The sequence below is a fragment of the Caloenas nicobarica genome, chromosome 2 (genome assembly GCF_036013445.1).
Source record: "Caloenas nicobarica isolate bCalNic1 chromosome 2, bCalNic1.hap1, whole genome shotgun sequence".
Classification (NCBI taxonomy): Eukaryota; Metazoa; Chordata; class Aves; order Columbiformes; family Columbidae; genus Caloenas; species Caloenas nicobarica.
The window spans coordinates 165,583,329-165,713,462 of NC_088246.1; the positions used below are offsets into that span (position 1 = coordinate 165,583,329).

General features: G+C 54.0%; 1 protein-coding gene across 2 annotated transcripts; it reads left to right on the plus strand.

Annotated features, from left to right (window-relative positions):
* Window positions 1-2,035: 2,035 nt before the first annotated feature.
* On the plus strand, window positions 2,036-118,676 carry SCRIB (scribble planar cell polarity protein). 2 transcript variants are annotated; one of them, XM_065627253.1, is made up of 45 exons: window positions 2,036-2,389; window positions 25,747-25,864; window positions 26,096-26,174; window positions 27,543-27,632; window positions 28,399-28,455; window positions 31,934-31,997; window positions 33,182-33,256; window positions 33,344-33,488; window positions 33,820-33,938; window positions 34,543-34,742; window positions 36,430-36,596; window positions 37,165-37,289; window positions 38,439-38,564; window positions 40,110-40,331; window positions 40,794-41,111; window positions 43,153-43,215; window positions 56,788-56,877; window positions 58,334-58,411; window positions 61,551-61,865; window positions 62,298-62,378; window positions 68,200-68,454; window positions 68,690-68,800; window positions 70,149-70,325; window positions 71,550-71,666; window positions 75,524-75,712; window positions 76,383-76,502; window positions 76,740-76,796; window positions 81,718-81,801; window positions 85,829-86,218; window positions 88,141-88,209; window positions 91,902-91,952; window positions 92,432-92,473; window positions 93,326-93,451; window positions 94,758-94,865; window positions 97,528-97,575; window positions 98,054-98,201; window positions 99,486-99,654; window positions 101,221-101,310; window positions 101,612-101,800; window positions 105,773-105,937; window positions 106,593-106,732; window positions 107,107-107,144; window positions 107,997-108,071; window positions 110,789-110,840; window positions 116,561-118,676. In XM_065627253.1, exons 1-45 carry the CDS (start codon window positions 2,228-2,230, stop codon window positions 116,719-116,721), a joined length of 5,865 nt encoding a protein of 1,954 aa, XP_065483325.1. In that variant the 5' UTR covers window positions 2,036-2,227; the 3' UTR covers window positions 116,722-118,676. The 2 variants fall into 2 exon arrangements, with proteins under 2 accessions (XP_065483325.1, XP_065483326.1); XM_065627254.1 differs by lacking the exons at window positions 105,773-105,937; window positions 107,997-108,071.
* The last annotated feature ends 11,458 nt before the right edge of the window (window positions 118,677-130,134 follow it).

Consider the following 130,134-nt stretch of genomic DNA (forward strand, 5'->3'; position numbering starts at 1 on the left):
CCGCAGTCTTGGGTCCCTCACACGTGTCTTTTTGGGTTGTTTCGTGTTCTGGCCAAACTGTTTCTTCCGCATCGTGCCTAACACATGAGCTTATGCATAACGGAAATCCTCGTTCTTTGTCTCTGATACAACCTTGCACCTCTGAAATTGAGGCAGACCGATTGAAGAAACCATCTGCAAGATATCACTGGTTTTGTTTTGTCATGCTGCCCCTCCATTTTCTGGGAAACGTAGCTGGGACGTTCCTGCGTTGTGGTACAAATGCTAAGAGCTAGTCCTGACATTTAAACCTCATCTGTTTCCTGGTGGCTGATTCATTGTCTGTCTTACAGTTCCTGTAGTCACCCCCATTTTTTTCCTGGCTACCCTTGTGATTTCGGACGGGTGCGGCACCAACTGATGCATTGCACTCATCGGTACTTTTGGCCAGAAAAAAAGAGTAATTTGTGTTAAGTCATAGGTTAACATGGCGTGATGTATCTATTGTAGAACACACTGAAGTTGAGGCAAATGGAACGTTAATAACCACAAACGTTGAAATCGTTCCCCCTTCGGAACTCCGCAGCCGTTGCCGTTGCTGACGGTGGGGCTGGAGCGCCCGCGGCTGCTGGGATAATTCTCACCCGCCTTTCTCGAGTGCCAGGGCTTCACTCGTTAACGGCACTCATTTATCAGTCACTTTGCGTTTCTGTTTGCTGTAGGGATGTTCCTGACCCTGTGCAGTGTGAGGAAAGCGGAGGACGCAGGAGCCGGGGGCTGGCGCGGCCGTTCTGGGCCCTGCTCAGGCCGCAGCGAGAGGAGACGCCACATTTGGGGAGGAATGAACCATTTATCAGAGTTTTACCGTGAGATAGGTGTCCACCCCGAGACCTGCCGTGCAGGGGGTGACCTGTGCACCAGGCAAAACCAGCGGCGACAAAGAACCTGGCGTGGAGAGGAGGGGATCGTGGTGACAGGCTGGGGACTCGGGTGACAAACACCTGGGCAGGCACAACAAAAGCGATGAAGAGACCAGGCAACTCTGGAAGCAGCGCAGGTGAGGACGGGGGACCACCCTGTCCTGTGGACAACTTCGAGGTAACAACTCCAGACTTCACGCTTTTGTCGCAAAACGCCACCCCAAAGGGAGCCGGCGTGCGGCGCGAAGGCCCCGCGGCAGCCGCGGGCGGCACACGGACGCGGAGCCGCTGGTCTCTGCTCCTGCTCTCCCGGCGCCGGTTCCACCGCACGGCCCGCGTCGCGCGCAGGGCTGGCCGGAGCTGTCCCCGCGGAGAACCGGCTCCACACCTCTCATCGCCTGCGTGGAACAGCTTCAGCCTGACCTGGCTTTTGACACGGAAACGTTGGCGCCTCTCAGAACTTCGCGCATGGGCACAGGCTTTTTAGAAAGTATTTTCCTAACGATTTCTGACATTGTAAACTTGACACTCGGCAGCTGCCAACCAACCGTGTGTGTATATGTATCACGTAGGAAACCACCGCAGCTCGCGCTGCATACATCGGATTTGGGGTGTTTTTGCCGTGGTGCCGACCAGGCGCTCCCAGGGCTGGGGCGATCGCCGCGGGGCCGCGTCCCGCCCGCCGCCCCGCTCCCCAGCCCGCTGCCCCGGCCCCGCCGGCCCCGGGCGGCTCCCCGCTCCCCCCGCTCCCCAGCCCGCTGCCCCGGCCCGCTCCCCCCGCCCCGGCCCCGCTGCCCCGGCCCGGCCCCGCTGCCCCCGCCCCGCTCCCCCGCCCCGGGCGGCTCCCCGCTCCCCGGCCCCGGCCCCGCTCCCCGGCCCCGCTCCCCCGCCCCGGGCTGCTCCCCGCTCCCCCAGCCCCGGCCCCGCTGCCCCGCTCCCGGCCCCGCTGCCCCCGCTGCCCCGCTCCCCCGCCCCGGGCTGCTCCCCGCTCCCCGGCCCCGCTGCCCCGCTCCCCGGCCCCGCTCCCCCGCTCCCCAGCTCCCCGGCGGCGGACGGGCGGGGCGGGCCGCGCGGGGCAGGGCGGGAGCGGGCTGGGTTTCCCAGGGACGCTCGCGGGGGGCGGCGCGGCCCCAGGAGCCGAGCGGGCGCGGCGGGCAGGCCCGAGGGGCGGCGGGGGCCGGGGCGCGGCCGGATCGGCGGAACCGGGGCCGCCGCTCGGCCCGGCGCTGCGGGAGCGCCCGCCCGCCCCTCGCCGCGCAGCCGGGCCGTCCCTCGGGCGGCCCCTTCCCGGCGCGGCGGCGGCCGGCGCTGCCCCCGGCGCCGCCGCGATGCTGCGGTGCATGCCGCCGCTCTGGCGCTGCAACCGGCACGTGGAGGCGCTGGACCGGCGGCACTGCTCGCTGCAGGCCGTGCCCGAGGACATCTACCGCTACAGCCGCTCGCTGGAGGAGCTGCTGCTGGACGCCAACCAGCTGCGGGAGCTGCCCAAGGTGAGGCCGCGGCCTCGGGCCGCCGCGGGCCCGGCCTGGCGGGGCTGGGGGCCGGCGGAGCGCGGCCCGGCCTGGGGAGCCCGCCCCGGCCCGCCCGGCCCCGCTCCGGCAGCGGCCCCTGCCGCCCCCGCCCCGTGCCCGCGGCGGCAGCCGTGCCCGGCGGGGCGGAGGGGCGGCCGGAGCCCGCGGGGCCGAGCGGGGGCGCCGGGAGGATCCGCGGGCCCGCTGGGTGCCGGGCCGGCTCCTTGCGGTCAGGGGGGCCGGGAGCCGCCGGGCCGGGCGGTCAGGGGGAGCCCGGTCAGGGGGTGCCCGGTCAGGGGTGCCCGGTCAGGGGGAGCCCGGTCAGGGGGAGCCGGGCCGGCTCGTTACGGTTCGGGGGGAGCCCGGTCAGGGGGAGCCCGGTCAGGGGGTGCCCGGTCAGGGGGTGCCCGGTCAGGGGGTGCCCGGTCAGGGGGAGCCCGGTCAGGGGGAGCCGGGCCGGCTCATTGCGGTTCGGGGGGAGCCCGGTCAGGGGGAGCCGGGCCGGCTCGTTGCGGTTCGGGGGGAGCCCGGTCAGGGGGTGCCGGGCCGGCTCGTTGCGGTTCGGGGGGAGCCCGGTCAGGGGGTGCCGGGCCGGCTCGTTGCGGTTCGGGGGGAGCCCGGTCAGGGGGAGCCGGGCCGGCTCGTTGCCGTTCGGGGGGAGCCCGGTCAGGGGGTGCCGGGCCGGCTCGTTGCGGTTCGGGGGGAGCCCGGTCAGGGGGTGCCGGGCCGGCTCGTTGCGGTTCGAGCCCCGGGTGGTCGGGGCGGGGGCGGCAGCTCCCGTGCCCTGAGGGCTCAGCCCTTGGAGCGGGGACGCGTCACCCATCGCTTCACCCATCGCCGCTCTGTGAGCCCAGCCCGCTGCTCAGCAAAGCACAGCGGCAGCTTAAAAACGCTGGCTTAACCTGTAGACCACACAAGGTACCAAATAAGTTTATTAAAAGTGACTGAGGTGCTTTGTACTTATTACCTGGGACTTCAGCCTGTGCTTGCAGCTGCTTTCACAATTCTGTTGAGTTGCGGAATCCCTCTGCACAGGTGACACTGGTGATAAACCCTCGGTGCTGCGCCACGCCGCGCTGACGCGGTTCCTCCGGATCAGGGGACGGGGCATCCGCGGTTCCTCCGGATCAGGGGACGGGGCATCCGCGGTTCCTCTGTGGATCAGACGGGAGATCCGCTGTGCAGAGGCTGCTGCCCAGGCGCCCCGGCTCCCAGCGGGTTTGAGTCTGGAGCACGGGCCGAGCTCTGGAGTTCGGGCCCCAAAGCGCCGTCCAGCAGGAACCGAATGATGTTCGTGCTGTGCCGGGGGCCGGAGCACAGGACAGCGCAAACAAGAGCTGGGATTTGCACCTGCCTCTCGGGAGGAGAAGCTTCAGACATTACCGGGCCATGGGATGCTCTGGAGGAATTTTTACCACGTGTCCCCTGTGGAAACTGTACCACTTTTAAAAAGTTAGTTAAGTATTACCTGTGCCAGAGAGGGAGTCAGTAAATACAGACTAACCTTTTTATTAAAATTACTCTTTATTGTAATTACTGACATGTTATGAAACCTGCCATGAAATCTAGAAAAGAAAACCCAATGCAAACCAAAAACTTGGTTTTGATCCAGGCCAAAATAATTCAGTTCAGTTTTGTGAAACCATACAATTCATGCATTCCTACCTAAACAAACTCTCTCGTATAGAAACGGCAGACTCCTGCTCTCCCAATGTCTCATGATTTTGCGTCTGTCTGTCTTTCCTGCTCGTCTGGCTCTGTGTTGCTGTGCGCCAGGCCGCTGTCTGTCCAGCTGCGAGGACACGTTGTCCGGGTGTGCGGGCACTGCTGTGCCGCTTTTCCAGATCTCTCCTGTCGCGTGGCCTGGGACCTCATTAGGCTTCAGGTGGGGATGTTTCTGTCTGCTGGGAAATGTGCGTTGTGGGCAGGTCAGGACTGATGAACGAGCGCAGGTGTTTCCTGCAGAGGCGGCCGATTGCGACACGTCTGCGGTGAACCTGCCGATCCCTCGCTGCTCAGCTGCTTCATGTCCTGCTGAATAGTCGCAGTCCTGCCTTGTGTTCACACCGAGCTCATCTGGACTGAGGTGTCACTGCGTATTGGTAGCTTTTGAAGAGCATTGTTGGATTATAAACACGAATTTATTCTGGCCTTCAGTGCGTGATCAGGTGGATATCCTGGCTGCGGTGCAGGTGCCGTGTGTCTGTCCCAAGCGCTGCGTCTCCTCGTTGGCACCAGAGCGCTGGTGTTTCTGAGCACTGTTCTTTCACTCCAGCTCTCTGTGTGTTTGGCTTGGCAGCGTCAGAGCTCTTGCCGTGGCCTGTCCTGGGTTGTGGGTTCCCTCTCTGCTGGGTGAATTCCCCCAGATTTTAGACTTTTCTGCCAACAAAACAACTGAGAAGAGACAGATAAGCTTCTGGTCCGCTAGTCTCGAAAGAGATGTAGTAAAGTCAGGAGAGGTGCAGAGAATGAGGAGCAGGATCATGGAGGAGCGTGGTCAGACCCAATATGCAACAGCTTTTGCACGAGGAAAATAAACATTTACACGATCTCTTCGGTCTGTCTGGAAAGCACAGTGCTGTTCTTCTGTTAGATGACAGAGGTCTGGAGTGTCACAAATGGCCTGGAGGGCACGAACAGGGAGCCACCGGCCACAGGTTTCTTCCTGCACGAGGGCGGGAGAGCATTGAGTGAAACCAGAAAGGGGCTCTGTTCAGAATAAATGAAATAATTTTTTTTGCAAAGTGTAGTTAAGCTGAAGCATGGAACTTCTTGCCATATGACGTAGTGGATGTTCAAAGCTTACACGAGTTCAGGAAAGAAACGGACCAGTTCATGGAAGAGAAAATGCCCCCAAATGAGTGTATACAAAGTGACCGTCCTGCTTGCGCTGCCTATCCCAGGAGAGACATGGAGGAAGCGTTGCTTTGGACTTGCTGTGCTTGCACTCGTGCGTATCCAGCACTGCCCGCAGCTGCTGCGGGCCTTCTCCAGCCGTGACGGGTGTCAGCAGAACCTCAGCGCCCTTCCCGAGCAGGGTGCGGGTGCAGCTCGTGCAGCTGGGGAGCGGGAGGGCAGACACGAGCCGCCCGAGCGCTGCTGCTCCCGGAACAGCCGGGGACGCTGCGCCTGGAGACACGGGGAGCAGGAGCAGGACCCGCCGGCCTTCCCGTTTCCAGCCCCGCCAGGGTCCCTCCAGCTGGTGCCCGGACGGTGGGTAAGGAGATGTGCGGTTTGGTGGAGCAGGGTTAGACCTGGGGTCTGACCCGCTGTGTCCTCATGGTTCGTGCTGACAAAGTGACTGGGTGGTGCAGAGGGCACCTCTCGGTCCCAAGCGCAGGAGGGGCCTTGTTAAAGGTGTCACTGTCGGGGGCATGTGGGGAGGGACAGATGCCTAACACAGGGGTAAGAATCTGCATGTTACACAACGTGGATGTGGGATGAAACTGAAAATAGATTGCCCTTCCACCAGGCAGCAACACTCAATCTGGGCGCATGTCCTCCCCGAGGGACGCGATGGGAGAGGTTTGGGTTGGGACGGGGGACCCTTTCCCGTTGGAAACGTGCCTGTTCTGTGAGAGGGGTGGGAGGAGGATCTGTGCGAACCACGAGGGCCCACGGGGAGAGGAACGTGCGAGTTTCACCGAACGGGGCTGCGCGACCCGCTCCTGGGAGGAGGGTCGGGGACCCCGAGATGTGCCCGCGGCAGGTGGAGGAGAGAGCACCCAACGGGGATCGGTGAGAAAAACGTGAGGTGAGACTGAACGCAGCTTTGGTAGCAAGTTTGCCCAGAGCAAGTGTGTTTTTAAGGGCTTAAGCAGCGGTTTTTGGGGAAGGCTTCCATGTGGAGGTGGCTTTTGGAGAGGTCATCTTGTTTTACAGTTAGCAAGCAACTGCCTTTGAAAATGTTAAAGTGTATCTGACTCCTGTGGGTTTTCTTACCTAGTGCCCACTACCAGGCCACCTCTGCCTGACACGCTTTTATTTGTCTTTATTCCACTGGCTCCAGAGCCCAGAAACACGGGCACCCTCCCGCTCTCTCTGCGGCACTATTTTCTGTACCAGAACTTGCCGTGTCCCCTGGCGCTCTGCTCCTGGTCTGATTATCCGGCCTGCCCGCCTGGGAGCGGCACCACCCGAGCTCTCCCCTCCGAGCCGTGGAAGGGAACGCTCGTTTCCCTCCGGCCTGCAGCGCTCAATACTCTTCTGTCTGCCCTTGCGTCGTTTTTATTTGTCCCGCGTGGAATCTTGCCTGTTTTGAGTCCAGATTTTTCACGATGGCGGCTCTGCTCTGGTCGTTTGAAGTGATAGATTAAATCTGTGTTCGGAGCATCTGCTGCCTTGTTGCAGGGATTTGCTGCCAGGGTGATACAGCACGATTTAATGGAAAATGATAAATTCCATTTGGGAAGTTCCCTGTGCTCCTCACGAGGGTGTCTGGGTTCCAGAGGAGAGAACGTCTTGCTCCCCGCTCTGTCTTGCACAAAGCGATTTCTGCAGGACTGTGAGTGTGTGGCGCAGCACGGCAGCAGGATCGGGAGCAGGTCCCTCAGTCGGGGATATGGGTTTCAGGGATACAGCCTGCTAAATCATTACACTGGAGCTGAAAAACCGCCTGGCTGCTGCAGTCCGCTCTCCACGGGCACTCGAGAGGCGCAGGTCTCACCAGGCAGGAATGGACGCGGTCGGGCGTTCGGGGGAGGAATTCGGAGGTGGCGGACGGGCCGGTCGCAGCGCGGCCGGGATCCCGGCGCGTCAGGAGCGCTGGCTCGCGGTGTGGGAAGCAAAGGGAGAGGTCGGAATGAAGCCGGGTGGAGCTGGGCAGGGCTGGGGATGGCAAACAGGTCGGTGCGGAGGAGGGAGGAGAGCTCGGTGTGTCGGGACGGGGGCAGGCGGCTGGACGCCTGGGCAGGGGATGAGACGGGGAAAGGGAGGAAATTAAAGAGCTGTTGATACCAGTGCTCGAGTAGCGGTGGTGCTGGAGGCAAGCCCGAGGGACGTCTGATGGAGGAGCTGCCATTTCCCTGCCTTTTTCTTTTTTCTTACTAAAGCTCCCATGAAAAAATTGGCCCACTGCAGTAAACCCTTTTTTGGCACTGCCCAGTGAGCTGTTAGAAGCTTGTGCTGAAAGCAGAACCGGACACCTGGGTAGAGCCCCAGGGAGAGGCAGGAGGCCGCTGGGGCCCGGGGCAGATCCCTCCTGCGCTGGCCCGTTGCTGTCGGCGTCTCGGCGAGGCCGTTTCTGGGCCGGCACGAGCAGCGCGAGTTCCAGCGGCTCCGGCTCGGCTGCCCTGGCCGGGGGTGACGGCATCGCCGGCCTCGGTCCGGGGATTGGCTGCACCCCGCGGGCGAAACCCCGAGCGTCACTTTCCCAAGACAAGGTGGGGCCTTGCAAAGCTAATTAAGGGCAGCTTTTAATTTACTGGCATCTGGGGCTTGCAAGGAGGATCTTGGGTTTTATTTGCTTCCATGGAGGAGTAAAGCTGCTCCTTCTAATCTCCCCATGCTAACAGCCCTTCCCTGAGAAAGTCGGGAGCCGCGAGCCGGTGACGGGACCGGCCGTGGTTGACCGGGCGGCTCTGGGGTTGGCTCCTTCTTCTGCATGTGAATTCGCTGCATCACGGGCTTTGTCAGACCTGCGAGCTGCATTTGTTTAACAAATCCAGTCAAGAAACTGGTTTTGCTTGATTGTTAGGAGACCTGTGTGCAGAGTTGGCGTCCTGCTCCGTTCCTCCCAGGAGCTCAGGAGCTGCGTGAGTTAGTGTGTGCAGATGGATGTGGTTTTTTTCCTCCAAAAGCCAGGTATTCTGGATGTGCCGTTTTTCAGAAGTTGAAATAAGTGCAGGCCATTTCACCCTCATCCTTTTGTCTGTCATATAAATGCTGGGTGGTGACCTGGGGGGTTTAGGATTTGTGCTGGAGTGGTACTAGCTGAGTATAGGCTCAGTTATGGAAAAAGGAGCGAGTAAAACTCTCGGACATACAAACAAGGGAACAGGAAAGAGACCACGGAAGTGATTTTATGCTTTAAGGTCTACAAATAAGAATTGACTGTTAATATTTCCCTCTCCGCGAGCTGCAGGCGTGCGCTCAGCCTCGCGGCTGGGCAGCCTGTGGACGCGGGTCTGGGAGCAGCTCGGGTCTCGGGGCACGTCCAGATCAGCCGGACGGTGAAGCGCGGAGCCGTGCTGGGCGGCAAAGAGGCTCAGCGAAGCAGAGAGTTCAGGGACGTGCAGGTGACTGTGGCCTGAATGGTGCTGCCTCTCCCCAGATCTTCCCTCACGCTGGTTTTGTGCAGCGTAGGCAGGTCGGCAGTGAAAGCACCTCCTCGGTCTTTCCCCAGGGTTCAGCTGACCCAGTTATGTGAATCTCCAGATACGTCTCTGCGGTGTGGCTGATAACGTGTCCCGCGCCTCCGGGTGCCTCGGCCGCTGGGCGGGCTGCTCGCAGCTTTGGGAGCCTCGGTGGCAACTCCTGCCCTGGCTCGGCGTCCCCTGCTCGTGTTCCAGGGCCCTGTCTCCGAAGCGTAAACGTGATATGCCGGTGGCCCTGCGGAGCACCTGCAGTGACCTGATCTGCTTGTCTCCGAGATCTCTGCTCGTTCCCTTTGGCTCTTGTCTGAATATCTGCCAGGAGGGATTCAGGTGGCGTTTCATTGATGGTTAGAGGTAAAGACAGGACTAGGTTAACCTCTTTAGGTCTCCTCTGACCTGTTATGTATATTCCCTGGAGTATTCCTGGGTTTTGTAGCCTCGTTGCACCTGGTAGAAGCGGCGGTGGAGGAGCGAGGCGGCTGGCCGGACGCGCCGTGCGTGGGCAGAGGATGCGGCGGCCCGCGGAGCTCGTGCGTCGCAAGGTTCTCTGTGGTTTCTGACTCCTTTTTCCATCTCTGGTTCAGGGCATTTAATGGTGAACATCTGAGCTGTTCCCCCGAGAGCTGCTCGGGCACCTTCCTATTCTTTGTACTCTTCCTGTTCAGAGTTGTTTGTGTCTTTTGTGTCTGAACCTCTTGCTGTCCCCTTCCATGCAAGGACACTTAACTCTTCTTAGAGGCTTTTCCAGTCCCCCGAACGTGCTCCCGTGAGCCCTGGGTGTTCAGTCTGCTGTAGTCCGAATGCCCCGCTCTGCACCCATTAGTAGACTTGATCTCATCCGCCTTGTCTCAGTTTCCCAGTTTCAGGGTTAGAGCGTTATTTGTTGGGGTTTTTTTGTTCTTTTTATGGTGCCACTCAGTGCTGGAGATGCATCCATTGTATAAACTTACAGGATGATATGATTTTCTGCCTCAAGAAAATACAATCCTATTTGAAACAGGTTATTGTCTACCTCTTGGCATTTTTCCCTGTTGCTAATATTTGTGACATTACAGATAAGTAAATTATGTTTTTGTAATTGCCAGTTGACCTTTCTCTGGTCGGAAGATGGTTTAGAGGAAGAGAACTGGATTGGTGGGTCGGGTCCCCTTGTTCCCGGGAGGGGGCTGGGTGGGCAGAGGTCAGTGGTAAAATAGGTAAGAAAGGGGGTGAGATCTTTGGGTAGTAGTTGGGGTGTGTTAGGTTTTTGTCTCTTCAGCTGCAGCCAGGATGCTATCCTATGAAATGATATTAATAGATCTCTCCAGATTAACGCTTTTGCTCCATGTCTGCGTGTTGGGGTGCCGGTGGCACGTTCACCGTGCAGGACGGGCTGAGGCCGCCCGTGCTCTGGTTTCTGTTTGCGCAGTTGTCGGCGCTGTGTTGTGTTCGGGCTGCAGCCGGGACTGAGCTGCAGTCGGTGAAACTCCCCACAGCTCTTTGCGAGAGCGGGGTGTTCCTCGTGCTGTCGTGATCTAATTCTGGCTCGGGGATTTCCTTTCTGTGGCCCTGAACTGGTTTGTCATTCCCTTTGGACCAGAGATTCCGCTCTGCTCCCAGCGCCGTCCTTGCTGCCCTGTCCGGCCCAGAGGGTCGGCATTCCTCAGTCCCGGCTTAACTGCTTGGGAAGGAGCAGCTGCTGAGCCTTTGGCTTGGAGACAGCTCGCTTTGTCTTAGCTGGAATGTGTTCCTGACGCTTAAGTACTTTTATATATCTGCAGTACATTCCTCAGGGCCTGATACGTGGGGTTAAATAGTCGGAAATCCGGCCAGTCTGCATTAGGAGGGCTGTGCTGCGGCAGCCGGTGCCTGCGCAGGGTCGGTCGCCCCGGCTCCGGGCTCGGGTGCGTGTGGGCACGGGGACTGCTCGTGTTCGGGACGTGGGGTGCTGCTGCCCTGCCCCGGGGGACATCCCGTGCCCCTGGGGACAGCCCCCTGCCCCGGGGACATCAGTTATTTGGGAAGATGCCTGTCTGGTGTGGTACATGGGGCTGTGTCCGCTGCCCGTGGTCTTGTCCCACACCTGCTCAGGTGGGTCAGGTTGAGTCTCCAGGAAACTGGCACGAGGCTCTGGGAGGAACACCCGGGTGTGGGGATCTGCCAGGACAGCCCGGGTGTGGGGATCTGCCAGGACAGCGGTGGCGGATCTGCCAGGACAGCCCGGGTGTGGGGATCTGCCAGGACAGCCCGGGTGTGGGGATCTGCCAGGACAGCGGTGGCGGATCTGCCAGGACAGCCCGGGTGTGGGGATCTGCCAGGACAGCGGTGGCGGATCTGCCAGGACAGCCCGGGTGTGGGGATCTGCCAGGACAGCCCGGGTGTGGGGATCTGCCAGGACAGCCCGGGTGTGGGGATCTGCCAGGACAGCCCGGGTGTGGGGATCTGCCAGGACAGCCCGGGTGTGGGGATCTGCCAGGACAGCCCGGGTGTGGGGATCTGCCAGGACAGCCCGGGTGTGGGGATCTGCCAGGACAGCCCGGGTGTGGGGATCTGCCAGGACAGCCTGGGTGTGGGGATCTGCCAGGACAGCCTGGGTGTGGGGATCTGCCAGGACAGCCCGGGTGTGGGGATCTGCCAGGACAGCGGTGGCGGATCTGCCAGGACAGCCCGGGTGTGGGGATCTGCCAGGACAGCCCGGGTGTGGGGATCTGCCAGGACAGCGGTGGCGGATCTGCCAGGACAGCCCGGGTGTGGGGATCTGCCAGGACAGCCCGGGTGTGGGGATCTGCCAGGACAGCGGTGGCGGATCTGCCAGGACAGCCCGGGTGTGGGGATCTGCCAGGACAGCGGTGGCGGATCTGCCAGGACAGCCCGGGTGTGGGGATCTGCCAGGACAGCGGTGGCGGAGCCCTCCCCATGGCACCAGGGCTGCGGCCGCTCTGCTGGAGTTCCAAACTGATGTTCTCATCTCTCAGAAATCACTTTTGTGACCTCTGCTACCATTAACTCCATTATCCTCACTAGATTTCAGGTGGAGTGATTCTCCTTTAGTCTAGCTATTCTGGGAATACACGTTGCTTGGGTTGTTTCTCGCAATGCAGGGCAAGGAGCGTCTGGAGTTGAGTGCTCTGGTGGCACAGCCCGTGTCGCAGGAGGCTCTGGACGGACTGTGCTGTGAGGACTGTGCCGCCCTGGGCTGGCGTCCTGCCGGCTGCCCGAGAGGCGTCTGTCTGGTTCGGTGGCCTCACCGGTGAGTGAGGTGTTGGCTTTGAGCACAGTGACTCGGAAGGACTGAGTTTGACCTTAGAGCTGATCAACTCCCAAGTGTTTTGCTTTGCAATTTTGGCTTCCAGCTCCGCTTCAGTCCCTCTCATGCAGCCAGCGTTCCTCAAAGGCAATCCCGCTGGCACAGCGAAGATCAGCTCTTGCTTTCGTCGCAGATGTGAAAGGAGGGACCCAGTTGTGTTCGCTTCTCTTACCTGTGGGTCTCAAGACTGAAGGCAGACGCGCTCCCGCAGAGCACGCAGCAGTCTCTGCTTCCTACGTGGGCCGTGCTTAAGATGTCAAGGCCGCGTTTTACCAGGAAAACGCGAACGAAACACAAGGCTCAAATATGGGATCTGGTTTTGCTGTGAACATTTCGAGGAGCCGCCCGAGCTGCTGCATTTCGCCGCTGACGGACGAGTCCTGCCCGCGGCGGCAGGGTCCTTGCGCTTGTTCTGCTGGGGACAGACGTGGCTCTGCTGCGTGCTGCTGCGGGCCCGGCCGCGGAAACCAGCCCCTCGCCTTGCTCGTGAATCGGCAGGAGAATTGTAACTATTTTCCTGCTACGCAGTCTGATCCTGCCTTTAATTAAACATGTGCTGTCCTCGTGAAGGCAGTGGGACTGTACCAGCCAGGTTTGACAGCGGGACGTGAAGTTCTCTTAAGAATAAGGAGATGTGAGGAGGACCTGTCCTTGTCACTGGCACTTCCAGGATCGGCAAGGTTGGCAGAACCTCTGCTCTGGATCCCTGTAGCCCATACCGGAGGCAAATTAACGCCGCGGGCACTGTTGGTGTGATCAGCTCCTGCAGTGTCACCTGCTCCAAACACCTCTGGCTCTGGGCCTTTGTCTCCGGGGCAGCATGTGTCGTCACAGTCTGGTTTTGAGGAAGAGGAGACGTCTGAGACACACCGTTCGGGTTGCAGAGCTTGGAAGCACCTTGATAGTTTTGGCTGCAGAAGCAAGAAGGTTTTGTGCAATTCCAGTGTGAAGACCGTGTTCATAGCACAGACCCGGTTCCTGGTCTGCAGATGTATAAATTGTCGAGTTGTCTCAAAGAGGTCGGCCCGTGTGTAAGATCACTGTGGGTTGTGTAAGTCGGGTGTCTGACTCCTCGGGCACACACCCAGCTCCCTGCAGCCGCCTCAGCCTGGGAGATGCCCCGACTCCGAGGCATTTGGGAAGCCTGCCGAAATGGTGTGGCTGAGGGGAGGAGTGTCCCTGCAGCCCGGTGGCACGCGACAGCCCCCCGCTCTCTGCCGGGTGCCACAGGGGCCCTGGCACCGCAGCAGCCCCGCAGAACCGCGGAATGTCCTGAGCTGGGAGGGACCCACAAGGATCCCCGAGCTGTGCCGTGGAACCCCCTGGCTCTTCTGCGCAGAAACTGCTGGGGAGCCCGGGGTCCGTGTGCCCTCGCTGTCCCCTGTGGAGGCGGCCCGTGTCCCGGACAGGGCAGCGGTGCGGGGGCTGGCGCTCAGGGCAGAGCACCAGGGGATGCTGGGGACACCGCCGTGTCCTTGTCCCCTTCCCCCGGGATTAGGCACAGCGCCTTTGGTGGGGCTGGTGTTTGGGGTGAGACGGGACAGGCGCCCCTGCCCAGACGGGTGGAATTGCTTCACACGTGTTTTGGCGTTGGTGTGGAGAGCACGGGATCTCCTTCCCGAGCAGCGGCAGCGAGGGCAGAGCTGCAGCTCCACCGGGGACAGGCCACGAGCTGTTTTGGGACAGCCTCAAGAAAACAAAGACTCAGAATATGAGGGGGAACTTCTTTACTTTGAGGGTGCCAGAGCCCAGGAACGGGCTGCACAGAGGGATTGTGGGGTCTCCTTCTCCGGAGACATTCAGAATCGCCTGGACGTGATCCTGTGCGATCTGCTCTGGTGACCCTGCATTAGCAGGGGGGTTGAACTAGATCAGGGGTGTCAAAGTCATTTTCACTGGGGGCCACGTCAGCCTTGTGGTTGCCTTCCAAGGGCCGAACATAATTTTAGGACTGTATACCACCACTATCAGTACTGACATGGCTGATGTGGCCCCTGGTGAAAATGACTTTGACACCCCTGGACTAGATGATCTCCAGAGGTCCCTTCCAGCCACCACCAGCGTGTGATTCTGGGGTTCTGTGGTGGGTAGAGGGCTCTGGCCTTGCAGCAGGCGCTGCGGCTGGACGGGCAATGGCAGCTGGTGTGGGGGCTCGGTGGGGCTGGAGGATCCGTGTCCCTGACCCTGCGTGGTGTGGGGGCTCGGTGGGGCTGGAGGATCCGTGTCCCTGACCCTGCGTGGTGTGGGGGCTCGGTGGGGCTGGAGGATCTGTGTCCCTGACCCTGCGTGGTGTGGGGGCTCGGTGGGGCTGGAGGATCCGTGTCCCTGACGCTGCCATGGTGTGGGGGCTCCGTGGGGCTGGTGAGGCTTGGTGGCACTGGAGGATCCGTGTCCCTGACCCTGCGTGGTGTGGGGGCTCGGTGGGGCTGGAGGGTCCGTGTCCCTGACCCTGCGTGGTGTGGGGGCTCCGTGGGGCTGGAGGATCTGTGTCCCTGACCCTGCGTGGTGTGGGGGCTCGGTGGGGCTGGAGGATCTGTGTCCCTGACCCTGCATGGTGTGGGGGCTCGGTGGGGCTGGAGGATCCGTGTCCCTGACCCTGCGTGGTGTGGGGGCTCCGTGGGGCTGGAGGATCTGTGTCCCTGACCCTGCGTGGTGTGGGGGCTCGGTGGGGCTGGAGGATCTGTGTCCCTGACCCTGCATGGTGTGGGGGCTCGGTGGGGCTGGAGGATCTGTGTCCCTGACCCTGCGTGGTGTGGGGGCTCCGTGGGGCTGGAGGATCTGTGTCCCTGACCCTGCATGGTGTGGGGGCTCCGTGGGGCTGGTGAGGCTTGGTGGCACTGGAGGATCCGTGTCCCTGACCCTGCGTGGTGTGGGGGCTCGGTGGGGCTGGAGGGTCCGTGTCCCTGACCCTGCGTGGTGTGGGGGCTCCGTGGGGCTGGAGGATCTGTGTCCCTGACCCTGCGTGGTGTGGGGGCTCGGTGGGGCTGGAGGATCTGTGTCCCTGACCCTGCATGGTGTGGGGGCTCGGTGGGGCTGGAGGATCTGTGTCCCTGACCCTGCGTGGTGTGGGGGCTCCGTGGGGCTGGAGGATCTGTGTCCCTGACCCTGCATGGTGTGGGGGCTCGGTGGGGCTGGAGGATCTGTGTCCCTGACCCTGCATGGTGTGGGGGCTCGGTGGGGCTGGAGGATCTGTGTCCCTGACCCTGCATGGTGTGGGGGCTCGGTGGGGCTGGAGGATCTGTGTCCCTGACCCTGCGTGGTGTGGGGGCTCGGTGGGGCTGGAGGATCTGTGTCCCTGACCCTGCGTGGTGTGGGGGCTCGGTGGGGCTGGAGGATCTGTGTCCCTGACCCTGCGTGGTGTGGGGGCTCGGTGGGGCTGGAGGATCTGTGTCCCTGACCCTGCGTGGTGTGGGGGCTCGGTGGGGCTGGAGGATCCGTGTCTCTGACCCTGCGTGGTGTGGGGGCTCCGTGGGGCTGGAGGATCCGTGTCCCTGACGCTGCCATGGTGTGGGGGCTTGGTGGGGCTGGTGGGGCTTGGTGGGGCTGGAGGATCCGTGTCCCTGACCCTGCGTGGTGTGGGGGCTCGGTGGGGCTGGAGGATCCGTGTCCCTGACCCTGCATGGTGTGGGGGCTTGGTGGGGCTGGTGGGGCTTGGTGGGACTGGAGGATCTGTGTCCCTGACCCTGCGTGGTGTGGCGGCTTGGTGGGGCTGGTGGGGGCTCTGTGGGGCTGGAGGATCCGTGTCCCTGATCTGCTACACGTCGTCAGGCTGCTGGGGTTGTCCCGGACTGAAGCCGTTTCCCTCCCTCCTGCACACCCATCTCCACTGAGCCCCTTCTGAAGGCAGGGGTGGCCGCGTGGGGTGGCCGCGTGGGGTGGCCGGGGTCACCTGTCGCTGTCAGCCCCACGCAGCCCAGCCAGGCTGGCTCCCACTGGGGAATGGTTGGCTTTCCAGGCCTGCCCTCGGGATTTTGTTGTTTCTGGGAAACAGCATAGCTGAGTGGTAGCTCAGGGGGGTTGTTCTGATCCTTTCATCTGTGGTCCTTTCTCCTTTTCTCATTTTCCACCTCTGGATCTGACTAAGTGAGCAAGGGGAAGGCTCTGCTGAGCATTGCTCTGCAGCACCAAGGAAGCCCTTGGGGGTGGTGTCCAAATTCCCAGCACCACTATCTGGATACTGTGGTTCTCTGAGCTAACCTAATAGCTCTGTTAACCTTTTTCCGTGTCCTGGGGCCTTGCCACAGCCTCAGTAGTAATGCTGGGAGTTTCACAGGTACAAACACTGATGGTCCAAGAGGCAGGATTGCCATCTGGTGAAAGGATGTCCCGTCACCACGCTGCACACACACAGCTTGGTTGGAGGCACGCTGGTTGCAAAGAGGAGGATGAAACTCCTTCAGATGATTTTTTGGGGTATCTTATAGACAAACTGGCTTTACAAGGGCCCTTTATGACTTTGCCATGTATTTACATGCTGTGCGTGACTTCGCGTGTGTCAGGGTGTGCTGCTGTTCAGAGGGACCTTGATGGGCTGGAGAAATGGGCCAACACAAGTGTCATGGAGTTCAACAAAGGGAAATGCCACTTTCTGCACCTGCTGGGGAATAAACTCATGCACTAGTACAAGCAGGGGGCTGACCACCCGAGAAGCAGCTTTGCAGAAACACTGGGGGTCCTGGCGCACCACAAGTTGACCAGCAGTTTGAACACTGCCAGCAGGTCAGGGGAGGCGACGCTTCCCACTGGTGACCCACATCTGGAGGCCCATGTCTGTGCCGGGCTCCCCAGGGCGGGGAAGACGTGGGCATACAGAAGTGTGTCCTGTGACGGGCCACAAAAATGATTAAGAGACTGGGGCGTCTGTGACGTGGGGAGAGGCTGAGAGAGCTGGGGCTGTTCTGCACGGAGAGGAGGCTCGGGGGATTTTACCAATGTGGATGTGCTGTCAGGACACGGCTCAAGGACATGGAGCCAGACTCTTCTCAGTGGTGGCCAGTGGCGGGACCAGAGGTAACAGGCACAGAGTGAAATAGAGGAAATTCTCTGTAAACATAAGGAAACACTTCTTTTGGTTTATTTTACTGAAGGGGTGGTCAAACAGTGGGACATGTTGCTCAATGAGGTCGCAGAATGCCCATGCAGGTTACCCATTCCCTGGGTAACCTGCTGTAGCTGGCCCTGCTTTGAGCAGGGGTTGGCCTGGCTGATCTTTCCCGACCCAGGAAACCACAGGCCAGTCAGCCTCACCTCCATCCCTCGAAAGGCGATGGAACAGCTCATTCTGGACGTCATCTCCAAGCATGTGGAGGAAAAGAAGGTTATCAGGGGTAGTCAGCATGGGTTCACCAATGGGAAATCATGTTTGACCAGCCTGGTAGCTTTCTATGATGGTATGACTGGCTGGGCAGACGAGGGAAGAGCAGTGGACGTTGTCCACCTTGACTTCAGCAAGGCTTTTGACACCGTCTCTCACAACCCGCTCATAGGCAAGCTCAGGAAGCGCGGGTTGGATGAATGCACGGTGAGATGGATCGTGAACTGGCTGGACGGCAGAGCTCAGAGGGTTGTGATCCATGGTGCAGGGCCTGGTTGGAGGCCTGTAGTTAGTGGGTTGCCCAGGGGTCAGTGTTTGGTCCAGCCCTGTTCACCCTGTTCTCAATGACCCGGATGAAGAGACTGAGTGCACCCTCAACCATTTTGCTGATACCAAACTGGGAGGAAGGGCTGGCACACCAGAAGGCCATGCTGCTATCCAGCGAGACCTGGACAGGCTGGACTGGGTAGAGAAGAACCCGATGGAGTTGAAGAAGGGCAAGTGCAGGGTCCTGCACCTGGGGAGGAACAACCCCAGGCACCAGCACAGGTTGGGGTGGACCTGCTGGAAAGCAGCTCTGCAGAGAAGGACCTGGGAGTTCTGGTGGACAACAGGTTGACCATGAGTCAACAATGCGCCCTGTGGCCAAGCAGCCAATGGTACCTGGGGGCACTGAGAAGAGTGTGAGCAGCAGGTCAGGGAGGTGAATCCTCCCTCTGCTCTGCCCTGGTGAGGCTGCATCTGCAGAACTGGGTCCAGTGCTGGGCTCCACAGTTTAAGAAGGTCAAGGAATTACTGGAGAGAGTCCAGCGGAGAGCTACGAAGATGCTGAGAGGTCTGGAGCATCCTTCTTATGAGGAGAGACTGAGAGAGCTGGGTCTGTTCAGCCTGGGGGAGAGAAGCTGAGAGGGATCTCATGAAGGTTTATAGACGATATCTCCAGGGTGGTGTCAAGAGGATGGACCAGACTCCTTTCAGTGGTGCCCAATGATAGGATGAGGGGCAACGGGCACAGACTGAAGCATGGAAGGTTGCATCTGAACATGAGGAGCAACTTCTTTGCTGGGAGGTGCCAGAGCCTGGAGCAGGCTGCCCAGAGCGAGTGTGGAGTCTCCTGCTCTGAGACATTCAAACCCCCTGGACCGACCTGTGCGATCTGCTCTGTGACCCTGCGTGAGCAGCGCTGGGCTGGGGGATCTCCAGAGGGCCCTTTCAACCCCAGTCGTTCTGTGACTCTGTGATCTTGAGGTCCTTTCCAGCCTCGGCCATTCCGTGTCCTGCTGGACCTGCCTCCATAATGCGAGTTGTATTTTTGACCGAACTGCTGTATTGGGAAACGTGCGCCCCTCGCTCACTGTCCCGCGGCGTTCTCCGTGGCGGTTTTGCAGACACCAGCTCTGGTTTCTGCCCGTAGCTGGCAGCTCTGCCGGTGTCCGTGGGCAGCGAGACGCCCGTCTCGTGCTGGTCCGTGTGTGGCAGCGGCGGCTCCGCTCCCTCCCTGCACAACAGGAGGTGGCTGGGGCAGCTGGTTTTGGGGCGGGACAGTCAGAGCTCACACAGTGGACGAGGAGGGGGCACAAGGGGCTGCCAGGCTTTGGCTCTACTCGGGAGCTGGCAGCTCCCTCTCAGTTTGGCGGCACCACCGGCAGTGCCGCCCGTCTGCAGCGCCGGGGAGCGGTCGCAGCACGTTGAGATGTGGGGCCAGCACCTCGTTTCTGACTCCGGTGGGTGTTTCCTCCCCCTGGGGTCTCTCTGCCCTCCCGGGCAGGAGCACACCGCTGACCAGAGCTGGAGCCGCGGGCCGAACGCTCCGTGTGTGCGGAGCTCCCGGGGCTCGCGGACGTCTGTGCTTTTGGGGCTCACTGGGCGAGCAGCTCTGCAAAGCGAGGGGCCGGGCGGCGCGTGTTGTCAGTGAGCTCTGTGTCCTGGGTCAGCGGCCTCGCCGTCAGCACGGGAGGCTCGGGGCCTCCTCAGCACCGGGTTCCTCAGCAGGAGCCAGAGGTGGATCTGCCGAACGGAGCCTGCGTTTGCTGCCACCAGGGTTTCTTGTTTTCGTAAACTGGCTGAGCCTGTTACTGTTTCTGTGGATAATCTCAAATAAAACCACAGTGTGGTGTTTGGCAATGTTCCTTGAGCAGAACTGGCCTAACCATTGGGGATGAGCCGTGTGCTCAGGATCGCTCTCTGCTCAGCTGGTTCTAATATTTCGATTTGAAGATGCCATTCCTTTCCCTTTGCAATGACGATAGTTTTGACTGTCATAGCAGTGATTCTGCTCCACTAGCCTGATATTTTTCTTCTATAAAATTACTCCAAAGGCAGTGATCTGAATCAAGAGTTTCATTAATAATTGCACCAGGGTTTCATCCCTTCTCATTTCTGCCTGTATCATCATGTTTCATTATTGAAGTGGGTCTTCAAAGTTGCTGAGGCATCAGTCATTGTTAAGACAGAAGTCTTTCCAATTTAATTGTGGTTGCCTGGACCTGGCAGAGAAGTGAGTGTCATGTATTCTAACAGGAGCAGAATAAATGGCTCAGAGGGGTCGGTTCACCTGGGGGTTCTTGGGAACCCAACCTGTTTATAGCAGGTGGCTGTGGCTTCCAAGTGGCCGCTGTGGTTCATCTGGGAAAGCTCGTCACAGTCGGGGGTCTCCCTACGTTTTGGTGGTTCTCTTCCATTATTTATTTATGTTGGTTGCACACTTCAGTATTTGCTTGTCAGAAGCAAAAAGGGACATTTGAGGCTTTTCATTTGGTTCTGCAAACGGGCCTGTGAGTTTGTGTTCATGTTGCATGTACCCTTGTTGACTATGATCTCTGTACGTGACCATCTCCTCTCCGCTCTTCTGCTGGACACTGTGGCATGAGGTGCTCAGCCTTCACCCGTGGTCGGCGGATCGGAGTTGGGCTCCTCGCGGAGTCTGCAGGGTGTGCTGGCACCGTGGTGGCAACGGCGTGAGGGACGGACACCAGGAGCACCCCGGGGATCTGCAGGGTGTGCTGGCACCGCGGTGGCCAACGACGTGATGGGTGGACACCAGGAGCACCCCGGGGATCTGCAGGGTGTCCTGGCACCGCGGTGGCCAACGACGTGATGGGTGGACACCAGGAGCACCCCGGGGGTCTGCGGGGTGTCCTGGCACCGCGGTGGCCAACGGCATGATGGGTGGACACCAGGAGCACCCCAGGGATCTGCGGGGTGTGCTGGCACCGCGGTGGCCAACGGCGTGAGGGACGGACACCAGGAGCACCCCGGGGATCTGCAGGGTGTCCTGGCACCGCGGTGGCCAACGGCGTGAGGAATGGACACCAGGAGCACCCCGGGGATCTGCAGGGTGTCCTGGCATCGCGGTGACCAATGGCGTGAGGGACGGACACCAGGAGCACCCCAGGACTGGGGTGGCTCACCGGCAGACCCTGGGCCCAGAGGACTTTTGGATCCTCCATCGCTGGAGGGTTTGGAAGACTCGACCAGCCGCGGCCCGGGCGGCCTGGTCCGAGCTCCCGGCAGACCCCGCTTTGGGCCGGGCTTGGACTGGAGACCACCTGCCGTTCCTTCCAGCTGGGTTTATTCCATGACTCTGCGATGAAGGGCTGCGGTATACAAAGGATTAGAAGGATATTACTTCATTGTCCCTTTTGACTGAAAGATCCATGGATCTAGGTTGCCTTTTTTTTTTTTTCAGAGAGATTGAAGTAATAGAATTTTGTTCAGAAATTGTGAATGACTAGAACGACTTCTCCTGTGTTTGACTGCTTTTGTCTTTAGAGAGGCTGCTGAATGAGGATCTCAAACATGCTGCAGAGCCTGTATTTCACATTTTTCTTCCTTTTTTGTAATGTTACAATTTTGTGGAGTATTTCTTGTGGCTTATAGTGCTTTACAGACTCTTTATGCCTTCCACTAGCTTTCAGCCAACCAGTACATTAATGAGAGCAGTGGCCTATGTATTTCCAATCCGTTGGTTTGCAGTTGCTCTGCTCTGGATATTGTAAGAATTTATACCCCCCAAATCTTATTTGCAAGACAATATTGTAGTTGTTTTCCATCTTAGCTGTCCCGTAACCATTCACATACTTCAACAGTAGAATATCTTTGTAATATATTCTGATTTACAAAAGCTCTATCCCCCTCTTTACCCAACTGCGCTGTCAATATATTCGTACGCTCTCCAATCTTTGTCTTGACCCCTTTTATAAATGTGTGACGCCTTCCATCACGCTCTGAGCTGGAAGATTTAGGTCATGCAGATTTGGTGAACTTTTTTTTTTTTTTTTTTTTTTTGTTCGTTTGTTTGTGGGTTTTTTTGGTTGGTTGTTTTTTTGTTTTTATCTTCAGAAAATCTTGAAGTTGTGTATGTTTCATCTCAATAGAGACATTCAGCATACTGCTAAATTCCTTTTTTTTTTTTTTTTTGCCAGCTGTATGAAACAGGGTTAACATTGATTAGAAAAAGGGATAATTACCAGTCTCCAAAGAGACATTTGCTTAAGTTTTCACTTTTCATTCCAGTAACGATTTTTAAATTAATTTGCCCTCCGTCTCCAGTGTAAAGAATGAATCCCTTGTGCAGCCTTGCTTTGTAAACCTGGCTGTTGGAGTTACGAGTCGAAGTACCCGGTTCACAAAACACCCAACTGAGAATTCAGTGCACGAGTCACCCTCGCGTCCCCAGGGCGCGACGGCAGCTCTGTCTGCCGCAACCTGAATCCTCCATGGGAACGCTGTAATTCCCCGTTCGGTTTTGGTGAACGCTGTGATTCCACGTTTGTTTTTTGTGAACGCTGTCATTCCACGTTTGTTTTTTGTGATCTCCACGGATGACTTCTGAGTACCTTGAATTTTTTGTCACATCAGAATATCTTGTTCAAGTCCAGTTTAACTGAATCCTAAGAAGCGGGATGTTCTAGTCTTGTCCTGCTGTTTGCCGCATGGAGATTTGTGCGCAGATCTGATGCTGGCCTGTCAGCACTGTGAGGTTTGGGAGCTTTTTACCTTGTTTAAAAAAAGTATAAGCTGGGGGAGAAAAAAATGCTGGTATAAAAAAGCACACAAAGCGAGGCATTTTGGAACGTTATATCTAGATGTCTCCCTGGAGCAAAGTTAATTGGGTGGGAAGAATCAGGAAATTGTCACGACGGCCTCATTGTGCGGCTGGTCTGTGCTCGGCTTCCCAGGCTTCTGTGCGCGTGGAGGTCCCGACTATTTTCAGCGAGGTGGTTATTCTAGTTAAAGGCCTGTTCGGGCTTTGTGCTGTTAAATTGCAATAAACAGCATGGGAACAGCTGCTGTGCCAAAGAACTGTTCTGATGTTTTGATTTTGATGGCCCGGCTAAGCAAGTAAAACTTAACAGTGGGCAAAACCGACGTCAATGTTCACAGCGACCAGTTTGTCCACAGACAGCTCTTAAATCTCCGTTGGGTCGGTAAATGCTTCCCATGTGTATTGCAGTGCAACACATAGCATGATTTTATTCTCCTTCTCTTTTTTTTAAAGTGTGCACATCTGTTTGAGACTCTCTAAAATCCGCAGGCAGAAGCGCTAAAAGTTTGGACTATAGGTGTTCAGTTTCCGTTGTTATTTTCCAGCTCGTCGGCTCCAGCAGGTCAACACAATGTCTTGCCTGGAATTTCCTTGCATTCTAAAATTAGGAGAAGGATCTAGGAAACAATAGCAAATCAAATCTCTAAACCTCCTGCTCTGGCTCGAACCTTTGTTGTCATTTAGACTTTCACCTACTTCCTTTCTTATTAAACTGATTTGCATTAGATAAACTGAATTAAAAAGGACTTGCACTGTTCAGTGTGGAGAGGACTTTTACTTTTTTGTGTGTTTACTCGTGATGGTCTCTGCTTTCGGGCACGAGGAGCGCGGCCGCGGCGCCGCTGCCGATCGTGCTCTGGGTCACCGGGGCCGGTGTGGCCGCGGCGCCGCCGCCGTTCACGTTCTGGGTCACCGGGGCCGGCGTGGCCGCGGCGCCGCTGCCGTTCGTGCTCTGGGTCACCGGGGCCGGCATGGCCGTGGCGCCGCTGCCGTTCGTGCTCTGGGTCACCGGGGCTGGCATGGCCGTGGCGCCGCTGCCGATCGTGCTCCGGGTCACCGGGGCCGGCGTGGCCACGGCGCCGCTGCCGATCGTGCTCCGGGTCACCGGGGCCGGCGTGGCCACGGCGCCGCTGCCGATCATGCTCCGGGTCACCGGGGCCGGCGTGGCCGCGGCGCCGCTGCCGATCGCGCTGTGGGTCACCGGGGCCGGCGTGGCCGCAGCCAGCGCTGCACAGGCCGGGGCTGTTGTGCAGCCCCTCAAACAGGGACCTGCGCCCTCAGCGCGTCCCCACGGAGACGTTTCTGTGCGGAACCGCACGGTTCTTGATCTGCGGCAGGGAAGCTTCTCAAGTTGGGTCCTTAGGCCTGCTCCTCACCCCTTCTCGCGGGGCGAGCAGCTCTGGTGCGTGGATCTGGTCGTGGTTATGTTGTGCATCCCCTTCTCATTCGTACCGGCCCTCGCCCGGTCCGGGGCATTGCCTGGGTGACAGTTGTGGGTGTCCCAGCACCCCGAGCCAGAACAGGCCTCTGTACCCCACAGCTGTTCCCGGGGGGCCATTTCAGCAGCCGCTTGTGCAGGTGGATTCCGGGAAAGGCAACCGAGAAAGAAGGTTCAGGCCTCCAGGTGTTGTTTGGTCCCGCTGGGTGTGTGTGAGCAGCGCCGGCTCTGGATGTGTTTGCTGACCTGTGAGTGATCCTGCGCCTACATCTGTTGCTCCCTGTGACCCGTCTGTGACGGGCAGGTGGTGACACGGGTTAGAAGCGGGCTCTGTGCCACCGCCTCGGTTCTGGCCTCACCGCTCTTTCTTCTGCCTCACGGGCCGAGTTGTCGGGTTCTTGGGGTTCGGCCGTCTGGAACTCGTGAACTGTTAGACGTGACTTAGGGCAGCTGTCTGTAGCCAAACACATAATCAGAGACACAGTGTTAATGTGCGTGTGCAACAGTCTCTGCCTTTATCTGCCGGTGGGATGCGGGTAAAGCCCTTCCAACAGTCCCGTGTTCTGCAGCGGCCCAGCGTTGGTCGTTTGCTGTTCACGCCATCCAGGAAACGCAGCAAACACCAGTCGTGGGTTCCATCCTGCCCGGTGTCCCATACTGAGAAGCAGCTGCAAGATTTGTCCAGTTGATAATTATAGTATGTTGTGTTTAGTAAACTTACTGAGAGGATGTTGATGTCTAGAGTATGATTGCTGAATCTTGTAGTTTACCATTTATAGCAAATATAATTGACTTCCGAGAACAAGAGTAGGTGTGAAGAACTTGAATGTTGTTAGACCAGCAGACTTCTAGAGGTCGCTTTCAGTCCACATTGCTGTGACTGTGGTGTTTCTAGAAAATAATTTTCTTTCCTTCTCCAGTTCTTTGTTACTTGGGCCCTGCAGATGGCCTGCTCCTTGTCTTTTCCAGGACGAGTGGCACAGACTCTTTCCCTGTTGGTGCAGGGACCTGATGTCCTGACAAAACGTGCTGTATGGCAGAGGTGTGTGACAGCAGGGACAGGACTTTGGCCTGGAGGTCTCCTCGTGCTCTCCTGTGTTGGCGTCTCTGGACCAGACTCATGAACGCTGTAGTGTCTGCCGGCAAGCTGCTCACGGGGGCTGGCTCGGGGTGCTCGTGTTTGGGTGCCTGGCATGAACTGTTATCTTGGGAAACAGAGAATATCTGTTTTGTGTCCTACAAGGGAGGGAGAAGAGCATTGGGATAACAGAGATGTTAAACAAATCATCAAGCTGAAGTAATTCATAGAATCATAGAGTGTCCTGAGCTGGAAGGATCATCAGTTCCAGCTCCTGGCCCTGCACAGGACACCCCACAGGTCACCCCGTGGGTCTGAGGACGGTGTCCAGTCTCTTCTTGAACACTGTCAGGTTGGGGCCGGGACACCTCCCTGGGGAGCCTGTTCAGTGTCCAGCACCTCTGGGTGAAGAACCTTTTCCTCGTGTCCAACTGACCGTCCCTGGCACATCTTCTGCCGTTCCCTGGGTTCTGTCCCTGTCCCAGAGAGAAGAGCTCAGCCCGGCCCCTCCTGCTCCCCTGCTGGAGCTGCAGCCCCATGAGCTCTGCCCTCAGTCTGCTCTGCTGCAGCTGAACAAACCCAGGGACTTCAGCCGCTCCTCACACGGCTTCCCCTCCAAACCCCTCACCAGCTTCGCGTCCCTAATTAATGCCTTTCTCCTTTCAGTCTCGTCTCTTGTACATGTTAATCGAGGTTCTCATCTGTGCATCAGCTGCACTTTGAGGGCCTCAGCAGGATGGGGTGATGAGGGGAGGCCGTTGTCTCCAGGGGTGGACGCTCAGGTTTGCCCTGAGGTGGCTGCACAGGCAGGTTTCCCACAGAGCTGCTGCTGACCCCGTTTTGCTCTCTCCTGTCGCAGCCTTTCTTCAGGCTCCTGAACCTGCGCAAGCTGGGCCTGAGCGACAATGAAATCCAGAGACTTCCGCCTGAGGTTGCCAACTTCATGCAGCTGGTGGAGCTGGACATCTCTCGCAATGGTAAGGTCAAAGCCAATGGTCAAAGCTCCTCCCGCTGTGGTGGGACTGTCGCGTGTGCTGTGTTCGGGAAGAGGCCGTGCCCTCTCACAACCCTGCAGACCCTCTCATGGGTCCTGACCTGGGAAACGTGGTTGTCTTACTGTGTCTTAGGCTGTCACCAGTACCTGCTGTCCTGTTTTCCATGACTGGCTCTTCTCAAGCTTCTCTTTTTCTTTTACATATTTTTTCCAGACATTCCAGAGATTCCTGAAAGCATCAAATTCTGCAAATCATTGGAAATCGCAGACTTCAGTGGGAATCCTCTCTCCAGGTAGGAAGGCATATGCAACCCTCTTGCCCAGCTGAGAATGAAGGTTGAGGTTCCTCGTTCTCCATGGCTTCCTCTGCTCTTCATCTCGTCCTTGTCTTGCCCTACGGTCAGGGCCTAGACTCACCCTGCGCTTGCCAAGAGCTGCAGACGTCTGATCTCCTGGCAGGTGGACACTCAGCACAGGGAGCTAGTTTGTGCTGCCCCTTCTGCAGGGCCGGTGGCTTGGACTGATGAGCCTTTAGTCATCCCGGTGCCACCGGTGTGAGCAGTGAGGACTTCTGTCCTCCTGGAGTAACGTTGTTATCCCTCCTCACGCCTTCACCCTGGTGCACAAGCCAGAGGGGGTGTGGAGTCGTGCTGCAGAGGAGCAGAGCAAGGCCCGCACGCTGCCCTGTGCTCCCTGCCTGTCCTTTCTGCCTCGCTGCCCGTCCTCTTTGCCTCCCTGTCCATCCTTTTTGCTCTCTGTCTTCTTATCTATAACTGAGGATGGCAGTGCTCTGAGCTCTGTGTTTGGTGGCTTTCCCTGATTTCTCAGTGCCCAGAGCTATGTCCGAGAACAGGGCTCTCTGCCTTTTCTCTTCAGCCTTCTGTCTGTGCAGCTCTGAACCCATAACGTTTTGGGAGCCCAGGTGTGGCTCCTCTGCCTGGTGAGCCGTGCTTTCGGGGCCTGGTGCCAGCCTGACCCCAGACCCTGCTGCCCTTTGTGCTCCTGGGCAAGCGCTGCCGGAGTCGCCCTTTAAATAGACCTAACTCTCTACTTCCCTCTTGCGGTGCCAGGCACTGCCGAAACGGGACGAGCTTTTTGGTGGGTGAGAATCCCTGAACCACAGGAACGAGCAGCACTTCTATACCAGAAGTTACTTGTCAGAGCCTTTTTGTGGCCCAGACCTGTGACATGTATGTTGTGAGCAGTGGGGCAGGGGAGCTGCTGGAGCTGCCTGCGAACAGCAAAGGATTTCTGCTTTTCACGAGCCCGTCCCTGTTCTCTTGCGCTGCGGCGCTGTGATTACGACGCTGCCTGGTCTCAGGGAATGCTGCGGTGCCAACTGCACAAGTTGGATTACTTGGTAGCCCTCCATGCTTCTACGTTTAAATGATCGCATGCCATAGTGTAGTCTGGGATTTGTGCCCGAGTCCTGCAGAGCCAAGTGAGCACCCTTGGACGTGTAGTGGCTTTGGTGCCAGGGAGGGTCGTCTTGGAAACGGGGCATGTCCTGGATCAGGAGCCAGGGCTGGGTCCTGCTCGTCCCCTTTCCGCATGTTGATACCAGTTGGGATAAGGCTGGCTTTTGGGGGATTTAAGTGAGGAATTTGAGGCTTGTTTTGTGCACAGAATTAATGGTGTTCTGTTCTGTCACGCTTTCGCAGGCTTCCAGAAGGCTTCACGCAGCTTCGGAGCCTGGGCCATTTGGCCTTGAACGATGTGTCCCTGCAGAGCCTCCCCAATGACATTGGGAAGTGAGTGTGCCTGTGTTCCTCCTAATGGGGAGGGGTTTGGGGTGGGGACACCATGTTCCTCCTAACGGGGAGTGGGAATTGGGGTGGGGACACTATGCCATTGGGGTGGCGACACTGGCAGGACGTGCCGTCCCACTTACAGCTTGCCACTGTACTGAACTTACTGTGTGAGCACCTCTCAGCATTATTCCTGTTAAAATACAGGCTTTTTGAAAAGGTTCCCTTCCTGGTCTCAGCTGCTTCTCCTCCTCTTTGGTCTGTGGCACAGGCAGAGGGTGCATCCAGGCTTCGCAAATTGTCTTTCCTTATTTTATGAGTGCCCGTTTGCCCCTTTCCAAACAGGTGTGGTCTGTCCAGTGATGTTGAAATGATTAATGCTGCCAGCAAATGTTCAAGGCAAAGCCCATGGGGCTTTCCCTGTGGGGCGCAGTGCTGCCCCGTGGGATTTGGCTTTCTACACGAGGGATTTTATCCTTTTGGGCAGGCAGTTCTATATGCAATACTGTGTTTCCTTGCCTGAGTTTGGGCACAGTGTGGTTTCCCCATGATTTTGCAATAAGCAGTCACCCTCACCAGAAGTCATTTCAGATCCTCGTTGTTTTTTGTTTTCCCATTATCTCCATGTAAGCGTCCACACTCATGTACTAATGGACGCATTTGTGCAGGTCATGAGGGGTGGTCCCAAGGGAAGGGGTATGAGCATCTTCTTGTATCCCTGAAGCCACATTCAGTGAATCTGACTTCCTCGCTCCTTTTTCTCTTGCAGTTTGGCAAACCTGGTGACTTTGGAGCTACGTGAGAACCTGCTAAAGACCCTCCCCACGTGAGTGTCCGTCTGGTGTCTTCCGGAGTCTCCTGCCTGATTGTTCTCACTGATTCCTCAGGGACTTTCCGTTTCTGTAGTACAGGCTCTAGCACTTGGTTTGGGAGGGCTCAAGGCTTTGCGTAAATTAGCTGCATCTTGCTGGATTTCTGTAAATTGGGGTGAGGAGGGAGAGGGACAGTACAGGGTTAAGATCAGGGAAGGATGTTCAGAGTTGGTACTCAGCCTCTGTGGCAGGATTGATTTGGAATAGACAGGGTTCCGCAAGAAGGAGAACCCTTTTTCCTGGGGAGCTGGAGCTGGAAAAAGAGAGAAAAATGTACTGATGTGGGTTTAGGAAGAACTCTGTATACAGTGAAGTTCATGATTTGGAAAGCAGCAGAATGTGGCTGAAGATAAATTTTGCATCTGACGGCTCTGTTTTCTTGGGTATCCCTTCTGATTGTGCTGGTTGGGCAGTTTGTGGAATGGGTGGGATAACTGGCTTTCCTGCAGCAGACAAAAAATAAGCGAGCAAGGGAATACGGTAAGTCTTGTTAAATGTTTCAGAGTGAGGGCTGGAGATGACTCCCTGGTAGAGGATCTGCTCGGTACAGCTGATGCTGTCAGGTAGATGGGGTGTGAAGAGCTAATGAGGCTGTACGTTAATCGCTGGTTTGGAGCCCATGTTTTATTTTGAGTTTTCTAACCCGCGTTAGCTCTGTCAGCTTGCTTTCTGCCCACTTAGCCACCCAGCTCGTGATTCCCTCCGTCTTGCTTGAGCATGTTGGAAGGGATTCCAGCTGACATTTTTTAAATAGCAGTATGTTTTGGGGCCACACAGACTCCTCAGTGAATGTGAGCAGCATGCAGCTGTTGTCACCTTTCCACAGTACTCTCTTACTATTCATTGCAAGCATTCAATTTGAATACCTGTGTTTTCTTCCCTTGCTGCCCTGCTTTATTGAAAAAAGAGGGCAAAGGAGGCATCCGATGATGCAGTGTCCAAGCAGGACTTGGACGCTCTGAGCAGTCGGTCTTGCTTGTCTGTGGTGGCTGCGCCTCCCTCACTGCAAGACGTTGCTTTGACTCAGGTACACACTCTTCGTGATGGTTATTTTCCTCTAGGATTGTATGACATCAGTTATATCTGCCTGTAGAATTCATGTGTCAGCTTTCACCCAGAGGACAAGACACTTCCAGCAAGGAGATGAAAGGGTTTGCACTGGGCGGCTCCCAGGCTTCACAGCTGGTGATTACCCAATGTAGAAAGAAGCACAGTTCAAATCAACGCTGCCATCTTGTCTCTGATGCCAAAGGCACGGGATCTTTTCTGCACAGAAGTTGTCAGCGTGAAAACCCTGTCACGGAAAGGCGAGCGGAGACCAGCTGAGGTGACCCCGCATGGGATGGAGCCACAGGGAGGATGTGAGAGCCAAAGCTCCTCGTGCCAGGCCAGGAACAGGCAGGAGAGGTTTGGGTCCTGGTGCTGGGACCCGCTGCTGTCGGTTCGTGTGTCGTGTTTGTACAGACAGGTACCACCACCGCGGTACGCCATGTAAACAGAGGGCGCAACAGCGGCAGCCAGGGCTGGGCTTACGGTGGTGCCAATGGCGTCTCACCACCTGGGAACCAGCAAGTACCCGGGGTTGGAGAATTCAGTCTGTGGCCAAACCCCTCTGGTTCCCGGGGGGATCTCCCATGCCCAGCCCTCGCTGGTTTCCCTGGGTTAATTTGTACACCACCCCACTAGGTACTTGTAGCCTGCTCTGAATTTTGGGGGTGTTTCTCTGAAAGATAAGTCCAGGCTTGACCCTCGTTCTGCGGTGTGATCCCAGCTTCTTTTCATCATTCCTCAAGTCACAGGATGGTTTCCAGAAGCAGAGGAAGGATCTCAAAGGCCGAGGCAATTTCCATCAGATCTGTCGGTCAAATGTGAGATTGAAATCAACGGTCAAAGAAGCTTCAGTGGTACCGTCAGGTACTCTGCTCAGGTCTGAAGCTCTTGTACTCAATCTGCTTACAAATTGTGCCCAAGAACGGCTCTAAACAGGTCCAGGTGATCTTGCCAAAGAGCAGAATGACTTATTGAAGTGGATGATGCTTTCAGTTTTCAAGGTTACTGAGCCCAGTAGGTAGATGGGCTTCAATTCTGTGAATTTGTGACTGCATTATGCATCAGTGTCTTTTTGATTTTTATTGTTGTTCAGTTGCTTAAAAGATCCATCTTGCAGTGACCTTTACTTGTCAAAGTTTAATTTCTTTGGTTAGTCTTCTGCTGTCGGCTGAGTTCTGAAGCAGTTCCTCTTGTACGGCTGGTTGTCGCTCCAGGTGGGACACGGCTTGCCCGTGGTTTGGGAAGGACAGCTCTTGTTGATGTTCTCTCATGCAATAGTGGACGGTGCCCTAGACTGAGGCATTTTGCAAGACCTCTGGTATCAACATGGATTCCACGGCTCTTTTCCGTGTTTTGGGAGCTCAGACTGTGAAGGTGTGAAGGGACAGTTAAGGCCGCTTGACCATTCAGAGAAGTCAAAGAGCAGATGCACAGTCGTGAGAGACTGCTGTACAGCAGAATCCTTTGGTGATCCTCTTGGAAAACCTTTGCTTGAGTTAATGCAATATCTCATTATTATATCATCAATATCATCAATCCACCACTGCACCAGGTAAAAAGTCGCTTTTCCTGTGTAGCCCAAATATTTCTATAGCCTGGCCCAGGCAGGACCACGGGAGCTGGAGCTGCCGGTGGGGCTGAGCTGAGAGCACAGCAGCACCGGCCGTGCCAGGACAACGAGTCCTGGCTCCGTGGGGTTGCAGGCTTTGGCATCGCCGCGTCATGGGGTGTTTGGATGCTCAGGGCACGTCCTTGGAGCACTGGTGGTGGTGGGTGTTGGTTCCTGTGCAGGCTTCTCTCAGCGTCTGGCCTAGTGAGCTTTGTGTCCGTACGTCTCGACCCCTTCTGAGACATCGTGCCAGTGTGTCTTTCCCTTTCCCTTCAGCATGAGCATCCCATTCAGGGAGTTGAGGCTGTTGTGTTTGTCGTTCCTGCCTTTCCCTGCAGTTCTGCTCCCCTGCCTCCAAACATCTGTTGTCACCTGCTGACTCCCTCCTGTTCCCCGTTAGCCTGTGCCCAGGTCCCCAGCCTCGCTGCACACATGGGCAGCCATCTTCACGTGTGGCTTGTCACTTGTCATGGCTTTGCTCAGAGAGGGTTTTGTGGTGGGAGGGGGAGAAGGCGGGTTGGTGACGGGGTGGAAACGGGGAAACCAGCGGCTTTGGGGCTGCTGGTGCCGCTGACCCCAGTCCCCGTGCAGCCGGTCTGGCTTGGGGAAGCGCACCAGCTCAGAGGGACTGTCGGGAAGGTCAAGATTGCCCCACTTGTGCTAGGAGGTATTCAAAATCGTGTAATTCGTGAGACGTGCATCCCAGATGCTAACCTTCTGTTTATTTTTTTTTTTTTCCCTCTCTTCCCCTCTCTGCTCCCTGTATCCTGCAGTTCACTCTCCTTCCTTGTCAAGTTAGAACAGTTGGATCTTGGTGGCAATGACCTGGAAGTGCTGGTAGGTGAGGGAAGGTGGGGAGGGAACAAGGGTGGGTGGTTGGGCCAGAACCCTGTACCTGTGTGGAAGCAAGTGGGTTTTCGTCTGAAATGCAAAGAAAGAGGCTCTCAGATTGTTTGGGAGGGTTCTGATCCGCCCACCATGGCCTGGTTGTTGTTCCCAGCGTAAGGTTCTCTTCATGTGCTCACCCTTGTGTTTTGCTTCCTGCTGCACTCGTGCACAGCTTGTTCTGCTCTTTCCAAGCCTTTCTGCTCCGGGATGTTCACTCTTGCCCTCCAGCTGCCTCTGTTTGGTGCTTCGACTCTTCTGTGTTGCGCTGCCCCCAGCTGTTATTTTGCACTCTGCCAGGCCAGCTTTCTGCCTTTCCCCTTTCCATTTGATTTCTGTACTAGAAGGTGCAGAACCGTTCCGTGTTGTTGTGGCAGTGATCCGGGCCTGGGGTTGTACACTCCGAACGGGGGGTCTTCATGGAGGGCATGAGCATGCGGAGAGCCAGTGCACGGTCTCGAAATTCAGCTTGTCCTGGCATTCAGGGACATCCAGTGATGCTCTTTAATTTTGCAGCTATGGACTGAGCTGTTACTGAATCCTGCTCTTAGTGTTCTGGCATGCGTTTTGACAGAAAGCCACCTAAATTGGGAGGCAAAGCAGCAGCTCGTGCAGCTTTCTGTGCAGAGGACGACAGCTTACCTGGGAATGGTTTGTCTGGCGGGGATTAACTCCAGACCCAAACGCTGATCAGCGTGTTGTTCAGAGTGGCGCTGTGAACGTGTGCCTGCCGTTGCCGATGGTGCTGCTGTGTCACGTAGGGATGGCCAGTGTTGTCCAAATGTTTTTTCATGTCTGAGAGGAGGAAGAGGAGAAAGGCTCATTTCTTCCGTGAGGCCAGAATTTCCAAACCCCTGTTTAGTTCTCATCTTGCCTGCTCCCAGGCAGCCCTGCTCTTGTCTGCCGTGTTTCCTGCTGGGACCTTTTGAAGCCAGGAAGCTGTTCCTGACATTTCGGAACACACATGCTGCTGTATTGTGGCACAGCACCACATTAGCCTCGTAAACCACGTGGTGAATGGTTCTAGGGGGTGTGAAAGCAGTAACGCTCTAGTTCTGCAGAGGTGATTTGTAGCATCCTAGAGCGGTTTCCCCCATGGAAGGGACTAATGCTGTCACCGTCCCGCTCCGTTACAGCCGGACACTCTGGGAGCGTTACCGAACCTGCGTGAGCTTTGGTTAGACCGCAACCAGCTCTCGGCCCTGCCTCCGGTGAGTACCTGTTCCGGCATCGAGTCACTGCTCTGCTCCCGTCCTCAGCTCCTCCCGCGAGCTCTAGAGTCTCCTTTCCCATCCCAGGAGCTGGGCAATCTCCGCCGCTTGGTCTGCCTGGACGTGTCGGAGAACAAGCTGGAGCAGCTGCCCAACGAGGTGAGCGGGCTGGTGGCGCTGACGGACCTGCTGCTGTCCCAGAACCTGCTGGAGAGCATTCCCGACGGGATTGGTGAGTACTGGGATGGGGAGCAGTGCGGGATGTCACTGCCCTGCAGCGCTCCTGCTGCGGGGCTTCAGGAGAGGGCGTATGGAACAGGGCGTTACTGACGGACATAGTCACCGTAGTCGAGTGCAGAGCAGCAGATGATACTGGTGAGCAGTTCTCCACAGGACTAGTTCAGGTTCTTCATCTGCACCATGTGCAGATGAAGTCTGTGGGGAAGAAGGGCAGTTTTTTTATTGTTAGGTTGCAAAATCCCTGGTGGCATTTCGGCCAGATGAACGTGGAACAGCCTCGTTATCTTGTGGCACAGTTCACACCTAGCTTGTTCCCTGGCCAGGTCAGCTGAAGCAGCTCTCCATCCTCAAGGTGGACCAGAATCGGCTGACAGAGGTGACAGAGTCGATTGGAGACTGTGAAAATCTGTCAGAACTCATCTTGACAGAGAACATGCTGACGGTAAGTACCCGCAGCCACCTGCCCCTGCTCTGCCACCCAGTTTAGCCATGTGCCGGGGTCTCTTTGCATCTCTGAGCCAGATTCCTGAGCGTGCTCCAGCTGCCCTCCCGCAGCTGCTTGGATGCAGTTTTACCTGCCCTAGGCTCTTCAGAAGACCCTGGTGGAAGGGGGTTTTTGTCACTTTTTTTTTCTCTGAAAAGTTCTCTAGGACAGCTAGGATGCTGGCTCTAGGATAGTCCTGAAGCCCACCCAATCTGATCGGTGCAGGACTACATGAAAAGCTGCATTTGGGAAGGGGCCATGGAGTAGCGTAATTTAATATGGCCCTGCTCCAAACTGTTCGTGATTTGATTGCTAAAACACAAGTATCGGGAATGGACAGATGAACAGAAGATAATTCTTGTCCAGAGGTGTTCTGAGTGTGCTGAGCTGAAGAGTTGGTACATAACAGTCGGTGAACCTGAGGGAAGATCTGTCCCAAGGTTGCAGTGGGAGCTTTCTTGAAAATGTGTCTGTTAGGACAGGAGGCAGATAGAGGGCTTTATGCCTTTACAGCTTTATTCTGTTCTTGTCTTTTGCAACCACTGAACCATCTCCTTTCTAGGCCTTACCCAAGTCCCTTGGCAAGCTGGCCAAGCTGACGAACCTGAACGTGGATCGGAACCGGCTGATGTCCCTGCCAGCCGAGATTGGCGGCTGTACCAACCTGAACGTCCTGTCCCTGCGAGACAACCGCCTGGCGCTGCTGCCGCCGGAGCTCGCCAACACCACCGAGCTGCACGTGCTGGACGTGGCCGGGAACAGGTGAGCAGCCCCCGGGCACACAGGCCTGGCCGGCGGGCTGGGCCCTGCTGTGTTTTGGGAGACAGAATCACAGCCTGGCTGGGGTTGCAGGGCCTCTGTGGATCCCCAGCCCAGCGCTGCTCACGCAGGGTCACAGAGCAGATCACACAGGTCGGTCCGGGCGGGTTTGAATGTCTCAGAGCAGGACACTCCACACCCGCCCTGGGCAGCCTGCTCCAGGCTCTGGCACCTCCCAGCAAAGAAGTTTCTCCTCATGTTCAGGTGGAGCCTCCCGTGTTTCAGCCTGTGCCCGTTGCCCCTCACCCTGGCGTTGGGCACCGCTGAAAGGAGACGCTGGGTCTGTGCTGGGCCTGGGATCCGCAGTTCGGAGAAACCCAGCCTGGCTGCTTAGGGCTCTGGGAAGAGGGTCTGCATGTCAGGCTGTGCCTGTTCAGCCCTTCTCCGTGTTACCTGAATACAGGGCAGAGCTAATTCAGAAGCGAGGGGGCATTTTGCCATGTGTGAAATAAAGATCAGGGGAAATCCTGGTCCACTGAGTCCCTTCCTGCAGTGTCATCAGTCCTCAGGTGACCGGAGCCAAAGCCCCGCGATGTGCAGCAGCCCCTCTGGTGGGGGCGCTGAGGCTGGAACCAGCCTTCAGTCGGGCTTTCCCAGCCAAGCAGAAAAGCAGCTCTCCCTCCTCCTTCTGCTCCCACCAGGACGCACACGTGCGCTCACACGTGGTCTTCATCACGATGTACAAGCTCTCGAGTGGCTTTGGGCTGTTTCTGACCGTTCAGCTTTTGGCCCCTGGTTGCGGCCCGCGCTGAGCCCCAGGCGCCGTCAGTTCTGCACAGACGCGAACGTGTTTGTGTTTACCTGATTGCAGGTGTCTGAGAGCGACGGCAGCCACACCTGCTCCTCGTTGCTCAGGTTTTCTCTCCAGCTGGTGCCAGCTCAGTTCTCCTTGTGCCGGTGCTGTTCAGGTGTCTCGCGTTTATAGAGTAAAACTCAGTCCCTTTAGCAGGTGTGTGCAAAGCGCAGTCAGAGCAGCACTCAGTTATCACAGGGATACAGACCCTTTTCTGTCCCAATTCGCACGTGGTTCATTGGCTGTTTCTGTCTTCTGACTATGAGAAGGTGAAATTTCTGCCAGGTGCCGTGTTACATGCAGCAGTTAAATGATTTGGGGCTTTGCTATTTAGAAAGCCTGGAATTCATAGCCTAGAGGTAGACAAGTTAAAAAAACCCCAAAAACCAAAAAACAAAGAAACCAACCAACAACAACAAAAAAAACCCACAAAAACCAAACCAAAATGACCCCCAGTGTGCAGATATGTGTGGTCTGCTCTGAAAGATCCTGCAGACTTTAGCCACAGTTGTGTTTGCTGGGGCTGGTATTTGTCGTAGCAGTTGGAAGCTGACCAGAGCTGCTGTTTGGAACACTCTCTGTATACTGCTCTGTGAAAGCACCATTTTTGTCTTAAAACTCCTCTTCAAAGTTCACCATTTCCACGTGTTGCTGGGAGTTGTCCTCTGCCAAGGCCTGACGTGGCAGAGCCACGCGCAGCACGAGCAGCGTGTCCGGGGGAGGCATCCGCAGGACCAGGCTCTGTCCTTCCCCTGCGCGGGTTACGCGGCCTGGAGCCCAGCTCAGGTTCCTTCATTAACCAGTGAGTTTCACCAGAGCTCTTCTGTTCTTTTGCAGACTGCAGAACCTGCCGTTTGCTCTGACAAATCTGAACCTGAAAGCCCTGTGGCTGGCAGAAAATCAGTCCCAGCCCATGCTGAAATTCCAGACTGAGGATGATGAGAAGACGGGAGAGAAAGTTCTCACTTGTTACCTGCTGCCGCAGCAGCCCTCTCCCAGCCTGGGTAAGAGGCGGTGGTGTGAACTGAACGCTGTCTGCAGTGCCGTGCGCTCTGGGTGCTGCAGGGAGCACACCACGAGCCTTCTCTGCCTGGCTGGACTGTCCCTGGCTGCTGTGAGGCCTGGAGCAGACTTGGCTCCTGAACGGCCTGTGGCAACTTGCCAAGGCAGAGGCGGTTAAAACCGAGAAGTGGCTTCTCTGCCAGGTGGTAAAGAAGCTGCAGCCTAGTCCTCGAGTCTTCTGCCTCAATCAGTTGACTGAGCAGTTCATTGTCTGTAAGGTTCACTTCCTGTCCTGGTGATATTCTTGTGTCAGTACTTCCAATCCATGGCTTAGTCCTGCCTTTTTCCGTGGTTCTTGGGTAAGGAGAACTGGAGCTGAACCAGTCAGTATGTTTTTTTGAGACCGCCGTGGGTCTGGTGGGAGGCGTACCAGAGGGGTCAGGGTCTGGAGGCTCCATCCACAAGGCCTCTGTGGTTTGCTGCCCTCCTGGGTTGAGAACTGTCCTTCATCTGAGCCTACGACCCTGCTCACTCAGAAAGGAGCTCCCACTGTGCTGTCTTCCTATCCAGAGAATCTTCTGCAGAACAGTGTGGATGACAGCTGGACAGACACCAATTTAAACAGAGTCAGTGTGATTCAGTTCCTGGATGAACCCAAAGGAGATGATGATGAGGAGTCTGGAGCTGAGAGACGGGTAAGAAGAGTTTCTGGAGGCTTGTGGGGTCCCTATGGGAACATAAGCACAATCTGAACCTTTTTCCTAAGACGGGGAGCCGTTGCAGTGGTCATTTTTCACAGCTCCTGTAATACTGGTGCAGACACCTACCACATTTTTGCAGTCCCAAGGGCATCTGGTGCCCCGAGGAGACAGCAGGTGTAAGGAGGATTCCCTGGGAGCCTCTGTGCAGATTTGCAGCTTGACGCTGTCCCATGGGAGCTGAGCCGCAGCTGCTGACCTGCCCGTGGGGCACTCGGGTGTTCCGGAGATGCCGACAGAGCAGTGTCGGGACTGGGTTTTAGTTGCCCGGCTGTGGGGCAGAGCTGCACGGCCGCCCCGGAGCCTGCAACCCACCACCAGGCCTGCAGACAGTGCAAACCTGCGGTGCGGAGCGTGCAACCGGCGCAGCTGCATGCTGCGGACAGCCTCAAAAACTGCGGCAGGTCACTTTGCTGTCATTGCAGATGCAAAGGGCAGGAGAACAGTGTCTGTTTTCAGCAGGTTTAAATCAGTTTAAATCTCCTGCAGTTTTTTGGTTTTTTGTTTGAGATCCAAGTCCTTCTAATAAATGGTATTTGCATCTGTTCTTGCAGGATAGATATGCTGCTGGTGTTTGGAAGTTTTGTGGAGTGTTTTTGATTGCTCTTATTGTTGTTATTTTAGAATTTTAGAATACTGTTTTTCTTAACTCTTAGCTGGGGTGGAACTAGCCAAGCATCACAAATTCTGGTAGCGTATGGGCTTGTCAGACGTGTTAACAACCACCAGAGGGACTAAGAACATGTTACACCTGCGTGTTCCTTTAGGACTTTCCGTGTTGACAGTTTTGCACTGACCGAGCCCGAGGCACAACGTAAAACTTCCCGTCCGTATAATTCCTCGCAATCCCTCTGTCGGAGAGCAGGGTGACGTCTGAGGGAGCTCTGGGAAGTGTCATCTGCCCGTGTTTCCTTCCTTCTCGCAGCTGGAGGCTGCGGCGGTGAAGAGGCTCAGATCAGAACCTAGAGCGTGACACGTGGGCCATGCCCAGGGGCCGTGGTGCTGTGGTAGAACCTGTTGTTGCGCGGTTTGGCTCAGACGCGCTGCCCGCCCGCCGAGCCCCGCGCTCAGTGTTTCTCTCTGCAGGGCTTGCAGCGCAGGGCCACCCCGCACCCCAGCGAGCTCAAGGTGATGAAGAAGGTGATTGAAGTTCGGCGCAATGAGGCACACGCTGCGAAGCCCGATGCTGACCTGAAGTCTCCGAACTCAGACGTGAGTGCTGTTCGCCAAAAATGCTTGACAGAGAACACGTAGCTGAGCTGGGGGGCGGGGGGGCAGCGAGTGTGAGCTGGGCAGAAGGAACTCACTTTGGGAAAGATTGGGGCTGAGCTTGGATCTGCTGCGTGGCGTCAGCTGGGGCCAGGGAGATACAGCAAAAAAACCAACCAGGACACAGAGAAAGGCATGAGGGGAATTGCGTGCAGTGGCACCACTTCTATGGTAACGTGGGGGAGGAAAAGAAGGTTCTGATAGTCCCAGTGAAGAGCGATGGGAACAGAGCGCTGGGGGCGCGTTGCTGAGAACAAACACCCGCAGAGATGGCGGAACAGGGGAAGCAGCGCGCGGCCTGGGGAAACAGCTGGTCCTGTGGGCGCTGGATCGCACCCCACCTCACACCGGCCACGTTACACTGTCCCTCTGCTGCTCTGGTTTCCATCTTGACTTTCACAGTCACCTTCGCAGATAAACTGAGGAAGTGTGGTCTGGATGATCGGGCAGTGAGGGGGACTGTGAACTGGCTGAAGGAAAGAAGCCAGAGAGTTGTGGTCAATGGGGCAAAGTCCAGCTGGAGGCCTGTGTCTAGTGGAGTGCCTCAGGGGTCAGTTCTGGGACCAGTGCTGTTCAGTATATTCATCAATGGCTTGGATGAGGGAATAGAGTGACTGTCAGCAGGTTTGCTGGTGACACCAAACTGGGAGGAGCGGCTGACACTGGGAGGCTGTGCTGCCATCCAGAGCCCTGGGCAGGCTGGGGAGCTGGGCGGGGAGAAATTAATGACATAGAACAAGGGCAAGTGCAGAGTCTCGTGTCTGGGCAGGAACAGCCCCAGGGTCCAGTGTAGGTTGGGAACGAGCTGTTGGAGCAGTGTAGGGGAAAGGGAGCTGGGGGTCCTGGGGACAGCAGGGTGACCATGGGCCAGCACTGGGCCCTTGTGGCCAGGAAGGGCAATGGGACCTGGGGGGATTAGAAGGGGGTGGTCAGTAGGTCAGAGAGGTTCTCCTGCCCCTCTGCTCTGCCCTGGGGAGACCTCATCTGGAATATTGTGTCCAGTTCTGGGCCCCTCAGCTCCAGCAGGACAGGGAACTGCTGGAGAGAGTCCAGCGCAGCCACGAAGATGCTGGAGGGAGTGGAGCATCTCCCGTGTGAGGAAAGGCTGAGGAGCTGGGGCTCTGGAGCTGGGGAAGAGGAGACTGAGGGCTGACTCATTCATGGGGATCAATATGGAAAGGGGGAGTGTCAGGAGGATGGAGCCAGGCTCTTCTGGGTGACAACCAGTGATAGGACAAGGGGCAATGGGTGCAAACTGGAACACAGGAGGTTCCACTTAAATTTGAGAAGAAACTTGTTCCCGGTGAGGGTGGCAGAGCCTGGCCCAGGCTGCCCAGGGAGGTTGTGGAGTCTCCTTCTCTGCAGACATTCCAACCCGCCTGGACACCTTCCTGTGTAACCTCATCTGGGTGTTCCTGCTGCGGTGGGGGATTTGGCTGGATGAGCTTTTGAGGTCCCTTCCAACCCTTAACATCCTGTGATTCTCAGGAGAAGAGGCTGAGCGCCATGTCCAGCCGCAGCGAGGACTCGCACGTGTCCAACAGCACGGGCTCTGCTGAGCAGCGGGGCGAGGACGGGGAGCGGGGCTGGCCCAACGGGCAGCTCCCCGAGGGGCACCCACCGGACAGGGACCCCAGGCCCAGAGCGGAGGAGGAGCACAAGGAAGCTGCCGACCAGGAGGACGAGGATGTGGAAGTGGAATACAATGAGGTAGGAGCCTAGAAACTGCAACAGGGTCGTGAAAAAAGTGGAAGGACTTGAAAGTTTCAGAGAAAATGGTAAATGAATGTGCAGAGTGTGATTTGAGTATCACTGGAGGCCAACACAGGCTGTGGAGGCCAAATGCAAGTGAAGGTTGAGGCAGGCTGTGGGAGCTGGGTCCAGGGCGATGGGGAAGGACAGTGTGGGAACCAGACACGGCCTCTGGGAAAACAGGGTTATGGGTTTGAGTCCCCTCAGTCCCTGGAGCTGACAGAAGGTGTGTCTAGGGGAAGCAGGTGATAGAGAAAAAGGCAAGTGTGGTGAAATTTTAATGTGCATTCCTGCATTGTCTGTAGCACAAAAGCAGCAACACCGGCTGTGCCTGTGTTGGGAGTAGGGATAGCAGGTTTCTGCATCCAGGCGCGGCTGGTACCCGCAGTTCACAGCCTTTCTGGGGCTTTGCCGTTGTAGCCCACTGTGCACTTTGCTGAGGACACGCTAATACGGAGTGAGGATGAGGATGAAGATGAAGAACGACCATTCCCAGTGGAGAAACAGAGGCTTATCCGCAAGGACACACCTCATTACAAGAAACACTTTAAGATAACGAAACTGCCCAAGCCAGAGGCGGTGGTGGCACTTCTGCAGGGGCTGAACAGCGATGGAGTCCCCAAGGAGGAGGAGGAGCTGGGGGGCTGCAATAACAACGCGGAGGCCGAGGATCAGGAGGAGGCGTGGGATGAGGATGGCAGGAAGAACGGAGCTCTGTCTGCCCAGCCGTCGGTGAAGGTAAGGTCTTGTGGGGACGGGGAGCTCAGGCTGCCAGACCTCCCTCTGCTGCTTTGAACTGCCAGCCAGGTTGATGTGGTATCGATGGAAATGTTGGCACGAGGCTCCAGCACTTCAGGAGAGATGTGCTGAGGGTGGGAGAGCTGCAGTTCATTTTGGGGCTCGTATGGTTGTCCAGGAGCTGTGCCACACTGCCTATGTCTGACTCCTTGTGCTGTATCCAGATTCTTGCACCCTCACCATCGTGTGTGACGTTCTGTTCTGTGCTGCAAGGACAGTCCTTTGGTCCCATCACGGACAGGTTCTTCCATTGCTTTCAGTTACCTCCTTGCTTGCTGGTTGTGGCACCTCATCTGCAACAGGATGAGCTTTGTCCCTGAATGGATCTGATCTCAGGCTGATGTTCAGGCTGCTTGCGCTTGTCTTTCTGCCACGGTGCTCCTGGAGAGGAGCGCGTGGTGAGAGCAGACAGGAGCGCGTCCCTCCCGCTGGTCCCACTCCGCGCAGGTGCACTCGTTGAAGTGTGCGTTGGGATTTGGGGAACTCGTGCTCTGGGGCTTTGCTGCTCCCAGGGGCCATGGGGCCGCGATGGCCCCTCTGGTGGTGCTGGAGGCCCTTAGCTCTGCTCAGCTGAGTCACCACGCTGGGTCAGGGACACAGAGACTCGCACTGGAGGAGCATCCTGGCTGTGGAGCAGGAATATTCTGATGAGGGATGCTGCGTGAGGTCAGACCAGTTCTCACCGGAGCTCTGGGATGATTTTTGAGGTGTGTTTGATGGGCAAGGATTAGGATGTGGCTGAACATCCATCAGTGTGACACCAGCAAACCTCGCAGGTGAGATGTGAGTCTGAACCGGTGCAAGATGCTGGAGTCAACTCTTGTTGCTGTTACCGCACACACCAGGCTGCCGGGGCCGTTTCCACCCTGCGGTGGGGTTCAGGTGACTCAGGGTCGGTTCTGGCACTCCAATGTGCTCTAGAGCCCTTCTCTCAGGGGTTGCCTTGCTGTGCTGAGCTGATACCGCTCGTCCCTTGCTCCCTGGGGATGAGGCGTGTGGTGAACTTCACTTACTGCCTGTGAAGTTCTTTAGAGTGAAGAGGAGTTGCTGCTACTTGTAAGAATGTGTGAAACCACCTTGAGTCCCCTTCATGCAAGACCTGCCGTACCTGGGAAGTGTCCTCACCCAAAAAGCTCAGTTCAGTCAGGGACTCAAAACTGGGAATGCACTGACCCATTGGCAGAACCTCTGAAGTCTACACAGGTGTATCTATCAAAAAGTGACCTTTATTATCAGCTAAGCCTTCTGCCTGGAAATGAGAGTTTTCCTTTTCTGTGGCTGGGCTGGATGCGGCTTTATGGAGACAGATTTATAAGCTGGTCTCCTGAGCCATCTCCCAGAAACGCGCATGGGGGAGCAGCGTCCCTGTGCCCTGGAGCTTCACGTAAGAGGTGCCACATACGTGCATTGAAGAAGGAGGCGGGGCAGGGTGTGCAGGAGGGTGAATCCTTTAATTGGAGGGGTTTTTTCAAAGGCAGTTGATTTTCAAGAGAAATTCTCTCAGGTTTCCCACATTGGGGAGCAGGATCCCAGGTGTCTGGCAGAACACGCCATTCCACTCGAGGCTGTTCCCTTCGCAGGAGGGACCAATGCACTTTGGTTTGGGATCGCTTCACTCCTGGGCCGCAGCTGGGTGGCACCAGAGGCCCCTCTGTGCTTTTCTCCTGTGTTAATTCTTCTCCCCGGAATGACTCGGTACAGGGGGGATAAAGTCAGCCAGGAGTGCTCAGCTGGTGAGCTTGGTGTTCACAGCCTCAGGGTGCCACCGCGGGCAAACCGTGGCCGTGCAGATGCCGGTGACTGCCGGCCCCGGAGCAGCGCTGGCACTGGTGCCGGTGGGCGCGGTAAGCGGCTGCTCCGGGGCACGCGGCCGGGCCTGCCGAGCGCTCTGCGTTTGCGTTGGGTGGTGGTGGTCGTGGTGGCGGGTTTGGTTTATGCTCCACTAATCCGCATGCCTCTTTGCTGGTTCCTGTCCTAACAGGGGGTGTCGTTTGATCAAGCCAATAATCTGCTGATTGAACCTGCTCGCATTGAGGAGGAAGAGGTCTGTACCACTCCTACTGTTCTCTCTCTGCCAGAAATCATTCAGTCTGCTTGATTTGCTTCCCAGGCTCACCCGTTGTTGTAGGGGGAACTCTGATCTCTCTGGGTCAAGTGGCTTCTGGACCTGATCACAAACACACAATGATTGTTTCATCCCTTGCTTGCACCTCCTTTCCCTACTTTTCCATACCTGAGGTGAGAATGGCTGCTGCAGATCAGGAGTGAGACGGAACAAATGTCAAAAACCAGAGGGGGCTGAGATGGAAAGTTCAGTTCCTATTTGCTATGCACTGAGGAGAAAGAAGGTGGAAGAAAAGAAAAGCACACTTGGGAGTGGTGGGTGGCCCTGGAGGAGCAGAGGGCCCGGGATCTGCTGGGCGGTGTGTGGACACGGGAGAGGGAGGGGATGTGACCCGGGCATGGTGCACGGCAGGAGGCGGGTGGGCTGGAGCTGATGGTTCTTGCATCTCACATATCCCCCCTAGAATCCCCTCGAGTGTTCAGTGCAGGACTGTGGGCCATGAGCATCTCCCTTACGAGGAAAGGCTGAGGGAGCTGGGGCTCTTGAGCTTGGAGGAAACTGAGGGGTGACCTCATTAATGTTTATAAATATATAAAGGGTGAGTGTCAGGAGCATGGAGCCAGGCTCTTCTCGGTGACAACCAACAGTAAGACAAGGGGCAATGGGTGCAAACTGGAACACAGGAGGTTCCACTTAAATATGAGAAGAAACTTGTTCCCGGTGAGGGTGCCAGAGCCTGGCCCAGGCTGCCCAGGGAGGTTGTGGAGTCTCCTTCTCTGCAGACATTCCAACCCGCCTGGACACCTTCTGTGTAACCTCATCTGGGTGTTCCTGCTCTGGCGGGGGGTTGCACTGGATGAGCTTCTGAGGTCCCTTCCAACCCCTGACATCCTGGGATTCTGTGACTCTGTCAGGAAGGGGCAGGTGGCACCGAAGGGTCCGTAAAGCCCCAGCATACGTGTGCTGTTCTGCACCCCAGTCTGCAGTCCTGTCTCTCGCTGCCCGACCTCATCCTCTGACCACGATTCACCTCCCGAGCTCGTTCCCGAGTTTCCGGCGGCTGCTGTGGTGCTGTGGCTCTGGAGCTGCTGGAGCAGAGCGGTGCCGCTGCTGCGAGGACAGACCCGTGTCCCCCGCGCGGAGGGTTCCTCCCTCGGGACAGGCAGTGGTACCAGACCCGCGCACTGCGTGGGACTGCTGGCCTGGTTGTCTCTGGTGTAAAACGGAGCTTTTCTCTCTTGGTTTCGGAGCAGGATTTTCTAGGAGGGAGATGACAAATCCTTTCCACTTCAGGTGAGACATGAGCTGGCTCAGATGTGGTCCACTGGTAGCGTGTCTTGAAGATTTGTCCACCTTAGCTGTAGGTCACTGAAAAACACATTCATATTTCTTGCATTTCTCTCTTTCGTAGCTCTTGTGTCACTCAGAGACAAAACAGAGTGTAGCCAGGTGCTTCCTGGTCCCTCATTTGGGAGATCACTGCTTGTGGTCCTTCCTTCCAGCTGTTAGACGTCATGTTCCAGTTGGAGAGTTTTCTTGCTCCTCAAAGGTGCAGTGGCCCAGGAATCCTCAGTCCTGTATCAGGGAACACTCTGCTTGCCCGTGCTCCACCGCGTCTCTTGGGAGCGCCTAGAACTTGAGAACAGGAGGCTGAGGGGAGACGTTATCCCTGTCTACAACTGCCTGGAGGGAGGGTGGAGCATGGTGGGGGGTCTCTTCTCCAAGTAACAAGTGATAGGACAAGGGGAAATGCTCTCAAGTTGTACCAGGGAAGGTTCAGATTGGACATTGGGAAAAAATTCTTCCCGAAAAGGGTTGTGAAGCACTGGAACAGGCTGCCCAGGACAGTGGTGAAGTCACCATCCCTGAATGGGTTTAAAAGGCATATAGAGGTTCTCAGGGACATGGGTTAGTGCTAGAGTTGGGTTATGGTTGGACTCGATGATGCCGAAGGCCTCTTCGAACCGGAATGATTCTGTGGTAACTTCTGTGGTGGCTGGAGGGGCCGGTCACAGGCTGCAGGGTGGCTCTGGTGTCCCCGCAGGGCCGGTCAGAGGCCACAGGGTGGCTCTGGTGTCCCCGCAGGCCGGTCACAGGCCGCAGGGTGGCTCTGGTGTCCCCGCAGGCCGGTCACAGGCCGCAGGGTGGCTCTGGTGTCCCCGCAGGCCGGTCAGGGGCCGCAGGGTGGCTCTGGTGTCCCCGCAGGGCCGGTCACAGGCCGCAGGGTGGCTCTGGTGTCCCCACGGGGCCGGTCAGGGGCCACAGGGTGGCTCTGGTGTCCCTGCAGGCCGGTCAGGGGCCGCAGGGTGGCTCTGGTGTCCCCGCAGGGCCGGTCACAGGCCGCAGGGTGGCTCTGGTGTCCCCACGGGGCCGGTCAGAGGCCGCAGGGTGGCTCTGGTGTCCCTGCAGGCCGGTCAGAGGCCGCAGGGTGGCTCTGGTGTCCCCGCAGGGCCGGTCAGGGGCCGCAGGGTGGCTCTGGTGTCCCTGCAGGCCGGTCACAGGCCGCAGGGTGGCTCTGGTGTCCCCGCAGGCCGGTCACAGGCCGCAGGGTGGCTCTGGTGTCCCTGCAGGGCCGGTCACAGGCCGCAGGGTGGCTCTGGTGTCCCCGCAGGCCGGTCACAAGCCGCAGGGTGGCTCTGGTGTCCCCGCAGGCCGGGCAGGGGCCGCAGGGTGGCTCTGGTGTCCCCGCAGGCCGGTCACAGGCCGCAGGGTGGCTCTGGTGTCCCCGCGGGCCGGTCACAGGCCGCAGGGTGGCTCTGGTGTCCCTGCAGGGCCGGTCACAGGCCGCAGGGTGGCTCTGGTGTCCCCGCAGGCCGGTCACAGGCCGCAGGGTGGCTCTGGTGTCCCTGCAGGGCCGGTCACAGGCCGCAGGGTGGCTCTGGTGTCCCCGCAGGCCGGTCAGAGGCCGCAGGGTGGCTCTGGTGTCCCTGCAGGCCGGTCACAGGCCGCAGGGTGGCTCTGGTGTCCCCGCGGGCCGGTCACAGGCCGCAGGGTGGCTCTGGTGTCCCCGCAGGCCGGTCACGGGCCGCAGGGTGGCTCTGGTGTCCCCGCAGGCCGGTCACGGGCCGCAGGGTGGCTCTGGTGTCCCCGCAGGCCGGTCAGAGGCCACAGGGTGGCTCTGGTGTCCCCGCAGGCCGGTCAGGGGCCGCAGGGTGGCTCTGGTGTCCCTGTAGGGCCGGTCACAGGCCGCAGGGTGGCTCTGGTGTCCCCGCAGGGCCGGTCACAGGCCGCAGGGTGGCTCTGGTGTCCCTGTAGGGCTGGTCACAGGCCGCAGGGTGGCTCTGGTGTCCCCACGGGGCTGGTCACAGGCCGCAGGGTGGCTCTGGTGTCCCCGCAGCACGGGCTCCTTTGTGCAGATCTGGTCCCTCGCTGTGCAGAGCAGCTCCAGGAACAGGTGGAGGGCAACAGGAGAAATATTCAGGGCCTTAAAGACTACTTAGTAGCTTGGGAAGTGACTGATCGCAGAAATAGCATCTGCCTGCTGTTTGCAGCGATGATTTCACATCCTCGAGAACAGCCCATTGCAGCTAATCCAGCGGGCTGACCAAACCGAGCAAGACCATTGCCAAGGGGCGAGCCCAGTGCCCTGGCGCAGCACAGCTCCAGTTCAGAACGCTGCTGTCACGTTCCTGGCGTGATTTGATACAGCTCTTAGAGAGAAGGAGCCACTGATGGCGTGTTCTTTGAGCCTAGACCATAACCCTGCATCAAAGACTGACCGTGCAGGTTTGAAGGCTTGAGGTTGCACCTGAAGTCTGTTCTCAGATAAGTTTTGAAGAAGTAGTTCAGAAAGAGCTGCTGTGCAGCTTGAAGATAACAGTGGAAAGAGGGTTCCAAATTTTGTTTAAATGACGGATACTTCTGTGTCTGCAGTGATGGCTGATGCTGTCCTGTGTGTGCCCGGGCTTCGCCCGGCTTCTGCAGAGCACCTGAAAACACGGCTCAGGAGGGCTCTGCCCTGGCAAAGCTGGCGCTGACCGAGGAGCTCTGCAGGTTTTGCTTCCCCAGCGACGCTCTGCAGCCGCAGCGGGCTGGCTGGAGAGGCGGTGCTGCTCACGTCGCTCCCCGGGAGAAATGGGGCTGAGCTCGGGCGTTCAGAACGCCTTGGCTTCCTCGCTGAGGGTGGAAGAGGTTCTGGCAGCTGCTCTGTTCCGGTGTCGTGTCCTGTCGCTCTGCAGTCAGGAGTGAGTCAAGTCTCCTTAAAGGAGTCTTGTCCTGTCGCAATTGCTCAGAAGTTACATTTGTGTTCGAATGCAGCCTCGTGCTTGGCACCGCGGTTCCTGTGCCAGAGGTGAGGTGAGGGCCCAGCGTGGGCCCGGACCATCCGGCATCGGGGTTCGGCTTTGGAAAGCTCGGTGTGCGCGGCGTTGGGGTGTCTGCTGCCATGAGCCGTCCCTTCATCGGGGCGTCCTGCTGCCACGAGCTGTCCCTTCATCCATCCCCTTCATCCGGTGACACTGCTGCCATGAGCCATCCCTTCATCCGTCCCCTTCATCCGGTGACACTGCTGCCACAAGCCGTCCCTTCATCCATCCCCTTCATCCGGTGACACCGCTGCCACAAGCCGTCCCTTCATCTGTCCCTTTCATGCAGTGACACCGCTGCCATGAGCCGTCCCCTTCATCTGGTGACACGAGCCGTCCCCTTCACGCGGTGACACCGCTGCCATGAGCCGTCCCCTTCATCTGGTGACATGAGCCGTCCCCTTCACGCGGTGACACCGCTGCCATGAGCCGTCCCCTTCATCTGGTGACACGAGCCGTCCCCTTCACGCGGTGACACCGCTGCCATGAGCCATCCCTTCATCTGTCCCCTTCACGCGGTGACACCGCTGCCATGAGCCGTCCCTTTCATCTGGTGACACGAGCCATCCCCTTCACGCGGTGACACCGCTGCCATGAGCCATCCCTTCATCTGTCCCCTTCACGCGGTGACACCGCTGCCACAAGCCATCCCTTCATCTGTCCCCTTCACGTGGTGACACCGCTGCCATGAGCCGTCCCCTTCATCTGGTGACACGAGCCATCCCCTTCACGCGGTGACACCGCTGCCACAAGCCATCCCTTCATCTGTCCCCTTCACGCGGTGACACCGCTGCCACCCCGCGTTCCCCTGGACCCCTGCGCCTTGCGCTGGGGCTGCGTGTGCTGGGGACACCCCGGACTCATCAGGACGTTGTCAGCCTCAGAATTCTGATGTAGCAGATTTGATTTTCCTGCAAATTTTAAACCCCAGAAACATTAACAAACTTCTCTCGTATAATGCAAGAAAGATCGTGTCACCTGCATTTGCTCAGCTGGCGTGACTAGAAAATATTTTCTGTCAGAGCAGAGTCCTCTCAAAGGTATGAAAAGATACAACACTCCACTTTCATTTACTTTTTTAAATTGCTAAATTAATTAAATGCCACATTCTCAGTTTGAATTTGTCTGGCTTTTAGTTTATTGCCATGAGGCTGTTTTTATGACCTTTTCCTACTGGGTCAAAGAGCTTTAGTGTTCTTTGTGATGCCGAGACCCTTTGGTGGTGGGGATTGTCATCTCCTCTTGTAGCCGTACAGCCTCGCGTTCAGGTCTGGTAAGGCACAGATTGAATGTGATTCACCTACAGCGTGACAGAGATTGTGTCATTGCTGCTTATTCATCACAATATCACTCTGTCAGCTGCGAATTTTACCTGATCTGGCGCTTTCCTAAAGAGCAAGTAGCAAACTGGAATGATTTCTCACACAAACGCAGAACTATCCGCAGTTTCCCTCTCCCGCTCCGGGTGCAGCACAGTGTTGCTGCTTATGACGAGGATGATACAAAAAATGTAGGTATTAAAATAACCCCCATAGAAATGAATGGGGCTTAAGCATTTGCATGCCTTGAAGAATTGGTCCCGATTTGCAAACTCAGTAGCATTTTCTGACTGTCAGTAGAGGAGAAGAATAACCCCTAGAATGTTTCGGGACCTTGTGATGGAAGACAATGCCCAGCTTGGATCCGGGAACTGAAACGAAGCAAGACCGCGATAGATTGCTGTTCCTAGAAAATACGCTTGAGCCACGAAAAGGTGCTGTGCTCAGTTCAGGAGCAACCAGCTAAATTTACAACGAAGATAACAGATTATTTGGAAGAAATCCTGAAATCAGTCTCCTACCATCACTAGCACCCAGTGCTATATTTCGTCAGTCAAACTTTTTACGACACAAAGATTGTTTCCTCCTGTCGCTCTGTGTGCGCACACTTGGGTTCCTCCTGCTGGGAGAACCCGAAAACTTACCCAGATTTCTACTTCTTCAATGATTAGAAAACTTAGTTTCAAGCTGAACTTATGTTGGCTGATTCACTGTTTTCATTACATCTTGAAAAATCTTTTTCCTGCTGTCTGACCCTTTGTCTGCTTGTCCTTGGTATGTTCTTAGGGACATCAGTCACGTCTCCTTCCAGCCTTCATTCTGGCAGACTGAAGGAACCAAATTCTTCTCGTGTTCTTTTGTAAGACAGATTTCCATTCTTTCTTGCCGCGTTTTCTACTTGAATTCAGGTTTGTTGACTGTGGATAACGTTACAGAGTTTATTCAGATTTCAGTTCACTAAATTCCATAATTTTTCTTCCCCTTCAAACATGGTAGTTTTTGTTCACGGCTGGGAATTCTCTTTAACTACCTGGATTTCCTTCTTATGTTCAGCATCAAGGTCCGTAGTGGGTTTTGTCCTTCAGACTGTTGATGTACTTGAACCCATCTGTGCTTGTATGTTCGAGTGATGCCGGGTTTAGTGCAAGAATTTTCCATTTATCTCGTTGTCACCTTGGACACTCTCCTGCTGGGCTGTGGAAATGAAGCACAGTTCTTGATGTGAGGCTGGCCTTTGAAACAGATTTTGGAGAGAGTTGGGAATTCTTCGGTCTTTTTAGTCTTTTAATTGTATATTAAATGATGGGCTAAAATAGACCTTTAGAACAGTAAGAAATTATTGGGCTGAGAGGATTATGCAAAATGAATGACTACGCCCACGATTTACCGCACAAAAAGAATCAATAAGGATAGGAATAAAAATTCTTTACTGCCAAAGAGAAATAGAAATCTAACGTGTTTCAGTGTGACTCGTTCCAGCTGAATCTGCAGGAGTCCCATGTCTGGGTTTTTGTCCTTTTTCCAGTTCGGGGAATGGTTCAGGGCTCTGTAGCTTTGTCCATTGCTCGTCTTGTGTCTCTGCGTCTAGGAAGTTGAAAGTTTTCGTTTCCTGAGGGACTGCGTGCTGTTGCGTTCCGTGGTTTGATCCTTTCGGGATCCAGGCCTGTGGCAAACCTGAGTGCCCATGAGGGTGAGGGGGAAGCGCTTCTTAAACCCCTGCTTCTGGAATTCGTTAATGAAAGAACTAATCAGAGAACAGCCCAGGTTGGGAGGGACCTCCAAAGATCATCTGGCCCAAGCAGTTGTGGGGAAGAGAGCCTGGGTGAGAGGGTCTGGCCAGTCACACCTTGAAACCCCCCAGTGATGGGGACTCGGCCGCGTCCCTGGGGAGATTGTTCCAGTGATTGATTGTTCTCACTGTAGAAATGTTTTTTTACATCAAGATGAAGTCGTCTCTCCGTATAGACACACGTATACACTTGCAAACGTCTGAGTGTGCAGCTCTGGGGCCCTCAGCACAGGACAGACAGGGACCTGCCGGAGCCCCAGAAATGATCCGAGGCTGGAACAGCCCTGGGGGAGAAAGGCCAAGAGAGCTGGGGGTTCAGCCTGCGGAGGAGAAGCTCCGGGGAGACCTTAGTGCGGCCTTTCCGGACTTAAAATGGGCTGGTAAGAAAGATGGGGACAGACTTTTGAGCAGGGCCTGTTGTGATAGGACAAGGGGTGATGGTTTCAAACTAAAGGAGGGAGATTCAGGCTGGACATGAGGAAGGAGTTGTTGGCCCTGAGGGTGGTGAGAGCCTGGCCCAGGTTGGCCAGAGAGGTGATGGCTGAACCATCCCTGGAGACATCCCAGGCCAGGCTGGACGGGGCTCTGAGCAACCTGAGCTGGTGCAGATGTCCCTGCTCATGGCAGGGGGGCACTGGGGGGGCTGGGGAGGGCCCTCCAACCCAAACCAGCCTGTGATTCTATGATCCTATGTATGTGATATCATGATATATGATCTATATCTGTATGATAGCTACATATTCAGAGCTATATATTCATATCGAGATTAATCATGCCTATATGAACCTAGCTTTTTATTTAGAATCACAGAGTGTCCTGAGCTGGAAGGATCATCGGTTCCAGCTCCTGTCCCTGCACAGGACACCCCACAGGTCACCCCGTGTGTCTGAGGACGTTGTCCAGTCTCTTCTTGAACACTGTCAGGTTGGGGCTGTGACACCTCCCTGGGGAGCCTGTTCAGTGTCCAGCACCTCTGGGTGAAGAACCTTTTCCTCGTGTCCACCTGACCCTCCCTGGCACATCTTCTGCCGTTCCCTGGGTTCTGTCCCTGTCCCAGAGAGAAGAGCTCAGCCCGGCCCCTCCTGCTCCCCTGCTGGAGCTGCAGCCCCATGAGCTCTGCCCTCAGTCTGCTCTGCTGCAGCTGAACAAACCCAGGGACTTCAGCCGCTCCTCACACGGCTTCCCCTCCAAACCCCTCACCAGCTTCGTGTCCCTCCTCTGGACACTCTCCAGTAGCTTTATCTCCTTTTATTCTGTGGCACACAGAACTGCACAGGTCATATTTATTTTTTTAAAAAATGCATCCTTTCTTCATCCTCACTGAATGAAATGTTGTTCCGTGTCTTGAAGCCTCTTTGGGAAGGGGATCTGCAGGAGCCCCCCGGAGCGTTGGGCGTTGCCGGCCACTGTCCTGTCCACTCTCCACGCTGCCGCCAGTCCCCGCCACTTGCAAACTGCTTGTCTGGGTCCCGGTTCTGCTGCACCGGCTGGAGAGCTGCTCGGTGCGCAGGCAGCGAGGCGCTGACTCCTCGGGTCTGCACCCGCCACCTCTGCCGGGCGAGAACCCGTTCCCTCGGGAACTGAGAAACATCTGAACGGAGGAAGAAACAGCGTCAGAACCAGAAAGTCTTCAGCTCGTACCCAGCAGGCTGCTGCTCTGCCAGGGCTGGATCTTCCCTTCACGTTCCTTTGTGGGTGGCTGGGTTTTAATTTAGCCCTCAGCACCTCATGCAGCAATGTCCCACCTCCCCTTTGGTCACGGGTATTTCCAGCCTGAAGCTGGACGGATTTAGCTCTTCTAATCCGTCCTGGTGAGTCAGCGCCGCGGGCTCTCAGCTCCGTGTCCCTCCGTTTGCGCCTCGTGTGGGACCCTCTTTGGTTGGGTGTTCTGAACAAGGGCACGGAGCTCAACAGCGTCCGTGTGACGGCTCTGGGTGGGTGTGAGGGTCGTTCTTCGGGGATCGGCACAGACCACAGCAAGACGCGGTGCTCCTGTCGCTGGTGCTTCCCCAGGTCCTTGCAGTCTGTACTTCAGGATTTCTGGACTGTTTCATAGAATCATAGAGTGTCCTGAGCTGGAAGGACCCACAGGATCATCGGTTCCAGCTCCTGTCCCTGCACAGGACACCCCACAGGTCACCCCGTGGGTCTGAGGACGGTGTCCAGTCTCTTCTTGAACACTGTCAGGTTGGGGCCGGGACACCTCCCTGGGGAGCCTGTTCAGTGTCCAGCACCTCTGGGTGAAGAACCTTTTCCTCGTGTCCAGCTGACCCTCCCTGGCACATCTTCTGCCGTTCCCTGGGGTCTGTCACTGGTAATGGCTGTACCGTTGTGTGAGACACGGCGGAGCTGCTGCCTGTCGAATTGTCCAAGTTCTCCAGTCCCATTTATACATTTTAGTTCCACAGTATTTGGTGGTAAAAAATGTTATTTAATTGGGCTTTATATTATAAAGACTTTTTTTGAGCCTGCTGCTGAGATTTCATTGAGTATTCCTAATTCCTTTGTTGTTACAAACATGGAATAATCATTTCCTATGAAGTTGTTAACGGCATGAAAAGATAAAAAGATGTCTATTCTCCCGTGTTTGAAGGCTCCTAGCCTCCCCTCATATGGACTATTCACATTTTTACTGTCAGTGATTTGCAACAGGATCAGGCCTGATGCAGCTCTCGACAGAACCCGACTTGTTGGTCCTTCCCTGGTGACTGATACTGGACCTGTGCTAGTTCTCTTCTATCATGTAAAATACACCTAAAACTAGTGTCGTGCAGTGTCAGTAAGAATGTCTCATGATAACAAATTTCATGTTTTACAAAAGTCTGCTTATTAAATCTTTGCTTCATCAGCCAAGTTCAGAGTCTTGTCAAAGAACGAAATAGGGGTGCGTTTGTTTTTTGGGACGCCTCGTTTCTGTAGCGCCCAGGCGTTTAGCAGGAGTGCCGTTCTGTGCCTGGTGAGGGGCGCGTGTGTCCTCCCGTCACCTTCTGGAACTGGTGCAAGGACGATGAGCTGACAGCTGCAGGCATTGTCCCGTGGGATCTCTTAGTGTAACAGCACGATGTAGATGCTATTTCAGGGTACCAGGGTTCCAGAGTTTTAGAAATGCTCTGTAAGCACATCAGAGATCTCAGGCAGCCATTAGGGCTCTTGGATACGAGTTATCCAGTCCTTTTGACTTTTACAATGGTATTAGATGGATTCTTCAGCTGCTGTTGGAGTGTGGTCCATCACCTTCATGTGATGCGTGTACGCCATCGTGCTCTGTCCAAGTACAAATCAGAAGTATTTATTGCGTGTTTGCGTTTCTTTGTCATTGTTGACGATCCAGTCTCATCCTAAGTTTCAAGTGACGTAAGTGCAGGGATTAGACACTTATCAGCCTCCGGATGTATGCCTCCGGATGTACAGCAGGTCGTAAAAGGGTGCCTGTGCCTGTGGAAATTGTTGCCCTCTGGAAATGAAGCCCCTGAACCCCACTCCATGGGTATGTCTGCAGGGACCCCGTGGTGTTTCAGCAGCCTGGGACGAGCAGCAGCTCCACGCTTTGGTGGCTGAACCCTGCGAACGTCTGGTTTGCTGTGCAACAGCAGCAAGCTGCAGAAATCCTTTGCTGGCAGTCAGGACACATTAGATACACTTTGCAGTCTGTTGGGCAACACTCGACATCCCTGGCTGATGCTGGACAGTAAGCCTGTCCATGTGTGCAGCATTTCTGGTTTCTGCAGGTTTCTTGCCCAGCAGTGCTTTGGTGTGGAGGCACACACGCCCTGGGAGGAACCACGAGGAACGCGATTTGCGGCCCGCCTGCCGAGGGTTTGTCCTTTCTGCAGAGGCAGGAGCAGCACCCCGAGCAGCGTTTGCAGGCGCCAGCGTCGCAGATCAGCTGCTGCCTGCATGGGCCTTGCTGGGTGACGGGGATCCCGGCTCCAGGGGAGAGGCGAGGGAAGCAGAGCAGCTGGAGTCACCGCAGGGCGACTGTGCCGTCCCCGCTGCGGCGGCACCGCGGCACCGCGTCCCTCAGGGCTGTCTGGCGTGCTCCTGGGGACAAACACCCACTGGTTTGGTGCAAAAAGCAGCGTCCTGGCTGCAGTGTGAGATACTCAATATAAAACCAAAAGGACGTTATAGGCTGCTGGATCCAGTTCCTTCTTTCTCAGGTTCATATTAATGTCGTATCCTTTTCATTGACTTCAAACTAACATTCACCAGTTCAGTTTCTCGCCACACTGTTTCTGTGGGAGAACCCACTTGCTTTGGGAGTCTGAAATCTTTTTTCCAGCTTGAATGTATTTATGTCCAATTCAAGGCCATTTGCTGTTGTTCTAGCAGTGTATTTAAGTTTAATTAGGTCTGGTTCCTCCTTGGCATCTTGCTTTTTCAGTTTGTGTTGGTAGACATAAGGTTCTCAACTCTCAGTCCAGTAACTTTCCTGGCAAATTTCCCTGTATTTCAGTTGGGTTTCTATGAATTTGTGGAATCCATGGGTTTTGTTGTTTATTTTGCAGTTAGTTTACACAATCAACTTAACTGTGCCACCTAAAGTGACTTTCTTTAACCAAAGACATTGTATATTCCTTGTTCATTGTCAAAAATAGCAATCCCGTCCAACTGATTCAGGCACTGAGCAAAACCATCAGCTGTCCTACCTGGAAATACCTGGGTCGTGTGATTAGGATACTCTCTAGTCTGTCTGGAGACCCAGTTTCCCCTCGTCTCGGAAGTTTTTGTGTTGAATATAAATCTTTCGAGCATTACTAAAATCCAGGGAGACTGTAAGAAGTGAAGTGGTATTTGTAGTTAGGTCATGATAGACCTCTTCACCGTGGAAGCTCTGGTCTGGTTTTGCAGTGTGCTCTCTCTGCAGTGCTGTCTCACAACCACCACATTTCTGCCTCGCCTGAACAGTCCTTGTGCTTCAGTGCCGGGGTTTTTCCCGGTCTCTGGGTCTGGGTGATGTACTCAGGGTCTGTCTGGAGTCAGGGATTTATTTCTGTGTGAAGATCCCAGCAGCTTTTCCGGTCTGGGCACCAGAGGAAATGGTGAGGAACCCCATTTAAGTTCTGCATTTCCCGGGGCGCATTTTGGGTTTATGTGTGTTCTACACTTGGCGGAACGTGGAGCCGCAGAGCCCGTTGGCTGTGTCGCTGTGGGAGGTGAAGCAGGTTTGAGGAGGGCTCAGGGAAGCGTGTCCTGCTCCCGTGCTGCCCCGCGCTTGGGGCCGGACCCTCTGCAGCAGCCGCTCTCTGCGCTGGGCCTTGCGCCCAGGGCATCACACCTGAGAACAGCACGTCTGCTTCTCCCCAGGGGTCTGTGTTTCTGTCCCTCGCCTCGCCAGCTCCTTGGTCCTTGGCCCGGACAGATCCCCGAGTGTCCCACCTGTCCCATCCTTTCCACGGATCCTGCCACACGCTCCCCTCCTCCTCCTCGGGACCGGCGCAACCTGAACAGTGTGTGCTGGTCTCCTGAATACAAGCAGTTTTGGTTCGAGTCTGACCAAAAGCTTTGCTGTCGAAGTGCCCGTAATCTGGTGTGTAGAGGTGGGAGACAGGACCGAGAACAGACTTTTGGGTTGCACTCCTGGGCCTGCCCGAGCAGAGGGGAGCAGAGGAGCCAGCCGCACAAAGCAGACGGCTTTTCTGGAGTCACAGATTGATTTCCACCAACAGAGCAGAGCCAAGTGTCTGTCCAGACTATTCTGGAAGAGGTGCCGTGCTTGTGACTGCCTGGTGCGTAGGAGTGACCCATTGTCTCCCAGCAGCCCTGTGGAGTTACACCCCAAGGGAGCCATGCGGTGCAGCTGGGCTGCGATGTCAACACCGTCCCTGGTTCTTTGTCCAGTTCCATCCCACCGCTGCTCAGTTTGCTTGGTGGTGGACATCTCGTTCCCATGTGTTCATTACAGGCAAACTGACCCTTGGTCTTGAGATACAGCTCAGGACTCCACTGTGAAAAATGATTTGTGACTTTGGTCCCTGTGAGGCACAGATAGAGCAGCTGACACCAGTACGTGAACAGATTCATGCAGATAAAGCTTAGACTCTCGTGCTCACTCTGTGAGCAGCCGTCCCTCGCTCTTCAGGGTGTTGTGGTTGTTCTGACCTGTGCTGCCCCGTAACCTGTGTCCCTTTGCTTCCAGCTGACACTGACCATCGTGCGGCAGACGGGGGGTCTGGGCATCAGCATCGCAGGGGGCAAGGGCTCCACCCCCTATAAGGGTGACGACGAGGTAAGACCCTGTGCCGTGTCAACGGCGAAGCGCCCGCCTTCCGGGCTCATTCTCCATGGCGAGATGCTGAGTGTCTGTGCACAGCAGAACGGGGCTGGGTGTCTGTCCACAGCAGAACAGGGCTGGGTGTCTGTCCACAGCAGAACAGGGCTGGGTGTCTGTCCACAGCAGCGTGGGGCTGGGTGTCTGTGCACGGCAGCGTGGGGCTGGGTGTCTGTGCACGGCAGAACGGGGCTGGGTGTCTGTGCACGGCAGAACGGGGCTGGGTGTCTGTGCACGGCAGAACGGGGCTGGGTGTCTGTGCACGGCAGAACGGGGCTGGGTGTCTGTGCACGGCAGAACGGGGCTGGGTGTCAGTGCACGGCAGAACGGGGCTGGGTGTCTGTGCACGGCAGAACGGGGCTGGGTGTCTGTGCACGGCAGAACGGGGCTGGGTGTCTGTGCACACCAGCGTGGGGCTGGGTGTCTGTGCACGGCAGAACGGGGCTGGGTGTCTGTGCACGGCAGAACGGGGCTGGGTGTCTGTGCACGGCAGAACGGGGCTGGGTGTCTGTGCACGGCAGAACGGGGCTGGGTGTCTGTGCACGGCAGAACGGGGCTGGGTGTCTGTGCACACCAGCGTGGGGCTGGGTGTCTGTGCACAGCAGAACGGGGCTGGGTGTCTGTGCACAGCAGAACGGGGCTGGGTGTCTGTGCACGGCAGAACGGGGCTGGGTGTCTGTGCACAGCAGAACGGGGCTGGGTGTCTGTGCACACCAGCGTGGGGCTGGGTGTCTGTGCACAGCAGAACAGGGCTGGGTGTCTGTGCACAGCAGAACGGGGCTGGGTGTCTGTGCACGGCAGAACGGGGCTGGGTGTCTGTGCACGGCAGAACGGGGCTGGTTGTCTGTGCACGGCAGCGTGGGGCTGGGTGTCTGTGCACACCAGCGTGGGGCTGGGTGTCATGGAGCACGTGGGAACAGTCTTGGGCAGGGCTGGGATGGCTCTTGGCCCTGGAACACAATTCCTTGTACCGCGCGCTGCTGACCGCAGAGAGCAGCCGTTCCTTCCCATCCCTGTTCCCTTCCCAACCCTGTTCCTTCTTATCCGTGTCCTGGTGTACTGGGCTCATGAGGCGAAGGGTGCAGGGTTGTTTGTTTTCCACAGAGCGCGGGGTTGTTTTCCGCACATGTGGTGACATCAGCTGCATCATGGTCTCGCCCCACTGGAAAAGGATTAAAGCGTTATTCCCTTTTCCCTTTTGTCACCTGTGGGGGAGCCCTGCAATGGGATTTCTTTCCCTTTTCTCCCAGCTTCTGGTGGGGAAATGTGACTGTCCTGTCCCCAGGTCCAGGGTACGGGATTGGCGAGGGGTTTCCCTTTCCCTTAGGCTGGGTGAGGTGGAAGGGTCTCACTCCACGCTTTAGAGGGCTGAGGAATGGGCTCCACCTCTTGTAACAAGTGGTTTTGTTTCCAGGGCATCTTTATTTCCCGTGTATCAGAAGAGGGTCCTGCAGCTCGTGCTGGGGTTCGTATTGGGGACAAGCTTCTGGAGGTAAGAACCTGTGAAGAAGTAAATGCTTCTCATGACTTGAGATTGGAGGGATAAGTATGGTCTGGTGTTTATTTGCATTGCACTCATTTGTAGGCCAAATTAAGCATCAGGAGCTGCATAAGAACAAAGCTAAATTCTGCTGGCTCAAAGAATTAGTTCTTTAATTAACATTACCATTAATCTTTTGCTGCTTTATAAGGAGAGAAATTGCTCCTGTGTTCCCTTTCCCCAATTTGAAGTGCTGTGTAACCCCAGTGGGCAGAAATCCCCATCAGCGCGTTCCTGTCCGCCACGGGCTGACCAGACGGCTCTACGTGTGCTCCAGTTTGGGCTTTCCTACCTGGAATAAAGTGGCCCATGCAGGAGAACTTCCTCACCAGGGAGCCCGCCGTGCGCTGTGCTTGCCTGTCCTCCAGTCGTGTATAAACGGGATCAGGCACAGAGGACCAGGATGCACTAGAGATGCAGAGAGGACCGGGATGCACCAGAGATGCAGAGAGGACCGGGATGCACCAGAGATCCACAGGGGACCGGGATGCACCAGAGATCCACAGAGCACCGGGATGCACCAGAGATCCACAGGGGACCGGGATGCACCAGAGGTCCACAGGGGACCGGGATGCACCAGAGGTCCACAGAGGACCGGGATGCACCAGAGATCCACAGAGGACCGGGATGCACCAGAGATCCACAGAGGACCGGGATGCACCAGAGATCCACAGAGGACCGAGATGCACCAGAGATCCACAGAGGACCGAGATGCACCAGAGATCCACAGAGGACCGGGATGCACCAGAGATCCACAGAGCACCGGGATGCACCAGAGATCCACAGAGGACCAGGATGCACCAGAGATCCACAGAGCACCGGGATGCACCAGAGATGGCTGCGTTGCGGGGACAGAGCTGTCCCCACAGCGCTGTTGGAGGTCAGAGGAACACACGGTGTGTGGTTGGGGCACTGGCCGTGTCTGTGCCGTCTGCGGTGGCGTCTCCAGGATCCCACTCTCCACGTGTTGGCAGTGCAGGGGCGCCTGGGCATTCCCCTGAGGTGTTCGGCTTTCTCACTGCTTATCTGGCATTGAGCATGGCGGAGTCAAAGTGCTATATGGTTCTGTAAGAGAAGTGTTTAAATTGCTTTGTGAGAAGAACTTGATTCTGGACTTCCACATGGTAGTTTCTGCAGTTATCATAGGATCATCTTGATAATTTCCTGAAGTTTAAGTCCAAAAAGGAATATGCACTTGATCTATCCAGGTGTCTTGTATGGTTTAAGGCCTTCAGTGTCACCGAGCATCCTTGTGCTGCATGCATCATTCTGTATTTTGCTACGGAATGACTTCCAAAAGGCTGTCAGATCTTGAAGATTTTGAGAGATGAATGATCATTCCCTTTCCTAACAGTTGAATTCATGGCACCCTGCTATTTCATGTAAAGTAGATCCCTCTTCAGTTACAGATTTGGGAAAATACTTTTTTTTTTCCACTCCTGATTCACTTCCCATGATGCCCATTCAGCTGCGCCTCCTGCAAAAGCAGAGGTACCCTCACAATGTAACTCTGAGAGTTGTCCTGTTCCTTCTAAAAGACTGTGTCATGTCCACAAGACGTGCCTGAGGTACATCAGCCTTGGGGTCTGTCCTCATTGACTGTAAGGAAAACCTCCTTACCCCGGAGCAGGGACACGGAGCATGGCTCAGTAACGAAGCCTGTTATGAGAAGAAAAGCTAAATGCCGCGAAGTGCAGGAGATAGGTTGGAACACCTAGTTTTCAGGCTGACACTGTGAAATGAGATAGCTGCTATGAAAAGAGGATTCTTCAGCTTTGTGTGCCCACACTTTGCATTTTCTCAGTCTTCTGATGTGGTAGGACTCTTTTTCTGAAATGAGGGAGCAAGAGTGGAGGGAATGAAGTTGCTTCCCTGAGAGCCAGAGAACCTGGTGTCCTCCCTGCGCGTACTTCACTAGTTTTGCCTGGAGGGGAAGGAAAGGGGTGTTTCGGGGTTTGAGGAGGTTGATGTCCTTCTTGAGGGTGAACAAGAAGTTGTGTTTTCCCGCGTTGTACTGAGGTTTGTGAGGGGAGATAGTTCTGGGTGAGCAGTTGTCTGTTCGGGAGTTTGTTGCCTGTGGGGATGGTGGAGGTGACAGGGATGCTGGAGCTCCCTGTGGGGGTAGAATCCCCCTGAAAGGGTCTTTACTGTGCTGGGCAGGGGCTGCCCTGGCCTGGAACCCATGGCACGTGTTGTGGGAGCTGTGTGAGCGCAGGGAACTCTGCGGGGTCGGGGACCCCCCGGGGATAAGTGTCCCCTGGCTTCTGGGGATGAGCTGGGCTGGGGCTGGAGCTGCTCTGGAGCTCCCCGTGGAGCTGGGGGCCGTGCTCTGGAGCTCCCTATGGAGCTGGGGGTCGTGCTGTGGAGCTCCCTATGGAGCTGGGGGCCGTGCCGTGGAGCTCCCTGCGGAGCTGGGGGCCGTGCTGTGGAGCTCCCTATGGAGCTGGGGGCCGTGCTCTGGAGCTCCCTGTGGAGCTGGGGGCCGTGCTCTGGAGCTCCCTGCGGAGCTGGGGGCCGTGCCGTGGAGCTCCCTATGGAGCTGGGGGCCGTGCTCTGGAGCTCCCTGCGGAGCTGGGGGCCGTGCTCTGGAGCTCCCTGTGGAGCTGGGGGCCGTGCTCTGGAGCTCCCTGCGGAGCTGGGGGCCGTGCCGTGGAGCTCCCTATGGAGCTGGGGGCCGTGCTCTGGAGCTCCCTATGGAGCTGGGGGCCGTGCTGTGGAGCTCCCTGTGGAGCTGGGGACCGTGCTCTGGAGCTCCCTATGGAGCTGGGGGCCGTGCTCTGGAGCTCCCTATGGAGCTGGGGGCCGTGCTGTGGAGCTGAGGGTCGTGCTGTGGAGCTCCCTGTGGAGCTGGGGGCCGTGCTGTGGAGCTGGGGGCTGCGGAGCTCCCTGTGGAGCTGGGGGCCGTGCTGTGGAGCTGGGGGCCGTGCTGTGGAGCTGGGGGCCGTGCTGTGGAGCTCCCTGTGGAGCTGGGGGCCGTGCCGTGGAGCTCCCTGCGGAGCTGAGGGCCGTGCTGTGGAGCTCCCTGTGGAGCGGGGGGCCGTGCTGTGGAGCTCCCTGCGGAGCTGAGGGCCGTGCCCGTGTCTGTCCCCAGGTGAACGGCGTGTCCCTGCACTGCGCGGAGCACCACGTGGCCGTGGAAGCTCTGCGCGGGTCTGGGAGCTCCGTGTCCATGACGGTCCTGCGGGAGCGGATGGTGGAGCCGGAGAACGCCATCACGGTCACCGCGCTGCGCCCCGAGGACGACTACAGCCCCCGGGAGAGGCGGGGGGGCCTGCGCTTCCCCGAGCGCCCCGAGGGGACGCCTCCCACCGAGAGATACTCCACCTGCCTCATGCGCAACGAGAAGGGCCTGGGCTTCAGCATCGCCGGCGGCAAAGGCTCCACACCCTACCGGGCTGGCGACACGGTCAGTGACCATTCCCTGGGAGGAGGGTGCTTGGTCCCCGAATCTCGGCAGCGCTGTGGGAGCAGCGCAGGGTGTTCCTCGCCCATGGGTGCCCAGCAGGACCCTGCGCTGGTGGCCGGGCGGCTCTGGGAGCCAGAATCTGCTCTGGAGTCAGGAAAGAAGCTGAGGGGGAGGTGGGGCTGGGGCTCGCAGTCACTGCCAGTGACACTTAATCCTGCTGCTGTCCCCTTGACACATGCTCCGGGCTCTCGGCCACATTCAGGCTTTGCTGCAGGTGGCTTGGGAAGCAACAGAGGGTTTGCGTGGAGTGAAGGATAAATGTGAAGTGCCAGGGCAGGGGAGGGTCTGCGAGGGGCAGGGAGAGACCTGCCCGGGGTCAGGGAGCGACTCGGGGGAGGCACGGGCTGCTCTGACCCCCCGACTCCGTTTCAGGGGATCTTCATCTCGCGGATCGCAGAGGGCGGCGCAGCCCATCGGGACGGGATCCTGCATGTGGGAGACCGGGTCATCTCGGTGAGTGTTTGTGCGCAGGGACGGGCTCCGGCTCCGCTCCCTGCCCTGCCTCGTGCAGGGGCTGTGTTTCTGTTGCTGAAGCTGGATTTTGGGGGTCCTTTCTTCAGCTCCTGAGCCTTCTGGGAGGGCATTTAACCTGGGTGGTTCTGCCCTGCCCGTGGCTGGTGGTGGGTGTAGTTAACGCCTGCCCTTTCCCCGAGCGCTTCCCCGCAGGAATGGCGTGTGGCAGCCCAGGCTGTGCCGGAGAGATGAAATGACGGCGCTGCCCGAGCCAGGGTCCCTCCAGAGCCTGGTGACAGCCCCGGCGGGCTCTGCCGCAGCTCGGCTGAGGAGGAGGAGGCTGCCAGGGCGGTGTGAGCTGGGCAGGGTGTACCGCAGCTTCCCCTGCTTCCATCCGGAACTCCGGCCTCAGTTTCCCTTCCTGTTCGTGCTGCTGGTGTGGATCTCACTGCTGCCTCTAACCTCAAGTCTCTCTGCCTAATGTGTCCCTCACTCCCCGTCCCGCGGGGACCGTCTGTGCGTCTGCCGACCCTCCCGAGCTCGCATGCTGCCTCAGCGACAGCTCCTGCCTCGTGTGCTGGTGGTGGGTTTCTGATCCAGCTGCTGCGGTAAGAGCACGTGTTACCGCAGAGCTGGCGTGAGTAAACACGGGTACAGCCTCGTCAGTGCTGGCTTCTGTCTGCGCTATCCCTGGGCTGGGGGCTGTGTTGTATTTACTCTGGCCCAAAGTTTTAGTGGAGCTCTGGCCCAGGTCTGGCATTCTTATCTTGGCAGGAGATGTGAACTGTTACAGCATCTCTCTCCTTGCTAATGCTCCCCCCCTCCTCCCAAAATCAAACCCTGACCCTGATTGTTGCCAGATAACCTAAATTAGTTTGGTTTTGCTCATCTTTTTGTGCTCCACTGGTACAGAGGCATGACTGAGAGGCGTTAACTGCAGGCACACAATTTATCAAGTGAATTTAATTTGTTCCACCTGTGGCAAAAAGAAAACACAAGGTCTCCAAATAGAGCTAGAAGTCAAACCTGCCTCCACCCCCTATTAGCAACTCTATTTATATCTGTGGGCAGCTTCATAGGAAAAGCAGATCTAATTCCCTAGTAATAGCATGCAGTGTCCTCACACTGCAATGTGTGGGCTCGGGGCCTCCGTTAGATCTGGCCGTGGACGCAGCCGCGCTGTCGCTGGTCCCTGCACACCCGCTGCGATGCTGGTGCAGTGTCACTGCTCAGATGCCTGTCCCTGTGTGGGAGCTGGTCCCGCGCTCTCAGGGACGTCACCTGTGCTGAGCCCTGTGCAGTCATAAAAGGTTTGGTGCTGAGCGCCAGCTGCAGCTCGAGTCCTGTGCTCAGTTATGGTGAAAGGAGGAACATATTATTATTTTCCAGGAGAACACTTCCCTAGTCTGGACTGTTCACATCAGTCCTGTCTCCCCCAGCCGTGCCTCCTGGCAGCAGCTCCCGTCCCACCTACCCTGCTTGTGGGCTCGGTGCCGAGCACGATACCCACGTGCCGGTGATGATGCCACGTCCTCTTGTGGCCCCTCAGCGCCATTTGTCCTCGAGAACAGCTGCTGGCTGTCCAAGCTGCACGAGCAGCTCTGGAGTTCCGCTCCATCTCTGGCGAGGTCTGGTGGGAGCTGCGGGGCTGCCCTGCCCGCTGGCGCTGGTGTTGAGAGCGTCTGTTCACCAGGACGGTGCCCACGGAGCATCACAGTCCCTGTTCACCGCAGCTCTTCTGAAGAAGTGGTTGCCCATTTTTACTGGGAAGCTCTTCAGGACTGATGGCTGCTGGGACATGCAGTGCAGGTTGCGTGTGTTCCTGTGTCTGCACGGGGAGAGCAGGAGGGTCCTCGTTGGGACACAGGTGGTTTCACAGGTCCAGCAGGCAGAGGCCCATTTCCAAAGCCATGGTCTCCTAGTCATGCCTCAGTTCTCACTTTGTTAAAGAATTTTGGGGTTTTTAGGACAAGAAATACAACACAGCTTCATACTCTTCTCCTGTGCTCTAAATCATCCTGGACTTCTCCGCAGGGAAGGACTGGGTCGCTCCTTTTACTTTCTTAAGGGAGCTTTGAGTACACGGACTGAAGAGCCCAGCCTAGATCTCTCTTCAAAGTTAACACCCACAGAACTCGCCAGTGGTTGACTACTAACTGTCCAGCCTTCCCCTTGTTCTGGTGTGTCCTGAGAGTCGTCACAGGCGTCTCGAGAGTCATTTTGGCAGTGGGAGAGGCGGGGCGGGGAGCTGCAAGGAGAATGTTGGAGGGTTCGACTCGTGGGATGGGGATCTAGCGGGGAGTGCAGGATGGGAGCAGCTCAGGGCAGCTTGGTGTTTGGGATGGGACTGGGAATGGGCTGAAGAAAACTGATTTTGGGGGAGACCGAGGACAGCAGTGCACCAGGTGACACGTGGGGCCCCAGGGGGAGCAGTCTGATCAGTGGGTCTGCCAGAATAACAGAATAACGCTGTGGCGCACACAGCGTGTGGAGCTGGGATGGGCAGATGACGCTTTCCCCTCCTCTGGCGCTTCGAGAGCCGAACCACGCCGGCTGGCCTTGTTCTGGTCAGCACAGACGCAGCAGAACAGCCACGGCAACCAGCTCTCCAAAGCTGGGACGGCATCACGATTGCCAGGTAGCGGAGAAGTTAGTGAGGAAAGTGCCACCAAGGGCTGTTAAGTGCACTGTACCTGACTCGAGGTGTTTCTGTGTCCCTGTTAACTGCTCGGGGAAGTACCACTGGGTATTTTTGGTCTGTCCAAGTCTGACCATTCCCATCTTCTTGTTAGTGGCAGAAAAATAACAAAGGGCAATGTGTGAAGTGAATAGTGCTGCTGCAGCAGGTCTGCCTGTGAAATATGATGGGCCTTGATCTGGTGATCAGGAGCTCAGGGCCAAGACTCTTCCGCGTGTTGTCTTTGTTGAAGCATGGCATCTTTGTTAAAAATCTGTGTATCTGGCAGATGGGAGGGCCCCAGGGATCCTCCCTTCCCAGCCCGCTGGACGCAAGGCTTTTCCCTGCTCCCAGGTCCAGCCATCAGTGCAGATTCCAGAGGTGAACCCCCCTGCAGACAGGGCTGGACACAGATTTACCCAGGCAAGAGCGGGGCAGGAGCTTTGCAGGCACACACAGAAACACAGACAGTGCTCGCAGGGCACGAACAACACACAGAACTTCACCCTTTTCATGCCCTCTGGCTCATCACGTTCAAGGTTTGCTAGTGGAATGTGCACGTCCCTCACTCAGCTCCCATAAATATTCACGTTTGCAGGTCTCTTCAGTCTCTGGCCCAAACATCAAGTTCTTCCGGGCTCTCTGGTCAGGCCCTGAGCCTTTTGTCCAGTTTCTGGGCCAGCTGTTGGGTCTTCCCACATTCTGGATTCCTACTTGCTGGCTAGTCCAACTTGAATCCTGCTAGTAGATCTTGCACACAGACCCAGAACAGAGAGCAAACCTGCACAGTGAGTTCAAACAGAGTTTGATAAAAAGCTAGAGCAGACTGTGGTGATCAGGCTTGGCCAGACCAGCAGCCTGCTCGCTTGCGATCAGCCTCTCTTGTTCTCCACCTCTCCGTTTTCTTATCCTTGCTCCTTCCCTCTCCCACCTTTGATCCTTCTGCTGAACATCCCATAGTACGTTTTGCACATTCCCGCAGTCTTCTGTAAAACCTCCTGCAGCAAGTTTGCTCTTTCCCAGGAGAGCTGTTGTGATAACCCGTGATAGTCTCGCTTTCCTCTGTGTATTGATTACCAAGTTTTCGGTCACAGTTCTCTAATGTCACAATTTGAGTGATTCCTGTAATGATCATCCGTGAGTGTCTCGAGTCTTGTCTCTGTTATCTGCATTTCGTGAAGGTTCATGCACCTGCATGTTCAGTTTCTTATCTTTCCTGCTTATTGCTTTGTCTCTTGCGCCCGGCAGCCATGACCAGATACCTGCCCACCCTTCCCCTCCCTGCGTGACGTGCAGCTGGTGGCTCTTCACAGCCCACGTCGCGCTCTGCTCCCCAGGAACAAGCGCCAGGACCAGAGGAAACGGCCTCAAGTTGCGCCAGGGGAGGTTGAGGTTGGATGTGGGGAAGAATTTCTTCCCCAAAGGGCTGTGGGGCATTGGAACAGGCTGCCCAGGGCAGCGCTGGAGTCACCATCCCTGGAGGGGTTGGACAGACGGACATGAGGTTCTCAGGGACATGGGTAGTGCTGGGGTGGGTTATGCTTGGACTTGATGATCTGGAGGGTCTTCTCCAACCAAAGCGATTCTGTGACTCTGACTGTGGGTGGGATGGGGCAGGTCGGGGGCATTGGTGTTCGGGGGGTTGCGGACAAGGCCTGGGCAGACCCTGGGCACTCAGCTTTGTCCAGAACCTGCTCTCCTGGAGAGCTGGCGGGTAACCGTGGTATTTCTAGGGATCAGACAGCGAGGAGTTGGGCTACAAAATCCAGTTATTGTGTCTGTTGCAGAGTCACGTTATTTTGTAAGCTGATCAAACTCCATCTTAAGAGCTGTTCTTGTTGTGTCCTCCGTATTCATTTTTGAAAGCTTTTCTGGAACCAAAGAGCTAGAAACCTTTTCGTTTTCATGGCAAGTTTTGTCCTTTCGGCAGTGTTCGTCTAGCTTAGCTCTCCTCTCAGTGTTCTGTCCTCCTACATTCATGGAGAACAGTCGCATCCTTTATGGTCCTTTGATTTTCGAGGCAAGCTGGTTTAAATCTTAGCTTTGCAGGGAAGGCTCTCTGTTCCCCTGTCTGTCATAGCAGCTTTTCTCTGCACATCTTATTAACTGCGTTAGATAATTGTTTTGTGTGTGAAGAATGGCGATAGTGTACAGTTTTTCAGATGAGTTATCTTCAGTCCTGCGTATGAATGACACTGCTGCTTCCCGGTGCCTACTGGGAGCGCCTCTGTGTCTGAAGCATTATATCTTCCACTGATATCACAGCAAGACTGTAGCCGTATTCTTTAAATCATTTGGCATAGCATATTGGGTAAAGTTTTCTTGTCCAAACGAATTCTAGCTTTCCTTTTGTGTCAGCCAGTCAGTCCCTGTGGACCAGCAGGGTCCTTCTCAGCGCTTCCCAGTCTCTTTACGCCTTGGTACTTTCCATGGCTTACACCCGACATTTTCGCCAGGCTGCCATGACTTGCCCAGCGGGGGCGGACAGCAGCCCGCGGTGACAGGTCCTGCCACACATCATGTCACGTCACATCACATCACATCACGTTCTTCAGCGCCTGTGTCTGGGCTTTGGGAGTGGTTTGTGTGTGCAAGTAGCCAGTGCAAAGGCAGCTGGTGCCACGGCATGTTGGTGTGCGGTGGCACCACTCTGGGAATCGCCGTTTTGCCTTCTTCCCTTATTGAGGTCTTTGGACTCATCCCTTTCACGCAGCCTCTTGCACTCTTTCGCTGTGAGTCAGCCGGAGAGCTGGTGTGCACAGCCAGGGATGACGGGTTCTGTCCCGACAATGGCCGCAGCATTGTCCAGACAGGAGCTGGGTTCGTGGTGCTCCAGGAGCATCGCACGTGGTCTTCACGGTCCCCTGGAGCATCGCGGGTGCTGCTGGGGCTTGGAGGTGTCCAGGGGAGGTGGGAAAGGGCTGAAAGCTGTCTGGAAAGAGGATTGTGGTGGGAGCGGGCAGGTACCTGCGTCCCTCTGCCAGGTAGGCAGGAGTGGGGTCAGATGCAAAGTGCTTTGGGGAACAGGCTTTTGAGGAGGAGCGGTGCTGCTGCGGAACGGGGTCCCTTAGGGTGCGTGGTGAGTGCTTACATGTCAGGAGTGCTGGAGCACCGGTCTGACGCTGAGTTTGCGGGTTGTTCTAGATCAATGGGGTAGACATGACAGAAGCCAGGCATGATCAGGCAGTAGCACTGCTTACCGCGTCCTCCCCCACCATCGTGCTGCTGGTAGAGCGAGAGGCCGCGGAGCAGCCCGGCGAGGGAGACGCGCCGGGGGTGCCGCGGGGGCGCATGCACTCCCCACCGCCCCCCAGCCATGGGGACAGCCCCCCCGAGGAGCCGCCGCCGCCGCCCAGGAACCCCCTGCCCAAAGGCCTGGAGGACCAGTATCCCATCGAGGTGAGTCTGCTGGAATGCGGGGCGCTGAATCCTGGGTGCTCTTTGTTTGGAAGCGGGCGGGCTGGGGGCTGGCTCGCTGTGTTATTTATTGGGGTGTCGAGAAGTGATGGGGAGCCCTCTCATCCTGTGGGTGCTCACCTGGCGCTCACCCACGCAAAACACCCCGACCCCGTGTTGCTCAGCGTTTGGTCTTTATGTCACATCCCTTATTGCCTTTGCTTCGTGTTCCCTCCAGGAAATCCAGCTGGTGAAGGCGGGTGGTCCCCTGGGGCTCAGCATCGTGGGGGGCAGTGACCACTCCAGCCACCCCTTCGGGATCCATGAGCCAGGTGTCTTCATCTCAAAGGTACGTCCTGCGTGGGCATTCCTGGGTGTTCACTTGTTGGGCTTAGGATGAGGGATTTTGATCCAAGAGCCTAAGAAGTATGTGGAAAAATGTGAAGCTGATCACTTTCTCCTCTTCCAAGAAATACACTTTAATGCAACCAAGCCTGAGCGTTTGCATCTAGAAATAGCACAGAGCAGTTTCCCCTTTCACAGCATTTTTTTCTGAAAAGCAGTGACTTTGGAAAGCGTAAGATGGTTACAGTAAAGGAACTACAGTGTGAGTTGCTGGTGCAAAACCGTCGTCCGTTACTTGGACATGTAGTAAGGGACAATGGAGGGAAACAAAACTTCCTTTGATGGCAGTGCTGGCTAAGCCAAGATCAAAATCCTTATCCAGTCGAAGTATCTGCAATTTCAAAAAAAATTAAATGGAGAAGGGGAAATAAAAGCTACAGAGATTATTCCAAGCTGGAGGAGAAAGTCAAATATTGAAGGACGGTTATGTTCATGGGAAGAAGTTGTGAAGTACTGAAGGGTGTTTTTTTCCTAATAAAAAAGACCTAAGCTGTGACTTGGAAGAAAAAAGGGGAGGGAGGGTAGACAATATTTGGCTTAAAACTGAGGAAAGTTTTCAAGTAGAAAGAGTAATTTTTCACTGGGAAAATCTCCCAAGCTGGTTATAGCTTTTGCAGCCCTCAGCACCTTCAGGCTGAGATACTCGTGTGGGACATGAGGATGTTGAATGTGGTGCTGGGCTCAGCGCAGAAGGCGGCGATGCTCAGTGCTGATCCCCCACAGTGCGCAGGCGATTTCTCCCGGCTTTAATAATACAGGTGAAAATGCCAGTTGGACATCGTGCAATAGCAAATAATCGGTACCATGAGCAGCACCAGTGGAATCGGGTTTTGTCAGTGACTGAAAATTTCTGTTTCCTTCTCGTGTGTGTCACAGCCTCCCCGCCGTGACGTATGAGTAGTTTTAAAGTCATTCTCACAATCTTTGCAACATCAGCCCAACTTTTGTGGCATTAAGGCAGTTTGTAACTCTCTGGTCCTGTCTTGCCTTCCAAGGTACTGATGTTTTCTGTTCCGATGCCTTGGAAGTCTCCAAATGAGAAGGGGTTTGAGTGGGAGCGCATGTACCTGTGCGCACACTGTGCTTAGAGGGCAGGATTGTCATTTTATGGTGGCTTTCTAGAAGTCCTTAACACATCAATGCACCGAGCAGCTTCTTCACAGATACGTTACCTCTTGAGGAGCTTTGGTTGCAGAGGGAGAAGTTCAAACAGCCCCAGGAGGTGTTGTAGGACAGCCTGGGATGCAATCAGCTTCTCTCCAGAGAGGTGCGATATTAACGGCTCTGTGCAGGTCATTCCGCGCGGGCTGGCGTCCCGCAGCGGGCTCCGTGTGGGGGACCGGATCCTGGAGGTGAACGGCACCGACCTGCGCCACGCCACGCACCAGGAGGCCGTGACCGCGCTGCTGTCCAGCGCGCAGGAGCTCACCGTGCTGGTGAGGAGGGACCCGCCGCCGCCCGGCATGCAGGTGCGTCCCGGCCGGGGAGCCGCGCTCCGCGCACCATGCTGCCGAACGGGGTTCCTGGCCCCCTGCGTCACAGAGCCACCCCAAAAGTCAATTTTAGGTGGACAACAACTTCCCAACCAGACTTTATTCTAGCTGGGAAAGTGTAGCCAATAAACTGACTAGGAAAAGGGTTTATGCAATTATTTAGCACTCCGACAACATAAAATGCAGGTTTTGGATATCAGTTGAGGAGATGATTGGGCTACGACAACATAAGAATAATGAGGGTCCACAACGTACAGGCATTCACTCACAAGAAACAAAACCAGAGGCCTCTCTCTCCAGGGTGCCCACAGGAAATACTCGCTCGCCTGGGTCAGGCGAGGGTTCTCACTTGCCTGGGTCAGGCAAGGACTCATTCAAGGGTATACCCAGTAAATAACCACTCACCCAAATGAGGAGGTGAGGCGCTCTCAATCCCGGGAGGTCTCCTTAGACCGCGTCCCAGTCTAAGGGGAGGGCTGCAGTTCACAGACCCGCTGTTCCCAGACCACTCCGAGGGGGTCTTCAGCAGGGGACCCCCTTTTCTAACCTGGTCAGATCTGGCTGTGGGCATCACAACATGGTCCAGAAGCTCCTCAGCTTCTCTGGGCACCTCCTTTGTTGAGGACCCTTTCAACTGACCGAGGGTCCCACCCTCCTGCCCCCCAGCTGGGGGCGGTGAAGTCACCCTGCCCGGGCAGGATGTGACTGTTGGCACCTTGGTGCCACCCTGGTGTGTACGTGGGGACAGGCACCGTGGGGCACGAAAGGTGCTAAGGAGCTGTCAACGGCCCCATCGAAGGCTCCGGATCTCAGGGGGATGTGCAACAGCCACAAGCTGGAACTCCAGGACTGGAATACAGCCAGACTTGAGGTTGAAATTTCCTTCTCTTGTGGCAGAATCCAGTCTCTTGTAAATATTATAATGCGTCTCCAGCTGAGGACCATGGAAGGTCTCTTGCCATGCCCGTGGGCACCTCGGGATCAGAGAATGATCAGCTTTCCTGGAAGCCAGACCTGAACAGGAGACAAAAATACAGAAAAGGACCCCATCAAAAACAGTAAACTGTGCCACATGACTGAAAGCTCTAATTCAGGTCCTTTTCAGGGTATTTAGAATATGTCCACCTACTGGGAGTGTTTCCTTAACAATTCCTGTCTGAACTTGACCCAGAAACAAGGAGACCTTTTCTGTGTTCGCAGGAAATATGCATTGAAAAGGCTCCGGGAGAAAAACTGGGCATCAGCATCCGCGGTGGAGCAAAAGGTCACGCTGGAAACCCATTTGATCCCACTGACGAAGGCATCTTCATCTCCAAGGTACCAGAGTGCAGCGGGGCTGCCGGGCACAGGGTGATCCCTCCGGGATCTGCTCCTTGTGCTCTCCGCATTTCTCTGGGTACATCGATCCTCTGGACTATTCTATGATTCTATAATTCTCCATCCACTGAAGGAGACGCATCTATTTCCTCTCGTATTTCCTCCTCTACGACAGCTACAATTTTTTTTTTTTCATTTCCTGTGTTTGTTTTTATTTTGTGTTGTGTTTCTTCTCTTCCTTTTTTCCCCACACATCTTTCCTTTTCCCTTCCATTCCTGTTGCTTCCCCAAAGTGCCTGTGACCTTCCTGCTCACGCAAAACGTGAATCCTCTTTCCTCCTTTCATCAAAAGCATTGGGAATTGCTCACCTTTCCTCCTGTGCCATGCACCATGTATGTAATTTTGTTCCCTTTCCTTTGCAGATCACTGCTTGTGTGCATCCTTATTTGCCATGTATGTCACTTTTCCCCAAGAAGTAACGCATGTTTTCTTTTCAACTCTATACTAGGTATAAGGTTATGCTCCTCCAGACCCTTACCATAAGCATTACCTCTTTTTTCTTGTTAGCAACAAGGCATCGCGATAAGTGGTGTAATTTTCGGTCTCGCTGCTGCCCAAAGGGCGACTCTGGATGTTCCCGTTTGTGTCACCGGTTCCCTGTCCGGCCGCTGCGGGCGGGTGGAAACTGCTCTGGAACCCTCACTGGATGGCGGACACTCCGTAATTCCAGTTAACCCTTTGTGACAATTGGCTGCTTTCAAAGAATGCCAATACTCAGCATTTTTTACTTAGATATCACTTCTTTATCAGAGTTTTAAAGTTAAAAGAGTAAATTCAGTCTATCAAAATAATAGTTGCACATTCAGCTGCAATATTTGTAATAGTGGTAAAAGAAAACCTAAGATTATTGTAACCTACCATGATTTTTAATGATTAGGTTTGTTTGTTTTCATCTCCTTCAGTGTTCCAGCATTTAGAGGTTTGGAAAGCTTACAGTTTAGCCCCTCCCTCTTTTTTATTTTTTCCTCTTTTTTTCCCCCAAATGTTGGTTGTTTTAGGCTGTGGGGAACCAAAGCATTGAACTTTTTTGCTCTCCCTTCAACGGTGCTACTTCAGCTTGGCCTCTCTTACCCGTCCTAACCAATGCGTTTTCCTGGTTCTCTTGTTTTGTCTGCATATCTCCAGTAGCTGAGACACAGAGCAGTGCCTTTTCTTCCACCTCCCCTTTGAATGCCTGATTACTACCTTCTTTCTCCTTAGTTTGTCTTAATTTGCATTTCCATTGAGCCCCCTAGTTGTCATTTTTTTGTAAAGCCGTAATCTGGTTCTTCCTTTTTAAAACCTTCTTGATGAAGTGTTACAAGTTGAATACCGTGGGGAGTTCAGATTATACCTACAGTTTGGAATTCAGGATCTGTCTCTATGGGGATAGCTCAGCGTCCCTCGGTGACACATCGACAATACAGATGACAGTTGGTGTTAAGGACGTTTTTCTACATTAACTTCACCTCCTCCGTTATTTCTGCGTGTTGCACTGTCACACTTGTGCACTTGCTCTCTCTGTAAAAGAAATCGTGTGTACTTGGTCCTTGTCCTCTGAGCCGCCTGTGGCCGCCGCTGTGCATGCACAGCACCCACACCTACTGCAGGGTTTTCCTTTGCAGCCCTGAAGAAATGACTAAATTCCTTCTGGGCTTACGTGGCTGCTTTCCCTCATCACAGACCTAAAAAAAAAAAAAAAGCAGCACTTTTTCTCCTCCTTTTACTGGTACTTTATCAAACATGTATCTGTTGTTTTTTCCCCCAAAATAGCTGTCATAAATCCAGGGAACACCTGTGCCTTTGGTGTGTTTTGGGGTTTTTCTGTCTCTCTGACCCCAGTAATACCTGTAGTGCAGCAGTCCGTCCTTTCTTCTCCTCCGACGTGACCGGTGGCTCCGTCCTCCCGTGACGCCCTGTGTGTCCCTGCAGCCCCCCAGCCCCCCGTGTGTCCTGTGCTCTCCTCGGTCTCTTCATCTACAGGTCACAGAATCACAAATGGTTTGTGTTGCAGGGACCGTCCCAGCCCCCCCAGTGCCCCCCCTGCCATGGGCAGGGACATCGGCACCAGCTCAGGTTGCTCAGAGCCCCGTCCAGCCTGGCCTGGGGTGTCTCCAGGGATGGTTCAGCCACCACCTCTCTGGGAACCTGGGCCAGGCTCTCACCACCCTCAATGTCAAACATTTCTTCCTCGTGTCCAGCCTGAATCTTGCCTCTTTTTGTTTAAAACCATCACGCCTTGTCCTGCCATAACACGGCCTGCTAAAAAGTCTGTCCCCCGTCTGGCTGGAGATCCCCGACACAGACAAGCCCTGGGGCGGCACTGCTCGTAGTTCTCGTAACGCCTGGTCGTGTTGGTTCCTTGGGCCTCTGACTTGCGGATGTTCTTTAGTCTGTGGAGTTCACTCTGAGCTCTGGCTCTGTAACACCAGAGGTACCAAGATCTTTGTTTCATCCAACTTGCCCCTGGGTGCATCCCGTTTTGCTCCACGCTTTTTGCTTCCCATTCAAGAAGTCATGCCCATTTGGTGATGCTGTTCCTTTCCCTGAGGCACTTTAAGCTGTATCCTGTATTTCTGTCTGGTTCCTGATAGCAGCTTCTCCTATCACCATCGTACAGTTTCTTTCTCACTTCCCAGCTCACATATTTCTCCTGAGCAAAAATCTCATGTTTGCATTTGTTTGGTTTGGGGGTTTTCTGATTGTTGTTTTTGTGTTTTGTTTCATTTTTTTCTTCCACTTTGTACCCACAGCAAGTCCCACAGTCTCTTTTCCCTGTTCCAAAGTGGAAAAACATAAATACAAGTCCTTGCCGTTCCTGCCTGTGCTCTGGCGGCACAGCACCCTTGCGTTCCCTCCTCGAGCGCGGGTGGATGCTCGTGTTCTTTAGAACAAACTCCGGATCTGCGTGCCGCTGCTTCCCCGGGACAGCCCGTGCACGAGGCAAGATGAGATCTTGTCGCTTGCTGAGGAGAGAAAATAGGAGTTACACGTTATTTCTCTGAAAGAGAGGGTGCAAAATGACAGATATGTGTAATTTATGTCTGTCTCTACCACAAAGACAGTGAAAAGTCTTTATGCCTCGTTTGTCTATTATCCACAAAAATTATTGCTATGCTTGCATTTTCTGTCTCTCTCCCAACAAAAAAATTATTACGCTTTTCATCCTGTGAAGATAAATCAGAGAAGTAGGAGCTTTCTCACCTGCGTCACTGACAAAGCAAAAGCAGTTTCTTGCCTTGGGGCAGCACATCTCAAATTCAGATTCTTTTTGTCTCCCGTGAGATTAATGGTTGTCAATATGGAAAGGGGCAGTGTCAGGAGGATGGAGCCAGGCTCTTCTGGGTGACAGCCAGTGACAGGACAAGGGGCAATGGGTGCAAACTGGAACACAGGAGGTTCCACTTGAATATGAGAAGAAACTTGTTCCCGGTGAGGGTGCCAGAGCCTGGCCCAGGCTGCCCAGGGAGGTTGTGGAGTCTCCTTCTCTGCAGACATTCCAACCCGCCTGGACACCTTCTGTGTAACCTCAGCTGGGTGTTCCTGCTCCGGCGGGGGGTTGCACTGGGTGAGCTCCCGAGGTCCCTTCAACCCCTGACATCCTGGGATTCTGGGATTTCTTCCACGCCTGTTTCCTCTGTCAAACTGTACACATTGTTCATTTTCTCCCCCCTCTGTAAGTACGTACAAACATTTTGGATGCTGACGTGGAGCCGCAGCTTGTCTCCCGTTCCCGCTGTGCTCTCCGGTTCCTCTCCCGCCGGTCCCCGTGCTCCAGTCCCCTCTCTCGTCAGCCCGAATCTCGGTCCCGTTCCAGGTGAGCTCGTCGGGGGCGGCGGCGCGGGACGGGCGGCTGCAGGTGGGGATGCGCATCCTGGAGGTGAACCACCAGAGCCTGCTGGGCATGACGCACACGGAGGCCGTGCAGATCCTGCGCGGCGTGGGCGACGCGCTGCTGGTGCTGGTGTGCGACGGCTTCGACCCCCGCGCCGCGGCCGCCATCGAGGTGAGGCCTGCGCGTCCTCGCCGTCGCCGCGAGCGTCCCGCCTGCTGCTTCGTAAAGACTGCTGGGTTTTCCCCACCTTTTGCTGTAGGTCTGGGGTTTTGTGAGGTCCCGGATTTCCAAGTCTGGTCTCCTGCTGTGTGAACCGGAGCTGGTTGCCAGTTTGTAAAAGCGGGTCTCTAAAGACCGTCTCTCTTCTGCTGGCCGCAGAACGGTTTCACAGTGTCACCGCACTGGTTAGAAATGCAGTTTTCAGACTCATTTTCTCCAGGCTATTTATGCCTGTTTTTTCTTGTGCCAATGTTATATGTAAAGTAAACTGTCTGTTCATTGGTGTTTGCCTTTCCCCACAGGGACCCATAGTAATCCTGTGCCTCCTCAGGTTTCTTTTTTCGAGGCTTATCGAGTAAGCTTTGTTATTCTCCACTAGAATAAGTACCCAATCGCTGGTACCAATATGTACCTTACCCCTTTTTACTTGTTTCAATTCAAAGTCATCTTTCTTGGACCTCAAGTTCCTTCAATGATAGCTGAAATGACGTTTGAAATTGTGAAAGAGCTGCGACTCTTCCAGGTTCATCTCAGTACTCTGAATCTGGGAACCCAGGAAATGGAATTTTTGTGTAACGCACTGTGGGCTTCCACCATGTTTTATTGCCTTTTTGCTTTGTAGATGTCTCCAGGGATTATTGCAAACCCTTTTGCTGCTGGTATTGGGCGCAAGAATAGCCTGGAAAGTATCTCTTCTATTGACCGGGACTTAAGCCCTGAGGAACTGGAGATCCTGCAGAAGGTGGGTGTGATGGCTGCGACTGGGAGAACGTTACGGAGTGGAAAAAATTACTGAAAATCTCTAGTGTCTCCCTTGGTGCACTGAACCTGCAACATAATGGGTAGTGGATTTCCTTTTGATGGATCAGCAGGTCCCAGCACTTTGATCATGACGGGACTCAGATCTTCTTGAGCTTAGAGGTGCTGCGAGACGGGAGAGAGCATGGGGCAAAGCGGCTCTAACTTTGGTCTCTTGTAGGAGATGGAAATGGTGAGAGAAGCAACTCAGTGGGAGAGAGAAGAAATGGAGAAAGTGGTGAGAGATGTTTCATGTAGCAGAATCTGTTCTGGGCGGCGGTTCTGGAGGCGTGAGCCCCGAGAACGCCAGGTTGTCTCTACCCAGACGCTGATGCCACGGGGGCTTTGGGTCTTCTCTCTCCGTAGTGAACCGCTGGGTTACTGCAGCTGCTCTTGCCTTTGCCGCACCTCCCCGTGCACCTCTTTGTGGCACTTCTCTGTTAGTTACAGCCTTTGCTACCTGCTGGTACGTCTGGCCAAGCTACACCTTTGAGAAAAAGGACCTTTAGCTTGGGAATCCTGTGTTTAATCAGTTCTCTGTACAGCACTCCGTGACCTGACGGATTTTATGAGCAAAGAGGAGAACACACAGCTCAGAGCTGCCCTGAATTTGAAGAAGCAGCGCTGTTAATCAATCGCAAGTTTGTGCTCCTCAGTTTACTTGATCATTTTTCTGGTTGGTTCTGAGAATTCTGTATTTCTGCCCACTATTTCAGCCTTTCACAGAAACAGATTAGCAGAGTCACGCCACTCGAGGACTTGGGGTTTCTAGTTATCCCTCTTAAAACGGTAATTTATTCAGCCAGATTCTTTTGGAAGATGAGGGAAAATTGCATTCCTCAGTGTCGTCAGTCAGGAATCTGCTCTCCGGGCAGATCAGGGCATGCAGATTCTGCAGGAGTTTCTGCACGCTTCCAACATAGATACACCTGCTATTTCTCCAGGCTCTTTCTGTAGCTGTAATCACTCAGCTTTTTTTATATTTGCTACCCCACATGAGTGTAGGTATGTCGGCAGTTCTGGATTAAGGCGATCTTTATAATTTAGTTAACACTTGAGATTTTGTTTGTTTTAGAGGAAACAGCCAACGCTTTGAATAACCAATGGCACAGGCTGTGAGAGGAAAGAGCCATGAACAAGAAAATGGCCTTATGACCTTTCAGGCATGTGTTATGTGTAATTATCAAGTACACATCTGTATATGTAATATTTGTGTCATGGTACTGTGCCCTGTGTCAGGGACTGCAGTGGCTCTGCGGGTTCGTGGGAGTGGGGGCACAGACATGAGGTCCCGTGTCCCGTGGGCTCCTCGGGCAGCTTCGCTTTGTCTTTGCAGCTTTGACACGTGCGGAACAGGACAAGGGGTTTCTGTCCGGAGTGTCCGCGAGGTGTTCTCAGGGTATTTGAGACGGGAACTCTTCCAGCAGAATGACCTTAGAGAATAATTCGGGTAGGAGAGAGCCTCTCTAGGTCGCTTGGTTCAGCTCAGAGTGGAGCCAGTTTGGATCAGATTTAGTGATTTTTTTCCTATAAAATGTCTTGTTCCTTGCCTAGGAAGGACCTGAGAATGGTTTGTTGTGGTTTCAGAAAACCCAATTTCGTAGCGTTAATGTCACAGAAAGGGTATTCCTACCAGTTTAATGTTGGTAGCATATGGACTTGAATACTCGCAAGGAGACCTTGTGTCCGGTGAGTCGTCATCAGCATTTCTAACAGCTCCGGATAAACCCAGAGCAAGTCTGGCCCCAGAACCATGCTGCTCTGTCTGTGCTGGTTGCATTAATTCAATCTTAGGTAGATAAAGGGTTTTCCAAAACTTATGCTGACATTGCTTAAAAATACCCCAGAGACTTTGTCAGAAAAACAGAAAAACCTTTATAATTGCTGATACAGCCTTGGCCATCTCTCAGTTTTTAGAAGTGCTGATGGTATTATGGTAGTTTTTCATTGAAAACTGGAACGTAAAATTTTATTTAAATGGTTAATTTAAAGGAAAAAAATTATCAAAAACTACTCATTCAGCCATCAGCAATACTTCAAAACAACAATGGGCATCTTATAAAAAGGATCATGATTCTCCTGGAGGCTGAACAATGCACAGTGATCGTGGTTCATCTTCCTTGGGTGTTTGACTTTTGACAGATTTTCCAAGCAATATTCTGAGGCTGCAGTGACGTGTATTTGAGCACTTCTGCGGTCTGTATTCCCATATACTGCCTGTTCCTCGCCCTGATGTGGCCGAGTGTAATGACAGTGTTGTCTGTCCTGACCCCAGGGGCTGAGGCTGCAGCCGGTGAGCAGCAGGGACAGGACTCCCCAGCCCTGTGCCGCCTTTACGGGAGTTGGGAGTTTTGGTGCCGCTGCCTGTGGGTGCCGGGAGGAGCTGGCAGCGGGCGCTCCGGAGCCCTGAGACCCAGGAGCAAAGACACGTTTTCCTGCTGCTGCCTTCTAGCGTGACCCTGAAACCGGGGTTGCCTCTAACCCTGGTTTCGATGACTGGATTCATAGCAGTGTCCACCAGCACAGCGTGGAGGCCGTTGTAAAGCTGTAGGAAGTTCCCACCTCAGTGCCAGAGCCTCAGTAACACTGTTTGTGTCACCATTTTTGGACCTGTTCTCTAATACTTTAGGGTTTCATGTTCAGTTTTGCACACGAGTGACAGACATCAAACGTGTCTCCTTATGGTAAGGTTGTGGACTGAAGAAATGTGAAGAATTTTGGCTTTGCCGTACTCACCATCAGTTCTGTAGAGGTTTTCAAATACCAGTGTTGCACTCACTGCCTGTGTCTCTCAGTTCAGTTCTTTGACAATTCAGTTTCTGACAGCAATATTAGTAACACCAGCTCTCCACGGACTGATTCACGGTGCATTTCTCTGCCCCAGCTCTGTAGCTGTAGTTACTTTTCTGGCCTTAACCCAGAGCTCCCCAGGCTCTCCAGGTGTTGTCAGAGACGGACTTTGAACATCCCGCAGCCCAGCCTGGGCTGGCTGGTGCTCTTGTCTCTCTTCAGCTTGAGACCCCAGAGAACGATCACATACAAGATTACTTTTAGCTTGAACACTCACTTTACATATAACACTTGTCCAAAGTAAACGTAAGCAGATTCAGAATAGACTTCAGCTTGAATATCCCTAAATACCCCTTTGGGTCTTGTGATCCTCCAGAGCATTAGTGTCTTCTCACGTTGCTCATTATTGTCTGGAGATCAGGCGTGTGATGTGGAACACTGATTATTTGCTAGTGGCAATGCACAGAAGCTTTGGAAGAGAAGGGCTTACCTGAATTTTCAGTTAGCTCCCTCTGTATTTCTCAGACACCTTCCAGCTCCCGTCCTTCCAGCCCCTCTGCACCGTCTGGTTGCTGCCGAGCGGGAGGAGCAGCCGGGAGGGTCGCGGTGCGCAGCACAACGGGAGAGCGATGCCGCTCGTTCCACGGCCCTGGCGCTGCCGCGAGGGTGGATAAACGCACAGAAGTCGTGCTTTGAGACAAGCGACATACTGTCACCTTCCTCTTGCAGCCTGGAAGCAAACCCATAGCTGGGGCTTGTGAGATGGGTCGCTGGTCGCTCCCCGGCCGTTCCTGTGCTGCGCTGAGTGACCGAGCGCTGACCAGCGGGTTTTGAGCCCGGCCTCCCGCTTACACAGTGTCCGTAGTCCTTTGGCTGTGATGCTGTTAACAAGCATGTGGGGTTTTTAGGTCTTTTTCCTTAGTCACAGCGAGGCCTGTGCTCTGTAGATTCATTTTCCCATTCCCTTCCCGCCTCTCCAGCCTGTGCTCTGTCAGAGTGTCTCTTGTAGCAATAAGAACCTTCTTGCCTTGGCCATGGTGTAGCTTGTGCTTGGGGGGCTTCAGCTCCCTTTGCTGTTCCCCAAGATCGACCCCGCCGAGGATCTTAGAGACATCTGCTGTCTTCCCTGCTCTGGGGACACCCGGCTTGTGTCGTACGGGGTGTCTGTTCCCATCCGTGTTGCTGGCGATGACCGAGCTCGCGCAGAATTCCAGCTCCGCTCCCCGTGCCCGGTCTGGGTGCCGGGTGGCGGCTGCAGCCCCGGCGCGGCTGCCGCTCGCCGTGCCGCTGCGGCGCTGACCTCTGTCCTCTCTGTCTGCCCGGACGCTGCTCGGCCGTTCCAGGAGCGGATGCGCAGGGAGCGGGAGGCGGCCACGCGGCAGCTTGAGGAGGAGGCGGAGGTGAGGGCACAGCGGGACAGGGCCGCACGGGGACTGGAGGCTGCAGAAATCTCCAAAAGTGCTTGTTCCCCTGAACTCCTGTTCTCCACAGGTCATAGTCCACCCCTCCTGCCCCCCAAAAAAATACTTTCGAGTATAAGAGAAGATAACAGAAATTAAGAAATCTGTGATGTGATTGGGGAAGGAATGGTGAAAAACAATGGCTAGAATTAGAAAAGCCGAAAAATGCAAATGGGAAGTGAAATCAAACAAAATTATACAATGAGTGTGAGTTAAGGTTGAGAAAAAATACTGGTGACAGACCCCAGGGAACGGCAGAAGATGTGCCAGGGAGGGTCAGTTGGACATGAGGAAAAGGTTCTTCACCCAGAGGTGCTGGACACTGAACAGGCTCCCCAGGGAGGTGTCCCGGCCCCAACCTGACAGTGTCCAAGAAGAGACTGGACACCGTCCTCATACCCACGGGGTGACCTGTGGGGTGTCCTGTGCAGGGACAGGAGCTGGAACCAATGATCGGTGGGTCCTTCCAGCTCAGGACACTCTATGGTTCTATGATTCTCTAGAGGAATTATAGATATGCCTTCCCCAATGTCTCCAAATCCAGACTGTAAGCCTTTCAGATGCTCTTTGGCGGACACCGGTAGGTATGTCGCGTTCTCCTCTCCCCGCATACGGGAGCGGACGTGTGCGCGCATGGCGGGAGCAGTGGGGGGACCTGTGCACCTGTGGGGACCCAGAGTGACGACGTCCCTTCTGCAGTGTTTCTCAAGCCTCTGCCATGTTTGTGTCTGGAACAATTCCAGGTTCATTTTCCATCAGTGGGAACTTCCTGCAGAGTCTGGAGATAAGCCTGGGTTATTGCTGGGGGTGGTTTCCTTTTTATTGCTGTCTCTAATGGATGTAGTTGACTTCTGGCCTGATCTCTTCCTGGTGTTTGTTTCTCTCCTCTCCTCCCCTCGCCCCCTGCAGAATGCCACGAGTGAGCCGCTGCGGCTGGACTACCGGACCCTGGCTGCGCTGCCCAGCAGCGGCCTGCAGAGAGGGAACCGCTCCGTAAGTGAGGGCTGGGGCACGGGCGCGCGGGGTGTCCCCTGCGCCCGCTGCGCGCGGTGGCGGCACCCTGCACAGGGACACCGGCGAGCAGGACGGCGGTAGAGTCGGACTCGGTGTGAAACGGGAGGTAGCCACAAAAGAAAGATGAGAACAAGAAACTGAGGAGAGCAGGGAGCCGGATCGCTTGGCATTTTGGAAAGGGAAGCGACCCGGGTAATTGCCGAGACAGAAAAGTGTCCTAAACACGGAGAAAGGATGGCCCAGCAGGAGAGGAGGACACGTGTGGCGGGGGAGCGCAGGAGAGGGGCTGTGGAAGGAAGGAACTGCTGAAAGCTGCAGAGGAGGGAGGGAAGATTCTTTCTGACAGAGTTGTGCGCGCACCTTAATTGCAAATTCGCTGTGGGATGGTGTTTAGAAAGGAGGAGGGATGCGGGGTGCTGATAACAAAAGCATTAAAGTCAAGATCCATCTAGGACTGCCAAAGGCAAGCTGTCAGCGGCTGTGTATCATGACTCAGTCCTGGTACAGCCTTGGGTGCTCCTGCCCCGGGAGGAGCAGTCCCTGATACACAGTGGCAGCTCAGCCAAGAGAAATCCAGATTGCACAAACTTCACAAAGTCATCTGTCTCTCCTGTGTTGTTTAAAACCTTGCCTCACCTCTTTGCTTCCTTTGGTCATGTTTTATCTTCCCTGCATCATGCCTAGTGCACTGGGTTTCTGCCTGCTTCTTCACACTCCTCAGGCTTCACCTCCTATTGCAGCAAGACCATTCCCTTTGCTCTGATCGTAGACTCCGCGTTCCCATTCCATTGTTTCAGGATCATCTCTTTTACCTCCACTGTCTCCACCTCATTCCATCCAGGCAGGTCCTTCTTCTGTTCATATGTCCTCTCGTTGACTTCAGGCTCTCTTGCTTTTCTGCTTTCACACTGATTACAGCCCTGCTTTTCTCCAGCTTTGTCTCATTTTGTTCCTCCCTATATTCCCCAGCTTTTGGGTTTTCTCTCCTGGCTGTTCACACAGAAAAGTATTATCAGGCAAAGGTTTAACGTATTTTTAGCATCTCTGAGTGTAACTTAGCAGCTGGAAAGAAGGGCAGAGCCAGCCCGACACAGCAGCTGCCTGTGCGCTGGACGCCCCGGTGTCGTTTGCAGCTCGTGCCGCAGCCGCCTGTCAGCCCAGGAACGCCAGGCGTGGAACGCGGGGCTGAACGCGCCGGGATGCCGGAGCGCACGGGCGGCATCTATAAGTGTCCTGTTTCAGGGGGAGGGCCAACTGGGGCCCGTGATTCTCTTGTTTCAGCTGTCGTTTGCCAGCCCTGTCCTTGCTCTGTTTGAAATGGCCTCTCTGCCCGGATGGTGGGATGGGGAGACACGGCTCCACGGACATTCCTTCGGGAGCCACTGGCCCCTCTCGGGGCTGCTGGGCACGGGTCGGTCCGGCCGGGAGAAAGCAGGCGGTCCGGTTGACACGTTGTCTGTCTCCAGACGCTCTGACTGCCTTACAAAATGCCCAGTTCCCACAGTGTTTTTCTTCCCGTCTCCATGCCAGCTTTCTCGCCAGGAACATTCTCTGAGCAGTGTCTACGTGTCTGGTGTTGCAGGCCCTGCTGTTCCTCACACTGTTGAGCAGGAGGTGCCGACCTCTGTCCTCACAGCCACAGGTTGTGCGTGGAATTTGTCATGAGGATTCCCCAAGAACTGCCCCTGAAGAAGGGGGCAGATGGTTGTCTATCTTGGATTAATCTGTATTGCCCTGTATTGGTCCTTTAGTGAGCAAGATTTAACAGGCGTACTGAGACGTGAGTCTGTTTTGTTTGTATACTGTTAAAACCCCAACTGAAAAATCCCAGTTGAAAGCTGCATGAGAATGCTCGTCTGATGCTCTCGGCTGCACCAGCTTCCCAGTCGCTTGTCTGCAGGGTGCCCGGTGCACAGCAATGTCTGGATGCTGCCATCGCAGTAATTAAAGAGCTGGCACAGTCTCTGTCTTCGACACGGTGCAGGCTTGAAAACCATACCTGTGACGGACTGCATCTAGCCACAACAAACGTTTAAAATCTAGTTTTGCTTTCTGGACTACAAGAAGTGGAGAAGACTTTACATCTCTCAGTAGCGTGTCACTATGGTTAGTTAATTAACGATCTCTGCTTATTAGTCTAAATGTATTTCTCTGCAATTTCCAGCCACTGATTCTTTCTCTGTACTTGTTCATTGGATTTAAAATTAGATTTGTTTCAGCTTCTGTGGCATAGTGATGGATCAGAACCGCAAATGCATTTCTTCTGTATTTGTCTTGGATGCAGGGTGAAACACGATTGTCCTGGCTGCTAGACCAGAGTGACAGAGGCAAGGCTGGGAAGAGCACATTGCACTGCCAAAATCTTTGCTTGCCCGAAATAGAAATCGCTGCTTGTCTGACAGAAATAGCCGCCTGTGCGGCAGAGGGAGGCGGCAGCCGCAGCGCACAGCGGCTGCAGCGGCGCTGGAGGCTGAGCTGCGGAGTCACGACGCTCAGTTCCAGCCCTGCCCATGCACAAGCAGGACCCGAGCTCCCCATCGCTGGACCGCAGGCGGTCCTGGTGGGATGGCCAGCTCCACAGTGCCCTCCAAGTCTTGTTCACTTCTCCCTTTGCAAAGCAGAGTAGGTCGTGGTGGTGGTGGGACCAGCTGGAATGGCTGGTCGGTGTTCGTGCCCTTCGGCTGGGCAGGGAGGGCGGCAGCAGCGTCGGGGCCCGATGTGTGGTGCTGGGCTGCTGGCAGCGGTGTCGTTACTGCGTCCGAATGGACAGAGCATGTCCTGAAAGCTCTTGTTGGCTGGCGTAATCTCATGTGCACTACATGAAGTGCTACATCTTGCTGGTGTAATTTGTGGCACTCTGGGGAAAAAAAAAGATTGGAATTTGGACATGTTTTGTTTTGGGGTTTTTGTTGGTTGGTTTTGGTTTTTTGTTTGGTTTGGGGTTTTTTGAGGTTTTTTGTACATTGGAAAGGCACATAGCTACAATAGCAAAATTTCTAAGGGTAGCACGGCCTCCAGTGTCTGAAGAAATCCGATAGGAGCCAGGGCTGTGTGAGCCGCTGCTTTGGGCTGGGCCTCAGGAATCCAGGGCCTCTCAGCTGCCATTGTAGTCACAGCCCACCCAGCCCTCCAGAGCTATTTTTGTGAACGCCGCCGTGACACGGGAGCTGGGGAACGCGCTCTGAGCAGAACGGGTCTTCCTGCTCCCCGGCCAGCGCTTGGAGAGAAGGAGATTTGATCGCTGCTCTCTGATTATCTCTGCTGCCCTGGAGAAGGCTTTGGCTGGGGTAACCGTGTCTCTTTTATGGTATTGGCAGAGGAAAGGTCAGTGCTTCGTCTCGGACGGGTGCAGCTGGGCGCTGGCAGAACTGGAGCTGTGTTCCAGTCCTGCTTCAGTGAGCGCCCAAAGGGATCTGTGCTGTTCGCTGTTCCTCAGCTGCCTGTTACTTGTTGGTGTGTGTTACGGTGAAGTGGGGCCACAAAAGCGGGTTTGCCCGTGCAGGTGTGACGGAGCTGCATGGGATAGATGGCGTGGTGATAACTGTGTAACTGTATGGAAACGCACTTGAGCAAGGTGAGAGGTGTTATTCTGTGTGACGGTGCTGGAAATACTTGAGAGTACGCTGGGGTGAGACAGCTGATGTATCCGCGTGATGGTGGCGCTGAATTGGGGATGCGGTGAGGTGGGAGATGTGCTGGTGCGGGTGTTTGCGGTGGGTTTTGCTGGAGAGCAGCGGCCGCGCAGGCTGGGTGCGCGGGGGGCGCAGGGAGCGCTCGTGCCCGTCGGCTCGGTGTGTTTCACGTGCTGACAGCCAGGTCCGCTCTTGGAAGCACCGTTCAGGATCCCGGGACTGGTGGTGGAGAGAGGGAAGGGATGGTCGTGTGGGCATCAGTACTGGCGTTCTCTCCCCTGTCCTTCAGCAGCACCAGCTGCTCTGTATTTTCTCCCTCCTCTCCTTTACTCTGTTCTCTGTGTTTCCTTCTGATCCTTTTGTTTTCCTCTCAGCTCGTTCAGTATAATAAGGCCAGCTCCAGCATGGAGGGCACCTGGGCCGTGCCGCCGCTGCCGGTGGCGCAGGACAGCCGGGACTCGTCCCCAGACGCGGCTGCGGGCCCCGTCGGGAGCGTGACCGCCCACCCCCAGGACCCCGCGTCACCCGACACGTGCACGAGCGGGGCAGAAAAGCCCCAGCGAGACAAGCAGGATCCCACGGGCTGCCCCTTGTCCCAGGACCAGACGCCAGAGACGCCAGAGCAAGAGTGTCTGATCGACTCCCAGCCCATCCTCTTCAGCGAGAACCCCTTCGTGGTGGCCAACCGCAGGGGCACGGCCCTGGGGGGGCCGCCCCTGGGCTACGGCAAGGGGGGAGTGCTGAAGACCAACCTGTACTCCAAGGCAAGCAGCCCTGGCATGCGGTGTGTGGCACGTGGTCACGCCGTGGGGGCCGCCTGCGTCCTGCTGAGCCTGATCCCACCTAACACGTGCTTCTCGTGTGTGGTGTGTGAGACCGTCAGTCCCTTGTCTTCCAGCCACTAACGTTCCCCGTTGTCGCCGAGCGCGCTGCTGAGCTCCTCTGCGGGACGCGGTGGTGGCGTCAGCAGCCCCCGGGTCTCGCTGCGGGCAGGAGTGGGGCAGGGCGCGGTGGTCCCTGTGTGCGCTGGTTGTCACCGCGGGGAGCTGGCAGGGCTTGTAGGAGAATGGTGGTGGCATCACGCTGATGTTTCTGGGCCCGAACAAACACAGCCGTTTTTAGACTTCTGACTCTAAGAGGCAGTGCAGCTGACACAGTTCATCTGCAGCCCTGGGGCTTGCTGTGAGTGGCACATTTTGGTGTATCTGGACTTTCAGACTTCAAGGGAGAACTTTGATTTTTGCTCTTGGAAGTCTGTATTTAACTGTCTCACTGTTGCACAGGATACCCGTGGCAGAGCAAGGACTAGACCCAAAGATATTATATTCCAGATTAGCACCACACCACTTTCCCCTTCTTCCTTTCTCAGCCTTTCGGGAGGTCTGAAAAGCAAGAGAAGCAAAAAACCACAAACAGCTGCCACACACAGAAGACAAAAACTCAAAGCAACACCCAGCTGTAGTTCTCTTAGATGTTTGTAGCCCAGTTCCTTCGTGAGAATGTGTGTTCCACAGGTGTGTAGGCTGAGTGTGAGGCATGCAGCTGAACCTCTGTAGCCTCTCAGTATGTTAGAAGACAAAGGCCGTGGTTTGGACATTACAGACATCCAGCCTCAGAGGATCGAAAAAGCAGTGGTCAAAGCGCTGGCCCTTTTGAAGGCAGACTTGGTGCCACATCGGCCATCCTCAGTCTGGAGGCGGGTTAGCTGGAGATCATCTGATTGCACGTTGCTGTCAGAAGGGCTCAGTTCCCCATCCGCGTGTTGTCCTGTGCTGACACTGAGCTGGAGCAGCCGTGTCCGTGGGGTGAGGGAGCCGAACTCCTGGCAAAGGGCGTTGAAAGCTCCGTCCTTGGTGGGCTGTGAACCGCACGTGCTGCACAGGGCAGACCTGCGGAGCAAGACGTGTGAGGTGGGTCAGCCGATAGTGCCACATTCCGTCGTGACAGTGCTGAAGAGGATCAGGCGCCTGTGCTCCGATGTAAACTTCAGATCCCATCTCCTGGCTTGGTCGGTAGAAACACAATTGCCCAAGGCTGACCTGAATCAAGTTAACGTGACTCACTAGTGCATGGGTATGGTATTAATGATTGCAGAGCCCTGGATTTGCTTGAACAGTTCTCTAAATCCCAAATGACCCGTTTCCATCTTTAAGCATCTAAAATACTTTCCGAATTGTGCTCCTGAACACTGTGGGCAGAGTGCAGGCGGTGACCGGGACTGTGCCGTAGCTGGCTGTGGCTGGGGACGGCCGGTTCCTGGCGGGGGTCAGGCCCCGTCTTTGCTCCGGCCCTCAGAGAGCTCTTGCCGGTCGGCCAGCACCAGCGGCCTGGGCACGCGTCCTGTCTCCGTTCAGCTGGGGCGGCTCTTTTGGCTCAGGGCTGTGGAGAACCTGGGGCGCAGGATTCCCGGCGTCTTACGGGGCAGGAGGCTTTAACCTGTTCAGTTGGCCCTGCAGGGTCTGTGGGTGTGATCTCAGTTCCAGTGTTTAGTGTCATTCCCTTGTTGTTCCCGGCACTTTTTGCAGGTTTCTGCTGTGTGACAGCTGCTGTTGGGCCCGGTGCTAACTCTGCTCCCTCGCGGTGAGGCGGCCCGTGGTGGCCTCGGGCTGGACGTCGTGGTCTCCTGTGCTGGTCTCGGAAGCTGCTGCTGTACGGTGACCATTGAGCTTTGTCTTCTCTCTTTCAGGCTCCTGCAGGCGAGTCTGGGACAGGAAATTCCAGGCGTGAAACCCCCTATTCTCCTGGGAACCATCAGGTGAGACTGTCCCCGGGACGGGAGAGGCGGGGACGCCCGTCCAGGGGCAGCTGAGCACGGTTTCCATCTGCAGAGCGATAGCTTTGGGGTGGAGGGGTGTCCTTCACAGGGGGCACCTAGAGAACCAGGGGAAGACTCTGCTCCTCCAGATGTCTCAGAGACACAAGAGTATAATTAGCTGGTCAAAAACTCAGTGGAAAGTTATTTCTCTGAGGGGTAACTTGGTTTGGAGAGTAATGAGCAGCAGGGTGCCTGGAATGACTACCGAATGGTAGTACTCTGTCTTTTTTTGAGAATGGCCCCACCGGTGCCTTATACAGAGACTAATTCTGGCAGCCGGTATGTCAGAAGAAACGGAGCAGTCGGGATTTGGAGACCCCAGGTCTGTAAACCATCGCTGTGCAGGCTCCAGAGACCCCTCGTGTGTGCGCTGCTGCAGGAACCCCCTTTTCCGAAGGACACAGGGGTTACCCTGCCCTTGGGGAATGGTTTTCTGAAACTCTAGTTAGAGCCCGGCTTTCACTCTGAAACGGGAAGTTTCTTCATTTCTTGTAACTTTTTTTTTTTTTTTTTGTGGTAAGCATTACCTGTTCTCAGTAGCTGCTCCTGTTTCTCATATCAACTCTGATCATTTCTTTTAAATCTTGCTAAGTCTTTCATTTCACTTTTCATCCCGTGGCAGTAGGTTTCACAAGTTAGTTGAGACTTTTGAAGTTAAATACTATTAAACGGATTTCTGTAAAGTTTCCCTTCACAGTCATTACATGTTATTGTTTTTTATATTAGGGGCTGGAATGAACTGAAAATTGTACTTTGCACTTTATTTTGTGTCTGTCGCATTCCTTCTGGAGTGCAGCTGCGCTCAAGTCTTTGGTCCCACCACCTCTGGCACTTACCCCGTGTTCAGCTGAGCCGTTTCGGTTCTCTAAGCTGGACAAAAGCTGCGTGTTCGCTATGTTAGTTCAGCTTGGTGAGGTGAATTGCATCGTCTCGGGGTGCGGTGACAATCAGCAGTGACTGGAGAAGGGAGCAGCGAACAGGACGGCGGATCCGCACTGCACAACCGCTTGGTCCATCTGCTGCTTCTTCCCTGGCCTGTCTCCCATCTCCCTCAGTTCTTATATCCTTTGAAACTGAGTCACCACCAGGGACACAAAAGGATTAGAAGAGGACACTATTCATTGTAGCAATACTCTTTCAGTGCTTTCTGTTCTAGCTGTGTGTGGTTTCTTATTTGCTTTTCTGACAGCAGCTGCGTACTGAGTGGAGGTTTATTTTGGGCTGTTTCTAGGTTTTCCTTTTACCAAAGTGCGAATTTTATCTGAGATTGGGTTCTTTCTGTGTAGAAGGAATGTGGTGGAGGTAGTACTCCTCGTTCTACAACAGAAAGATATCAAGACATTAATTTGCCCTGTCTTTAGAGATCCTCAGCTCTTACTTGCAAAAGAAGCCCAGATCCCCAGGGGTGGCTGTGGAGCTGCTCGTGGAATGATGCAGAACGGGAGGTCAAAGACCACACTTGGAAGAGGTCCAGTTAGGTCAGGTTACTCAAGGCCATGTCCAGTTAAATTCTGAAAAACCTCTAGAGATGGAAAGTCTATGTCTTTCTAGATGGCAGCTCCAATATTTGACTGCTCTTTCTCACTTCTTTTAAACTAGTATTTGGATCATAAAATCATAGGATCATTTGTACGGAAGAGACCCTCAAGATCACCGAGTCCAACCATAACCTGAATCTAGCACTACCCATGTCCCTGAGAACCTCACGTCCGTCTGTCCAACCCTCCAGGGATGGTGGCTCCAGCACTGCCCTGGGCAGCCTGTTCCAATGCCCCACAGCCCTTTGGGGAAGAAATTCTTCCCCAGATCCAACCTCAACCTCCTTCTCCAGCCCCTCACCAGCTCCGTTCCCTTCTCTCAACTCGCTCCAGCACCTCAAGGCCCTTCTTGGCATGAGGGGCCCAGATCTGCCCCCAGGATTCGGGTTTGGCCTCCCCATTCCCAGCACAGGCCGGTCACGGCCCTGGTCCCGCTGGCCACACCAGGGCTGGTACCGGCCAGGATCCTGTGGCCTCTTGGCCCCCTGGGCACACGCTGGCTCATGTTCCGCCGCTGGCACCAGCACCCCCAGGGCCTTTTCCTTTCCAGCCGCTCTTCCCCAGCCTGCAGCGTTCGTGGGGTTGTTGTGGCCCAAGTGCAGGACCCGGCACTCGGCCTTGGTGACGCAGTGTCCCTTGTTCCAGTTTGTCACAGGCAGCTTTCCTGGTGCCCCTGCTGCTTGCGTTTGTCAGTGTTTTGGCATGGGGGCTCAGTGCCAATGTCCTTGCCACCAGCAGCGCTCTGGCAGTCATGTCACCTGCTCTTCTGACTCCGGATGGGCTTGCTCAAGGGTGACTTGTCTGTCCTTAGAGTCTCACGGCTTGTCACCATCCCGTTCCTGAGGCAACTGTGACCCTTTTGTCTCCTCATCGCACTTCCTGCTCTGGCAGGGGAAACTTTCCAGGTGAAACTGTTCACTTTCTTCCCCGTGGGCTCTGAGAACAGACAGGATCTCACTAAAGCATTCGATGGAGTTCAGAGCACCCCAGGAGTGTGTTTCCAATTTTAAGTTGGATGTCTCAAACTCCCTGTTAGGGGGCACTTGCTGTAATTTGTCTACTCTATCACTTCAGGTTTTTTGTATCATGAATTCTCTGTAGCTTGAGCCACATATTGAATAATCTATACAGCTTTTTTTTGTTTTTCTGTTTTATCTCTGTTCAGAGACGTGCATGCCAAGTGATAATCTTTCAATTTCTTAAAGCATTTATAGCCAATTTCATTACTTTATCCTTTATTTTAGCCTTGTAATGTCTTCAGCAGGTTTGCTCACTGCTTTCATTTCTGAGATCTAGTCCATGTGTCATTTTGATAGCTCTTTTCCTCCCTTGGTCTGTGGCTGTTATGAATTAGTGACTCTGGCAGTCGTTCTTGAAGATGCCTTGGTGTCACGGTGCTGGGCCGCTGGTCTTGCTCCTGGTGTCCTCGACCCTGCTTTCTGTGCAGGAGCTTTCTGCCCCTTCACATGATTCAATACTTCTCGTATCAGAGCCCTCCGCAGCAGCCTCCTGCTCGTCAGGTAAGGCTGCATGTGGTAGGCTTAGTTCCCTCTGGACAGTGAATGTTACACAAAATGGAACAGGTCCAACAGGTAATCCTGAAGGACGCAGGGCAATCACTGCCCTTGGGGCTTGTCCTTTTGCTGGGGATTCAGGAGACTTGACCTTCAGGTTGGTGCTCCGGCACAGAAGTTCCAAGGAACTGCATTTCTTAATTCTCTGCTGCCATCTATTTTTGATGTAAAGTCTTCGCTTTTGACATCTCGTAGTCCAGCCAGATTTATAGGCTTATTTCAGAGCTCTGGGAGAATCACTGAGGGCAGCTGAATCCTGTGGCCTGGGGCTGTGCCGCGCTGCTCCGGCCTGGCCAGAGCTCTGCGGGTGTCTGGGGGGGAAGGCGGCGCTTGCGGTGGGTCTGTGTGTGCCGAGGAGGGCAGGGGGCCTCCCCGCGGCCGGGAGCTGCGCGGGGACACGGCAGCTCCAGTCACACAACCCTCCGTGCTGGGAACGGTGCTTGTCGCAGCCTCTCACGCGGAAAACCTGGTCTCTTCGTTTTCTCTCCCGATGGTCCTCCTTGGCGTTGCCCCTCTCCAGACGCCTGCAGCCCCTCGTCCCGCTCACCTCTCGGGCAGGGAGACCCGCTTTGTAAGTGCTGCTGGTGTGCGGTGTGGCTGCTGCTCCTGCTGTCCCGGCACCGCTGCCCTCGCCCCGCGTCCCCGGTCTGCGCAGAGCAGCCCCGTGCGCTCGCCCCGCTGCCGTGGCACCGCTGACGCTGGGACGCTGGTGGCTTCGCTCGAGCTCAGCAGCCGGGGCAGGGGGGCGAACGGGGCCAGGACCGGCCGAGCTGCAGCGGAGATGGGGAGGGAGGGGTTGGTGCCTGGAGATGTGCAGAGCTGCTTGTGCCTCCTCGCATCGCAGAGGAACCGGGAGAAGCTCTTGCGGGAGGGCCGGACTGTTCCCCTCGTGGAGAAGGAGGTTTGGCGGGGGTTAGTGTGGGCATGGGCGCTTTTCCCTGTACATGGCGGGCAGGGGCTGGGAGTTTCATATTTCTTTTTGTATGGAGCAAGGTAAACTAAAGGCTTCCTGTAAGGTCTCCAAATTTACATGTTTTATTCTACTTTCAGGCTTCCATTAACTTCATTACATCGCAGGATGACAGTAAATCGGTAAGTACATCCGCCATAAGACCTTATTGTAGTGTCCTCTGCGTTCTCCAGCACGTGGAGATTGCCTCTTGTGTGTGCTCCCTCCCAGCCCTGCAAGTCTCACTGTCGGTTCTTATTCTGTCTTCTTCCATCCTCCACTATACCTCAAGTTTGTACAAATGCACTAAGTCTAAATATTGTCAATTTGAAAACTTGATGCAAGTGTTTTTGCAGCTTTTATTCACATTTACCCGTGCAGCTTTCACTCAGGTAGTTTTTGCTGGCTTACTCAATTCCTGCTTCTACACTCTTTAGTATTAGATGTTTTGTTCAATTCCACACAGCATCCAACAGTGATGACGTCCAGGACAAATCTCAGACTCTTATATCTGCATTTCTGATTGGAGCCCTAGCTGGGTTTCAGTTCATTTTCATCCTCAGCTTTTGCCAATTCCCATTCCTGGCTGATGTTTCCCAACGGCATCTCCCATTCATGATGCTCACACTCTCCAAGCTTTGACATTCTCATACCCCTCTCACCCTTGCAGCGGCTTCTTGTACAGCAAATTCTTCCTTGTGTCCCGGCTTCTCTGTAACCCGCTGGTCCTGTTGTGACCATGACTTGTTTGAATCTCTTTGCCTGTCCAAAATACTCGCACCAGGGGCTTTGTTTGGTGTTTGCTTCGGTAGCTCTCCCAGCCTCATGGCTGGAATCAGCAGCACAGCTGAGGAATTGAGCTCAGGTGCATGGATTTGTCTCATTCACGTGCATGGCAGAGACGTCTCGCTGCCCTAACTGCTCATTTCTCTTTCTCTCTCTCACCCCTGCCTCCTCCTCTGCCTTTCCCCGTTGCGTGGTACTGACACGAGCAGACCAAGCCAGGCGTCATTCAGCCTCTTGCCCGAGTGCGACAAAATGCTGCCTCACATAATTCGGAGGATGGGGACAGCCCCAACCCCTTCCAGCAACCTGAGCTGTGCTTCAGTATCCAGAACTCTGTAAGTGGCCCGCAGTTCCTCCTCACTAAGCTCTGTCTGTCTGCCCTAGGCTGCTCTAGTGCCGCTTTTTCTGGTGTGTAGGCTGAACACACCCTCCCAGTGGGGATGTTGTAGCTTAAAGACCACGTGCCTTAGCAAAGGCTGGTTTTTAAATGCATCGGTCTGGATGCCCCAGGTAAGAACCCGTACTCTTGACAAGCAGAGTCATGGTCAGCGCATCCCACGTAATCAGCCAAAATTCACATATTTTACAATCTCTTCTGATCGTGATGTGCTGTTCTTTAGCCCATGCAGAAGGGAACATCATCAAACAACATAATGTATCTTCAGTCCAGGGCAAAGAACCACAAACACCTGAAACTGAGTTAGTGCAGCCAGAGGGATTCAAGGAATAAAGCAACTAAAGGGTATTTGCTTTCTAGTTGAAAGGAAGGTGGTGTCATTTCCACCCCCACTCCCTTTCATTTTCTGTGATGCTTTGAGCAGTTCATCCCAACTCTTCTTCCTCCCTGAATGTGACAGGAGGGGTCATGGTGCAGATGGGCGAGGAAAAGACCAGCAAAGACAAGTGACGAGCAATAGGAGGGTCCTTTTGGACCTTATCAGATGTTTCTGAGTAAGTGGAGTTCTGTGAAGGGGAAACTGGAGATCAAAGACAGGTCTTCTCCAGATCGTAGATCCCTGAATGGGTTGCCGCTCTGGTTTAGGAGACCATAACCATTAGCCTTGAAGTACACAGAAGTACACATTGGTCATTTTATAAACAGAAGTATAATAGCCACTGGAACAAAGAAAAAAAGAGAGAGAGTACTAGATCCCTTCCCATTAAGAAGGCTCCCTTAGTCACAAAATGCCAGGGCTTAACTTTAATTTTCTAATAAACTAAAAGTGGCTTGTCCAACCCTACATAGGGGTCAAAGTCCACTGTGTAGCTGTCCTGTTCCAGCACCAAAAACCCACTGTTTCAGGTGGGCACGTGCGAGTGGAATTGGGTGGAAATCCTTAAGGACTCTGACAGCAATACGGCCCCTCGGCCTAGGGATCCGCCACAAAATTCTGGTCCCGTCAGTGAGGATCTGTAGCACCAGAATTGTCATTCCCCACCATCCTAGAGGTGAAACGGGCTGTGATCCGTATGCTGCTATGTATAGCACGTATACAACACGCTGCTCACGTTTCTGCCCGCGGCCGCAGGAGCTGCCCCTGATGTATTCCACTCTTGAGGCTTTGCTGTGCTGTGTTTCCCTCATGTTTGATTTTTTGTAACATCCGTGGTTGTCTTTACCTTCTGCCCTTGTCCCCATAGCAAAAGCCACCTTCGCCACCCTCTCCAGACGAGATCCCCACCAATGTCAAGCAAGCGTACAAGACCTTTGCGGCAGTGCCCTTGTCACACCCTCTGCTCGAGACACAGGTAAGTGGCGCTGGCTTGGAGGATGTGACACAAACGGGAGACGGAGCTTTGCAGGTGAGCCAGGGCAGTGCGAGCAGGGAGTAGCGAGGTGTTTCCTCCAAAAAAAGCCGTTGTGAAGGAGCGATGTGTTGAGGTCCCCTTGGAAGCTGAGTCTGTTCGTGTTGCGGATGGGCACCCTGCAGAGTCCTGTCCGTACACACAGCAAGTCCTGAAAGTTCACTGGATTTTGTGTCACCATTATTCTCCCTGGACATTGGGATGCTGTTGTATAACCATGCTGTTATGATATAAAGAAACTCTCAGAATTTTCAGGGTAAGGCTAAACCTGTTTTGAGGAACTTTTAATTAGATTTTGATCTTTTAACTTAATTGGAACTATTCCTTCTCCCCTCCATGTATTCGAATCATGGAGCCATTCAGGCTAGATGAGGCCTCTGGAGGTCATCTTCGTCCTCCATGCAAAACAGGGCAACCTTTGTGTCATAGAATCATTTAGGTTGGAAAAGACCTTTAATATCAAGTCCAACCATTAACCCAGCACTGCCCAGTCCACCACTGCCCCCTGTCCCCGAGAACCTCATGTCCGTCTGTCCAACCCCTCCAGGGACGGTGACTCCAGCGCTGCCCTGGGCAGCCTGTTCCAATGCCCCACAGCCCTTTGGGGAAGAAATTGTTCCCCAGATCCAACCTCAGCCTCCCCTGGCGCAACTTGAGGCCGTTTCCTCTGCTCCTGGCGCTTGTTCCTGGGGAGCAGAGCCCGACCCCCCTGGCTCCAAGCTCCTTTCAGGCAGGTCAGAGATCAGAAGGTCTCCCCTCAGCTCCTGTTCTCCAGCTGAACCCCCAGCTCCCTCAGCCGCTCCCATCACACTTGTGCTCCAGCCCCTCACCAGCTCCGTTCCCTTCTCCCAACTCGCTCCAGCACCTCAAGGCCCTTCTTGGCATGAGGGGCCCAGATCTGCCCCCAGGATTCGGGTTTGGCCTCCCCATTCCCAGCACAGGCCGGTCACGGCCCTGGTCCCGCTGGCCACACCAGGGCTGGTACCGGCCAGGATCCTGTGGCCTCTTGGCCCCCTAGGCACACGCTGGCTCATGTTCCGCCGCTGGCACCAGCACCCCCAGGGCCTTTTCCTTTCCAGCCGCTCTTCCCCAGCCTGCAGCGTTCGTGGGGTGGTTGTGGCCCAAGTGCACGACCCGGCACTCGGCCTCGGTGACCCTCAGACAACTGGCCCCAGCCCATCGACCCAGCCGGTCCAGACCCCTCTGTATGGCCATCCCACCCTGCAGCAGGTCAACACTCCACCCAACCTGGTGTCATCCGCAAACTGAGGGTGCACTCAATCCCCTCGTCCCGACCATTGATAAAGAGATTAAACAGAACTGGCCCCAGTACTGAGCCCTGGGGACACCACTCGTGACCGGCCGCCTTCCTGGTTTCTGAGCCAAATTTGGTGATTAAAATGTTAAGCAAGATTGGTCACAAAACTGATCTTTGAAGTCTCAGACAAATCTATGCAGTTCATTTGTTTCAAAAATTATTTATATTATTAAAGGAGCATATTAGATTAATCTTCATTGCACCTGTTCCATTTTAATATTTTCTATTTAGTTTTGGTTTAATTATATAAATCTCTGAATATTTGTCCTGTTGAAATTGAACAGACTGATAGCTCCGCTGCTTAAATTAGTTTTGCCTGCTGCTTGATTTTTTTAAGAACATATTAGTTATTTTTTAGACATGAATTGCAGCGCAATTAAACAAGTCAATTGAAAATCCGTGCTTGTCAGACTTGCAGTTTCACAAGCCATTTCATTCAGAGCTGTTGAACAGTGATTATCTTGTTCCTGCAGGTGAGTGTATTGAGCTCTTAGGTTTTCTTCTGTGTTAGCAGCAATAATTTCTGTTTCCAGACATTTGCTTCTTAGCTAGAAGCTTTTTTCTTTTTTTTCTTCTTCCTTTTTCTGTTATTTTGCTCCTTACACAAAATTAAAACTTTGTTACTTTTTGCACTTTGAAGAAAGTTGAGTTGAAGGTTGTTCGCTTGCTCTTTTCTTGTGTTTCCTTTCTTTTGTATAATTAAAAAACTTCCATATTTTTAGTAACTTTTTGGCAGTTCACATTTTACCCTTGCAGTTTCTGATTTCTGGTTCACAGGTGGATTTTGTGAAGAGTTTCTTTTTCTGCCTCGTGTAGTTCTGCTCATCCAATATTCTGTTATTTAGTCTGGTAAAAACTGCTTTCTTTCCTGACAGTGTTTCCACTTCTCAGAAGTGAATTTTTGATAGCTGTGTCTGATTTAAAGAAAGTCTAAGCTGCCTCCATCTTAAGCTGAGCCCTCTGCTGCTGTTCTTCACCTGTTTGCCCAGGTTTTTCAGTTCCTTCCCTTTTCAATGTTACCATCTGTTTCTGTTTCTCCCTCAATTTAACATAAACCCTTATTACTGGTGGTTGCCGAGCCTGCAGTGACGCTGTCCTGTGTTAATTCTGGGGCTGTTTGGTGAACCAGCCCGTCGGCTCACGGCTGGGGTGCCACTGTGCTGTGGCACTTGGCTGGAGGGCAGGAGTGCGGGGAGAAAACCTGCCTTTCAGAAAACCTGCCTTTCAGAAAACCTGCCTTTCAGAAAACCTGCTTTTGAGAGCATGCGTGTTTCTTTGTGTCCTTAGGAGCTGCCTGGTCAGACCAGCACAGAGAATCCCAAAAGTGCCCCGGAGGTGAGTTCTGGCGGCTGGAGCTGGAGGTGGGATGGGGCTCGCGGGGGATTCGGGCGTCTGGGGCCGTAGGTGTGGAGCCGGGAGCATGGGTGGGCACAGGGAGGAGGACAAGGGTGTGGGGCAGGTGTGGGGCGGTGCAGGGACGGGCTGGTGGCCCCGGCAGTGCCGCGGTGGCTGGGACAGGTGTGGGGCGGTGCAGGGACGGGCTGGTGGCCCCGGCAGTGCCGCGGTGGCTGGGACAGGTGTGGGGCGGTGCAGGGACGGGCTGGTGGCCCCGGCAGTGCCGCGGTGGCTGGGACAGGTGTGGGGCGGTACAGGGACGGGCTGGTGGCCCCGGCAGTGCCGCGGTGGCTGGGACAGGTGTGGGGCGGTGCAGGGACGGGCTGGTGGCCCCGGCAGTGCCGCGGTGGCTGGGACAGGTGTGGGGCGGTGCAGGGACGGGCTGGTGGCCCCGGCAGTGCCGCGGTGGCTCTCGCAGGTGGCCCCGCACAGCCCTGAGCAGCGATCCTTCCGCGAGAGGCAGAAGTATTTCGAAATCGAGGTGAAGCAGCAGCAGATGGACAAACCTCCCAAGCGCGTCTCCTTGGTAGGAGAGGATGACCTGAAGAAAATGAAAGAAGAGGAAGGTATGCTGGAATTTTGCAAGGAAATCGGGCCTGTTAAGTGAATCCTTTCTCTGAGGGAGGCACGAGGGAGCACACACACCAGAAATCCAGCACTTCCTAAACCCGTGGGTGGTTATTCATAAGGCCTGGGAATAGCCCAAAGTGAACGTTAAGGAGGTTTGTGGATGCTCCCTGTTCTGTGTGGGCTGGTGGACGTGCTGTGCTCTCAGGGTTTCCTGTAGCTGGTGAATGCTTCAAGGAAATTTTAAAAAGCTGCCACAAATAGTGATGTTTCTTTATCAGCTGCCCAGGCTGATATGCAGCAACCTGGGGTTGTCCACGGCATCCCTACGTAGTACCTGACAGCAGAGCTTTTATTGCTCCTGTGCTGCTCTGAGGTTGCACAGGGCTTGCAACAGCAGGGGAAGTTACTGTTACAGTGTTTTGATGTGATTTCCTCCTGCTTGAGAGTTGTTTTAAAAGGTGATGAGATATTAAGTGCCCTTTCTGCAGGGCTGCTCTCCAGCTGCTCCTCTCCCAATTTATACTTGTGTCCAGAATTACTCTGTCCCACATGGAGAATCTGGCATTTGTGCTTGTTAAATTTTATGCTGCTGGTGATCACCCAGTGTTCCAATCTCTCTAGATCCCTCTGCAAGGCCTCATGTCCCTTGAGAGAGTCACCACCTCCCAGTTCAGTGTTATCAGCAAGCTTGCTAATGGTGCATTCAGCTCCTGCATCCAGATCATCGATAAAATATGGAGCAGCACTGGCCCAGGATTGAGCCCTAGGAACACGGCTGGTGACCGGTCACCAGCCGAGAGCAGCCTGCTGTCTGGTCCCTTTTGTCCCCGATGCTCTGGTGACGCCCGTGTCTGGTGCCCACTGACATGTGTGGGAGCCCATCGCCAGAACTTGGGCTTTCGTCCCTCCCGGGCAAGCGGGACGATCAGACTCAGCACCGTGTGTGGGTTCCTGGGCTGTCCGCACTGGGCAAAGGGGCAGAAGATCTGCACACAGCTTCCTCTTCGGCAGTGGGCACACTCGGCGTGATCTGCTCTGCACAGTGTTCAGGGATGGAAGTTTAGTCAATAAGGAGGGGCTGAGGGAACGGTGTAGAGCTTCTTATATCTGACGCATGAGTAGAGCAGAGGAGAAACAACGGCATGTTTCCCATGGAGAGGGTACAGACTTAAACCAGCACAAACTTGCAGGGATAATAAGCATGAGGACCTGCCCAGAAGTTGCATCCTTGTGGGGGTTTAGCGAGTGCTTTGTGCTATGAGTCTGTCTTGTTTTGGCAGCTCGAAAACTGCAGCAGAAACGTACTCTTCTGTTGGAGGAAGAGGCAGAAGAGGATGAGATGGTAAAACAGGTGCCTGAGATGAGCGTGCAGTCCAGTGTCATCATCGAAGGAGTCGAGTACAAGATCGAGAGACTAAACGGAAGGAGCATCCAGGCTTCAGCAACTCGGTAAGACAAGACTGGCAGCTCAGTACCACCCACACGTGTCAGACATGTCCCAGTATCAATAATTTTCAAGGAAGTGGGCTGGGCAGAATTTCTTCAGCATAGAAATTGGCAGGTTTTTCCAGCTCTTTCTTTTCAGCAGAATAGCTCCTTCAGCTGCTGTGCACTTGCCATGTGGAGATGTTGGGTTTGAGAGACAGCTAATTCAAGATGAGCCCTGATGCTAAACCTAGGTTTGGGGTAGCTTTTCAGACTTTTGTTTCCAGGTTCTCCTGGACTTGTCCTTTAGGTTGCCTTGATATTATTTTTCTAATTCTTGGGTGTAGAGCTGGGGAATGAGGAAGGGCTTCTCATTAGACTTCAGATAGAAATAAGGATGCACTAGAATGAAGCTGAAGCTGTCCTTACCTGACTCTCTCTTCTGAGTCTGTGGTACATTCCTCTCTTCACAAACACTTTTACCGTCAGTCTTAGAAAACACTTATCCTGACATTTCGAATCTCACTTCTCTCCATCGTTTCTGTCCAGTCTCTGTTGAGGAACTTCTCCCATAACGAGTGCCCTGAGACCTTCCACCTCCTGTGCTGCCAGGGCAGCTCTGAGGAAGGACAGCAACCAGATGGAACCCAGCTGCTTGTTTGACGTGGAAGCCTGTCTATCCCTGCTGTTTTCATACTGAAATGTGGGGAGCTAGGGACCGGTGAGGCTGGAGCCATCAGATGACTTCCAGCTTCTTATTACTCATGCTTGAACAAAGGCAAGGCAGTAGAATAGACTGAATTCGTGTTTCTTGAAATATTTCTTTTTCATGCTAGAACAGAAACTGAAATTTAGTCAAAATAAACTTGAAAAGTAAAAATGAGAGCTCAGAGTCATGGTAAACCTTCTGACTGCCAACCGAGCCGCAGAGACTGTGTGCGTGTTCCTGACCTGTGGAAACAGGCTTGTGTGACCTCCTTTCATTACAGATCAAGCTGAGCAGTACCTGCACGTGCGCAGCTCAGAGCGCTGGCGGTCACGACAGCTCGACTGAAGTTTGCAGTGATTTGGTTAAGAGCACAAATCCTCAGTGTGTGCAGCAGCTGCGCATGAGTGGCTGCGTGGAGAGTCGCTGTTCTGAGACCACCTGGGACTTGTCCCTGGCCCAGACGCACGTTCACTCGCGTCCCAGGAGGGTCATCCCCATGCGTGCCTGACACCAGCACAGGAGGAGCTGGAGCAGGCCAGGCTGTCCGTCATGCGATGGCAGCTGGAAAGGGTCGGGCTAGAGCTGTACAAGAACTTGTCAGCAAACACGATGTGTTACATTTGCAGAGCGTGCGTTAGTGGAGGGGACACAGTTGACCTCTCGACAAAGAAAATGAGTTCTGCTGTTAGGGAGCGTGAACACTGATGAAAGCAACAAGGAAACGTTTGCAGCAATGGACAAGGAGCTGTTGAGCAAAATCATTAAGGGTTGTGTCTTCAGACTGAACTAATTGTTGCCTTCTGGGGCTTGGATCAGTCCCGAACCTCTCCTGGGTACGCCAGCCAGCGGTGCTGTTGGCTGACGTGCTTGTTTTGCTCTAGGCCCTCCGAGGTCACGGAGAACAGCAGCTCACAGAGGAATTCGCTGGAGGAGGGAATCAAGCCTGAGCAGAGAACCAACTCCATGTCTGGGTAAGTGGATCAGCCGTGTCCTGTGCCCAGGAGCTGCTGGCTGATGGAGCAGATGGCTCCTGCTTTTTAGCAGATATGGGGTGTAAAAGGAAGGATTTTATGGAGAAACTGTGATCAGAACTGACTTCTTAAGAGAAACTCGCCTCTGTTATGTGTCCCTCCATCTCCCAAGATGATGTCTTCGGATGTGGTGCTAAACAGTTGATTGGGGCTGTCGGTCATCACCTTTTATCTCGAAAACAGGCAGATAAGAATTGTGGAGGACCAGGCCTGCCCACCCCTCGTTGCTTCTCTCTCACAGGTTGAGTCCGTTGTATCTTGGAGCAGGGGACCCAGTGGCACCTGTGCGGACGGCGAAAGCTGAACGGCGGCACCAGGAGCGATTGCGAATGCAGAGTCCTGAGCTGCTGAGCAGTCAAGAGAAGGAGCTTTCTCCAGCAGAACGTCGTGCTCTGGAGGCAGAGAAACGAGCAATGTGGAGGGCAGCACGGTGAGACAGAAGAGGCTTCTCTGTTCTCTTCACTAGGCTAGTTCAGGAAAAGAGCACCTGCTGCATGTCTTTTGGGTTTTGTGGTATTAAAAACAGGGAATAAACAAGCCTTCCTAGGTCAGATGTTAGGGGAGGTTGTGTAGTATCTGTTTAAACAGTGCAAAGCATCTGCCGCTTGGCTGAGCTCATCTGCTGCTGACAGCTCCATGGGTGAGATGTCTCTTATTTCAACACTACTGCACAATCATGGAGACAGTGGAGTTTTATGAAAAACATAACTTAGACACCTTTATGTGATGGTGAGTGTATTCCTTCCCTCTCAGCAGACACCTTCCCACCAAGCAGCAAGGTGACATATCCAAAATGAAAAATGGAAAGATCATTTCTCATATCCACTGTTGCTAGACTGGAAAACTGCTGAAGCCAAGAAATTAGCAAGATGAGGGTGTTCTTATCCACACAAGCTGTTTCAAGAGTGATTAAAAATTGTTTTGGAAGAAAGAGAACTTCCTGTCTCAGAGCTCAAGACTTGAAGCTAGTCCAGGCATTTACTGTATCATATAATTCCTTTCAAAATCAGTCAGGCTGCTCCTATAACTAATTATAGTTTTCTTGCCATAATGTTCCTGTAGGAGGCATTCAAAGAACAATCTGAAACGGTCTCTTTTGGGGTTTGAACAAGAGCTTTTAGAGGAACAGGGCTGCGAGTGACTCCTTTGCCAGCCGGCTAGATAAGGTGCTAGAGCGCTTGCCTTGAGCTGTGATGCCACTTGGCAGTTCCAGCGTTTGTGCTTAGACGTGGATGATAATGGTGCTGTCATCTTCTGGGGAGGCTCAGAGGATGAAGAAATATATGGTGGAATCCTCAGCGAGAACTGACTAATTATGGAGGGCTTTGAAGGGTACAAAGCTTCCCAGCGCTACCTGATCATGTAACAGGTCTGCTTATGGTTTCTTTAGAGCTGGACTCATGTTCGTAGTACCAGGGCTTTTGCCCTTCAAGAAGAAGTTTCTTTGTGTGCTCCAGCCCTCTGCCGTGTACGAGTCCTTTGCCTGCTCTGTCTCAGTGGGACCTTTTTTTCTGAATCGCTGCCTTAGTGTCACTGCCCTGCAGTGTCAGGGTGCTGAGCAGATCACGGGAAAACCACACAGAACCTTGGTTTGGCAGAGGCTGATTTCTGTCATCTTGTGGCACGTTCGTTAGACCTTTGACGCTGGCCCTGCCTTGAGCAGCTCTTGGATCAGATGGACTTGAGGTCCCTGGGAGTCTGTAATTAGTGATCTCCCCGCTAACGGGGCTCCTGCCGCAGGCACCGTGGGTCAGGGGGCCGGGCTGCTCCCCCCGTCCTGCGGGATTCTGGCTGCTGCTCAGATTTGCCGAGTGTGCTGCTGTATTGGGCGTCTCACACCTGTTCCGGTTGATGCTTTTCCCATGGTTTCTGTATCACAACTTTTCAGGTGGCGTCATTTGCAAATGGAAGTTCTCTATTTTCACATTAAGCCAAGAACAGCTCTTTTACAAAAATACAAGTGGAACAGAATTCGTGAGCAACAGCTGCACTGCCCTTGTGTTGTAGGACTAGAAGCTGTGTGGCTGTTGTGGAACCCAACGCGTGTTTGAAACCGTCGCTCAGAGAGGCCGAGTGGGACCGAGGTGACCAGGTGCACGTTCCTGGTCTGGCACATTCTGACGCTGGGCAGGTCCCCGAGCCCCCTGTGCTACAGAGACAACCGTAACAGCCCTTCTGTGCCTCACAGGAAGGCTGTGAGCATTGAGTGCATTAAAAACTGACTCAGTACGATACTGCGTAAGCACCGCAGTGTCGTCAGTAGACATCCTGCACAGAGTTCCTGCTCCATCTTTGCTCCTAAAAAAAATACTGTTGTATTCGATCCAACAAAACAGAAGTTGTCTGTCGGGCTTTTCTTGAAAATCAACATCACTGTGCTTGGAGAGGTGGTAGAGACTGATCTGTCATCCCTTCACAATTAGATACACAGGGTTTTCTCTCCCTTGCACCTCCACTTCCCATGCATGTTTCCTCATATGATGGGGCAGACTTTGAGATAACGTCAGCTCCCATTCCTCCTAAGCATGAACATATCTAAGGAATGCTGTAATAAAAGCTTTTGTTTCAGGTGGGTGTAGAAAGGAGAAACATGACGTTGCCTGCACAAACCTTTGAAAGCAAAGCCATTGCAAGGACATGGCTCATAGTGCAGGATTCACAGCACTTGCCTCGCGAGTCTGTTCTGCCATGAACTTGTTGCTGTTGCCAGCAGATGAAATCTGAAAAGTGCTGGGGGAGGTTGCAGGATTTTTTTTAGATGATTGCATTATTTGCTCCTGGAACATTGCTGTACTTCTGACTACGCCTCTGGGTTAGCGAGGACCTTGTTGAAATCGCTCAGGGCACAGTAAATGTGTTATGTTACACTGTGGAAGGGTTAATGAATGTCGAGTTTTGTCCACTGTGGGCAGGAGAGAGATGACTGCGTTCCAAACCTTCAGTCTCTTCTCTCCCAAGCATGTTTTGTTCATGGAAAATGAACTAGTGAAGAGAGAGCCTTTTAGAGGGAAGAATACGTGACAAGGAGAAGCTACTTGCAGCTGTCTTGCTTTTCATTTATCAGGTCCAGTTGTATTAAGTTCTGCAGACCAGGTCCTTAGCTCCATTTTGCTTCTGATACCAAGGTATAGATTTTTATTCAGTTCTTAGAGAAGCGTTGGCTGATTCCTTGGGTCAGTTAAGGCCTTGCTTATCTTGGCATTGGCAGGAATCAGTTGGTCACCATAATGTGTCCCTTCTCGTACCACAGGGACGGACTGTCCCCTGCTGCCACACATCTCCTGGGCGATCTGGTCCTGTTCGGACCCGTGTCCTCTAGCGCTGGAGCAGCTCAGGGGCTTGGGGGCAGCCAGGGCTCAGGTCTGGTGTCCAGAGGTCCCCGGGCAGCACCGCGGGTGCTGTGCAGGAGGGAACACTATTGCCCTGCGCATGGTGCTGCAGCCTCACTAACCTGTGTTTTCTTTAAGTGCATGCCGCTGATTTTATTACTTTCTTTCTAATTTTCTATCTTCTGCTTCTTTCCAGTTCTCTGGTCTGTGTGCTGTCACTCGTGACCCCATCAGTTTGCACCTTCTTGGGCTTTCCCTTTTCTCCCTGTGTCATCAGTGCTGTGCCAGGACATGTGACGTGTCCCCCTCTCCCCGCACACACCCCCTGCCCTGTGGGACAAACGCCCTGGGACCCCGGCTAGATAAGTGTTCTGGGCACACGGCCGCTGGCGTCACTGCCTGGAGGGTTCAGCACACACCAGGGGCAGGTGTCCAGCAAGGGCGAGGTGCATCGTGGCAGTTTTCCTACCACGCACATACTGTTTTACGGGTGCACTCACCTCTTTAGTTGCATGTGTTCCAGGGCCTGTGGCAAACGCACCTTTTGGAATGTGCTTGTCCATTTTGCTTCCCCTTTTTGGTGGCCAGACAAAGGTGTGTGCCAACAGGGGCCTCCGGTATGTGTCTGCAAATGTACCCGAGGAGGCCATCCAGTGCCTGCACGCCCACACACTCACTCACGCCCTGTGCTCCCTCAGTCTGTGTCACACACGCAGACATGCTCTGTAAGTACCTGGTGGGCCGTTCCCCGCTGTTCTCTGGGTGTTTGAGTCCTCTCCACCGTGAGGAGGGCAGCTCCAGACGCTGAGGCTCTGCAGGCTGGTGCCTCTGCGCACATCAGCCCAGGGTGCCCTCTGGAGGTTCCTGCCTCTGCAGCAGCTGGTGTTGGACAGGATCAGATATAGGAGCCTGTTTGAATCCAGGCAGCCCCTACATCAGACCCATATTTCTCCTTGCCAGGGTATGTTCCTGTATCTGTTTCTTTCTTTCCCTGCGCTTGTCCGCTGCGATGTTCATCACCATCATTTCCTCTTCCTCCTCTTCCTTCTCCTCTTCCTCCTCCTCCTCCTCAGATCCTCAGCTCTTGAAGACAGTATTAAACAGTACGAGCAGGATCTGGCCAGGAAGCTGTACCAGTCCCGGCAGCGGGCACCTGCTCCCGGGGCCAGGCCAGCTCAGATGAGTAGCCCCAAGCAGAGTCACGCCTCGAGAGCCCCCGGGTCAGGAAGCCAATCCAGGTGTGCACGGCCCCCCCGCAGCTGCATGCTCGGCGCTCCCGTCCCTCGTCCTGATGCGGTGCTCCCAGCGCCGGCCGGCCGGGGTAGGGAGGAAACCTCAGTGTTGCTGGCGTTCGCTTCCCTGGGGTCCCACAGCCTGCCCGCTTCGTCCCAGTGAGAACAGGGGGGGATGCTGGGGCCGTTTGACTGGGAGAAGGGAACAGACACTTCTGAGGGCTGAGCCCACCTTTCCTTAGCTGTTTCATAATCGCGTGGTGGCTGAAAAGGGTTAAGAAGCAACACACTGAGAGCACAGAGGAGAGTAAAGTGCTGAGAACTGATCCTCCTCGTTTGAGCCCCTGCAGTTCCTTTCCAGTTCGGGTTGCTCTCCTGTCGTGTGTGGCACCTCTGGAAAGTCCTGCAGCTTCTCAGTGCGTTGATCCTTGGCTCCAGGCTCTGTCTCTTCAACACATACGATGGCACGCGTGTTTCAGGATGACAGCAGACCAAGCTGTTCTTGTTCTGCTTTGGAAGTCTGTCTGCCTCAGGGAACCGGGCGCTTAACTTTGCCTTTCTGCACTCAGCCTGTTGACTGCGGTCTGGGCGCAGAAGAAGGCATTATCTCTGATACAGAAGGCAATGGCTGATGGTTTTTTCTCCCTCGTTTCTGAGACAGGATGAAATCACTTGAACAGGATGCTCTAAAAGCCCAAATGGTGATCGCCAAGTCCAAGGAGGGGAAAAAACGCAGCACGCTGGAGCAGCTGGCAGAGTCACCCTCACCAGTTCCCACCCCATCACCAACGCCGCTGGAAGGTACCATGCAGCCGTCTCTGTCTCTGGGGAAAAACGTGAATGCTTCTCTAGTTGAACTTGCTGGAAAGCAGTTTTCTCCTTTAGCCTGGGCTGGAAAGTCCTCTGGGCCATATGACATCCCTCAGTGTAGGGAATGGGACCAATCTCTAGAAAACATGACAGAACATCTGAGGGATGGCTCTAGGGAACCAGAGCAGAAATAAAACCAGCGTCATGACTAAAAAGCAGGAGAGAGAGATTTGTTCTAAGAAGGCAGTGTCGTTCCTGAGCTTTTATCACACTGAAATTCTGCTAAATGGAAGGGGCAGATTTGGGTAGGTGTCGTATATAATACAGCCGTTCACTAAATAGTGCTTTTGTGTCATCTTTTGCAGATTGCAGTCCCAGAAACGTCACTTCACCAGGCAGGCTGGTATGACATACTTCTGCTTGCTTTTGTTATCTCTCCTATACCCTGGGATTTCTCAGTTACTCAGCTTGGGTGTGGACCGTGCATCGGGGCCATGGGATCCCTACTTAAATACTCAAGCCAGGTCTGACTGCATGATCTACAGAATTGCGAAGAGAGCACAGTGGATGGAGCTCTGTCATACCCATTGCTAGAGGCATCCCCCCTTTTTTACAACTATGATGTAACTTCTGTTTCTATGTTTTATTATTTCATCCCTTTCTTGGTTCGTCCACTCCATCTCTGTGTTCAGAAAGCCTTTCCATTCAGAGACTTTGGCCCCTTTTTTCCTCAACAGCATAAAACTGAGAACTTCAGCTGAAATCAGCGTTTTCCTTTTTCTAAGCACTGTATAAACACAGCAGGACATTGCTGCAGAGAACTGTCAAAATCAGTAAGACAGAAGAGTGGGAGCAGCCACACAGAGAGGGAACCTGGTTTTGCCCAAGGTCACACAATACAGCCAATTCTCGATTGAAATCCTGACTGTCATAGAACCATCGGGCATCTTGCCACAAATGTTCCCATGAAAATAGGTTTCCTACCTAACTTGGTGTGCATGTGCAGAGAAAACATCATGTGCTCCAGTAAAATGCAACTTGGAAGCCCTGTCCTGACACCAGGACAGCTAAAAAGACCCTGTCCCAGAGATGTCTCATTTTCAGAGGCTGTGTCCAGGTGCTCTTGGCACTGAGGATGACGCTCTCCTCCTGCTTTTATCTCTGCAGAGGTGGCTCCGCTCGCTGCTGGGTTTCCATCCATTTCTCTCCCCTTACTCTCTCTTCTGTGTTTCTTCTCTTTTGCTGTCCCTTCTAGTCCATGTCTGAAAAGAAGTTTGACTACCGGGAATTTGCTGCTATTCCTTCCTCCAAACCTGTTTACGAAATCCAGGTATCAACTGCATGCTGACCCATCTGCTGGACTGGTTAGGGCTCGGTTTGCCGGAGGGCGAGTGCGTGAAGTGCTGAGCATCAGAGCAGCAGCTGAGCAACCCGAGCAAGTCCTCTCCAAAGGCCCCGTCCCTGGGGGAGGCACTGGCAGCACCGTGCTGTGTAACCGAGGGCTTTGTGGAATTGTGAAAAAGTTGGTCCAGATGATTTTAAAATTAATTACAAAACCTTCGCAAATATAAAGCAGCTACATCTCCACCTTAATTGATCCTGAAATACTTTTAAGTGAAAGATGAGAACTAAAAGGGAAGAAAAAACATATAGAATTGATTGCCAACAAATTGCAAATTGGAGCAAATGTTAACTTCAAAATGGAATGTACCTGGTGTCCTGCCCAAGAAGCAGCTGTGGTGACAATTCTCACATATTGTAACTCTGCTGTAGATTAACCATGAAGTAATCATGTGGTAAGAGAATAGCAAGTTTCAAGGGTGAGCACCATGGTTCTCCATCCTAAAAGAACCTCATTTCACTGAAGCTGCTTTGCCATAGAGTCGCAGAACAGCGGAGGTTGGAAGGGGCCTCTGGAGGTCCCTGTGTCCGGCCCACTGCTTGAGCAGGGCCCCCAGAGCCAGCTGCCCCGGACCAAGCTGCCTTCCTGCTGTTCTCTGGGTCAGTCGTTAACTGATTGCGCTTGTGACAGCTGATTCCAGATATTACATGTCTGTAATGGTTTATTTAGGTTGGTTGGTTTTATATAAAGACAAGGAAGCAGATGGCTGCAGTTGGGTGTGTGTTGTGTGTGCAGAGCTAGAAAGTACTGACAAAAGATCCCAGGTCCAAGGTGTCATCCCCAAAGCCAGAGTTCAGCAGAGTTGCAGTTGGAGGATTCTCGGGCAGTTATTTGATGCATGTTCTTGGCTGACTCCTTTCACTAACGGTGTTACCTAGCCCTTGGTAGTCACGCGCCTTTTTCTCTACGAGTCGCTCCCTTTGGGGTGTGCGCCTGCCTGGGTTCTGCACCCCGCGAGTTCGAGGACTGGCCGCCAGCGCTCCAGACCACCCGAGTGTCCCCAAGCTTCTGCCAAGGCCACCGTTCCCCACGGGGTCTTCGCGCAGCCGAGAAGGTGTCTCCGGAGGAGGCTGCCCCTCCAAATCCTGCGGCAGTTCCTCCGGAGCCCTTGGCCGGGCAGTAATTCAGCGGCGGTGTTTCTCCTGGGCACGGCCGCGCGGCGTGCCGCTCGCTTTGGACGGGCGCAGAGCTGTTGGGCCGGGCTGCGTCCCTCAGCCGCGCACACAACAGCATCGCAGCCCGTGTTCTGCTCTTCGTGAAGGGCGTCTCTTCTACCAAACACTCGCTTTATTTCTAAAGCACTAAACAGGCTGAGATCATCTCCCCCTCTTTCCTGCCTCCTCCAGTTTTGCTGTTGGCACAAAACAGGCAAGTTTATCTGGAAATTAGGGCTTCTTGCTCTCACAGCTGTGAAACTTCCCTAATGCTTTCCGTAGAAGTCTACAGAGCTGCCATTCTTTATCCTACAAGTAAAGGAAAATTAAAGCGAGCCCTCACTTGTGCTCTTGAGCTGAGCAAGACAACCCCTTAAAGACAGATTTTGAACAGTAGTGACCAGAACTTTCAGATGAGTTTGGCATTATTAAACCTGCTGAGTACTGAGCTCTTCTGAAACCCTATCCTTATGTTTGTGTAGCTCAGAGAAGTGTTGAGCTCAGTGTATTGTGTACGAAACTAGAAAGAATAGCAGAAGTAACAAATGCAGCCACTTTTGAAGTAAACAATACCTCAACAGAATACTTCAGACCTTTCTATCCTTGAAGCACTATATACAGTGGGATTAAATTCTCTACTTCAGCAAAATAAGTAGGGCGTGGGACACTTACACGTGTCTGCAGAATAGTGCTGATTTTCAAGCCACCTCAGGTTCATGACTGTGAACAAAGTTGTTTTCTCCTGGTGCTGTCACTGGTCTGATGAGCTACAGACAGCACTGGTTGTTGGAACGGTGTCCATTTGGTGAAGGCTGTAAAATCAGCAGGAGCTGGTGGGGGTTCCTGGTTGTCCCTTAGCCACTTCTCCAAAGCCGTCTCTGCCATCTGTTGGGATGTAGCTGCCTGAGTCACCATCCTGGAAGGTGTTTAAGAGATGTGTAGTGGCCCTTAAGGACATGGTTTAGTGGTGGACTGGGCAGTGTTGGGTTAACGGTTGGACTCGATGATCTTAAAGGTCTTTTCCAACCAAAACGATTCTATGATTTTATGCTTCCTGTCCTATATCAGTCCTCTGTACAGACCCGAACACAAAGAAGTTGATTTGGTGTGAGAAGCTGGGTCTGGGAGCAGTGCAGCTGCAGAATTAGGATCCGGGACTCTCAAGGAAATGTAGCTCCTGTCTGCTCTCCTCCATGTTTCTGCTCATTTTCTATAGTCTTTACGCTTTCTGCCTCCCGCATCACTTCTGATCTCCTCCCTGCGCACAAAGGAGAACTCCGATGGGCAGACACACCTTGTCCTGCAGTTCCGGCGATGGGCTGCTTGGCTTGGCAGGAAGGTTAACGCTGTATCTTGGGCATCGCTGAGGGTTGCGCCCCAGCTGCTGTGGCACCAGCACTTCGAGGGCAAAACGTCCTCGTAGTGTGTTGGAAGACGGGGTGGGGAGTTGGTTGGCACTGGTGGATGCTCATGTCTTCTGTTCTCTTCCAGTCACCTGATGCAGCTGACGACCTCAGATACGTAGATGACAGAAATAACTCAGGTAAGCTTGTGGCCAAAGGACTTGTCTTTGTTCTACTTGCTTCCCACCACGGTTCTAGAGGGTTCCCCTTTTGCCTCCTTGTGGAACCAGCCTCGAGAACTTCAGCTTCTTGCTGCTTGAAGCAATGTCCTATTTTGTCTGTTCTAGAATGAAACCTCCAAACTTGCCACGTTCAATTTTGGGTAGGATATTTGCATTGTGCTTTAGTGATGGCTAATTTGCTGAGAATGGTGTGTGACAAGCATGCCTAGTTTTCCTCCAGTTTTGTGCTCTGGAGTAAAGAGTGGTGGTAGAACGTGGGTGGAAGTTTTGGCCTCTGTCACCTGGTGTAAGTGGGAAACGTCTGTTGTTCAGGGTCTGCCTCGTGCCGCATTTGCTAGAGCAAAGAGTTGCAGCTGCAGATAACTCACCCTGGGTTAAGACTTGAGAGTGTTGAGGTGCTTGAGTACCCAGGTGACTCTCCAAGTCTAGACCTGTGCATCTGTGTCCACATCACCTAACTAAGCAGTGATTGAAGCCCTGAGTGCGGCGCCTCCTCAGCCGCCCCGGCTCTGCGGCGTCTGTGTCCCCCGCGGTTCGGGGGGGTGTGGAGCTCAGCGGGGCTGCTGCTCCTTGCCAGTACCTCCATTGCCTTCAGACCTTGGTGCTGGTTTTCTTCTGCCTGTTTTACAGCTAGTTTTTCCCACTTCATTTTACACAAGGAACAGTTTCTCTCTTCATTTTATCTTGGCAAATCTCTCTGGGTAAAGGCTGTGCTGATACAGCTGATCCATGTATGGACCATTTCCAGAGGGAGGTTCTGTTGCAGAGATACTCAAGGAAAACTTACTTTCCCGAGAACAACGTGTGGTGTTCATCCCTCGGAGTAAACCTCTCGGGTTGTTCTCCTGAGGCAGTTCAGTCAGCATACGTAACGAGGAGGTCATGACGGGTCTGGAAATAATCAGCAATGGGGTAGGGGCTTCACAGCTCACCACTGCCCGCCGCTGGTTCCCAAAGAGAGTAAAAGGCGTAAAGAAAAGAGCATGGTGCTCTGTTAGGAGTGTTTTAACCAAGTCCTTAAGTAATTCTTAAGTCATTACTGTATGAGGCTGTGATGTGTTGTGAGGCACCAAAACAGATGCAGGTTTTCCAAAGTCAGTTTGGGAGGATGGCAGGTGGAGATGCAGCCGCGCTCTGGGACGGGACAAAGCTCTCAGGTCCTTTTTAGATTTGTCCCCCATCTCATTCTTCCAGGCAGTGCAAGATTCCAGCCAACACATATAGAAATAAATATAAAAATCTATATAGATGTTTTTAAATTATTTTTATAGAGATTTTTGGTAAGTTATAATATCTGTATGTGGAATTTAAAAAGTACTCCTTTTCTGCCTCAGCTCCAGCTGCCCGCTAGGCCTGCTTTTGTCTGTCTCCAGACCCTTCTCAGAATGTGTAGAGAGAACATTTGGAATTAAATCTTCCTCTGGGAAAACACTTGAGAATTAGAGTGATTTTTACTTGAATTTTTCTTTACCGTAAGAGGAAAAGGAAAGGAAACCAGTTCCCGAAGATCAAAGATGCATATGTCACCAGGTTCAAAGCAACACTGTGTGTTCTCCTCCTGCCCCACCAGCTTCATTTGCAACTCCCAGCACTTCAGGCACCGATTTGACACGTCCTATCAGGCCTTTCACTTCTGTCTGTATTGGGTATGGCTTTAAAGAGGTCTAATTACTACATTTAGTGACACCTTTTCTCTGCACCCCTCTACACACATCGGTGTTTTAATTGGAATTATCCTTGATCATGGAATTATGGCTTTTTGACCATGTGGAAAACTCGTAAGCAATTCCTGAGCTTTGTGATTATAACAGAAGCTCCAAGGCTCTTACTGCTGGCTGCAGGAGAGCACCAGCATGTCTCCTCGGGACGTTTCAAAGCACACCACGTGCGCTCTAAGAAACGGTTTTTCCAATTGACGGGTCATGCTCTGCAGCGGCCCCTGCCGTCATCTCTTAAATGTGTTTGAAAACATTTATTCCAAGGTTTTCAAGAGGCTATGAAGTACTAGAACTACATAATAGTATTTTTAGGGTGAACCCGTGCTATGTGCTTGCTGTATGACATAACTTTTCCAGATCACTTGGAGCCAGAGTCATTTGCTTCCCAATCTCAGAACCATCAGGGTTCAGAAATAGACCCTTGATAACTGTGTATTGCACTTATTACTGGATACCTGCTTTTGGTATTTAAGGAACTACTTCTGGCCATGGTCTTTGTCTACTTGGCATGTCTAATGTCTACAGCAATTGCACAGGACAGGTATCTTTTTATCCTGCCCTGGACTCATCCCTGCTCTATTATTAGTTTTGCCTCGGGCTCAGCAGCTCATACACACCTGGGAACAAAGATGGTCTCTCCACCTTCCTTTATTGTTAATTTACCCCCACCCAGCCTTTTTAGCCACATCTCTATTCCAAAGAGGTGCATCCACCCTTTTGTTCTCCAGACTTCCATTTTACAGATTCTTTCCTACCAAATTTTCACAAAACCAGAAAATCTCAAGATTCATAGTAGCTGCAATACCTGTGCTCTCTTCCAGTATTTTGTAATTTCTCTCATAGGACATGAATCATGGAAAGGGAGGCTCCTGCTGCTTCAGAATATGCCAGTATCCTGTTTGGCTAGAAGTGAGTTCTTAGGGGAAAAAATATGAGAAACAGAGAAAATGAGCTTGCACAGATGCACATTTTCAGTTTTCTGTAATCACCTATTAAGTAGGGGTGTCTTGAGCCAGGTATTGTATCTAGATCATAATGGAATGATCCTCTATAAAATTGTCTAGATTGGCTTCTCTAATCTTTCGTGACGGCACTGAGTTCCATAACGAGGTATTTTCTTTAATTCTGTTTCTTGATAATTGCCTTGGGTCCTCTGGGATGCAGTGGATAACTGTCTGATTCACTCTTTCTGAACCATTCCTGTGGGCCAGTGTCACATCTGCCATCAGTTTTCTTCCCTCCAGGCCGAAGAATCCTCATTTCTCCTTGAGGGAATCGTTCCCACACCCCTCTGGACCTTTTTTATTTCATCTGTGCCATTTTTAAGATAGAGAAGGGGAACAGGGCTGCATGCACTATTGCAAATGCAGGCACATGGTGAGTTTATGAGCAGCAGAACCTGTTCTGTGTGTTTTCCTGTCTCTTCTGATATCTAATACTCGGAAGGGAAATGGCATTGCTGAGATGTGCCGATGGTCTCAGAAAGCTCCCCCAATGACTACACAATCATAATCTCACTTCAAGGATGTTGCATTTTATATGCAATCAGGGTTGTATTACTTTTATTGAGCTTAAGCATCATCCAACAGCGTAAAAATAAACCTGCAAGTCATCAGCGTGCTCCGGCTAGTCTGATATTGTGTCTGATGTGAGCCATGGGGAATGCCAAGAAAAGAGCACAAAAGAAGAAAAGCACAAAGCGATTCCTTCCAGAATACTGCTCCAGGCTACAACAATCTGCGCTTTAGCACTTTCTGCGACAGAGGCCTTTAATTTTAGAGATGTTTACTTCTTTCTTGAATCTATTCATATTTGCAGTAAATTTTACCTTCCACATCATTGCCCAGTCAACTCTGTAAAATCTTAATACCCTTTTTTGTGGTTGGTTGGTTGGGGGTTTTTGTGTTTTGTTTTGTGGGCTTTTTTAAATTTTTTTTTGTATTATTTTTGTAACAGTTGGGTTTCATTTGACTACCCTGGTACACAGCCCAGTATCATCAGCAGTTTCTCCCAGTAGAGTCTTCATCACTTGTGTTCCTTCTCGTTGGTTGCCGAATACTGACCCTCATACAGACGCTCTGTGCCGTGACAGCAGCTCACACCGTCCTGCGCTTCTGCCGCGTTTTAACTACCTGCCTACCCACTAAAAGACGTGCCGCCTTATCCCATGGCAGCTTGTTTTCATTAACAGCTTTGGCTGAGGAACAATCGTTAGTTTTTTGAAAGTTCAGAGTGCTAAGATCACTTAACTTGCATGTTTGATGCCCCCTGGGCAAACTCCAGCCCAAGAGCTCTCAAAGGAGTGACTTCCCCCTGATTTCCGCTCCCTCCCCATCTGGATTTTTATCTGCATGTGCCTGCACCTTGCTTTTGTACCTGTTTGCCTTGATTAGAAGTCGATCATCTGCTCTCCAGCCCCAGCATCCCTTCCCCGCGCGCGCTTGTCCGTGAGGCGTTTCCAGGCGGGAGGCCGGGGAGGCCGGGGAAGGCCTGGGAGGCCGGGGAGGCCGGGGAGGGTCCGTGAGGCGTTTCCAGGCGGGAGGCCGGGGACGCCGGGGAGGGCCGGGGACGCCGGGGAGGGCCAGGGAGGCCGGGGAGGGCCAGGGAGGGCCGGGGAGGGCCGGGGAGGCCGGGGAGGGCCAGGGAGGGCTGGGGACGCCGGGGAGGGCCGGGGAGGCCGGGGAGGGCCGGGCAGCATGGCCCGGGCCAGCTCCGGGGCAGCGGGCGCAGCCCAGCCCGCCCAGCTCCCACCCGCCTCCGCAGAGTTCTGTGCCTGAGGTTCTCGGCTACGTTCAGCCTTCAGAGAGGCTTCCCAGGAGCTAGTTTGCACTTGAGGGGAAAAACCTGTGGGTTCGTGGAGCTTTTTCCGTTCTACACAAGCACCTCATGGTAGTTGCTCGAGCCGGGTTGTGCGAAGGGCAGATGTTGCCGGTGCGTGTCAAAGCGCGTCAGACGAGCTCTGACGGCTCCTTTCAGGACAGAAAGGAGCCCCTGGAGCAGCTTCAGGTGCAGAACATCCTCAGAGGCCTGAGGCCGGTGAGCCGAGAGCCTGCCCTGCCCGGAGGTCCGTGGCGAGGGCCGGGGCCCGCGGGACGCGGCGTGACTGCGGCGCTCAGCAGGGCCGCCACGCTCGCCGCCCCGCGCGGCAGCAGCTGGCGCGGGCAGACACCGGCGCTCCGGTGGGCCTGGCGAGGCGCTCGCAGCGCGGGCGCAGCCCGGTCCTCCCAGTGGCCGCCGTGGTCCCTTCCATGGGCACTTCCAATAGTTCCCCGTGAATCGCGGGTGTTAGGGGCAGGTGTCTTCTCACGCACGTGGCTTTCTTCCCAGAATCCACAGGAGTCGGCACCTGAGCTGCAGATCACCTGAAAGTTCTGGGCACGGGGTTACTTTAAATCACTCAGACTTCAGTGCTGCTTCAAATTCCGCACCTGGGTGTACCCTTATATCTGCGTTAACTGTAGCAGCTGTGTACTGAATCACAGAGTCACAGAATCCCAATGCAGGGGTGGAAGGGACCTCGAAATCTCACCCAGTGCAGCCCCCCGCCGGAGCAGGAACACCCAGCTGAGGTTCCACAGAAGGTGTCCAGGCGGGTTGGAATGTCTGCAGAGAAGGAGACTCCACAACCTCCCTGGGCAGCCTGGGCCAGGCTCTGGCACCCTCACCGGGAACAAGTTTCTTCTCATCTTTAAGTGGAACCTCCTGTGTTCCAGTTTGCACCCATTGCCCCTTGTCTTACTGTTGGTTGCACCCCGAAGAGCCTGGCTCCATGCTCCTGACACCCACCCTTTATATATTTATAAACATTAATGAGTCAGCCCTCAGTCTCCTCTTCTCCAGCTCCAGAGCCCCAGCTCCTCAGCCTTTCCTCACACAGGAGATGCTCCACTCCCTCCAGCATCTTCGTTGCCCTGAACCTTGCACTTTCTCTTAAAACCTTTGGTTTTTTTGTCTACACAGTTCCCCAGGAGCAGGACGGGCAACCAGAGGAAGAGGAAATGTTAGTAACACGGGATTCATCAACACCCACTTCATCAGCACTCGAGGAAATGGCCCTGTACAGCAGCAAACGCAAACTGCGGCACAGCCGGCGCAGCCTGGAGGCGGCTGTCCCCACGTAGGGGGATCCCGCGGGCGACGGAGCGGCCCAGCGCGGGCCCCAGGACAGCGCGACGCCCGCGGCACCGCGCCCGCAGCCACCGGACCCCCGCGCCCCGGGAGCCTCCTGCTCAACCAGCTCCTTCCAGGCTGCCAACCGCCCTCGTTTCTCACCCGATAACGTGCTGGGGCGCGTCCCGAGCAAAATGGGACAGCACCAGGTGTATTGATGGCAGATGAGAGGAGGTGTGGGTAGGACAGTGGGCAGCTGCAGCTTGTTAGCCTGTAAATATTGTGTGGGGACAGGTAGGGCAGGGAGAGCACACGGGTGTGAGAGTGCGTTGGGCTCCAGCTGTTATTTCCTCAACTTGGATTTCTGTAGTGGTTTATATGGGAGCTTCTACTCTGGTATGGATTAGAAGGAATGTCCAGCCTGCCTTTGCTCCTATTTAATTTCTACTCTTTTGCCAAAAAGCATCTTTTCCACTTCCCTCACTGTGTCACCTCACTTTCTTTTGGGAGTATGTGGAAATGGGTAGCTTGGAGGCAAAAAGGGAAAAAAAAGAAAAAGGAATTTCAGTGAAGTGCCTCTGACACTGACACCCGTGCGCTCAAGCGATGACTGAACAGCAGGAGCCCGTGCCAGCTCCGCGCCACCCGCCCCGTGAGCGCAGCGATCCGGCCGGTTCGGGAGGCGGCTCTGCCAGCGTTCGGTGCCGTGCTGGGAGACAGACGCGTGCCCGGGTGCGCACGGGCGGCGTGAGTCCTGCGCACGAGTGTCGGGAGGTGTCTGTCTGCCGCGGCACCGCGCGGAGCGGGGCAGGAGCAGCCGCAGCGGCAGCGCAGCCGCGCGCGGGACAGCGTAGACAGCAGAGTAGTTGGGGATTAGGATACGGTGCAGAGGTGGGAGGTGTAAACAGCAGTAAGGTAGCGGGTTAGGATTTAGGAAGTGGCGTTGGGGGGTCAGGGTAGGAGTAACGGGGTCTCACAGGAGGACACTGGTGGGTGAAGCGACGTGTGACGCTGCGGGTGCCCAGTGCGGGGCTCTCGGGAGCACAGTGAAGTGCGATGGGTCTGGCCTGTGTCTTGCAATAACTACACAATTCTCTCTGCCAACTTGGCTTCAGGCCTCTTTCCATGTAGAATAGGGAAAATATATGCTTGCCCATGCAAGAGGAAAAAAAAAAGAAAATGAAAAAAAAAGAGCAGGGGTGCGATTCCTGGTTTCCATGAGTGGAACAAGGGCTGTGAACAGATTCTGTATCACGTGAGCTCTGCAGATGTGGAGGAGACGCTGCTTATAGCTCTGAAATCAGTCTCTGCGGCTCTGCTGCCCAGTACAGAAGTAAAACATCCCGTTTTCTTTAATGCCTCTGACAGGGAGAAAGGCGCCTGAGCTCGGCGGCGCCTGAGCCGCCCGCCCCGGCACGTTGGTGCTCGCTGCGACCTCCAGCTGCCAGACCCGCTGCGCCCTGAGCCGCCCAGGGCTCGCAGGGGCTGGGGAGCGACAGGCACTTCTGCTTGTACATTTGCTGAACGAAAGAACTGGATGCAGTTTCCTTTAGCTGAGAATCTCCATGCCAAAATCCAGTGGATCATTTTAACTGACTTCGTATGTTTAGTTTGTTTAATTTTATAGAGCTTTGAAGGGGGAACTCTGATAATCAATCTCAAATTGCAGCTATGGCTGCTTCATCATCAGCAATTTGAGCTTTTCCTTTTTAAATCTAATTTTAGCATTTGCTTTTTAACAACAGCAATTTTGGAAACAATCCTGGATTGGTTTTGGTGACTAACTTGTGACTCTTTTTTTTCTTTCCCTTTGCGGTACCTGGTGCCAGGCTCTGGGTTCTCTCCCGTTCTCTCCTGAGAGACTCTGAGGGAAAATTAGCGCATCAAGACTGTAACTAGTGAAATTTGTACAACCAAAGAAATCTATTTTGTGGTTCAAGGATAATAAAGTTTACTTTACATTTTAGAGCCTTTAGTTAATGTGGTTTGCCCTGTGTGAAGTCTGCAATTTCTGTACCAACACTTTGGTTCTGATTATTAGTCACCCTGTAACGCAGCAAGCATACTAGTGATTCTTCTGCTTTTGTGTACAGAAATCAATAATAACCTAAATCAATGCCCACTGCAGGGCTATCAAGATGAGCAGGGGGGAAGGAGAGGAGTAGAGGTTTGTGCTCCAGAGCGGCTGTAGGCGTGGGGGAGGCAATGGGGACACTGGGGAGCTGCCACCTGTGGCACGGGGGTGACTCCGGACAGCCAGCGCGGCTGTCCTGCCTCGGACCAGGGACCCACCGCGTCAGCGGACAAAGGAAGGGCTGCGGATGTCGTCTGTCTGGACGTCTGTACAGCCTTTGACGTGGTCCCCACAACATCCTTCTCTCTAAGTTGGAGAGGTATGGATTTGATGGGTGGACTGGTTGGTGGATGAGGAACTGGTTGGATGATCATATCCAGAGGGTAGTTAGTGGCTCGATGTCCGGATGGAGATCGGTGACAAGTGGTGTCCCACAGAGGGCTCAACTGGGACCAGTACTGGTTAATATCTTCATCAGTGACACAGTGGGGTTGAGCACACCTGCAAGTTTGCAGATGACACCAAGGTGAGTGGTGCAGGTGACATGCCTGAGAAACGGGATCCATCCAGAGGGACCTGGACAAGCTCAAGAAGTGGTTCTATGCAAACCTCATGGGGTTCAACAAGGGCAAGGTCAAGGTCCTGCACGTGGGTCGGGACAAGCCCCGGTATCAGCCCAGGCTGGGGATGAAGGGATGGAGAGCAGCCCCCAGGACAAGGGCCTGGGGGTGCTGGGGGATGAAAACCTGGACATGAACCGGCAATGTGCGCCTGCAGCCCAGAGAGCCAAACCGCATCCTGGGCTGCACCAGGAGCAGCGTGTCCAGCGTGTGGAGGGAAGCGATTCTCCCCCCTGCTCTGCTGTGACCCCCTGAGCTCTGCGTCCAGCCCCGGGGTCCCGGCACCAGCCGGACACGGAGCTGTGGGAGCGGGACAGAGGAGGGACACGGGAATGGGCCGAGGGCTGAACAGCTCTGGGGAGAAAGGCTGAGACAGCTGGGGGTTCAGCCTGGGCAGGAGAAGCTCCGGGAGACCTTAGTGCGGCCTTTCAGTAAAGGGGGCTCATACAAAAGATGGAGAGAGACTTTTACCAAGGCCTATAGTGACAGAAGCAGCGGCAATGGTTTCAAACTGAGAGAGGGCAGGTTTAGATTGGACACAAGGACGGTGTTTTACCCGGTCAGGGTGGCGAGGCCCCGGCACAGGCTGCCCAGGGCAGCTGCGGGTGCCCCGGTATTGGGAGCGCTCAGGGTCAGCCTGGATGGGGCTGGTGGGAGATGCCCCGACACTGCAGGGGGTGGACGAGACGATCTTTGAAGGTCTTCTGTGATTCTATTCCACGAAAACCTATTTAAAAAACAATGTCCTGCTTAATGGCACACAAGAGAGGGAGGTAAATTCAGGAATGAGGAAAAAAGCTATAGTGCGTTCAGTGTTACAACCTGTAAGGCAAGTACGGATGCCAACTGCAGACAGATGCTTTATGAACGAGAACAGGAAAATCGACAGAAGGTGCATAAAAAGGGCTGGTCGTGTGTGAACAGGCCCTTTGGACTGTTCTTGCCTGTGCACCCGCTGCTTGTGCTCTCACTGCTCCAGAGAAGCGAGCGCCTGAACCCGAGGTCACGAAAGAACCACCCAGTCTAGTATTATGTGGTATTTATCCCGTGACTTCAGATGTAGCCTCCTACTGCTTTACCACCCAAGAAACCTGGGGGTGCTGGAACATTGACCCTTCCTACGTGACGTGGCCGCCGGTGTTCAGATCAAAGGGCTGAGCGAGATGCGGGGTTGGGGCGGCTCGGTTAGCGAGTCACGCAGCTAATCCAGCACTTACCCGCCGGGTCCGCGCTGAGCCGCACAGCTCCCCGCGGGTTCTGCGTCTGAGCGTTGAAATCGCGCTTCCAGCAAACCCTGCCCCGCGTTTACAACCACCAAAGAGCACTCATTTCAGAATGTTTTATTTATGACAAACACATTACTTGAAAGCAATGACAAACCAGTAGTGTGTGAATTTCTGAAAAGTTGCAACCTGCCCTGAAAAACATTCTTGCTGCGTGAGACTAAGCAGCAAGACAATGAATGATTCTTGGAAGGCACGACGGAAGGACTGTACTCATGATTTTTAAACATTCGAGAAATTAGAGGATGATGTAACTCTAATAGTAAATGTTGCACAACATATTGAGTTTGATGAGCAAGACAGATATTCAAGAGCTTACAGAACTGAACAAAGAGTTACAGGAAACTTAATCAGAGCAATTTGCTGAAGAGCAGCAAATACAGAAATACACTGAAAAGCATCAATAATGGCAACATGGACACGGTACGTACTGGAGCAGCAGGAAGTTCAGTGAAGGAAGCTGGAAAATGTATTTGTTTTCCATTCAAACAGTTCCCAAAAGTAATTTAAGTGAATTTACAAACGTGCTTAAGAACACGCCTGTTGGTTTTAAAGGTAAACTACTGTGGTAACAGTTTGATGAGTAGAAGGGTTAAATGATCACGAATGGAAACATTCGGAAGGTTTTTCTGTCCTGTTTTGTACCCATAATGGTAAATCTTTCCCCAGGACTGGAAAAACGTACATGAGCAATATGGCTCAGAATGACCTCTAGTGACAGGCAGATGAACTGTGCGCTTCCAGGGGTGGAATTCAGCAGCGGCCGAGTTCAGGAAAACCAAAGAGCTTTTTCCAGATTTAAAAATGGAACATCACCTACCTCAGCCAGGGCTGCTCCAGCTGTCAAGACTTGGTTTAGTGTAGAAATATAGCTGGGACAGACATAGTTCAGTCCAGACATTTTCAGATGAAAGGGTCTCACTAGTTCAGAAAGGTTTTACACAAAACATACAAACGTTTAATTACTTGGAAAAAATTTATTTATGGCAGAATTTTCTTGTCATGAAGGGAAAGTATACACAGACAGAAAAAGAGAAAGGTAGTGGTGAGTTCTTTAGAATAATTCATTTGATGCCTTAAAATAGAGAAAAACTACTGGATTAGCATCACACCAAATCAAAACAAAACTAAATCCTGCTTGAGAGAAGACATAGAAGAAATCACAAAAATCTCTCTGCATGCCCTTGTCAAGTGATAGGTGTTACTAGGTAGCATCATAAAGAGGCTGGAAATAAATAACTGCTATAAGGTAATAATGAAAATTTACAAAGCAGCAGTCTTACAAAAACCAACCAACCCAAATCCACAGCGCAGGCAGCTCTCTGGGCTGTTCCCCACGTGCAACGCCAGCTCCTGCGCCGGCTGCATTTGTTCACCGGGCAGCACCTGCTGCATGCGGCCCGTGTCCGGCCCCACCGAACGTCCCTCTGTCCTGCCGCCCCACGGCAGCCCCACCGAACGTCCTTCTGTCCTGCCGCCCCACGGCAGCCCGTGTCCAGCCCCACCGAACGTCCCTCTGTCCTGCCGCCCCACGGCAGCCCGTGTGCAGCCCCACCGAACGTCCCTCTGTCCTGCCGCCCCACGGCAGCCCGTGTGCAGCCCCACCGAACGTCCCTCTGTCCTGCCGCCCCACGGCAGCCCGTGTCCAGCCCCACCGAACGTCCCTCTGTCCTGCCGCCCCACGGCGGCCCCGTGAGGCCTCGCTGGGCTCCGGCGCATCACACAGCACAGACGTCCTGGCACCGTTAACCACATCACCGTGTTTGTTAGAGCAGCTGGATAAAGAAAAGCAAAAACGGGTGGCAAGCGTGCCAGGCCGCATTAACAGAAGTATCAGAAGTCCAGGCATGATTCAGTTGATTATGACACCAAAAATTGATTCCCAATGCACTGACTGTAAATTGTGCTGGAATATAGGAGGAGACCCCCATCTCACCTGGTGATACCTGAATTTGTGTCTCTCAGCTGAAATCATTTATACATCGTGTAGCCTCGAGACAATAGATGTGCGAATTCCAAAAGGAAGGCAGAAGGGCAGAACGTTACCCAGAGTAACAGCAGCAATCACCATCAGTTACTGCCTCAGGGACAGGGACAGTCCCAGCGCGTCCGTCAGAAGCAATTTCTTAAGTTTTGTAAACAAAACAGTCTCTCACTATCACCACAGTCGGAGATAATCTAAAGAGATCAGATATACAAACTCCTCCGATACTGTGGACGAGTTTTTCCCACTGCGCGATGCTATAATACAGCAACAGAGCTGCACTTCATTTTTAGAAAAACCTGGGTAACAAATCCCCTCCCTGGTGCACACAACAGTTCCGGATCTTAAAGACTCTCAGCTGCTTTATCCCTTTAGCTTTTGCTTTATGAGCAATTCTTGTACTCCATGACATCCAGCTGAGAATAACTTCTTTGTTGGTGTAATAAACGTGATTTTCAGAGCCCCAGCATGAGACCAGCACAAACAAGTGTGGTCTGGCACAACTTTGCATTCTTGTTTCCTATTAACCATTTTTCCACTCTCTGAGGACAGGCAGAAGCAAGCAAACATGCCTTTGGCCAGTTCCCAGAGAAGAAAAAACTTTTACAAGAGTCAAAGTTATTTAATTTCATTTGTTTTGGAAGGGAAAAAAAAAAAAGGCATTAAAAAAACCCCGAACACCAAAACAACCAACCACAAACAGGAGTTTCAGAAGGTCTTCAGTGGCCACCGAAGCTCCTGCGGCACAAGCCCCAAGCGAGGTGACCAACAGACTCTCCTACAGAGATATTACACGTGCCGATCTTGGCTTCCTCACGTCAGCAACTCTGAAGTATTATGAATTCATCCACGTCATAACCGTGGGAAAGTCACGTCTCATTAATTTTGCAGGAACTGAAGTAAATGGCAGGGCGATCGCCACCTGGCCGAAGCAGTCGCGGAGCTACAGAAGCTTCTTCTGGCAGAAACGGGACGGGAGGCGGTGACACTATCCCCGTGCTCTGCTCCGGCCAGCGCCTCCCACAGGGACACTGCACGAGCGTCCACAGAGACAGGAACCTGCAGCAGCGTCTCATCAAGAAATGAGGAAAGAAAGACAAAAAGCAGGGGTTAAAATAATGCTTTAGAGGTCATTGGTTTCATTCTTTCAGCCACATTTCTTCTAACACCTTGTTTAATTGCATTTTGAACATGCCTCAACAAATGGTCAAACGCAGTGTCCCGTTCCCCAGCACCGGCTGCGAGATCTGGGTTCACTCCACTCGTATTTAGCAAGTTTTCCTTTTTAGCTTCCCAATGATGCCCAATCAGAAACCATAGCAACAAACAAAGAGAAACAGGACAGACGGAGGGAGGAACAGGAGATTTGCAACATCGTGGGAAAAAAAGTTCCCTCTCTCTAATACATCCACCACAGTCACACAGGCGTTAAATTTGGAATATACACAACAGGAATCTCAAGGACAAAGGTCTGAGTTCATCCCTCCTAATTTAGGGTTGGAAGCTACAAGTATAGTAACTATTTCAAAGCTCATTGAATGTTTCCAGTTACCCTTTCTATTAGTTTGTCTAATAAATGGTAGGACCTCTACCTACAAATCTCTATAATTTCTAATATGAAAATTCTAGTTATTATCAATCAAATTACTCACTATAAATTAAATGAAATAATAAACTTTTAAAATGTATAAATAATCCCCTAAGGAAATTAGTTACGCACTTTGTCTCCAAGTTCCTCAGTCCAGCTGGTTTGAATATCAAAGAAGCTCTTCTTTAAAACAGAAATGCTAAAACTGCCACAAATCTGTACCAAATCAAACAAGAAAACTGTACAAAGTGAATTTCTAGATGTAACTACATGAATATTTCTCAGGAAGTCTGTTGGGAAAGAGCAGGATTTACAAGAAATTCAAAAGAATGCTCAAAGCAAGTTATGCATACAGAAGGTAAAAAAGAGCAAACAATGTGAAAACTCCCCCCAAAATCAAAGTTCCTGTACGTTGCAGAGTGTGACTCAAGAAATAAACTCTTTGTCTCAGCTTTTCAGAAGCGGAGGGGGGGAAATAAAGACAGCTAAAGGGAACGAGTGTGTAAGAGGGAATGGAATTGCCTTGCTAGAGGTACAGAAATGTTCGAGAATCCGGCTATCCCCAAGAAGATTCTGCATAATTTCTACCCTGGAATTTGGAAGGGATGGAACACTACCTCACAGCTCCAAATATAAAAAAATATTTTAGGAAATCTTTCCAGCATAGTGTCACCCCATAAGTTACTTAGAGCTGCTTGCTCACCCCGAGTCATTTTCCGAATATCATGTTTGTTCCCCTTACGGCTGTGGAATTTTATCGCAGTAGGCACAATAACCACTTGGGCCTGGCCCGTTCGGGTCCCCCGGCCCCGTTTCCCCCGGGATCTGCCCCGTTCCTCCTCCGGGCCCCGACCGACCCTCCCGTCCCCCGCGGGGTCCACGGGCCAACGCGGGTGGGGAAAGCACAGAAATCCAGACAAGAGAGAAAACCTCATCCCCCGCCCTCCCACCTCTATTAGACATCCAATGCTTTTTTTTGTTTTAATCAGCTAAACAATCACTTTTTCTTTTGACTGTTATTGTTTTCGGAAAGGGTGCTAAACAAGGCCATCTGACCTGGTTTATACCAAGAAAGCAACAGTGGTGCAGAAAGGTAGCTGATGGAACAGTACCAAAGTAGGAACAGAGCTGCTAAAATTCTGTACTAGCTCCTATAGCTATTCTTCCTTCATTTACATTTATAATATCCCTTTTTATTCTCTCTCACATGCTGAATTTTAATTGCATGCTAGAAAAAAAAAATACGGCTTCTATTCAAAACAAAATACATATTTTAGAAGTTTTCCTGTGTAAAAATGTAGTAGCCTGCTGACACAACCAGAAACAATGCAGTTTTCAGAGACGAACTGGAAAAGTATAAAAGCCTAGAATTCTAATAGGATTTGAGGATTTCTATTTTATTCTATGCCTGGTATGTTCTGCTCCTCACATTATAGTCGAAGTCACCCTTGTGTTCCCACAGAATCCAGTCCAAGCATGAAACTGTGAAAATGTCTCATGCTCTGTATTCCACTTCACCCTTTTACCCTGGAACCAAATGACCTGCAAGGTTTTGCATTCTCCAGGTATTTCATCACCAGATGCTCCAAGCAGAGAACGAGACCCACGTGTTGTCAATAGAAGAGAATTAATTAGATGAAATACAACAGTGGAATCCTAGGGGGAATACCTAGGGGTACTACAGCCTGGAGAGGAAAGGAAAAAGCTGCTAAGGTTCCCAGTCTAAGAAAAACTCTTCTCAAGCCCCAAATCTAGTGATGAGTTTAAGCATGAGCATTTTAGCAAAATGTGCTCTCCAAGCCTCCGAGAACATGGACCCCCTGCAGCGCTCCAGGGTCTGTGTTCACACACGACCAGTCCCTGAGGGACGGAAACGCAAAGGCAAAATCAGCCCGAGGCAGCATCTGTATCATTGCGCACCAGGGAAAGACGGTCGGAAACACTTCCAACAGTTTAAGTAACTGAAATGAACCAGGTCAGAACTCAGAGCTGTAGTTTACATGGCACACTACCTGAGCAGAGACAAGGTCTAGAACAATAAAATGCCCCTTCCCGCTGTACGTGGGACCCTGAGCACGGAGACAGAAAGATGAGGGGCAAGAGGTGACAACAGTCAGAGCAAACCCGCGATGACACCTACGCGCCTCAGAACCCGCAGCAGTCGCACTCCCAGCACTGTCTCATCGTCTTATTTTCTCCAGGCGGCCGGCGGACAGGTCACCGCTGTTATCCTGGCGTTATCCTGTCGGCTCTGGGGTTTGCCTCCTTTAATTCACAGGATTTCAAGAATTAAATAGAGTCATTTGGAGTTCTTTTAATTCAATCTGCTTGGGGACGGAAGAACAGTTAAAGTAAGCGCCTGTAACTCAGGGAGCTTGTGTTCAATTTCTGCTCCATTACAGACTTACTGGGTAAACGTCAGGCCATTCGCGTCTCATGAGCAAGTTTCTGAGAGATGGAAAATTTTCCTTTTTTGAGAGAGAGAGTTCTGGGAGAATTCTATTTCATTACAAAGTACCCAGCTATGCTCTTAACACTGCCTTACTAAATTCACTGATAATCCTTTTGACTATGGAATAATTGATAATTCCTGTTTGCCTTCACGGGAAAGTTGAAAAGCCTGCTTTGTACCTCTTAACTACTACACAAATTAACCTTTTTCAAGTACTTTCTCTGCAATTACCTCACTGAATAGTAAAAAAGGATTCAGCACTTCCATGATGCTGAGTACATCTTAGTTCTCTTTTCCGTGTTAAGCACAAATTACTAATTCTTTTTAGCTTCTACTGTTACTGTTCTACTGTTACTGTTAGTACCAATACCCTTGTGACATTTGTTCCAATTAATTTTAAAACTGTTTTTCCAAACATTTTTAATTGCTGCTGATGATAATCAGTATATGCATTCAGAATACAAATCTCCAAGACACCTACAAAATTGTACCACTTGCACATATATCTTCTTTTTCTTTAGGAAAAAAAAAAGGAAACAACGGTCGCGTGCTGCTAAAAGTTAAAATGACTGACTACTGGCCTTCCCTGCTGTGGCACCAGCCCTGAAGAAAGGAAATCCCACCTGCAGCTTGCTCCCAACGCAGGCGCACAATCAGATCACTGGAAACCACTCCCTACCAACGCATCTCCCAGCTGTCCCGCCTCAGCACTATCTATTCCAGTGATTTCTCACCTGGGTTGTTTGTTTTTTTTTTTTTTTTCCAGATTTATTTTTTCATTATTAAAGCTAGTTTACAGTTTTGCAAGTAGCAACTTTTCTGATGCTTTCCCGACATTCGTTTTCCTGAAAGTAAGTCAACAGCTTTGTTACTGTTTGTAAAATGACAACATACTCATTTAATTTCCTTTCATGACAAGGTCACCCATTTAGTTGACCAAGAGAAGCCAGTAGATGTGGGGGGGTCGTGTTTTAGCAAAACCTTCGATACTGTCACAGTTCCATTCTGCACAAAACGTCCAGCACACAGACAAGCCCATGACACGCTGGGTGAGCCGCCGGCTGGGCTCAGAGTTCCAGGAAACGGGGTCAGCTGAGGCTGGTGACCAGACACCAGCGAGGGTCCCCAGCACTAAACTTTCGGCCAGTGCCCTTTAATGTCCTTACAAATCATCTGGATGCAAGAGTCAAACACACGTTAAGTTTGCCGATGATCCTAAATTAGGAGGAGCTGTGGAGCCCCTCGAGGGCAGAGGCGCCGCAGAGACCTGGGCAGACTGGAGAGCTGGGCAGCCACCAACCGTGTGGCGTTTAAGAGCAGCGAGTGCCAGATTCTCCAGCTGGGACAGGGTAATCCTGGTTATAGATACGAACTGGGGGACGAGAGGCTGAAGAGCAGCCGTGTGGAAAGCAGTTTTGGGTTGGTGGCAAGTTGAGTACAAGCCAACAGTGTCCCTGGCAGGGCCGACCGTGTCCGGGGGCACCAAGCACAGCCAGCCGGTGCAGCGGGGTGACCGTCCCGCTCTGCCCTGCCCCCCCTCGAACACCGGGTGCTGTTTTGGGCACCTCGATTTAGGAAGGACGTCGAACTATTAAAGCATATCCAGAGGAGAGTGACCAAGACGGCGAAAGGGCAAGACTTTTGAGGTCACTTGGTTTGTTCCGCATGGAGACGAGAAGGCTGAGGGGGGACCGACGGCAGCCCCCCGTCCCCGCCGATCTGCTGAGGGGCTGGGGCAGGTCACGGGGGAACGGGATGAAGCTGCACCGGGGAGGTTCCGGCCGCACATCGGGAAAAGGCTCCTGGCTGAGGGCAGTCACCGAACGGGCTGCCGGGGAAGCGGTCCAGGCACCAAGCCCGTCCCAGCTCAGGGGGTGCCCGGACACGCTGCCGGTTTCATGGTTTAGCGCTGGGCGGTCCCGAGCATCCTCCCGGGTCCCTCGCCCCGAGGTGCGGACCCTGCGCCCCGACGTCACAGCCAGTCCCGCTGCTCCGGCTGCTCAGCCCGCGCCTGCAGCGCGGCACACGGTCCAGCCACCGAGCCTCCGCCCGGAGCCCGCCCTGCCCGCCCCGCCGGGCCGGGCCGCCCAGCCGCGGAGCCGCCCCCGGCCGCGCACCGCCGCGGGGCACCGCCTGCACCCAACCCCGCTCCCGGCCGCCGCTGACGGGCTGGGACCCGCGGGCTCGGGCACGGGACCCGCGGCTGGAGCGGGAGCGGCAGCGGGACCGGGAGCGGCAGCGGGAGCGGCGGAGCCGCCTCAGCCCCGGGGCAAACGGCGCCCGAACCCGCCCGCCCGCGCGGCCCCGCCCCGGGCCCCGCCCACCCCGGGCCCCGCCCCGCCCCGCCCCGGGCCCCGCCCACCCCCAGGGCCCGCCCGGCCCCCAGGCCCCGCCCACCCCCGCTCCGCAGCGCCGGGGCCGCCGGTGGCGGGCGCGCCCCCTCCCAGAGCCCGCTGAGAGACCGGGGGGCGTCCACAGAGGAAACAGGAGCTTCGGTCAGCGACGGGATGTAGAACCGGGGTTTAGTGCGCCGAGACTCCCGGTGGCGGGTCTGCAATAGACCCGATGGGCTACACAGGTGGAAGCTGAAGTCAGACAATCAGACAACACAAAGGTTCAGTTCTTCAATTACAGAAACCATTTACCTGCAATTTTTCTGAATTATCAATTATTTAACTGCTGTAAACCAACATTCTGAAATATGTATACACTAAGTGATGCTGCTTCCTCTTTTCAGGGAGGACAGAAGAGACTCCGTGCATCCTCTCACTTTAATATCTGTGCATCTTCTCTACATTTTGCAATTGGTTTGTATAAATGAAGTCCAGATTAGAAATTAAAATGCGACTTTTGTAAGTGAAGATAGAGACTCCGCCAAACGGAGTGAGGAGCCCTGGGCACAGATCTGCTCCTCCTGCAGAGGCCAGGCCAGCAGCCGAGTTTAAACAGGCTGTACGGGATGTTCGGCCACCCCATAGGCACTGGGATTTACCAGTCTAGTCACAGGTTGAGGCCACATATCTGGTCACAGGAACCTTCACTCCTTAAGTCATCTCCCGCATTTTTCCCCAGAAGGAAAGGACAGCAGTAGTAGCTGAACATGCTGGTAAGAAATGAATAACACAACCAAATAAACCCCCATTCTGGTACCCAAAAAGTGCTGCTATACAAAAGATAGTGACAATAGTGACTCTTCCTCTTCTATTCCCCATCTGGCCCATTAATTTGAGGCAGTTTTCATAAAAACAAACTAACAAACAAAAGCAACTTACAAGCATAACAGTGAAACTATGTAAGACTACATTGGTGTTCCCACTCCCATAATTCTGTTCAGATGTCGGTACAGCTCGTTACAATCATGTTGGATTTCTGCACAGTTACACTTGGGGGGAAAAGTTCTTTACACTAAAAAATTACTATGAA

Coding starts and splice junctions, on each gene's coding strand:
- SCRIB (XM_065627253.1), top strand. CDS start 2,228: ATGCTGCGGTGCATGCCGCCGCTCTGGCGCTGCAACCGGCACGTGGAG. Junction 25,865..26,095: donor GCTGGACATCTCTCGCAATG/GTAAGGTCAAAG, acceptor TATTTTTTCCAG/ACATTCCAGAGATTCCTGAA. Junction 33,489..33,819: donor GAGCATTCCCGACGGGATTG/GTGAGTACTGGG, acceptor TTCCCTGGCCAG/GTCAGCTGAAGCAGCTCTCC.